Source organism: Mytilus trossulus, chromosome 5 (genome assembly GCF_036588685.1).
Source record: "Mytilus trossulus isolate FHL-02 chromosome 5, PNRI_Mtr1.1.1.hap1, whole genome shotgun sequence".
In the NCBI taxonomy this organism is placed as follows: domain Eukaryota; kingdom Metazoa; phylum Mollusca; class Bivalvia; order Mytilida; family Mytilidae; genus Mytilus; species Mytilus trossulus.
The window spans coordinates 25525944-25670122 of NC_086377.1; the positions used below are offsets into that span (position 1 = coordinate 25525944).

At 32.9% G+C, this 144179-nt stretch overlaps 3 protein-coding genes and 1 pseudogene across 3 annotated transcripts in view; 1 reads left to right on the top strand and 3 right to left on the bottom strand.

The window, feature by feature from the left end:
• LOC134718700 (uncharacterized) overlaps positions 1–3347 on the bottom strand; it is a 5390-nt gene extending 2043 nt beyond the window's left edge. The window contains exons 1-3 of the mRNA XM_063581364.1: positions 3231–3347; positions 1070–1315; positions 1–463 (exon numbers count right to left, since the gene is read on the bottom strand). The exon at positions 1–463 is cut by the window's left edge and continues 2043 nt beyond it. Of these exons, the coding sequence (XP_063437434.1) occupies positions 243–463; positions 1070–1315; positions 3231–3264 (501 nt within the window). The 5' untranslated portion in view covers positions 3265–3347 and the 3' untranslated portion in view covers positions 1–242. The remainder of the gene's footprint in view (positions 464–1069; positions 1316–3230) is intronic.
• A 1783-nt stretch (positions 3348–5130) lies between these two features.
• LOC134719543 (uncharacterized) lies at positions 5131–8728 on the bottom strand. Its single transcript, XM_063582536.1, has 3 exons — positions 8614–8728; positions 6423–6689; positions 5131–5381 (listed from the first exon to the last, which is right to left on the bottom strand). Exons 1-3 carry the CDS (start codon positions 8642–8644, stop codon positions 5275–5277), a joined length of 405 nt encoding a protein of 134 aa, XP_063438606.1. The 5' UTR covers positions 8645–8728; the 3' UTR covers positions 5131–5274.
• A 30143-nt stretch (positions 8729–38871) lies between these two features.
• On the bottom strand, positions 38872–98229 carry LOC134717784 (slit homolog 1 protein-like). The gene is made up of 16 exons (XM_063580278.1): positions 97743–98229; positions 95049–95255; positions 92705–92776; positions 91445–91513; positions 87431–87499; positions 86034–86105; positions 85032–85103; positions 83810–83881; positions 72723–72794; positions 71521–71672; positions 68750–68920; positions 67732–67899; positions 67336–67506; positions 66731–66898; positions 65689–65718; positions 38872–39083 (listed from the first exon to the last, which is right to left on the bottom strand). Exons 2-16 carry the CDS (start codon positions 95222–95224, stop codon positions 38872–38874), a joined length of 1746 nt encoding a protein of 581 aa, XP_063436348.1. The 5' UTR covers positions 95225–95255; positions 97743–98229.
• A 20305-nt stretch (positions 98230–118534) lies between these two features.
• LOC134717785 (uncharacterized) lies at positions 118535–119175 on the top strand (annotated as a pseudogene).
• The last annotated feature ends 25004 nt before the right edge of the window (positions 119176–144179 follow it).

The window sequence follows — 144179 nt, forward strand, 5'->3', positions numbered from 1 at the left end:
AATTTATAAATATAAATACTGAACTTCAGTAGTTCAAGTAAATGTCTTCAATAAAGTTGAACACACTTACTTTTTCAAACAATGTATCATCTGTAATATATTTACTCAAACATTAAAGATTGTTATACCAAAATTTAAAATTGATCACATTGTAATGCAACGATGGAGATTTCTGTTAGTATTGTCGTTATCATGCTGATTTATTCCACAATTATTGTCACCGTTGTCAGTCCTGTTGACCATCAGTTCTGGTACGCAGGCGCATTAGGGGTGATTTGATGTGAGTACATGTTTCTGCTTCCTGTTTGTGGCGGATATATATAACCGGTTGTTGTGTTTGTTTGCTGGTAAGTATACCGTCCTTGACTTTCATAATGATTATGGCCAGTGGCTGAAGGATATTGCGTGGCTGTTGTGGCTGTTGTAGTTGGTGGTATGAGTCTACCTCGTTCATTTGATCCTCCTATAACAATGTATTAAATCAGATTCACTTTATTTAGTGGTTTGTCTCACATTTAATGATATTTATATATTGCGAAAAGATCACTCAAATACCAAACACATAATTGATAAGTATTTTCTACCCAAATTGATGGATTTTGACATTTGAAATGCCGTTACTTGTTTTTGCTGAACTTTTAAAGAGGTTCGGACTTCTTTACAAAAAAATGTTTGACTTTAATTAATTCACCAAAGCAAAGATCTGCGTTATAAATGTGATATGAGAATGCAAAACAACGACATCCGGAATCAACTTAAGAAGATTTTAATCGCGAAGAAACAAGGTTTCCTTAAAGAACTGGCCTAAACAAATATATGTTTGAGCTAGATCTACAATTGGTCATTGCTGGCAACCTCAAAGCAAGGTTGTGAAGATCAACTATTGCACCTTATTCCCAAATTGTGTTAAAAACGTATTCCATGGGTTAAATGTGGGATATTCCAAATACAACTAAACCCAGGACAAGTGATTTGCAATTATGAAAGAATGAAAAAAATATTGCCCAAAGGTAAACAAACAAATGGAACTGACAATTATGAAACTTTCAAAAAGTCTATGTACACTTACTGATTACGAATGAATCATTACGATGTCTTCTTCTACACAGGGCACAAATTATAAGTAGAAATGCGAGAAATCCTGCTGCACCAAGAAATATTCCTATAATGGCTCCTGCATCCTTACAGCAATGTTTTTTACCATCTATTTCGGTTGAACCACAACAACCAGTAAGGCAGAACTCGTAGATCGAGTAATCGTTATAGGAAAATGGTGACCATTGTTTATAATAGCACGATCCTGCATTACTTCCAGCTGCAGTATGATAAAAACTATTGGTTAGAAAAAATGCATTGTACAGTTTATATGGAGAAAAAGAAACCATTTGAAAGTTTATTATTAAAATTCATAATTTTAAGACATATACATTGCCTTCCTTAGGGATAATTTCTCTACTCTCAGAATAATATGAAATACAACTGTTCTTTAATGTTCAACGATAAAATATAAACACATTCAGTTTAGTTATGAGCTGTTCGTAACTGTTATAGGATAAACGTATTGTAAAAATAAAATAACAAAACTATCAAACTCCGAGGAATATTCATAATCAAATGGCAAAATCAAAACTCAAACACATCAAACGACTGTCATATTCCTGACTAGGCTTCTGTGCTAGGGTAGATTGTAAAAAATTATTATAAGTGACGTATTTTAGACTGGAACTTTGTGACGAAAAAGAAGGAATAATTGTCCGTAAACTGCATAAAAAAGGTAAATGATAACATCAAGTATCTATCACTGGTGTTAAACTGGTAACCATAACTGGAATTACGACGATCCCATAATGGAGACGGCAGAAATAGGTAAAATCTTTACAATAATTTTTCTCAAATGCAGCATGTTTTGTCAATAATTACTCAGCTGCAAGGTTTTTCTTATACATCATATTTCAATCTTAACGTAGTACTGTTATTGTCTAAGTGCTTAGACAATTGCCGTTGGAAAAATCGGGATGATTATCGTAACTCTATGGCATTGTCCTTGTTTGATAATCGCAATTTCCTAATTGGATAATAATAACCGAAAAAGGATAAATGTGTCTTCCAGCATTTCAATGGTATTTTGTGTGTAAAAACGAAAATTTCTAGTTAAACGATGACATTAAAAGGGCAATAGCTGTTTACTGATGTTAATCAATTTCTCATATTTGATTTATAACAATGAAAACTTTATCCAAACTATTGGATGTCTTAAACAAGCAATTAGACGCCATTGCATTAATTATCGAGTTGACCATATAAGCGATGTGAACCTGAATATAGATATAAATAGATTAAGCAAACTCGTGCTGTTGGATTATTCTAGGTCTATTTTATTTCATATTAAAGATAAAAAACAAATGTTTACCATCGTTTGTACCTATATAAGAACGATTTTTTTGGATCGAATCAGTCAATCAAATGATTTATCTTTGTTGCACATTCAATGTTGACATTCTTGCTCTTTCAACAATTCTACACATACAATTCACGTGTTATCCATCTAAGGCTAAGGGGTTATATTTTGTTTTTTTACTCTTTTACGCAAAATAAAATAAATGAAGTAACTTACAGGTTAATATCTAGGACAAATTTACTTACATATCTCGATTTATAACTGACAACAGTGTGCATAACTTTTTAATATATATACATGTTCCTGTTAAAGATATGGAAAATGAAGCAGCTACCGAGTCAGTTATTATGGTAAGTAGATATTTTAATTTCATTCAAAGTTTCAATGTTGCGTGCGCGTTCAATGTTATTTTTTGATAAAAAAAAAAGGAGGGTATTAAAAATCCATTGCTCTAAATAAAAGTCCCGTATACCACAAATTTGATATGCCATGCTAGTATGTTTTCCTCTAATATCATGTTGAGACTAAAATTCTGCGTGTAATGAACAAAAGTTTCCACCAATAACTTTTTGACTACATTATCGGATTTAACAGTTGATACTTGTATCGGTGTATATGAGTGTTCATATTGCCCTTTTCCTTATTTTTCAATAAAAATGCATATCTTTGCTCATTGTTGAAGGCCTATAGTTGTAAATGTATGTGTCATGTTGGTCTCGTGTTTCTGTGTATTACTGTTCTAATTTATTCTGTTTAGTATGCTTGAAAAAAACACATTTAAAATTAATGCGTTAAGGTCAAGGTCAGTACACAATACGTATAATAAACTTACCGAAGATTGACCATAGTACTACAAGTATCCTCATATTTCTATTTGTATGAACGGGTACGTCTCATTTAATTTTATTTTCGTTTTAAGTTTATTTCCTGGTTACACGGGAAAGCGGAAGGTTTCACTTCCTTATATGACTAATAATGTGTTCTATTGATAATTATGAAATGGAACTTTATTGATACATGTTGTATTGTTATTGATTATAACTTCCGTGATATGAAGGTCGTGAAATCAAGCACAATTAGTTCAAAACATATTTTATTATTCTGTTTATTTAACTATTTTGTACTCACAAAGACAATGTTTTTGTTCGTAAAGGTGAATTCGAATTTCGTTACAGGCCTTATACGTGTAGCGAACATATTCGTAGGCAGGAAAACCTTCAATTTTGTATCAGATGAGGTCGGCGTTCAACACACTTATCCACTAGAGAGGAGGTTTGAACTCACAGCCTAGTGATCACTCAAAGTAGACTAGTTAGACAAAATTACACCCAGACAATGAAAATAGCACTTCAAATTATGTTCATGAACTATTCATGAAAGTCCTTATCATATAATGCTCAAACCGAAACTTTCGATAGTTTGCAATACGAACAAAACGAGATCAAAGACAGTAAAGGATTAAATTTGTTTTCGGAGGCGACAGCAGAAACAATGACAATAGCTAAGTCCAATCATGATCATCAATACTGGATCATTTACAAATTTGCACCGACATGAACAACCGGAAGTGTGAAATAGGTAAATCATGACATGTTCATTCTTCTGGAGCATTAGATATTACCATCGGGTTTTGTTTTAATTCTTGTTGCTGATTTATTAGATATATATGGCAATGTAATGTTTAAGTGAAACTGTTATAAATGAAAAAACTATCAACCAAATTTCAAATAAGTAAAAGCAAGCAATGATTGGCAATCATACGCCATTCGACAAGGTTAAAAAAATGTAGACCGTAAAGTCGGCTATAAAAGGTCCCTACATAATACAAGTAATAATTTTATAACAATTCAATTGAGAAAACTATCGGCATAGATTAAAGAAAAAAAATATGACAGACATGAATTAACGTTAACCACTGAGCTATATGCTCCTGATGTTTATTGAGGTTTGATTTTTGATTATCTTATTAGAAATAAGTAAAGGTGTTAAGGTCAACTATCCACCAGAGCTGTAATGACGTTGACATGATCAATTATACAGCGCACACACTTCAAGAATGCTTAAGTAATTAACACAATAACATCATTTAATTTCAATAAAACATTACAGTTGCAATGAATTTCATAAAAGAAAAGAATGGTTGATAAAAATAGAAAATGTAAAAGACACATTTTTCAAAGACACCAGCCAGACCAAAGATCACCAAACAGTTTATTTAAACAAGTTCATCTGTTCAACTGGACACCACACTAAATTCCGAAAAAACACTAATACATAACAAACAAAAATGTGTCCCAAAAACACGGATTCCCCATCCGCACTATCATTTTTTTACGTTCAATGGACCGTAAAAATGGGATAAAATCTTTAATTTGGCAAAAAAATTATAAATAGAAAGATCATATCATAGGGAACATGTTAATTAAGATTCAAGTTGATCGGACTTCAACTTCATCAAAACTACCTAGACCAAATACTTTAACTTGAAGCGAGAAAGACGAACGAGCGAACGAACGGAAGGACGAACAAGCGGAAGCACAGACCAGAAAATATAATGCCCATATGTAGGGCATTAAAAACACACGCTTAATGCTTGACGTTCATTTTTTGTGGAAATCACACCTTAAATACTTCATACCTAAAATTAGTTTTAATTAACTATATTTCATATTTAAATATTTTAATATATATAGCAAAAAACAAAATAAACTATAGCATAATCGTTACATGTTTCAAGGAAAAATAAAACAACGAAACAATTGTGGAGAAAGCAGTTGTTGTATTTTAATAACAGCTGAAAACTAAGCAATGCAAGGTCTTCTTTGCAGACGCATTCGCAATATATATTGTGACGGGCTCTCATTATCAGTTCCAAATTATGTTTCATGTGTTATTCCGTGACTTTGATACTGCTTTTGACCATCTGTTGACAGATTCGACGGTGAACCTGGTTTCACTAATCTGTCTCGTTCAGACGACACATCTGAAATAATTATATGATTTAACATGAAATACATAAACCTTTATTGTTTTTTCAGTTTATATGTGTGTTTGTGTGTATTGTTTTATTCCCATTTGTTAGCTTTATAAAGATACAATATAACAATTCATGAAAAAGAAACACAAAAAAAATGTAAACAACACAGGTAAATGTCGTCTGAACGTTTTTGTAAAACTACAATTTGATTATTTCAGGCTGAAAAAAAAAACGACATTGAGAGGCCTTTTTATAAGCATACATTTACTTGATCTAAACACGGAAAGTTATAAGTAGAGCATTGTAGTTTCAGACAATAAATCAATCGCGTATCTTAACAAACAAGTAATTTTTGGGGCTCATTATAGCTAGATGTTCAGTGTGAGCCAAAGCTCCGTGTTCTAGACCTTACTTAATTGCTAACTTTTACATCATGTACATATTGTGACAAGGATGGAAAGTTGTCTTTTTGGTACTGATACCACATACTCATATATCTATAAACAAGCCTGAAATTCATTGGTTGTCGTTTGTTAATGTGTTACATATTTGTTTTTCGTTCATTTTATTTGTAGATAAATGAGGCCGTTAGTTTTCTCGTTTGAATTGTTTTACATTGTCTTATCGGGGCCTTTCATAGCTGACTATGTGGTATTGGCTTTGCTCATTGTTAAAGGCCGTACGGTGACCTATAATTCTTAATGTCTGTGCCATTTTTGTCTTTTGTGGATAGTTGTCTCATTTGCAATCATACTACATCTTCTTCTTTAAAATTTATAAGAATAGATTCCACTAAAAAATATACCTTTATGTGTGTAATAATGCAATACTTTGAAAATGTTTTGTAACGTTACAAAATCAAATTCACATACTAGTATATCTATGAACAAGATAAATTCTTCAAAATATGAAACAAAAGTGAATCTTGCTCAAAAAGGAAAACAACATGTTATGTGTGTCCGAATCAATTTTTTGGATTAACCTCAATTAGGAACGCTGACAGCTGAAAAATTTAAAGCATAGAATATAAAGGGACCAAATTCATACCATTTACAAGTAAAAGTCTACGTCGTTTTTGTCTATACACGAAACCAGCAGTGACTACCAGTCCAACGAAGAGAACCAAAGCAATCAGAATTCCAATTGTAGCACCAGTAGAGTCACAGCACTGATTAATACCACCACGTTTATAGGCGCCACAACATCCAGCAAGACAGTACTCATAATGCGTCGTTGTATTTGTATAGAATTCAAACGGTTTTGGAGTGAACACGTTCATATGTTCATAGTAGCATGATCCTGCATATACTTCAGCTTCAAAGAAAAAAAGCGTCTTTTGTAACACCCAATCAATGACAATAAACTACAAATAGGCGAATTCCACTTATAAATAATCTTGCAAATCTATTTGAAGTACTGTTTACGGCACTCAAAGTTATAAAATAAAAGCGGAAATAAAAAATGTATATGCAAAAAGATATGTTATGTAAAGACACTAAACAGGAGTTAGTACTTGAATAACACGTTCAATAACTTTCGCTTTGGGAGATGTGAAAATTTGTTTACGATAAAAAAAAAATCATATTTCCCTGTGCCGATGCCCTCATGTAGTATACATTTTCTTAGCTGAACACCATGGGAAGAATAAACTAAATGTATAATACTTTTATATCTATATGAAATTCCATTTTGTCTTCTTGAACATGTTACCTTTGATTTTAACTAACTAAGTGACATTTCTATCCTAAAAATAAAAATAGGGAAAACGCAGAACTGTATAGGATCTGTCCTTGTCTTGTAAAAACATGATATCAAGCTGATAATTTAAAACTTGCAATTTGGCTAATAAAAAGTTCGAATTTCATATATATTTGATGTCTGATTATAGTTATCAGAAGTACCAGGATTATAATTTTATACGCCAGACGCGCGTTTCGTCTACATAAGACTCATCAGTGACGCTCAGATCAAAATAATTAAAAAGCCAAACAAAGACAAAGTTGAAGAGCATTGAGGACCCAAAATTCCAAAAAGTTGTGCCAAATACGGCTAAGGTAATCTACTCCTGGGGTAAGAAAATCCTTAGTTTTTCGAATAATTCAAAGTTTTGTAAACAGAAAATTTATAAAAATGACCATATAATTGATATTCATGTCAACACCGAAGTGCTGACTACTGGGCTGGTGATACCCTCGGGGACGAAACGTCCACCAGCAGTGGCATCGATCTAGTGGTGTAAATAGTTATCAGAAGTACCAGGATTATAATTTTATACGCCAGACGCGCGTTTCGTCTACATAAGACTCATCAGTGACGCTCAGATCAAAATAGTTAAAAAGCCAAACAAAGACAAAGTTGAAGAGCATTGAGGACCCAAAATTCCAAAAAGTTGTGCCAAATACGGCTAAGGTAATCTACTCCTGGGGTAAGAAAATCCTTAGTTTTTCGAATAATTCAAAGTTTTGTAAACAGAAAATTTATAAAAATGACCATATAATTGATATTCATGTCAACACCGAAGTGCTGACTACTGGGCTGGTGATACCCTCTTTTAATTAAAATGGCAGAAAACTTATAAAAGTAAAAAGCAAACGTATGTTCATACACGGACGGACTAAACTTTCCAATAATTTTTATCAAAATTAGATTCATTGGCATTATACAGTATATCTACATTACATGTTCTATATGCCAAATGTTGAGAAAGCTAGGAAAACCCGCAAATACCTAGTTTTGGATAAGCTTTTGATGAAAGAGAGGTAACCTATTTTTACCTAATTTAATATCGATAAAGCTGTCAGATTTATCTTTCCAGTTGTATATCAATATTTCTGTAAATGTATTTGAAAGAATAGAACATTTCTTTATAAGTAATGATTTTAAAGCACAGTTTGAAAACACTACATCATTCATTAAAAAGTTCTAGTCCAAATTATTTATATATGATTTGTATTCAATTACTATACATGAATAAAATATTTGTGATAAAAATGCAAATTTCACTAGAACAGTATTTAAGGGTGTAGACCTTTGTCCTGGGAGATAACTCTTTGAATCAGTTATGCGTTTTTAAAAGTCAAGTATCATCAATGTATTTTAAGCATTTACCTGAAACAGATTAGATATAGTCTATGTAACCTAGAAGCTTAGAATATATTTATGAAAAGGGTTAACACAAATGTACTGATGATTTTAAGAGTTACTTCCCTTAACCAAGGTCTACCTCCTTAAAACTTACTGATTAACGACAACAATATTCCTTTAATCATCTTTCTCGAGTTTTCTATTTAGACTGGTTACTTTATTAAACGTTCTCGTTGCCCTCACGAGTAACAATCAAGGCGGAAACTTTTTCGTGTTTCCTGCCATCTAAATAGTATAATAGAATAATATTATATAATGGGAAACGATGTTATTGCAATGAATAGTTTGAATTTAAAAACATGTGTGTCCTGAACCGAATTTAATACATAATATATTTTGGTAAAGGGCAATAGGTGAAAGTTTGTTTAATTATTATTTGATCAATTTGATCAGAAATACATTGTAAATTGTGAGCCTACACAATCTTTTAGCAATTAACATTGAATATATCTACATATAAGTTTTATTTTGGTTGATATGCAATACGCATGATTCGGATTGCGATATGTCCGTCAAGTAGTATGGTTTCAGATGACATGACCTTACGTTATTTGTGCGTTTGTTGGGCATACAGAGGCGCGAAACATGTCAACTCATCAATTGAAAACAAACCGACAACGCGATGGCTTGTTTGATTTCTTGTTTGAAACACGCGTCTGGCGTATTAAATTAGAATCCTGGTACTATTGATAACTATAATGTCGGTCATTTAGTTTACTCATTGTATAATTAGGGAATATATTTTTTTAATAAACATTTATTCAGATCAAACTGCAGATTCTTACTTAATATGCAACCATACCTTTTACTTTTGATGAATCAACTTTCATAATATGCAACCATGCCTTTTATTTTTGATTAATCAACTTTCATATCACTTGATATCTTTCATATCTTTGAAAACTTAAAAGTAATGATATGTTGTTCAAATGGTCTCCTTGTTTAAATGTTTAATGCATTTTTCATTAAGATGACGTAGTATTTTATTGGAAAGCAATTCCCAAAATCGATTCAAAATACAACTAAACGTGTCACATACGATGGATGATCTGCTTACTCTTTCGGAGTACCACTCACTTTTGAATCGGTGGCGTTTTAATTTTGCTTTTAAATCATTTTTTTGAATACTCCTTCTGCAACTTCTGTCTAACAAATGCAACTGAAACTCTCTTCCGTCCAGCTTTGCCTCAATCTTCTCATTATTTAATGCACACATTAACCTGTTTTTGTTAACATATTATGATAGGCAAACATTGATAAATCTATAAGCCAATATCTATTATGTGACGATCTGGCTCAAAGTAACTATAGGCGAACCTTCGTAATAACTGTTTAATAGTATGACTTTGTACAGTTAAAACACAAAAACCTTAAAAAAATGGATTTTAATAGTTTTAATATCTATTGCAGCCTTACCGTCGATGTTCATAGCTGCATCACGAGTTGCGTAACATATTCGCTTTATATCATCGTAATCTTTGCAAAATCTTTGTATTAAGGCATTGCATCTTTGTCCAGATTCAGCGACACATCTTTCATCAGAAAATTACAGTTCATTTACACATTAATTGTGTATATGATGTGTTTAAAGTTAACAATAAATTAGGTATGGTTTTTTATACTTTGAAGTTTTCATTGTACAAAAATATGTTATTAAAAAACTATAATTGCATTAATATGTACGACTATCGTTAAACTCAGCTTATTTTAAATATTAGCATTTGAAACAATTGCTGATAATAAGCAGTCGTATTGAATTAATATCTTCCTAAACATGAACTACATATATATATATATATATATCATGCATATGTCACTGGACATTCAGCAGTCGACCATAAAATTCACCACCCAAATAACATGATTATAATGCATATAAATAATTTAGTATAGAATCTTGCACTTTTTTATGTAATTGATTTATTTGGAATTTCGTATACCTTTTCAATATACTGGATCTTTTCCTGCTACAATCCTGTGTGTTAAAGTAATTATAACTTAATAGTTACCAAGGCAGAAGTGTATCTGAAACAAATTCATCATACCATTTGTCATATTGGCCAACAAATTCACTATTCGTTTAACCCATGTATGTCTTATAAACGATATAAGTTATAAGTTATAAGTTGCATTTGTTAGACAGAAGTTGCAAAAGGAGTATTCAAAAAAATATGGAGAAGACGTTCTAAGTTGCAAAACTTGTGTCTAATCCTATTGTCAATGTTTTTGGACAATAAAATATGTTTAAACTAAACTTATAAACGATTAAACTCATAGAACAAATAAACTATATAGAAATAGGGAGATGTGGAGTGAGTGCGGACGAGACAACTCTCCATCCAAATAACAATTTAAAAAAAAGTAAACCATTATAGATCAATGTACGGCCGTCAACACGGAGCCTTGGCTCACACCGTAAAACAAGCTATAACGGGCCCCAAAACTACTAGTGTTAAACCATTCAAACGGGAAAATCATTTCTATATATAAATAAACAACACGATAAACACGTTTAAATTACATAAACAAACAACAACAACTGTACATCAGATTCCTGACTTGGGAGAGGTGCAAACATTTGCAGCGGGATTTAACGTTTTAATGGATCCAAACCTTCTCCCTTTTTCGGAAACAATAGCATAACATCACAACATAGAAAAACACACGATAACATATCAATTGGCAGGCTTAACTTAATAAAAAAAAACGTAAATTAATACACTATGAATGCAGAAATTTGATCTGCGATATCTGAATACAAATGCACAGTTAATAAATTATTAGGGACAAACATTCAAGGCCAAAAGCAAACAAACAAGTCCAAAAAAGCCATGGCAAGACACCACTGCGAAATATTTAACCCTTCGAAAATATTCACTTAAGAAAAAAAAACGGTTTCAATAATACAGGTAAATCTTGAAGTTTTTACAAACTTCAGTAGTAAGAAGAAGTTAAAATTAGAAGATATTCTAAATAATCAAAGCTGGTATATATGTTAGACTCAGATCGACGTGCAGTCTCTAATTGACGTCCGTTCCTCTAATCGACGTCCAAATCTGATGTCACATTCTCAAATCGACGTCCAATATTTTGATCCTCTAATCGACGTCGAATTCGACGTCATGTATTGTCAAAACGAAGTCTGATAGATTGTAATCTTCTCTTATCGATGTTCAATAACTAATGAAATAACAAATTACTGCACTTACATTTATAAATGTACATTTGTAGGAGGTTGATTGATTTTGAACTTTTCAAATACGAAATAAACGATGAGTTTTGGTCTGATTTGCAGGGTTCTTCAAGCAATTTAATTTTTAAACTATTATTTTAATACTTTCGATAACGATTTTCTTCAACCAGAACGGTTCTGTAAAATTCAGTAATAAATTTAGGTTTTGTTTTTTTTTTAAATATTTCATTTGTCGCATCTAATTAATTATGTTGATATATTGACATAGAACTGTCTGTAAATCTCTCTCGGACAATCCAAGTATCAGTTCTGTTATAACCTTTTTCGGTTCCCATTTGCAGTTTTTTTCGTTTGTTTTGGACATTTACGGCATTTCGGCCCAAAATATTTTCGGATTTGGATCTTTGCATATGCCTATAAAACGGACGTCGATTCGAGCAGCTAAAAATTGGACGTCGATTAGAGAGGCCAAATATTAGACGTCGATTAGAGGGACATAACATTGGTCGTCGATGTAGAATTTTTTTTTATTGTGACGTAAAATTTGGACGTCGATTCGAGGAACGGACGTCGATAAGAGACCGGCCGTCGATCTGAGTCCTACATATAGACAAAAATTTAAAATAACAAAAAAAAAAACCCATTATAAACAGTATCAACAGGTCGAATAACCAAGAAAATATGATTTGAGAGTACTCGCAGTTACTGACAGCTACATGTAGTTAAAAGCCAAAAACAATTAACAATACAAAAATCATGTATCAGAGACTAAAATCAACTAATAGCATACTAAGGAATATCTCGTAAACTTTGACATATCAAATCAATACTATATAAAAGTAGATGCAACACGGAACAATATTTATTTATAGTAACGCTGTATCTTATCTATATTGTATTCTCTATAACCTATATATGTGAACGGTATTAATTTCGTATATATAGGACTTAGATCGACATTACTCTTAACAATTTAAACCACAAGAGTCATAACAAGCTATGTTTGTTTTCAAATATTTGATTTTTTGCTGTATCATTGTTCTCGGTAAGTATATGGTTATATGTTTAACAATATGTTTTTGTACAAAAGGTCACTTACTTATTTTTAGTCAAATGAACTAGTGTGCTAGTTAAATCTTTTGTTTTGATTTCACACAGTTGTTTATGCCTAGTTGCGAATTTATTTTTAAACGAGCCCTTTTTCATTCACATGTACATAAAAATACGAAATATGATTTGAAACTCTTTATGAGATACCCTAAGATTTCAAATATATCAAATTATGAGAAGTATCCCTCTTCAACAGTGAGCAAAACTCATACCGTTTGGAAAGTAATAAATAAATAATTGCAGTTTTATATTGACAAATATGATGTACAGTTAAGGAAAAACAGTACTGTAGTGGAATAGTTGCCACCGTCAATTGTAGATTTGACAGTCGCATATGCAGTTTTACTGGCGACGCGTAACGGAGACAATAAAATGATGACTTGCAACCGTCAAATCAAAATTGACGGTGGCAATTCTTCAACTACAGTACTGTTATTACGATTTCAATGCATTACAAAAAGAAATAATACGATACAACTTGGAAAATGTCTTATTTTGACATATAAAAAAAATAATCCGCGAAACTTTATGAACGATTTTAGCGCAAAGACGTCATGGGTAAACGTGACTTCCTATAAATAAAAACTTACAACTGGAGGTAATTACGTATACGTTACCTGTACGCTTCAAATTGGGATAAAATTAAATTAAAACGGCGAATTCGAGAAAGGTGTAGTTCTATTTTCGATTATGTAGTAGTAATCGAACATTTGTTGATTCAATCATTTCAAAATGGTTGTCCCTCCTTAGTTACGGCTGGTCAACAGTGGATTTGACGGCAACTTTTAGCCATGCAATGAAAAAAGTTGTTCCATACAAATTGCATTAGAATACCAATTAGCATACTGTGAAAGTACTTTAATTCGTGGGTATCAATTTTCGTGGTTTGACCAATATTTACTAGTTCGTGGGGTTTTAAATTGGTGGATTTTGGTTTTCAAATAATTTTTTTTTTTTTTCAAATTTAAGCCTTTAGAAAAGAAGGTTACAAATAGTCTGGATTGAAGGAAATTGCAAAGTAAATATTGACCTGTGTAAATCGTAGTGATACCACTAATTAACCCATAATAAAGTGATCAACAGATTTAAGACCATCAAAGGTGTTAATTAGGCCATAAACGTGTCACCTTAAGAAAACAGTAACATAAACAAATGTTTTAAACATATCTTGAATTGTCAAATAATTTGTATCAAAATCAGGAACATATACTGTACCCTGTCAAAATCAAGCCCAGCATGAAATAAACTATCAGATATAAAATGAACACTTTATCATACTAGTCATTTCTAGTATATCAATACCGGAAATCTGACTTTCATCGATCAAAAGTATTTTTTATGAGAATTAAACAATCAAAGATTGTACAGTTTAGGTTAATAAAGATTAAATGGGGTATAATTCTGCATGCAGTTGTAGTTCTGTGACTGTTATTAGGCGTTATTCAATATATTCTCTTGATCATATCAGTAGTCAAACCTACCGATGGGGATCTTGCCATGTCTTGATTTGGACAATGGTTGTTTTATTTCGTTGGACACTTAAATTCGTGGATAAAGTCATCCACGAAAATCACGAAAATTGGTACCCCACGAATAAAAGTACTTTCACAGTACATTGAATTGCAGAATCCTGACCTTAGACATTCATACATACTAAGCCAGGATTTAAAATCTTAGAGCACGTCAAAACTTTATCCCTAATCTGGTACAGGGATGTAATTGAACACAAGTATTTACCGCAAGAACTTTTAAAGTAACAAACTGCTGACATTGAGAGTCAAATATAGAACGTGGTGGGGTAATATTCGCCCCAAACCTTGGACAGTTTTGTAATACAAAAACAAAATGTATAGAACAATAAGCAAATGAAAACGTTAATCAACGACACTTACTTGATTTTAGACTCCTGGCTTGGGACATCCACATAAAGAATATTTGAATTACCAACACAGGAAATCTATAATGTTTACATTTGATAGCAAGTAAACTTAATGGAGTTTTAAAAAAAATATCAAGAACGTTACAGGTGTTTCTTTCCGTCTCTACTTTCGTGATAAAACTCCATGTATATTGATCGGCATTCGCTAAACGTCCAGTTTAAAAAAAATAAGAACGCAAATATATACATTGACCGTTAAAACAAAGTACATTTATTTACTATTGATTATATACGCCTTAGCTGACAATTATCATTTTATTTCAGCTTTTAGTTTATGTCCACCTATCGATTTTATGTGTTCATTTCCTACCTGGAAAAATGGTTGTTTTGTGTGTCCATCTCCGTGTCCAGTTTGTTTATTATGGATGACGTTAATCTTCTTAAAAGTATTGATAAAAAATACAGCATAAAATTATGATGAACTCAAAATTTAAGGAAAATGTTTTACCCAAAGCATATTTTATTTTGTATTTTGATTTTGCTTCAATAGTGGATGGGGTGCTATGCTATTGTCGATCTGTGTGACTATTAAGTCGCCCGTCCGTTCGTCTATCCACCATACTTGAAACAATTTCGGTGGGCTGGACTATAAATAAGTTTGATAAAGATGATCTTTTCAACTTTTTGAATTACATTTTGAATAATAATTTTGACTCCGTAGTAACTATTAACAACACATGGCTATGCTATATTGCTGAATCAATGTAATACCACCATTGATATTCCCATATTAGTTTTTGTAGATTTTTTTAAAAATTAAATTAAAAATTAAACAAGATTAACAAAAGCTAGAGGCTCCTGACTTGGTACAAGCGCAAATGCGGCGGTGTTAGAACCAATTTGTTATATCGCAACCCTCCCCTATACCTCTACCCAATACAGAAAAAAACACACACATCATTACGTTAAATTTGGGTTGTCTTTTTATGAAATTGTGTGCATTCTCGACAATATTTTATTAAATTGGTGTAAAATTGATTTGTTTTTTAAGTAGACTCGGGGCAATTTAAAGAGCGAAATAGTGTACAAAAAAAATTATATTTTGCATTGAAAACTACAATTTAAAATGAAAGAATTTGTTTATACTTTGCCAAAACGTAGTATATATTGTAATGTGTACAAAAATATGATAAACATGATAGGTCACTGAGCATTCTCTAAAGCTTCATGTTGTTACAAAATGAAATATTTTCCGAGTTACCCCCCCTTGAAATGCAAATTTAAAAACATTCAAATTCAAGCAAAAATAATCTGCGCTTGAAAATCTTATAAATTTGTTCTTTTGATTGAAAATGCACATAATTTATATGCATTCCTGTGTCAAATTTTGCGTACTTAATTAAAAATTTGGATCTAAGGTTCTCTGATTTACAATCAAGATTGTGAAAACACACCCTGCTACTTAAACACGAAATAGAACTCGTTATTTAGTATGGCCATACAAATACAACAACTCGTTTCACAATTGATATTATATTGTTTTTTTTCAAAATGATTATGGGTGAACTACACACTATGAGGTCTTAAACATTACTTCACGTTAAACAATTGCGTTATGGGAGCTCACGCTTTGGAAATTCTAAGCCAGAATAGTTTATTTTAGGTGAACAACAGAAGCATCTGAATTGGTTTGTACCAGTATCATTTGTTGGAAATACGAAAAACCTAAATCCTACTCAACCCTCTCAATTGGAACCGCAGCAGCAGTCATCTGCATCTAAAACCAGTTCTCAGCAGTCGTTTTCTTCAAGAGATCGTATGGTTTATTTATAATAACAAAATAAATATATCTTAATTAATATATAATACAAAAATGTGTATAACTGTCAAATTTCAAGATCAAGGATGCAGCTTCCACATGTTCGTATGGAAACAAAGAATTAGAAGTAAACTAGATTTCTTTGACTTTGACTAATAAGAAACACAAAGCAATTACACAATTTACATTGATAATGTGTCTTTCTTACTAAACCGGTGTCCTTTTCACGAAACAAAGCAAAATCCGAAATCTAACATTAGTTTAAGTAGACGAATGAATACAAAGACGCTGCATAAATGTATGACACAAATATCGAACTTCGAGCATAAAATTGATACTTTGCGGTCATTGAATTGGTTCTTTTTTCATCATAATTTGACATAGCATAAATTTCTTAAAAGAACATGTATCATATGCCTATCAATTAATGCATGTTCCTTCCACAGTATGTAATCCAGCTCCTGTTAACTATATGACTGGTATAACAAAACACTCGTAAGTTGAAAAGCAAAACAACACAGTCTTTTTCAGTTCATGTTCACAGATCGGTTTTATGTGTCCATGCATAACCTGGAAGATTGGTTGTTTTGTGTGTCCTTCTCCGTGTCTAGATTTGTTTATTATGGATCAAGTTAATCTTCTTGAAAGTCTTGATAAAAAAAACAGCAAATTATGATGAACTCAAAATTTAAAGAAAATGTTTACCGAAAGCATATTTTATTTTGTATATTGATTTTGCTTCAATAGTGGATGGGGTGCTATTCTATTGTCGATCTGTGTGACTATCAGGTCGTCCGTCCGTTCGTATATCCACGGATACGAGACTAACAAAAGCTAGTGGCTCCTGACTTTTCACGACACAAAGCAAAATCCAAAATCGAAAATTAGTTCAAGTAGATGAATGAATACAATATCGCTGTATAAATGTATGACACAAATATAGAACTTCGAGCATAAAATTAATACTTTGGGGTCATTAACAGGATTAAACTGTTTTTTTCATCATAATTTGACATAGCATAAATTTCTTAAAAGAATACGTATCATATGCTTATCAATTAATGCATGTTCCTTCCACAGTATGTACTCCAGCTCCTGTTAACTGTTTGACTGGTATAACAGTTGATTCCAATGGATGTCCTGTATGCAATCCCAACGGAAATGGTCAACACGCTCGTAAGTTGAAAAGCAAAACAACACAGTCCATTTCCTACAATTTGTAACAATATTTATTTTGCATGCGTCTGTCTATAACGCAACCAGACATAAAATTAAAAAAAACCAAATCATCCAACAAAATATAATAGAAAATATCTACAAAAATAAAATTACAAACACTAATATAAATTATTCGATTAAAAGTTTGAATGATTTCCTAGCCAATGATTCCTTGAGTGATTTCCTCTTCTTTGCTCCCGTATATTTGTTGTGGTGTTCTGATTGTTCATGAACAAATACAGTGGTGTTTTGATTGTTCATCAGCAATTGCGGTGCTGTTCTGATTGTTCATGAGCAGGTACAGAATCTAATTTAAAAACTTGGAGATCCCGTTAAAAAATATACGTTACGTTTTACGATCTGTTACTGCATTGGTTTTTTATAATGTTATAATATTCATAACATTGCAATAAACTATATAAGTTAACAGTTCGCGATCTTTTTCTCAGAATTTTTGGTGTTTACGTTTCCTGTTGTCAATTTCATAAATGTTATTCCGATTTTCCATTTAAATGACACTTATCTAATTTATAATAATTATATAGATAATGAAACGTGAAACAGTGTTTAGAAGTAACATACTTACTAACTATTAGCCTAATATTGCTAATAAGGAGACCATTGAATTGTTGTTTCATAAAAAAAAATATAAGTGTAGCGCGTTCAATACCAATGTGCATCTTTTGTTAATCAGTTATTCATGTTTCAATGCATGCAATTCAGCTCCTGTTAACTGTTTGACTGGTATAACAGTTGATTCTCAGGGATGTCCTGTGTGCAATCCGAACGTAAATGGTCAAAACTCTCGTAAGTTAAAAAGCAAAACAACACAGTCCTTTTCCTGCAATATATAACAATATTCCCGTTCCGGCAATTTGTAACAATATTTATTTGGCAGGCGTCTATAAAGCAATTAGACATTTAAAAAACAAACAATTCAGCTGATAAAATATAATAAAAGGCACTTTTATTTACAGTATTAGCAATTCTTTATCGTCCATGTATAGATAGGTATGAACTGTTTGTAATTCCGTCTATTTAACGTTCCATAATTGGCTTGATCATTTTCTTGGTGGTCCTGAAAAAGTGTCATTTATTTGAAAAGCACTAATATAAATGATTTGAATTAGTTTGCATGATTTTCCTTGCCTTTGATTCCTCGGGTGATTTCCTCTCCTTTGTTCCCAGATATGTTTTGTGCTGTTCTGATTGTTCGTGAGCATGTATGGTGGTGTTCTTATTGTCCATCATCAATTATAGTATTGTTCTGATTGACAGAATCTCAGAATTCAGAAATGAAGATCCCGTTACAAATATTGATTTCTTGTCGAGGTCTGTTTCCGGGGGAGGGGGGAACCACCCAGCCCAGAATAATTATTATGGTCATTTTCATGTTTCAAACCATTTATACTTTGAAAATTTAGGGATTTTCTTATCACAGAAGTGAAGACAAAACGCGCGTTTGGCGTACTAAATTATAATTTTTGTACCTTTGATAAAGAGCTACTTTTTTTACATGTTAAACAATTCATTACATTGCGATAGACTTTAACCCTCCGAGTTTTTTTCCCAGGATTTTTTATGTATACGTTTCCTATGTCAATTCCATAAGCTTTATTCCGATTTTCCATTTGAATGACACTTATTAAATTAAATTATCCAAAAAAAAAAAATAGACATGTAAATACAGAAACGCTGTTCAGAGGTATAACAAAAACTAATAACCTAATATTGATATCTGATGACCATTGAATTATTGTTTTATAATTATTTGCAGTTGCTGTAACGTGTTCAACACGAGTGTCCATCTTTTGTTAATCAAAATAAAAAAGGCCTTTTACTGCAATTTGTAACAAATATTATTTGGCATTCAAACGGACAAAATATTAATTGAAAGAAAAAAAACAAGCCCACAAAATATAATAGAAGACATCCACATATACAGTTTTACAAACTCTTGATCGTATAGGGTATAGATAGGTAAATACTAATTTTCATTCTGTCTTTTCATGTTTCATGATGTGTCTTGATAGTTCTCGTTATCGGTCGTCCCACTGTCTATATCACTCTGACCAGAATCTAATAAATTGTATATCACAGCTTTGTGACGTCAAAACCCTTGAGCAAGCCTTTATAACGCTGACCCGCAATTGTCAGGGACGTCATAATATTTGAATCGACTATGAGAAGTTTGACCCGAGCTTATCAAGTTATCTTCCGGTTGCTGGTGAAACTAAGAAAACACTTCAAAAAGAAGTCACACACAGTTTTTTTATTGTCGGGAGAGTACATTACAACGTGAGATTATTCAAAACAAACAAATATTGGCAGTTCATTGAAGAAAAAAGAATAAGCGGTATATTTGTTTTCTTTGATTTACTTTTGGGTTTTGTCATGATGAGGTTAATAATGTTTCTGTTTTAATTCAAAGCTTATACAGGAACGGGACAAGGAGGAACTAACTGCCCAAAGCTTGATATGTCCAAGTGTCCAAATAATATGTGTGTGGATCCTAAAAGTGGATGTCCAACATGTGACTGTAATAAAGGTAAACAACATGTCAAATGTTTAGTGATATATGAATAAGACTCAGAAGAGCGGTAAACAGTCAAAGGCCAACAATCGGTTTTTAATTAACAATGATTAAGCCTGAAATCCCTGCAACCGTAGACGTGCTTTAGTTGGCACCTAAAAAAAAAGTTCACTGATCTTACTTATTTCTGAATTCTATAAAAGAAACTGAATTTTAAAAGCATTCTAGGTAACAAAGGTAAGATGCTTCTGATTTGGTACAAGCGATAAAAATGAGGCGGGGTTAAACATATTTTAGAAATTTCAACCTCCCCCAATAATTATAGCATTATACATGATTTGTAGGTTAAACGACAAAATAAATATTTTTTTTACTATATTGTTAAGATTATTAATTGCCATTGTGTATTCTAAGGAATTGTATTTTGTTGGTCACAATTAGAAGACAATTTGAGGACAACATTAAGATTAAGATCTACGTTTATAGCAGGTTATATGACATCAACACGGACTCAAATTACAAACACCCAGGTTCCAATAACAACCACCAAGGCACCAACTGCAACCACACAATCTAAAACGAAAACCCTACATACCCAATCTACAATCGCCACGGTTCAAACTACAACAGTACAGGTTCTTACACAGTCGACACTTGCTATACAGCAGACCGTAACATCAGCCTTAATTACCAGGTCACAGCAGTCATCTCCAGGTAATCGTATGTTTTTATTCATATTAACAAGTTATATACGTCGTCATTGTTATACAGTATTTAGTATTCATGCTCTATTTAGTTCGAAATTCAAGAAATGTACCCCTATTTTCTTACAACAATAAAAGTGACCTCTGCTATGTGTGTTCTGCGCAATATTTGAACATTACAAATGCTTTAATATGCGGATCCAGCACATGTATGTAAAATTGAAAATTGAGAATGGAAATTGGGAATATGTCAAAGAGACAACAACCCGACAATAGAAAAAAAAAAACAGCAGAAGGTCACCAACAGGTCTTCAATGTAGCGAGAAACTCCCGCACCGGAGGCGTCCTTCAGCTGGCTTATATTTCATTATAATTAATTTTTGTTTGTTTGATGGCTTCCATATAGTTACCATCAAATGCACGAGAGAGGAGTTCGCGGCCACATTGACTGTCTAAATACATAGATATTCTATTTAGAGTTATCTCAATATAATATTACTTACAAACCTTAAATGTATATCTATAATATTACCTTAATAGTTGACACATCTCTCTAGATGGATCTCTATGTAATCGTAATTTACGAAAAGATATTAGGTTAACAAATATAAAAAAAAAATATTCGAGAGGAAAATGTACACATGTACATCCTTGTGCGACCTGTTATTTAAGATTGAAGAAATATGCATATTTGAATGTAGCAGTAATAATTTCAATGTTTTCCCCTATTTTTAGCAACAACACAACTTACAACAAGAACGCATAACGCACATATTGTTATCTTTACTCGCCCTGTGAAGCAAAAGAATACAAAAATTGCAATGCATTTATCACCAACAACCAACTCGCCAATATTTCTTCAAAAGTGGCAAACCATCATTCGCTGAAAACAAATAAAAGTCATAAAAAAATGTTTGTATTACTTATTGCATGCTATATCTTTATTTGTTTCTCAGCTTTTGATATATAATACCCTTAAAAGTTAAAAAAAAAATATTTTAGAATTAATGGCTTTTTTGTTATCTTTTGCAAAATATCTTAAATTTTTTGTTGGATTTCTTTCATTTGGCCATATCTTTTCATGGCTCATTGTGTTGTAAAGATTTGCATTATTCTGAGCGCATGCAAACTAGACATATATATGCTATGTGTTGCTGTCTATTATGGGGTATTGAAGTTTGAGAGTTATTTTATTAATAATACAGTAACCATTTTTGTTTTTTTAAATAAATAAATAAATAAACAGGAACGCTGATACCGTAAAATTGACAATTCAGAAATGAAATCAGCTTCAGAATCAAATTAGAACCTGTTTCAACATATTATGTTTTAGTGTTTTATTACGTTAAATGTTATTCATTTTTTTATTTGATTGAAGAATTAAGTACACACAGATTGAAAAATGAACTGTTATTGTTCGAAAATTAAAGATATTAGAGGAGATTTACATTGCATTAAAAAATTAAATCACAAAAATACTGAACTCCCAGGAAAATTTTAACGGAATGTCCCTAACCAAATTGCAAAAACAAATGATAAAACACTTCAAACGAATGAACAACAACTATCGAATTCCTGCTTTGGTAAAAAAAAAAATACACACAAAGTGTGTTAACACACTGTTTTCTTCGCTATCTCTGACATTTAAAATGAACAAAACACAAACATAACCTTCCATGTAAACACAATAAAGTAAAAACAATAACATTGTCTTTACAAAGAAATAAGACTAGATAAGGTTGATTTCTGAATTTCATAGTAAATACAAATGCTAACGATGAGGTTTTTAATTCCTTTTTGACAAAATAGATACAAAAAAGCCTTAACCACAAATAAAACCTCTAAATACATAAAATAAATAATGTTTAATGTCACATGAGAACCGATAGTATCCATATTCCCATCCTTCAGTCACTCTTGTAGTGTACATGTAAGAGACAGTAAAAACTGCGTTCCATTTTCCCCTGCAGATGAATTTAATTTCTATTAACCTTGTCCAAAAGAACACCTGACAATATATGTTTGGTTCGATGTTAAAATCTTTTACATAGATAAGTTCTTAGTAATTTTAAGCATCATGTATTTGTAAAACAGTTTGATTTTTTTTTTGCAAGATTAGAAGCCCAGGGGTCAATTTCACAAACACATTACGACTAAGATTGCTCTTAAGTTATGAACAAATCAGTATACTTACGATCAATCTTAGTCGTAAGTTTTTTTGTGAAATCGACTCCTGGTGATTTAGGTAATTTTCATTGATTATTAAACTATCAAGTCTATTGACCATAACTCTTCCATTTCTCTTACATAAAGCCATAAATTAGGGTGCAATTCTTGTGTGATTTTATACTTTGACTGCTTTTTCTTACTAATTCAAAGCAAAATCATGGTGAAAACAATAATCAGAGTACAAAAAGCTCTAATGGAAAGCTCTTTCAAACAAATGTAAAAAAAGACAGTTTGATTCAAAATTATAATGCTTCAATTTGAAAATGCTTATTGCATGTTTGGTTTTAACCTGTTTTCTTGAGTATATCCGTCACGAGCTTTTATATGTTCCATAATAATCATAATGAAATATAAACACATAAATGTGCTGGATCCGCATATTTAAGCATTTTTAATGTTGTAGGAAATCTTGCATGCTACTCGTGACAACTCATCACAAAATCACAAAATCACAAAAATATGAACATCCACGCATGATTAACAAGGAATTCTTGCAAAAATTGAAAGAGCTGACATTTACAGTGTTAAAAAGCTGGGCGGCCATCTTAATTTTTCCATTGAACTTAAGATATGAAAACAAACTCATAAGCTTGAAAAGTTTAAACCACCCTCGAGCTCCTGGACGATTTTACAAATTTTGCATGTTCTTTCTGGGAAACATGCTCTTTATATTTTATCGTGGGTTTTTCTATGTTGTGATGTTATGCTATTGTTTTAGAAAAAAGGAGAAGGTTTGGATCCATTAAAACGTTTAATCCCGCTGCAAATGTTTGCACCTGTCCTAACTCAGGAATCTGATGTACAGTAGTTGTCAGTTGGTTATTTAATATATACGTGTTTCTCGTTTCTCGTTTTTTTATATAGATTAGACCGTTGGTTTTCCCGTTTGAATGGTTTAACACTAGTAATTTTTTGGCCCTTTATAGCGTGTTGTTCGGTGTGAGCCAAGGCTCCGTGTTAAAGGCCGTACATTGACCTATAATGGTTTACTTTTTTTTAATTGTTATTTGAATGGAGAGTTGTCTCATTGGCACTCACGCCACATCTTCCTATATCTATTTTAAGTCTCAGTTTCACTGTTGATCCAATTGATGGATCTGTCTGGATATAGATATACCTTTATTTAAATAAAAGATGTGAACTCCAAGGACCATTAAATGATATCTATTGAATACTAGTATTACAGTTAGTTTATTTCCTACCTGATGTAATCAGTTTTAAATGTTAATGGATAACAAATTAAATAATCTCCGTTTATTATTATATTATGCTTTAAATATTACATTTAACAATCAATACAATTTGGTTTTCTCCGTTGCTTACCAAGTGATGTTTTAATGAGTTTAGGATTTATTGCATTGTCCCTATATTTTTGTAAATATGGACTGAACATTATTACCATAAAGCAAAACAGTATTGTTCAAATATAGCACTTGTCATTTAACTGTCATATGATTCAATTTTGCAAATGCGCAAATACAAAATGAAAAACAATGCTATTTCTACACGCAATTTATATAAATTGTCAATTTTCAAAGCAAGACAAATGTTAGGCCTTAATTAACGGTCTCCATAATGATTGTACTAAAGATTATAATTTGGCTAAATGTAATTATTTTACATGGAAGCGCATTAAATGTTGAGTTTACGTTTGTACCAGCGGCAACAGAAACTTATCTAGAAAACACCATTTACAATGTGATAACACCGTCTCTACTCTCTGATTGTGCTGTACAATGTTTGCAAGATGTCATCAATATATGTTCAAGATTTTTATGGGAGTCAGGCACAGAGAGATGTATGTTACAATCGGATAATGTTACTTCTGATATTTTTTCACAAATCATCGATAGAGGACGATCTACGCTGTATTTCTATAGCCATCATGGTGAGAAAATATCTTATTATTGAGTCGATTTATGATTTGAACAAATTGTTGCAATTTAAAATAACGAATTTCATTAACGAGTGTCATTTAAATTTCTACCTTCATTCTTTTTGCGAGACTGAGATACTTGCAAAAATGGTGTACGTGTAGCTAAATTTTTTTCTTCAAATATGCAGATATTATAACTGACAAAGAATACACAAATTAAGATAAAAAAAACAAATAACGAGGTAGTGGCGTGATCTTGTAAATGATCAAGAACGAGTACATCAACAGGATATGCGTCTTTTGTAAAGCATATAACATTCCTATGCCAATACCTACTCAATCAAAATGTAGATTTAGGAAATAAGACACAATCGGTATTTTACAGAAAAGACAGTTTCTTTGGTATGACATATCAACGCCTGCCACAAGCATGTTTGTCAGAAAGAAGGCAAAATATGTATGTAATCGATGCATAATTTTTTTTCTAACACTTTCGTTACTTGTGGAGTTCCAAAATTGGGACAGGAAACAGGAACATAAGTCTTGCAGTCAATATATGTTTTTTTGAAAACATATTACCGCTGCACTTTGCAATACTCGTGTTTTTTTGTTGCAACAAATTGCTAGATTGTGACATTGAAGTTAGTTGCAATAAAAAAAAGTGGTATGATTGTCAATGAGACAAATCTTCAGAAGGAACAAAATAAATTTGGAATTAAAAACTGTATGTCTTACTTCACCATATGATCCTCATTTGAAAATGTTTTGTTGTTTTCGGTAAATGATAATAAAAAAGTTAATAAATATCTGAGTTCCAATGTCGATGTTCATCATTGAATTCCCCTATAGATCAATTTGATTTGAAAACGCACGTTAAATTGTATCCCTCTTCATCTGAACACTTGTTTTAAGAAAAATCTGTAAGGTTTAATTGCGATCTGAAAGACAGAACTTTGGAACATCATAATAATTGAAAAATATAAAGTGTTATTTTTTTGGATGCATTAGAATACTTAAAGTTAAAATAGTCTAACGGCATCTGCTTGCGCATTTGATATCAATGCTTGAATAAAACATATAGTACAAAAATTCCTTGCCACATGAAAGGTACACGAACTCATCAAACGATTGTTATAATCATTTAGTTTTAAACCAACTATAATAAAAAACAAACTTGTACATTTAAAAAATATACTATTAATGTCAACACAACAACTGAACAAATATGATTGTATTTTCACCTCAAAAACTACTTTTAGCTCAGACTAACCTGTGCAGTTTAAAAGACATGGTTTCTACTAAATAAGATATAATGTTTTTTGTATTATAAAGAGATTTGGATTGGCGTTTTATTTTGTTCAGAAATAACCATTAAAGCCTCGAAAAAGGTTCCTCCTGAAACACAAAATGAACGCGCTTATCTATACAATCCGCCACGAGTTAAGCACCACCTAATTTAATTTCGAAATAATTATTTTCATAATTATTTTTTTTTTATAAAAGAATTACTATATATTAAACCTGTAAACATTAGGTAACTTTTGGATACAGGTAAAATGTCAATCGATTACATTTGTTATTGTTCAAAAACAGTTTTAACAACCTGTCTTGTGTGTTTTTTGCGTTACTGTTTTTAACTAAGCACAAATGATTTTAGCGCGTGCATTTTGCACTTGAGTTAGCCATTGATATCAAACTTTTAAGATGGGAAGACAAAAAATGAGTATTGCAGAACGCTGGCAAGATGTGGGTATGGCAAATACAGGTCTAAGTTGCCGTAGAATAGCGGTTCATTTTGGTGTTAACCACAATGTGATTATCAGGCTCTTGCAGAGATACCGACAGACAGGGTCAGTTGAAGACCGTCATAGAGCAGGAAGAACACGTAAAACTACTCACAGAGAAGACAGGATTTTTTCCCGGCAAGCAAGATTGAAACCTTTCTCGTCTGCTGATCAGCTTTGTAGACTTTGGACTATTGAGGGTAGAGTAAGTGTGTGGACTGTGATACGTAGGTTGCTCGGAGGCCAATAAAGCGCCCGGAATTAACTTTAAGACACCGTAGAGCAAGACTACAGTGGGCTAGGAACCATCGCCGATGGACTTTACGCAGCTGGAGAAGAATTCACTGGTCCGATGAAAGTAGTTTCTTTCTGAAGCCCGTCGACGACAGAACACGTGTTTGGAGGGAAAGAAACACCGCATACCGGGATAATAACATTCTTGGTACAACAGCTTTCGGTGGCGGCGGTGTAACAGTATGGGGATGTTTTTCCCATGACTGTAAGCTTGATATGAATGTTCTTCACGGTACCCTGAATGGACAAAGGTACCGGGATGACATCCTGAACACCATTGTATCGCCTCATTTTGACAATCACGCGTTAGCTGATAGACCGGTCTTTCAAGATGACAATGCGAGACCTCATCGCGCACGAATTGTCAACGCATACCTGACGTCGTAATCAATAGACACTTTACCTTGGTCGGCCATATCACCTTATATGAATCCAATTGAACATGTATGGGACTTTATCGGCCGTAAACTTAACCAGAGACAACCAAAATGTTCAACAATACCAGAATTGAGGGTCGTTTTGGTACAGGAGATTTCCACAGTATAGTGCATATAGGCTACGACGACTTGTGAAAGGAATGAGGAAACGTGAATTGAATCTCTACCGGAAGCGCGGAAACTATACACGATATTGACTTTATGAACATTAATTGACAGTACATTTATACTTGATTGTTTTCCAAAAAGTTCAAAACTGTATCATCATTTGAAATTAATGAAAATGATCAACAAATTAAAACATTTTAACTTGTTGTTTTAAACGTAAAATTGAAAGTTCCCTTCCCACAGCCGAAAACATAAAAAACCCTTACTTTTATTTTTTTATACTGCACAATATTTACATTTTATTTAACCAATGTCAACACGATTAACTCTTATTCAAAAATATTGAATTTTTGGATTTGAAAATTTCTTATTGATAAAAATATGGGTGGTGCTTAACTTATGGCGGAGTATATATATAGTTGTGAATGGTTATTGGTCTATTTTTGTGTTTGGAATCGTGACATTTTTCCATATTTCTATCTTTAGGTTGTATCATCGGATATGACTATGATCGACAGACGAAAACATGTATAAAGATGGTCCATGATTATATGAACTGGAATGATGCACGGGAAACATGCAAGAAAGATGGTGCCGATTTGATTTCCATCTCTTCACTAGAGAAATGGCATTTTGTAGTCAATTATTGTGGAGACAGTATGTTTTTTTAAGTCTACATTTCTTCTACTCTAATTTATCAAATCCGCTACTCTTTTTCAAACACAGTTATATATTATGTATTTGCAATAATTAATAATACTGCTATGTATTCATGGTAAGGAATTGTATATAATGTAATATTTACCGTTATTGTCGTTTTTTTAAATAGCAGAATTACCATGTAGGTTAAGGATCGTCACAGCAGATAAAATGTTGAAATATAACTGAATATATGGAGCACAAATTAAAAAAAGATTCTTACACAAATGAGAAATAGGATAAGCACTATTGATTTGTTTTAAATCTTACCTTCTGGTCGACGGAAGTAATATAAAATGAAGGGTTCATCCATGGATGCATTTATGAATGAACAAATTCTAAAGTTATGTCATTTCATTTTTAGGATGTAAGGACATTGGTCATTGGGTAGGACTTTACAACGACACTTGGGTAACTGGCGAACTATTCACGAATACTTACGACATTCCTTACGATAGCATAAAGCTGAACACAAATTATGCGTGCGGTCGCGTGCGCACATATACGCAGTTCAGCATAGTTAGAAGTCGCAACTGTAGTACCAGAAAACCATATGTCTGTGAGATACAAGTTATTTAAGCTCAAACGTGTGTATTTCATTGAATGTTATCCTACAGATAATGTTACACTTTCTTACTTAACATGTGATTTTTGATTTCAGCAATTACACTGAATCTTCCAAATTTGTATACATTTTATGTTTTTTCAGTAATGGAGTTTTAACTCATAGGTGACTGACAATGTGTTTAAATTAGCGATGATAATATAAAGAAGTTCATGCAATTTTCACGTTCGAACTTCAGGTGTGTCACCTTTATAATGTATTTTTGTTAAACATGTACAGTTCTTTGTTTGTAATTGTGTATTTGTAAAATAAAAACGTTTGCTCAATTTTTTTTTTTTATATCCAGCCATTATCATGACAATATACAACAATAAAAAAAAAGAGCTAGTAAATGATTTATCTGGAATTTCATTAGTAAATCTTATAAAACAGAAAGAACAAGTCAATTAGTGAGATACAATGTACGTCATCTACACACTTTGATCATAAAATCTCAATCGTTGATGAAATGTTATTTTCATATTCAGAACACTGATAATTATGTTATATGTAGTAATCATATTCTCGCTGCGTTGAAGACCCATTTTGGCCTCCGGGTGATATCTGCTTTGATTGGGTAGTTGTCACCTTGACATACTCCCCACTTTCATTCTCCAATTGATGTTCCTGTTTTTTTTTATATTGTATTGTGAATACATGAGTTGGTATACCAAGGGGCGGATCCAGCCATTATAAAAAGGGGGTGGGGTTTGCATCCCTGGACAAAAGGGGAGGGGGTCCAACTGTATGTCGCCATGTCAATGCATTAATCAGCAAAATGAAAGGAGGGTTCCAATCCCCGGAACCCCCCTTTTGGACCGCCAATGTATATTATGACCATATATAAATACATCACTAGAAGAAGCACGGTTATTTCGTAGTGCATTTCCTTAAGACAATAAATTAAAAATTAAGGTTTTTACAGTGTAGTGTCCTACTAGCGGGACAATTAATATCAAACTTATAGAAACTTCTACCAGCTCAAGTCAAAATATTGATAATTCTGTGATAAAGGGGTTTAAAATTCAGTTTGAAAGCTTCAGACGTACTTAATTTTGACCTTTTATAACTGTACCAAATCACTACTTAACATTAAGATTCAGCATCTTAATCTTTTAAAACATTTAATTTTATCCAACTACTTAATAATTCATGCATTAAATATCAGGAAATAGTTTGGAAAGTGTATACAAAAGTATAAAGTCATACACTGTTTACACTAGGGACTATATTCGTAGACAACGAATTCCAAAGGACAAAAACTGTGTCCTTTGGCCTAATAAATACAAATTCAGGACATCCCATAGTACTAACTCTTCACAAACATATCAGTACGTATAGAAGGTTTGTTCTCATCTTGTTTTAAAGACTCTATTGATACACATTAAAAGCATAAAATGTATATGTTTAGTCAACATAACATAAGATACATATATGGGAATAAGAACTATGACTTCACAAAAATGTTTAAACCAGTCGAATATTTACAACTGTCCTGATTAATGAGCCTTTCGTCAAATTTTGAAACATATTTCCCAATTTCCATTCTCAATAATTTGTAATATTATCTTATATTGTATGTTCGAGCGTCACACTACACTATTACTGCTATATAAAATATGCATGCTTTTATTCACATTTTTCGAAGACTGAGCACTAGATCTTGCATTTAAAAATCAGAGGTGATAACACTCGAACGGTCATTTAATCTTTGATCTTTAAAAAAATAATAATGTAAATTCAAAATATCATGCTTTTATCATAGTCAGTCGGTACACTGCAATGCGGTCCTTGTTGAAATACAAAGTCTATGACGTTTCAAACTGTTTCTCTTTTAAAAGTATATAAGACATTGAGAGTAAGGAACTTTCAATTTTAAAATAGTTAATGGCATTTTTAAAGGGGGAAAAGGACCTTTTTGGAACTCCGGGATCGGCTGTTTTTAGCTCGGGATTTCGGGATTGACGCTTTCGGGATCTGGGATTTTTTCTTTTTTGTTTGAATTTCGTGAACTCGGGATTTCGTATTTTTAAGCCCGGGATTTTGGGATCAGGACCCCTCCTACCCTCTTCAAAGGAAGCCATTTTAAAATGTTATCCTTCAACTAGCAGTAAACCGTTCATATTATAATGAAGAAATGTAAAGCGTATACACCTCTACCGTAATGCAGGCGAGAAATAAAAGGAGAGAAGCTTATTCGTCCTATAATTGGCAAGTAGGTGATTGACAAACGCCTCCATTTGGGGTTATTTTTTGCTTTGAAACTTTTGAAAGGAAATAACATTCAAACTGTAGAAGAGTTATTTTCGCATATTAGGAGGTTGTTATACTGTTGTTACTTTTTCATTAAAAATAATACGTGATTGTGACAACCGCAAGAATAGAAAAACAGAAAAAAAACAACAATAAAAGGTCATGAAAGAGAAACTTAACAGAAACTCTACTAGTTGACATCAGATGTTACATAATTGTAAGCAGATCCTGCTCATCAAATACTAAACGCTTTTGTTTATTCACTTAAGGTTGTACAAAGGTGAGGTTTTGGTATTTGTGTCAAATTTACGGACATTTTGGTGTTTTTCCATACAATACAATGTAAAATATTTTGCCCCATAACACCCGTTTATATTTTCATATAAGATTTAATAGCTCATGAAAAGTCATTATAAAAGGTAAATGAACATTGTTAGATAAAACAAAAAACGAAGAAATCGAAGAAAAGGGTAAGATTACAAAACAGGTCAATTTATATATATCCAGAAAAGTTATGAAAATAAAATGTGTTTTATTCATGTATTATCTTCACTGGTGATTCAATGGATGAAGCGATCGTTCTGGCAATATATATGCTATTTTTTGAAAAATGGACGTGAACTCTAAGGAAGTGCATACGTTCACTGAGTAAATGTTATCTATTGAATATTAGTATATCAGTTAGTTTTTGTTTACCTTATGTATTTACTGATAATGGAGAATAAATGGAACACTTTCCGTTTGCGATATTGGTGAATCTATTATGAATTTATATTTCAATAGAACAATCAATGCAATTTCGTTTTTTACTTTACTTAATAAGTGGTGACTTAACGAGCTTAAAATTTATTTCATTGTTCCTAAATTGATTTAAATATGGATTTAGTATTTTTTCATTAAAACAAATATTTGTTGTTCGAATATCGAACCTCGTCATTTAACTGATTAAATCTTGCATAGGCGATGCGCAATAAATAAAATAAAAAATGAAAATCAATGCTAATTCTACACGCAATAAATTTGTCAATTATAAAAGTGAGACAAGCTAAAGACTTAAATTAAGAGTCTCAAAAATGATAATAAAAAAGGTTATATTTTGGGTAAATGTAATTCTTTTACATGGAAGCGCATTAAATGTTGAGTTTACGTTTGTACCAGCGGCAACAGAAAATAGTCTCGAAAACACCATTTACAATGATAACACCATCTCTACTCTCTGATTGTGCTGTACAATGTTTGCAAGATGTCATCAATATATGTTCAAGATTTTTATGGGAGTCAGGCACAGAGAGATGTATGTTACAATCGGATAATGTTACTTCTGATATTTTTTCACAAATCATCGATAGAGGAGGATCTACGCTGTATTTCTATAGCCATCATGGTGAGAAAATATCTAATTATTGAGTCGATTTATGATCTGAACAAATTGTTGCAATTTAAAATAATGAATTTCATTAACGAGTGTCATTTAAATTTCTACCCTCATCCTTTTTGCGAGACTGAGATACATTTTTGTACTTGCAACAATGGTGTACGTGTAGCTGAATTTTTTTCTTCAAATATTCAGATATTATAACTGACAAAGAATACACAAATTAAGATAAAAAACAAATAACGAGGTAGTGGCGTGATCTTGTAAATGATCAAGAACGAGTACATCAACAGGATATGCGTCTTTTGTAAAGCATATAACATTCCTATGCCAATACCTACTCAATCAAAATGTAGATTTAGGAAATAAGACAAAATCGGTATTTTACAGAAAAGACAGTTTCTTTGGTATGACATATCAACGCCTGCCACAAGCATGTTTGTCAGAAAGAAGGCAAAATATGTATGTAATCGATGTATAATTTTTTGTCTAACACTTTCGTTAGTTGTGGAGTTCCAAAATGGGGACAGGAAACAGGAACATAAGTCTTGCAGTCAATATATATTTTTTGGAAAACGCATTACCGCTGCACTTTGCAAACCTAGTTGTTTTTTATTGCGACATATTGCTAGATTGTGACTTTGAAGTTAGTTGCAATAAAAAAAAAGTGGTATGATTGTCAATGAGACAAATCTTCACAAGGAACAAAATAAATTTGGAATTAAAAACTGTATGTCTTACTTCACCATATGATCCTCATTTGAAAATGTTTTGTCGGTAAATTCTAATAAAAAAGTTAATAAATATCTGAGTTCCAATGTTGATGTTCATTATTGAATTCCCCTATAGTTCAATTTGATTTGAAAACGCACGTTAAATTGTATCCCTCTTCATTTGAACACTTGTTTTAAGAAAAATCTGTAAGGTTTAATTACGATCTGAAAGACAGAACTTTGGTAAATTATAATAATTGAAAAATATAAAGTGTTATTTTTTTGGATGCATTAGAATACTTTAAGTTAAAATAGAGTCCAACGGCATCTGCTTGCGCATTTGATATCAATGCTTGAATAAAACATATATTACAAAAATTCCTTGCCACATGCAAGGTACACGAACTCATCAAACGATTGTGATAATCATTTAGTTTTAAACCAACTATAATAAAAAACAAACTTGTACATTTAAAAAATATACTATTAATGTCAACACAACAACTGAAGAAATATGATTGTATTTTCACCTCAAAAACTACTTTTAGCTCAGACTAACCTGTGCAGTTTAAAAGACATGGTTTCTACTAAATAAGATATAATGTTGAAACACAAAATGAACGCGCTTATCTATACAATCCGCCATGAGTTAAGCATCACCTAATTTAATTTCGAAATAATTATTTTCATAATTATTTTTTTTTATTAAAGAATTACTATATATTAAACCTGTAAACATTAGGTAACTTTTGGATACAGGTAAAATGTCAACCGATTACATTTTTATTGTTCAAAAACAGTTTTAACAACCTGTCTTGTGTGTTTTTTGCGTTACTGTTTTTAACTATGCACAAATGATTTTAGCGCGTGCATTTTGCACTTGAGTTAACCATTGATATCGAACTTTTAAGATGGGAAGACAAAAAATGAGTATTGCAGAACGCTGGCAAGATGTGGGTATGGCAATTACAGGTCTAAGTTGCCGTAGAATAGCGGTTCATTTTGGTGTTAACCACAATGTGATTATCAGGCTCTTGCAGAGATACCGACAGACAGGGTCAGTTGAAGACCGTCATAGAGCAGGAAGAACACGTAAAACTACTCCAGAGAAGACATAAATTTTCCCGGCAAGCAAGATTGAAACCTTTCTCGTCTGCTGATCAGCCTTGTAGACTTTGGACTATTGAGGGTATAGTAAGTGTGCGGACTGTGATACGTAGGTTGCTCGGAGGCCAATAAAGCGCCCGGAATTAACTTTAAGACATCGTAGAGCAAGACTACAGTGGGCTAGGAACCATCGCCGATGGACTTTACGCAGCTGGAGAAGAATTCACTGGTCCGATGAAAGTAGATTCTTGCTGAAGCCCGTTGACGGCAGAACACGTGTTTGGAGGGAAAGAAACACCGCATACCGGGATAATAACATTCTTGGTACAACAGCTTTCGGTGGCGGCGGTGTAACAGTATGGGGATGATTTTCCTATGACTGTAATCTTGATATGAATGTTCTTCACGGTACCCTGAATGGACAAAGGTACCGGGGTGACATCCTGAACACCATTGTATCGCCTCATTTTGACAATCACGCGTTAGCTGATAGACCGGTCTTTCAAGATGACAATGCGAGACCTCATCGCGCACGAATTGTCAACGCATACCTGACGTCGTAATCAATAGACACTTTACCTTGGCCGGCCATATCACCTTTACATGAATCCAATTTAACATGTATGGGACTTTATCGGCCGTAAACTTAACCAGAGACAACCAAAATGTGCATCAATACCAGAATTGAGGGTCGTTTTGGTACAGGAGATTTCCACAGTATAGTGCATATAGGCTACGACGACTTGTGAAAGGAATGAGGAAACGTGTATTGAATCTCTACCGGAAGCGCGGAAACTATACACGATATTGACTTTATGAACATTAATTGACAGTAAATTTATACTTGATTGTTTTCCAAAAAGTTCAAAACTGTATCATTATTTGAAATTAATGAAAATGATCAACAAATTAAAACATTTTATAGGGATTTTAACTTAAACGTAAAATTGAAAGTTCCCTTCACACAGCCGAAAGCATAAAAAACCCTTACTTTTATTTTTTTATACTGCACAATATTTACATTTTATTTAACCAATGTCAACACGATAAACTCTTATTCAAAAATATTGATTTTTTGGATTTGAAAATTTCTTATTGATAAATTGGTGCTTAACTTATGGCGGAGTATATATATATAGTTGTGAATGGTTATTGGTCTATTTTTGTGTTTGGAATCGTGACATTTTTCCATATTTCTATCTTTAGGTTGTATCATCGGATATGACTATGATCGACAGACGAAAACATGTATAAAGATGGTCCATGATGATATGAACTGGAATGATGCAAGAAAGATGGTGCCGATTTGATTTCCATCTCTTCACTAGAGAAATGGCATTTTGTAGTCAATTATTGTGGAGACAGTATGTTTTTTTAAGTCTACATTTCTTCTACTCTAATTTATCAAATCCGCTACTCTTTTTCAAACACAGTTATATATTATGTATTTGCAATAATTAATAATACTGCTATGTATTCATGGTAAGGAATTGTTTATAATGTAATATTTACCGTTATTGTCGTTTTTTTAAAAAGCAGAATTACCATGTAGGTTGAGGATCGTCACAGCAGATAAAATGTTGAAATATAACTGAATATATTGAGCACAAATTAAAAAAAGATTCTTACACAAATGAGAAATAGGATAAGCACTATTGATTCGTTTTTAATCTTACCTTCTGGTCGACGGAAGTAATATAAAATGAAGGGTTCATCCACGGATGCATTTATGAATGAACAAATTCTTAAGTTATGTCATTTCATTTTTAGGATGCAAGGACAGTGGTCATTGGGTAGGACTTTACAACGACACTTGGGTAACTGGCGAACTATTCACGAATACTTACGACATTCCTAACGATAGCATAAAGCTGAACACAAATTATGCGTGCGGTCGTGTGCGCACATATACGCAGTTCAGCATATTAAGAAGTCGCAACTGTAGTACCAGAAAACCATTTGTCTGTGAGATACAAGTTATTTAAGCTCAAACGTGTGTATTTCATTGAATGTTATCTTAAAGATAATGTTAAACTTGCTTACGTAACATGTGATTTTTGATTTTGGCAACTACACTGAATCTTTTTAATCTTTATATACATGTTTATGTTTATTCAGTAATGGAGTTTTAACTCATAGGTGACTGACAATGTGTTTAAATTAGTGATGACAATATAAAGATGTAAATGTAATATTAAAGTTCTTACTTCAGATCTGTCACCTTTATAATGTATTTTTATTAAACATGTACAGTTCTTCATTTGTAATTGTGTATTTATAAAATAAAAAAACATTTGATCAAATAGATTTTTTTCTATATCCAGCCATTATCATGAATTTGTACCACAATTAAGAAAAACAGCTAGGAAAGTAGTAAAGGATTTAACTGGAATTTCATAAGTAAATCTTATAAAACAGAAAGAACAAGTCAATCAGTATGAGCCACAATGTACGTCATCTACACACTTTGATTATAAAATCTCAGTTGTTGTTAAAATGATATTTTTATATCCAGAACACTAATACTTATGTTATATGTAGTCATATTATCGCTGCATTGAAGACCCATTTGTGGCCTCCGGCTGAAATCTGCTTTGGTCGGGTAGTTGTCTACTTGACATATTCCCCACTTCCATTCTCAATTTGATATTACTTTTCTTTGGGATATTTTATTGTGAATACATGAATTGGTATCCCATGACCATATATAAATACATAGCTAGTAGGAGCAATAGGATCTCACACAAAATATATTTAACAAAAAACAAATAATAAAAAAAGCTTTTATTGCTAGCTATCTTGGTATCATCAAAAATGAAAAAAAATAATGGCCCGTGAATACTGTTAGTTCGTAGTCGATCCCTAAAGACAATAAATTCAAATTGAAAAAAAACCGGTGTAGTGTACTACTAGCGGACAAATAATATCAAACTTATAGAAACTTCTACCAGCTCTAACTCAAAATATTGATTATTCTGTGATAAAGGGGTCTCAAATTCAGTTTGAAAGCTCAGACGTATTTATCAAATATTCGAAAGAAACCAACAAAAGCCAATTTAGGAATACGATATACCAGATAAAAGATAACCCAAATTCGTTGAAATCCTTTGCAATATTTCAAATGACTCTAGATATCCTTCGGTGTACAAATGTGAACAAATTGTAAGACAAACTAATATATGATCATAATATAAAAACAACAAATAGTAAGTTTGAATTTTTTTGCAATTTTTTGTCATGGATTTATAAGGACAGTTCAACTATGTATCAACCGGCCAACGAATTTGCATTCATCGACAATTTCTCATTAATGTCCACGATAAAACATTGAAGGGCAACCATCATATGTTTTCTCCAAATGGCGACTGGGTTACCAGACGCCAACTGTGATAAATTCAGCCAAATGCTAGAAAACTCCGTTTGTGAGCATCGTCAAACAAAATTTATCAATCCATGACAAAAAATTGAACACTTAAACAAATTCTGAAATGACATAGGTTTTCAACTCAACCATTTCAATTGAACTTAGTAAATCAACCATACTTACAACAGTTCAACGAAGTAATCAACCATACTATAAAACAGTTCAACGTAGTATATCAACCATACTAAACAACAGTTCAATTTGAAACTGAACTCTTATAAAGGATAAAGGTATAAAAACGGACTATTATTTCCAAGTCCTATTTGCAAAAAAGTTATCAAACTACGTAAATGTAGAGGACACATCTCATTTGTTTATTTTTATCAACAAACTTTTAGAGTAATGGATCTCCCTTTTTTACAGTCTAGAAAAAAACTATAGTAATAAAAAGCTGACTTTACATGATCAATATATATATCTCGCCTATGTTCATCATGTGATGGAGTGGCAAGTTCATGCGCACGTAAAAATGCAGCAAATGCTGTTTGAAGCTTATAATTTTTATATTTCAATTTGCAACAATAGCCAAATAAACACAATAAAATTCATTTAAATGCATAAAAAAGATGACTAAAGCATAGGTATTATTTTTATATAAGTGATGTCAACTAATAAAACTTTGTCCCATTTATATGGCTATTTTGAAAATGATCATGACTCATTTGAATAAACTGCGCAACCCAAGAAAAAACCACCTGCACTGTCAAATGTAAATGTAAATCAACATTAGAAAAGAGTTCATTTACATTATATGTAATTTATCTTTTGTTAAAACTTCCTTTTGGGTTGTGTCTATTACCAGAGTTGTTTAGGAAAGGTGCAATATCATTCCTTTTATACCTAGATGTATCAGTATCAATTTCATTGTCCATAAATCGACGACATCTTAAGGAAGAGTGATCTAAACCACATTTAAGACATGCATGTCTGTATTGGCAATTGCGTTTATTGCAAAAACCTTTGAAATTAAAATCGTAGCATTTATTACTAACATCAGCGTGTTGTTGTTTTGAAGTATTGGCAGTTAAAATACGTAACCACTGTATGTGCTTCTTGATCTAAATCAGCTGGTGGACGCCTTCCCACATTTCTCCCAACTGGTTGTGGCTGTTGAACTTCCCTGGGAGCCCTCCTAGTCCAAAGCTCCGGACCTCTAACCTGGTCCTGTCGGTGACGTCTTCCTCTACCTCTTGGCATTGGTATAACTATTATAATCATAAATACAGATTATATACATACATCAAAAGTCCAGATCATATTTAAACATGTATGAATTTAACATAAGATAAATTGAAATAAATTGAAATACCAAAATGTTTACACTACGTAATCTTACTAAACTTTTGATACATTTTTATGCATCAAAACAAATGGAAGTTGATTACAAACATAACTCAAAACAACTTTCTTAACTAAATAAATATCGTTATAAAAACGTTTGATAGCTTCTATTACCAAGCTTAACTTAATTAAACTATGTTTCCGCAAATTAAGCACACATGTATTAATCATGTAACGTTTAATAAAATCAAACGTTTCCGGTCATGTTAAAGATAACACTGCATACACAACATACATTGTAATTACCTGTTCAAAGTGTATCGCTAATACATTTAAAACAAAATATATCACCTGTAGTTAAGCATTTAATTTTAATGCTAGTCAATGATTATTAATTATAGTTTGTTCCGTGATATATGCTATTCAAGTATGAGAAAAAATGAATTAATGAATCGAACTGTTTGCAAGAATTAACATTCATTAAAACTCAAATAATTTCTTTTACAAATTACGGAAATGAAATAATCCAGAAAATACAATTGCAGTAACTAATCTAACATCAATAAAACATAATGTACTTATCTTATGTCCGAATCTCCGGGCCTTTTTGTGTTCCTTCAGAGTTCAAATCACGCAATGAACAAATCACGAAAAGCATGCAATTTTATACCAAATAAAAACGGAAAAACCGCTTATGAAAAATGAAGGTGAACAAAAGACGCTTAAATCCGTCAAAATTAAAGAAAAGTAAACCCTAGTTTAAGAGACGATACTCTCAATTTATTAAATTGATTTAATGCTGAACGATTAAATCATATTAATGTTGACCTTTTTTAACTGGACCAAATCACTATTTAACATAAATATCAGCATCTAATTTTTTTTAACATTTAATTTCATCCCACTACTTAATAGTTCATGCATTAATTATCAGGAAATATCAAGAAATAATTTAGAAAGTGTATAAATAATGCAAGTTATACATTGTTTACACTAGAGAGACAACGAAATCCAAAGGACAAAACCTGTGTCCTTTGACCTAATGAATACAAATTCATGACGTTCCATAATACTAACTCTTCACAAGTATATCAGAACGTATAGACGATTTGTTCTCATCTTGTTTTAGCGGCTCTATTGATAAACATTAAAAGCATAAAATGTAATATATTTTAGTCAACATAAGAAACTGTATGGGGAAAAGAGCTATGACATCGCCAAAATTTTTAAACCAGTCGAATATTTACAACTGTCCCGGGTAATGAGCCTTTCGTCAAGTTTGACACAAATTGTCCTATTTCCTTCTCAATAATTTGTTGTATTATCTCATATTGTATGTGCGAGCGCTACACTACACTACACTGCGCACTAGATCTTGCATTTAAAAAATCAGTCGTGATGCCACTAGAACGGTCATTTAATCTTTCTTCTTTGAAAAAAAAACAATAATAAAAGATCAAAATATCAGGCTTTTATCATAGCCAGTCGGTGATACTGAAATGTGGTCCTTTTTGAAATACAAAGTCTATGACGTTTCAAACTGTTTCTCTTTTAAAGGTATATCTGAGAATGAAAGTAAGGAACTTTCAATCTTAAAAACAGTTAATGGAATCTTCAAATGAAGCCATTTTAAAATGTTATCCTTCAACTAGCAGTAAACCGTTCATCTTCTAATGAAGAAATGTAAAGCGTATACACCTATACCGTAATACCGGCGAGAAATAAAAGGATTTGAATTTGACCGTTGTAGGTAATTAATCCTACATTTTATTGTAGTAATACTATTTCTGTGTCATAAACATATGTCTTGTGTATTTCAAAACACCAGTATTTTTTATTTGTGATTTCTATAGAAAATTTTGTAATCTTGAGGTTACATGGTGGCTAAACCTTGTGCACAGATATAAAAAGGGGAGAGATTTGATTGGTTAACTTCCAATGATGGTTATTTTCTTATATGCAATGAAATGTTATGTGAAATTTTATTTATAGGACTGGACAGGGTAAAACTTTACTCATGCAAAGTATTACTTTATTTGAAACAAAGACAAATTCTGCAAAATTTTTGGAAAAGTGCAAATTTAACAAAGACTAATAGGGGAAAATCAATGGTGGTATTACACCTATAACTGGCAATTAGGTGATTGACAAATGCCTCCCTTTGAGTTTGTTTTTTTGCTTTGAAACTTTTCAAAGGAAATAACATTTAAACTGTAGAAGAGTTATATACGCAAATTAGGAGGTTGTTATACTTTTTTTTTTTTTTTTTTTTTTTTTTTAATTTATCATACTTTATTGAAATCTGTACATTTGTTAGTTTTCAAACATCAAGTACCGGTACCTTATCCCGGCCTCGTTAACATTAGTAAATAACATATATATACAACTGTTAGTTTATGTTAGTATTATACATACAATTTTCCATATTTGAAAATATTATATACCATATCAGTAATATCAAAAAATGAAGTTTACCATTAAGATCAGGGGTACCTCAAGGAACAGTACTTGGCCCCATCTTATTCCTGGTGTACATAAACGATCTGAATGATTACATAAAACATGGCACTCTTAGACTTTTTGCAGATGATAGCATCATATATAAAACCATCAAAAATGAAAATGACTCAGAAAAATTATAAGAAGACCTAACAGCAGCAGCAAAGTGGGAAGAGGACTGGCTCATGTCCTTCCATCCGGACAAGTGTTCAGTCCTCCAAGTAACAACAAAGAAAACACCTCTCCCATATGACTACATCCTACATGGGCACACTTTGCAACAAGAAACATCTACCAAATATCTTGGCTTAACCATACAAACTGATTTAAAATTTAACAAACACATAAATAACATCACAGCAAATGCAACTAAACAACTAAATTTTATCAAAAGAAACCTTAAAGTCAGCTCGCAGTCAGTTAAAGAAAAGGCCTATATCTCACTTGTGAGACCAAAGCTAGAGTATGGTAGCTGCATCTGGGACCCACATACAAAATCCCAAAAATCACAAATAGAAATGGTCCAAAGACGCGCAGCCAGATATATATGTAATCGATATCATAACACCAGCTCTGTGACAAACATGCTTAACCATCTTAACTGGCCAACACTTGAAATTAGAAGAATCAGAACAAGGCTTATATTTTTCTTCAAAATTATACACCACCAAGTAGCAATATACCCTACGAACTTGTTAATACCATCAGACAATCGAACAAGACAATACACTCATAGTCACTCATTCAGGCACATACAGGCAAAAAAAGACTCATATAAATTTTCATTCTATCCTAGGACAATCGTCCAATGGAACCTTTTACCAGTTACTGCTGTCCAATGCACCACAGTTGAAACATTCAGAGAACAGATTCCTATATCTGTTCTCAACCAATACTACACCATGTAATGTAACACCTTGTAAATAGTTTTATCTTATATGTACAGTGAAAACCAAAAACAAGTTATTATTTCTTTATTAAATTTTTTTTTTTTGTTGATGTAAATATAAAATTGTAAATTTTACCCACGCATGCACGGCACATAGTCATCAATATTATGATGGAGTGCGGAAACTTAAAGAAGAAGAGAGAAGAGAAGAAGATAATCAACCATAATTATCTAATATAACAAATGCACAGGTTATGAAAAAAATATATAATGTGAGTAGTTGAAGTAATAAAAAATAAATATATATAAGCTATATATTTTTAGGTATGTCTGTAGATTATTTTGAATTCAAAATTATGAAGAAAAAAAAAATAAATAAATAAATAAGTAAATAGATAATTGAAAGATAAATATTTAATTTCAAGGAAATCATAAGTTTTTTATTTGTTTTCAGTTATTTGCAGTGATGAATAATGTATTTCTTTCTCATGTTAGAAACAATATATCATATGACAATTATATTTCTACTAATTTATGTACACATATACAATGTAAAACAAAATATCTGATCATTCATCAAAAAGAATGGCAAAAGCATTCCAACTTTTGTCAAACATTTCTACTCTTTTATTTTTAACAGCAATTAATTTTTTAGTGTTGTATAAAGATTTTATTTTATTTTGCACTGCCTGCATTGATAGAGATTTCTTAAAATATTTGCAGTTGAAAATATATTGTTTTATCTGCATATAAATCAAATTTGCAGCATTCCCCCTAAATGATTTTGTAGTATCCCCAAATAGAAAATATTTTAAGGTAAATGGAACGCTTATACCATTTGACAATAACCATGAGTCAATTTCATCAATGAATGTTTGAACAATCTCACAATTCCAAAATAAATGTACAATAGTTTCTACTTCTTCTTGGCAAAAAGTACAATAAGGGTTGTCAGTGACCATAATTTTATTCAAAAATTTATTTGTACCTAAAATATGTTGATTTATTCTGTATTGTTACCACTGCAGTTTGGTATTTTTTGTTACTTTAAAAGGTAACTTAAAAATTAATTTCCATTCCTCTTCATCTATCTACCTTCACAATTTGATCCCATTTTTTCTGGCCTGTTGAAACTATATTATTTTTGATTAACAGTGAATACATGTCTTTAGTTCCCCTTGAGCTTTAAAAAAAATTCTTGGCAAATGAAGGAATAAAAGGTGTGACTAGTTTATAATTATCAAAAACATATCCTTTTCTTGCATTCTTTACAGCAGAAATTATGCTGTTATATTTCATAACATTTCTATCAACGTTAAATGTTTCTACTAAATGTTCTAAACTGAAAAAATTTCCAGCATCTGATACAATGTCATTAATGAAAAACATACCTTTATTAAACCAGTTTTTTTATAAAATACAGGTTTATTTTCTATTTTTATACAATTATTCATCCACAGTGGACTTGACAAAAAATGTTCCCACATATTCTTTTCTTCTTTATCCACAATACTGTGCCATGAATGGAATACATCCTGCCAAAATTTATTTTTCATATTTACTTTAATGTTTGACAGATAACCATTTCCAAACTTAAATATTTTTTCTTGATTTATTATGGAAAATAAAATATTTTTCCATTTATTGTTAGATTGAAAAAGTTTTCTAACCCATGTGGATTTGAGTGCTATGATGAAGGAATTAAGATTGATCATTTTCAATCCACCTTCACTGTAATCCTTTTGTAACAGATCTTTCTTGACTCTATGAACAGGTTAAATCCAAATAAATGTAAAAATAAGCTCATTAATCTTTTTCACAAGTTCTTGATTTGGGTTTGGCAATGTAATTATAAGGTGATTAAGGACAGGTAAAATCAGAGTTTTCACAACTAATTTTACCAATTACTGTAAGATTTCTTTTAGACCATATTTTGATTAGATTTTTTATCTGCAAAACTCTCACTATAATTGACGTTAATAATTTTATCAAGATCTACGTCAAAATTAATACCCAATAACTTAAAAGATGTTGCACCCCAGGATAAATTTCTGTTTGGACAAAGTTTGTCACTACAATATCTTTTACTCCCAATCCAAACTACCTGTGTTTTAGAAAAGTTTATATTTAGCCCTGAGAGGTTTGCATACCAATCTAATTCATTTAAAGTTTGATTTAAGGAGTGTTCAATTCCATCTAAAATAAGTGAAGTATCATCTGCAAACTTTGATAACTTATGTTCTATCCTAGCCACAGTTATGCCAGTAATGTTTTTATTCCCTCGTATTCGAATTGCCAAAATTTCTGCACAAAGTATAAAAAGGTAGGGTGATAAGGGATCCCCTTGTCTACAGCCACGTCCTATTTGAAAAAGCCTGAAAGATTTCCTCCCTGAATGACTGCAGATGAGATATTATTATAAAATACTTTTTTAAATCTACTAGCAATAACCCCTGAACCAATTTTGTATACAGTATTAAGTGAGGAGATTGGTCTCCAATTTTTGAGTAAATGCCTTGGTTTATTGTCTTTTGGTAAGCATGTAATGATTCCCTGCCTTTGAGTCACTGATAAATGTCCCAAGTTTGACCCATAATTTAAAGATTTCACAACAAAAGCTTTCAAATCCTTCCAGAAACACTTAAAAACATCTGTTTAAAAACCATCTGACCCTGGTGATTTATTATTATTCATTTTCTGTAAAATAATGCTAGCTTCATTAATAGTTATCTCCCCTTCTAAATCCAACTGTTCATCAACAGATAATTTATTAAAATTTAAATCTTTCAAATCTCTTTCTAAATAAATTGTTATACTGTTTTAACTATTACATTCAAAATCATACGTGATTGGGACAACCGCATGAAATAGAAAAACAGAAAAGACCAATAATAAAAGGTTATCGGATTTAACGTTTCCCTTCTGACCGGACGTGACTGCGAACTTGATACAACCCGCACAGCCAAACGGACGTCCCACTTCGGCAAGCGTTTTACTGCCGGTCGGGAGAAGACCAAGTGACCATATTTCTATTCCCCAGTCACCCTTGGGTTGGCACTTCTTTGAAAATATAAGAATAGGCGGTATATTTGTTTTCTTTGATTTACTTTTGGGTTTTCTCATGATGAGGTTAATAATGTTTCTATTTAAATTCTTAAGCTTATACAGTAACGGGACAAAGTTTGATATGTCCAAGTGTCCAAATAATATGTGTGTGGATCCTAAAAGTGGCTGTCCAAAATGTGACTGTAATGAAGGTGAACAACATGTCAAATGTTAAGTGATATATGAATAAGACTCAGTAGAGCGGAAAACAGTCAAAGGCAAACAATGGGTTTTCAATTAAGCCTGAAATCCCTGCAACCGTAGGCGTACTTTAGTTGACACCTAAGCTAAAATGTGAACAAGTTCACTGATCTTACTTATTTCCGAATTCTATAAAAGAAACTGAATGTTAAAAGCATTCAAGAGTAACAAAGGTCAGAGGCTTCTGATTTGGTACAAGCGAAAAAAATGAGGCGGGGTTTAACACATTTTTGAAATTTCAACCTCCCCCAAAATTTGTAGCATTATACATGATTTGTAGGTTAAACGACAGGATAAGTATTTTTTACTATATTGTTAAGATTTTTTTATTGCCATTGTGTATTCTTAGGAATTGTATTTTGTTGGTCACAATTAGAAGACAATTTGAGGTCAATATTAAGATTAAGATCTACGTTTATAGCAGGTTTTATGACATCAACACAGACTCAAATTACAAACACCCAGGTTCCAATAACAACCACCAAGGCACCACCTGCAACCACACAATCTAAAACGAAAACCATACATACCCAATCTACAACCGCCACGGTTCAAACTACAAGAGTACAGGTTCTTACACAGTCGACACTTGCTACACAGCAGACCGTAACATCAGCTTCAATAGCCAGTTCGCTGCAGTCATCTTCAGGTAATCGTATGTTTTAATTCATATTAACAAGTTATATACGTCGTCATTTATATACAGTTTTCATTATTCATGCTCTATTTTGTTCGAAGATCGGGAAATGCACCCCTTTTTTCTTGCAACAAAAACAGTGACCTCTGCTATGTGTGTTCTGCGCAATATTTGAACATTACAAATGCTTAAATATGCGGATCAAGCACATTTATGTAAAATTTAAAATTGAGAATGGAAATTGGGAATATGTCAAAGAGACAACAACCCGACAATAGAAAAAAACAACAGCAGAAGGTCACCAACAGGTCTTCAATGTAGCGAAAAACTCCCGCACCGGAGGCGTCCTTCAGCTGGCTTTTATTTCATTACAATTAATTTTTGTTTGTTTGATGGCTTCCCAAATTTACCATCAAATGCACGAGAGAGTAGTTAGCCGCCACATTGACTGTCTAAATTCATAAATATTCTATTTAGAGTTGTCTCAATATAATGTTACTTACAAACCTTAAATGTATATCTATTATATTACCTTAATTGTTGACACATCTCTCTAGATGAATCTCTATGTAATCGTAATGTACGAAAAGATATGAGGTTAACAAATATAAAAAAAAAATATTCGAGAGGAAAATGTACACATGTACATCCTTGTGCGACCTGTTATTTAAGATTGAAGAAATATGCATATCTGAATGTAGCAGTAATAATTTCAATAGGTTTTCCCTGTTTTTAGCAACAGCATAAATTACAACAAGAACGCATAACGCACATATTGTTATCTTTACTCGCCCTGCAAAGCAAAAGAATACAAAAATTGCAATGCATTTATCACCAACAACCATTTCGCCAATATTTCTTCAAAAATGGCAAACCATCATTCGCTGAAAACAAATAAAAGTCATAAAAAAAATGTTTGTATTACTTATTGCATGCTATATTGTACTGGCCTGACCAGTGAGTGTAACCAAGACGACTGGGTTTAAGTAAAGACAAAACAACCAGGAGCTGACTTTTATTTCACTACCAATCCAAATGGTGAAAAACTGAAAATACAAATATAAATATAATTTTACAATGTGTTCAAAGATAATTAAAGTCCATTAAAAATACGGATAAACAGTTCGTAGATATATAAAGCTGTTAAAGTTCTTTATAATAATAAATGGATGAATATTCTTGCACACGTCGGGTTTTGTCTTGAATTAAATTGTGTTATCGCAGATACGAACAGTTTGAACGGTAAAATGTTCATAGTTTATAACATAGGAAAATATATTAAAACAGTTCATCGCTAATGTTAAGACATGATTTGTAATGTTTTAAATGTAACTCACGCTGTGGTTAGCCACGAATTGTTCCTTTGGACAACGTGTCCGATTAATGTTCCTTGTAGTTGTGCACACGACTCGCTGAGCAGTTTACGTCACTCCGAAGAGGGGAAAGTAACACGGATTCCTACACTGTCCTGTATAAAACTCCTAAAACTGGCGCACATAAAGCGATGTACGCAATGAAACGTTAACAATATAAAATGATGATCACATGAAGAATAAATGATGAATGAGTTTCAGAACATATATCTTTATTTGTTTCTCAGCTTTTGATATAAAATTCCCTTAAAAATTAAAAAAAAATCTAGAATTAATGGCTTTTTTGTTGTCTTTTGTAAAATATCTTTAATTTTTTGGTGGATTTCTTTCATTTGGCCATATCTTTTCAATGGCTCATTGTGTTGTAAAGATTTGCATTATTCTGAGCGCATGCAAATTAGACATATATATGCTATGTGTTGCTGTCTATTTTGGGGTATTGAAGTTTGAGAGTTATTTTATTAATAATACAGTAACCATTTTTGTTTCTTTAAATTAATAAATAAATAAACAGGAACGCTGATACCGTAAAATTGACAATTCAGAAATGAAATCAGCTTCAGAATCAAATTAGAACCTGTTTCAACATATTTTGTTTCAGTGTTTTATTACGTTAAATGTTATTTTTCTTTTATTTGATTGAAGAATTTTAAGTACACAAAGATTTAAAAATGAACTGTTCTATTTAAGTCATATTGTTTTCGAAAATTAAAGATATTAGAGGAGATTTTCATTGCATTGAAAAGTTGGATCACAAAAATACTGAACTCCCAGGAAAATTTAAAACGGAAAGTACCTAACCAAATGGCAATATCAAATGATAAAACACATCAAACGAATGAACAACTACCAATTTCCTGCTTTGGTAAAAAAACCCACACAAAGTGTGTTATCACACTGTTTTCTTTGATATTTCTGACATTAAAAATGAACAAAACACAAACATTAACCTCCATGTAAACACAATTCAATAAACAATAACACTGTCTTTACAAAGAAAAAAAACATGATAAGGCTGTTATATGAATTTCATAGTTAAATACAAATGCTAACAATGAGGTTTTTCATTCCTCTTTGGACAAAATATAAGGAAAAAGCCTTACCCACAAATAAAAACGTCAGAATACATAAAATAAATTGTGTTTAATGTCATATAAGAACCGATAGTATCCATATTCTTATTCTTCAGTCACTCTTGTAGTGTACATGTAAGAGACCGTAAGAACTGCGTTCCATTTTCTCCTGCAGATGAATTTAATTTGTATTAACCTTGTCCAAAAGAACACCTGACAATATACCTTTGGTTCGATGTTAAAATCTTGTACATAGAAAAGTTCTTAGAAATTCGAAGCATCATGTAAAACAGTTTGATTTTTTTTGCAAGGGTAGAAGCCTAGGTGATTTAGATAATTTGCATGCATAAACTATCAAGTCTATTGGCCAAAACTCTTCCATTTCTCTCACATAAAGCCACAAAATAGGGTATGTAGATGGAATTCTAGTCAACATGAGTGATTGTATACTTTAAATGCATTTTCTTATTAATTCAAAGCACAATCATGGTGAAAACGATAATCAGAATACTAAAAGCTCCCACGGAAAGCTCTTTTTAACAAATGAAAAAAAGACAGTATTATTGAGTTGATTTATGATTTGAACAAATCGTTGCAATTTTAGATACTAAATTTCATTAAGGAGTGTCATTTGAATTTCTATCCTCATCCTTTTTGCGAGACTGAGAAACTCTCAAAAATTGTGTACGTGTAGTTGACACAAATTTTCATATATTCAGATATTATAACTGACCAAGAATACACAAATTAAGATAACAAACAAATACCAAGGGAATCGTGTAATCTCGTAAATGATCTACAACGAGTACATCAAGAGGATATGCGTCTTTTGAAAAGCATATAAGATCCTTATGTGAATACCTACTCAATCAAGTTGTCGGTTAAGAAAATAAGACACAATCGGTATTTTACAGAAAAGACGTGCTCATTAGTATGACAGATCAACGTCTGCCACAAGCATGTTTGTGAGAAAGAAGGCAACTTTTTATGTAAACGGTGTAAAATATTTTTTCTAACACTTTCATAAATTAAAGAGTTCCCAAATCGAGAAGTTTTGGACTACCTGTAGTCGGATATTTCCAAATATGTCTATTATCAAAAGTTTTGATTGAATATCATAATTGAATGAAGATGATAGCTCTATTTTGTCCCCATTGGAATCCAAAGGTAATATCTGGGTTCATAGGGAAGAACTTCAATTTTGCTGTCAATATATGTGATATTGAAAACACATTACCGCTGCACTTTGCAAAAGTAGTGGTTTTTGTTGTGTTCTAAGTTAATAAGTTTGTGAGAAAGCCACTAATTTCCAAAATATAACAGGTTTTTCTTGTGTTCTCAGTAAAATTAGTTTGTGAGAAAGCCACTAATTTCCAATAAATAACTTAAAGTTTGCATTGAAAATTTTTGTAAAACTGTCATATTTTCGGGCCAAATGGGGTCTTACTGGACCTATTCCTTTGACTTTAATGTCAGTTGCAATAAATAAAAAAAAAGTGATATGATTGCCAATGCGACAAATCATCGCAAGAGCCAAAATTAAACACAAACATGTAAAATTAAAAACGGTAGGTCTTAGTTCACCTTATGATCCTGATTTTTGAAATTGTCGAGATGTAATAAAGGTGGCTTTCGGTACATGACAAAAAAATGTTTTTAAGAAAAATCTTCAAGCTTAAATAACAATCTGATAAACAGAACTTTAGTACTTGACCATCATTGAAAAACATAAAGTGTTTTTGCTTTGGATGCATTTGAATACTTAAATAGAGTCAAACGGCGTCTGCTTACACATAAGATATCAATATTTGAATAAACCATATATTTCAAAAATTCCTTGCCACATGCAAGGTACATGAAATCATCCAACGATAGTTACAATTATCTAGTTTTAAACCAACTATAAAAAAACAGACTTGTACATTTAAATTTTATACTTTTAATGTCATCTCAACAACTGAACAAATATGAATGTATTTTCACCTCAAAAGCTACTTTGAGTTCAGACTAACCTGTGTAGTTCAGGAAGTTTTAAGGCATGGTTTCCACTAAATAAGATAAAAATGGATTTTGTTGTATCATAAAGAGCTTTGAATTGGCATTTTATTTTGTTCAGAAATACCAATTTAAGTCTCGAAAAAGATTCCTTCTGGAACACAAAATTATCGAAATAGTTGTGACTGGTCGAATTTGTGTCTGGAATCGTGATATTTTTTTTTCATATTTCTATCTTTAGCTTGTACCATCGGATATGATTATGACAGCCATTCGCAAACATGTATAAAGATGGTCCGTGATGGTATGAACTGGAATAATGCACGGGAAACATGCAAGAAATATGGCGCCGATTTGATTTCCATCTCTTCACTAGAGAAATGGCAATTTGTTGTCAATTATTGTGGAGACAGTATGTTGTTTTAAGTCTACATTTCTACTACTCTAATTAAATCCGCTTCTCATTTTTAAAAATAGTTATAAATATATTTGCAGTAATTAATAATACTGCTATGTATTCATGGTAAGGTATTGTATATAAAGTTATATGTCCCATTAATGTCGTTTAAAAAAAATATCCTGTAGGTTTAGGATCGACACAGCAGAGACAATCTTGAAACATATCTGAATATATTGAGCAAAAATTAAAAAAAGATGCTTACACAAATGAAAAATAGGATGAGCACTATTGTTCCGTTTTTAATCTTACCGTACGATCGACGGAAGTGATAAAGAATAAAGGGTTCATCCATGGATGCATTTATGATTGAACAAATTTTAAAGATATGTCATTTCATTTTTAGGATGTAAGGACAGTGGTCATTGGGTAGGACTATACAACGACACTTGGGTAACTGGCGAATTATTCACGAATACTTACGATATTCCTAACAATAGTATAAAGCTGAACACAAATTATGCGTGCGGTCGCGTGCGCACGCATACGCAGTTCAGCATATTTGGAAGTCGCAGCTGTAGTTCCAGAAAACCATTTGTTTGTGAGATACAAGTTATTTAAACAAAAACGTGTATATTTGATTGAATGTTATCTTAAAGATATTGTTAAACTTGCTTCCTTAACATGTGAATTTTTTTTATTTTGACAATAACATTGAATCTTTCAAATTTATATACATGCTTATGCTTATGTTTATTCAGTAATGGAGTCTTAACTCAAAGGTGACTGACAATGTGTTTAAATTAAAATGGATGACAATATAAAGAGGTTAATGTAATATTCACGTTCTAACTTCAGGTGTGTCACCTTTATACGATATTCCCGTGCTTGCATTTCCTATCATGATTTTCTTGACAGAGGTTAACTGCTCACAAGGAAGCTATTAAACCAAGAGTTCCAAATGGTGAAGTTGAAATCATCCCTTCGTAAATTTTACGGACGCCATCACGAGTTGGATGACCGTTATGGAATAACCATTTCACAAATGATATCGGATATGTTCCTTACGCCGTAACTACAATCCCCTTCCCTTTCATTAATTTGACTTACCAAATTAGACTATTTACCGGATTTGTAATCACATAAGCAACACGACGGATGCCGCATGTGGAGCAGGATCTGCTTACCCTTCTGGAGCACCTGAGATCACCCCTAGTTTTTGGTGGGATTCGTGTTGTTTATTCTTTAGTTTTCTATGTTGTGTTATGTGTACTATTGTTTTTCTGTTTGTCTTTTTCATTTTTAGCCATGGCGTTGTCAGTTTGTTTTAGAAATATGAGTTTGACTGTCCCTTTGGTATATTTCGTCCCTCTTTTATAATGTATTTTAATCAAACATGTACAGTTATTTATTTGTTAAATGTGTATTTGTAAAATAAAAACATTTGCACAAATATATATTTTTTTTCTATATCCAGCCATTATCATGACAATGTACCACAATTCAAAGAAAGAGCTTATAAAGTATTTAACTGAAATTTCTTTTATAAATCTTATTAAACAGAAAGAACAAGTCAATCTGTGAGCTACTATGTACGTCATCTACACACTTTGATTATAAAATCCCAATCGTTGATGAACTATTTTATTTATATTCAGAACACTGATAATTATGTTATATGTAATCATATTATCGCTGCGTTGAAGACGCATTTGTGGCCTCTGGCTGAAATCTGCTTTGATTGGGTAGTTGTCTCCTTGACATACTCCCCACTTCCATTCTCAATTTAATATTCCTTTTCTTTTGGGATATTGTATTGTGAATACATGGATTAGTATACCAGGGGCAGATCCAACCATTCTGAAAAGTAGGGGTTCCCAACCGAGGACAAAAAAGAGAGGATCAACTATATGTCCCCATTCAAATGCATTAATTGGCCAAAAAAGAGGGGTTCCAATCCCCGGACCCTCCCCCCCCCCCCCCAAACTGGACCGCCAATGCATACCTTGACCATATATAAATACATAGTTAGAAGAAGCACAGTACTAACTCTTCCCAAATATATCAGTTAGTATAGAAGGTTTGTTCTCATCTTGTTTTAGCGGCACTATCGATAAACATACAATGTTATTCCACATAAGATACATGTATGGGGAAGAGAGCTATGTCTAAACCATTTGATTATTTACAACTGTCCCGAGTAATGAGCCTTTCGTCCAGTTTTGACACATATTTCCCAATTTCCATTCTCAATATTTTGTTATATTATCTTATATTGTATGTGCGAGTGCTACACTACACTTTACATGCTATATAAAAATGTATGCTTTTATTCATTTTTTTGGAAAACTGAGCACTTGATCTTGCATTTTAAAAAACCGGAGGTTATGCCACTCGAACGGTCATTAAATCTTTCTCCTTTGACAAAAAATGATAAGGTAAATACAAAATATCAGGCTTTTATCATAGCCAGTTGGTCCTTGTTTAAATACAAAGTCTATGATGTTTCAAACTGTTTCTTTCTTATTGATTGATTGTTGGTTGCTTAACGTCTAATGGCCAATATTTCATGCCTATTCAGGACGAGAACAATTCCTCATGAATACTATAGGTAGGTCTTGAATTAATAAAGGCCATCTGGGATGATGGTCAGGGACATTTGGACTGCCAATTGTAAATGAGGGTATATTGGATAGAGACAGGAGTTTTGCCTTGCAACAGGCCAACTACGGACCCCTCAAAAGAATTGTTGCAAGGGTTCCTAACGTGCAAAGACCGGTACACTCTCTTTACACGAGGCATCGGATTTAACGTCTCCAATCTGACCGGACGTGACTGCGAACTTGATACAACCAAACGGACTCTTCACTTCGGCAAGCGTTTTACTGCCCGTCGGAAATAGACCAAGTGACCATATTTCTATACCCCAGTCACCCTTGCGGATGTTTCTCTTTTAAAAGTATATCTGACGATGAAAGTAAGGAATTTTTAATCTTAAAAAAGTTAATGGAATCTTCAAAGGAAGCCATTTTAAAATGTTATCCTTCCACAATCAGTAAACCGTTCATCTTCTAAGAGAGAAATGTAAAGCGTATACACCTATACCGTCATACAGGCGAGAAATAAAAGGAGAGAATCTTATTCGTCCAATGATTGGCAATTAGGTGATTTACAACCGCTTCCATTTGGGATTTTTTTTTGCTTTGGAACTTTTCAAAGGAAATAACATTCAAACTGTAAAAGAGTTATATTCGCAAATTAGGGGGTTGTTATACTGTTCTTACTATTTAATTCCAAATAATACGTGATTGTGACAACCGCAAGAATAGAAAAACAGAAAAGAACCAACAATAAAAGGTCATAAAAGAGAAACTTAAAAGAAACTCTACTAGTTGGCATCAGATGTTACATAATTGTAAGCAGATCCTGCTCAACAAATACTACATGTTATACCTGTCGAAATACATCAGACCTATGATTAATTTAATTGTCCTTTTCAATTCGAGCGGTGGACTTTTAGTTCCCGAGGGTATCCCCAGCCCAGTAGCCAGCACTTCGGTACTGGCATGAAAATACGGATTTTTTTTCTGTTATTAAAATTTGCTGTTACAAAACATTAGAAATAATTATAAATTAAGGAATGTATCTCCCTCATGCAAAGCTCCGATTCCTTTCACGGATTTGGCTATACTTTTTGGACCTTTTGGATAAGAGCTCTTCATCTTTTTTATAAGCTTTGGATTTCAAATATTTTGGCCACGAGCATCACTGACGAGACATGTGTTGTCGAAATGCGCATCTGGTGCAAGGAAATAATTGGTACCGTTGATTTAATTAGAGACGAAAAACACGAATCCTGGTATTTTAAATATGTTTCTTCACTTAATAAGGGACGACATCAAAAAAAAGATGTAAGATAAAAAAAACTTAAATCAAATAGTTTGGGGGTGAGGGGTTAAAAGTTTTGTATATCTAAAATCGATTTTTATATTTATCCCTATTGGTAAATCAATTTTTCCCAAATTAAGTTAAGAGGGGGTCTGGGGGGTCAGTGAAAAAAAAATATGTGAATTAAGTTTGTTATCCTACATTGAACTTTTGGTGTTGTCCATAAGTATTTTCTAGTTTTTAGGCATCAAAAAAGGTAAATGAACAGTGTTATACAGCTGTTAGATAAAATAAGAAACGCAGAAATCGACGAAAAGGGTAAGATGACAAAACAGGTCAATTTATATATTTAGAAAAGTTATTAAATTAAATGTGTTTTATCGATGTAATATATTCACTGGTGATTCAATGAATGAATGGATCTGGCAATATATATGATATTAATTGAAATAAAATTAACGGTACCAATTTTCTTGCACTAGATGCGCATTTCGACAATACATTTTTCTTCAGTGATGTTCGTGGCCAAAATATTTAAAAACCAAGGCTCATATAAAAGAAAATAGACGTGAACTCTAAGGAAGTGCATACCTTTACTGAGTAAATATTGTCTATTGAATACTAGTATATCAATAAGCTTTTTACCAAATGTATTTACTGATAATGGAGAAAAAATGGAACACTTCCCGTTTGCGATATTGCTGAATCTATTATGAATTTATATTACAATAGAACAATCAATGCAATTTTGTTTTTTACTTTACTTAATAAATGGTGATTTAATGACCATAGAACATATTTCATTGTTCCTCAATTGTTTTAGATATGGATTTAGTACTTTTTGTTATTAAATCAAATATTTGTTGTTCAAATATAGAACCTCGTCATTTTTTTAATGTTGCATAGGCGACGCGCAACTAAAAATTGAAAATCAGTGCTAATTCTATACGCAATAAAAGAGTCAATTTTAAAAGAGAGACAAGCTAAAGGCTTATAAAATTTACTGTCTCCAAAATGATAATAAAAAAGGTTATACTTTGGGTGACAACAATCATTTTACATGGAAGCGCATTAAGAAACTTTGAAGTTACGTTCGTACCAGCGGCAACAGAACATTATTTAGAAAATACCATTTACGATGTGATAACACCATCTCTACTCTCTGATTGTGCTGTTCAATGTCTGCAAGGTGCGATTAATATATGCTCAAGATTTTCATGGGAGTCAGGCACAGAGCGATGCATGTTACAATCAGATAATGTTACTTCTGATTTTCCTACACAAATCATCGTTAAAAGACTATCCACGCTGTATTTCCCGAACCATCATGGTGAGAACATTTTTGTGTTATTGAGCCGATTTTTATTTCAAACTAAGCTTTCACATATTTCATCGGACTTATAAGTGGAATTAAAATATCTGGCCTGATCCTTTGGCAAGATTGAGGGATTTGGCAAAATGGTGTACGTAAAGTTAAAATAAGTTTACAAATGGTTAAATGTCATAGCTGAACAAGATGGTGGGCGTATCTTGATAAGCATTCAGCATCCGCTATACGAATCCTTACTCAATCATAATGTAGGTTAAGGGAATAAGGCACACTCGGTTAAATTACAGACAAGACAATTTTTTGTATATGTCAGATCCACGCCTTCCACAAGCATGTTTGCAGAAATTTTTTTCTTTATTCAATCGATGTTGAATCCTATTTTCTTACACTTCTGTTACTTGTGGAGTTCCAAATTAGGGTTCTCTAGGACCATTTGTATTCTTATATGTGCAAATGTGTCTATTAATACCATTTTTTATTATATATCATAATTTAATGAAGATGATACACTGTTTTATGTTCGCATTGGAACCCACAGGTACAGTTGGGTGTAGACCAAGCATTACATAAAGTACACGCAAGTTAACGCGGCGTGCACATATTTCGTTAGTTAACTTTAAATTTCGCGTTTACTTCATTTACATTAACGCAGTCAACATGGAAAGTTCTAATGTCTACTCGAGTAAACGTGCGTTTACTCTGTATCCGTTTAGTCAGTAGTAAACGGCCGTTTACTTCAGATTTCACAAGTTTAATTTTACTTGCCGGTTTACTTTTACTACATATTTCTCAATTGTATTTTACGTGCACTTGAAAGTAAACGGGCGTTTACTTTCGCGTTAACTTATTGTGTATATTATAAGATTATCGTCATGTGCATTTGTACATTTATTTATGTTGTTTAAATGACTTAATATTTTACGCACATGTGATTTAAACCTTAACATTTAAAAATACTTTTTATTAGAAATATAAACATTTATTAAGGCAAAAAAAAAATCAGTTCCTTAAACTTTCAACAGCGGATTTTCTATTTTTTCTGTTCAAAATTTACATGTACAAATATCGACTCACTTTCATTAAATGCAATCGTCAATATGTTGATCGGAATTGGATAGATGGATATTTTGATGTACCTTATCATGTGATATATATAAGGTCAGTGTGTCCAGGCTACGATGACAATCTGCGTTTACGCACGTTTACTACACACAGTAAACGGGCGTTTACTTTTTTACAAAAATAGAAGACACGCCTTTTTCGCGTTAACGCGGTGGTAAACGCGAAAGTAAACGCCCGTTAACTTTTTATGCCCGTTTACATGTAATGCTTGGTCTGCACCAAACTGTAATATCGAATATTAATTGTAAGGAACACAAGTCTGGCATTCAGTGGTTTATTGGTAATACTTTACCGCTGCACTTTTCCAAATAAGTTGTATTTTGTTTGGTTCTTAAAGAAAACTTGCTCAAGTTGCCTTGTGAGGTCAAATGCAATAAACAATTGCCAATGATAAAAAATATCCACAAGAGACCAATTCAATAGAAGTTACATTAGGTCACAGTAAACCAAATGATCCTGCTTTGTAAAATAGATGAGCCTAAATAGAGGCAGATTTTGTTTGTTCCAAAATTATTCTCTATAATATTAGTTTTACCAAATATCAATACAAGTAAGAAGTTCAAGGGTTGATTGAATTAAAGTCTGGTCCAGTCCAATGTCATTTGATAATGAACACTTAGTAGTATTCCTGTTTCTGTAAAAAGTTTAATAATACATAATAAGTATTTCAAATATATACTTGTCGATTTACCCCATGTACTGATTCTTGACTTTAAATTACATATATATTACAATTTATTTTCACCTAATAAATTACAATTATAACATGAAAGGCTGTCTAGATAAGATTAAATTGAACCCTTAAAAGCGTCAAAATATGACAAAACTTTCTTATATTAACACCTACCTATAGTTTTCGTAAGAAAAAATTATTCAGATGTGTCCACTTCATCTTTTTATAAAGTTTGAAAAAAAGTTTAACTGTGGAAGTGTGTGTTATGATACTGACTGGAAAACATGTTAAACTTATAGTGTGTCCTGTTTTGGCATTCGGCTGTATTAAAGTCGTGTTGTTTTGCTAGTTTTTGTGTAGTGAGCAAATTCGTTTTACATGCAGTGAAGTCAGTATATAGTACCAGGATTATAATTTTATTCGCAAGACGCTCGTTTCGTCTACGAAAGACTCATCAGTGATGTTCAGATCAAAATAATTATAAAGAACAAAGTTAAAAAGCATTGGGGACCCAAAATTAAAAAACAAACAACGTTGTGCCAAATATGGCTCAGGAATTCTTTTTAAAAATAAGAAAAAATGCCACAAATCTTAAAAATACAGAAATGAAGAACACCAAGATCTTAACAAATTAACTGTAAAGATATAAAAAAAGAAGATGGGGTATGTTTTCTAATGAGACAACTGATCACACATTTCCACAAGAGACCAAAATGATACAGACATTAACAACTATAGGTACCGTACGGCCTACAACAATGAGCAAAGCCCATATATTGATCTTTGTGTCTTGAATCGCAGTCAGCCATTACTCTATATTTCTATCTCCAGGTTGCATCGTCGGATATGATTATGACAGAAAGACGCAAACATGTATAAAGATGGTCAATGATTATATGAACTGGAATGCTGCACGGAAAATATGCCAGAAAGATGGCGCCGATTTGATTTCCATTTCTTCCCAAGAGAAATGGCGCTTTGTTGTCAACTATTGTGGACAAAGTATGGTTCTTTTTTAATTCTTCATTTTTACCATCTTATTTATCAAATCAGCATTTGGTTGTATATTTCGTTTATAATAACAATTGTTTGTTAAAACTTAACTTAAGTAACGACAAAACCTGAAGTGTCCGAACAATTTGAAAGCCAGTAAAACAGTCATATTCCTGACTAAGTTTATGTATTTTACGATGCGTGTTATGTCAATACTAAATGTCAATGTGTTGCGATGACTTCTATCGCAGCCGTTGGTAACAGCTTCTAACATCTTTGCACTGATTAATTATCAAATAGTATGTGATTGACCTCACTGTTCTTGTTCATGTTGTTTGTTTTCCGTAATAAAGAAATTTGACAACGTTAGTACGTCGAGTCAATTAATATTTTGACGTTTGACCGAAGTACTGATCTTTACTATGACATTTATGCTGGTTTAATTTCTAATTATACAACCATAATGTTGTTATGAACACAAACATACACATTTATACAAATAGATGGGTTCAGTCCTGATATTTACTTTGATAACCAGTCATTATGACTGCTCAAAGTTAACATGTGACAGAATCTGACAAGTCCTAGGACCACAATATAGTAAACTTAAAAAAAGGACTTGGTCTTGTGTCTGCAGAGACAGGTCTGCTACTGATATAATATTCGATTTAAAAAAATACTTTTAATGTTCGGCTTTTTTGTATAAACTTACAAAACTAAAGTCAATTTAATACCTCTGTGATATATACATGATTATATGCATGTATTTGTAAATAAAATAAAAACTTGGCTACTCATAAAAATTGATTCGTGATCTGCCTTTTAATCAATAAAAAACTAAATTGATTAAACTGCTAACAAGCATTGAATACATATCAAATTCTCTAATCTTATAAACCAGATGTGCACTTTTTATGTAAATTTATATACCTGCATAGTAAAGCATCAATCATAATCTTTATTATTTTAGGATGTATGAACAAAGGTCACTGGATAGGACTGTACAACGACACTTGGATCACTGGTGAATCCTTCACGAATACCTACGATATTCCTAACGATCGTATAAAGGTGAAAACAAATGATGTGTGCGGTCGCATGCGCATGAATTTGGAGTTCATATTGGATAGTCAAGGTTGTTACAAAGAAAAACCATTTTTTTGTGAGATACGAGTTACTTAAACAAACACGTGTGTATATTATGATTAATTGATATTTAAAACATTCTTTAAAATTTTTAAATGTATTTTTTAAAGTGTTCATTCACCATGTTCAATAAAAATGACTTTGTTTAACAAAAACATATACAACTTTCCTGTTGAGCAAATGCGGTTTTGGCTTTGCTCATTGTTGAAGGTCGTTCATTGACCTATAATTCTGTGTCATTTTGGTCTCTTGTAGAGAGGTGTCTTATCACCAATCACACACCATCTTCTCTTTTTTGTTGTTGTTTGTTAGATCAATAACTAACCCATTTCATTCTATTGCATAAGTAAGCAAATGGATTTTTCATTCAAATCGGTATAACTCGCAAACATGATTCCTTATTTTATAATTAATATCGATTTTAATTCAATAAATTCGTAATTGACAAAACACTATATAATTTTTTGAAGATTTACGTCTGTTTGATGCTCTTTTGTATTTTTATGTAAGATGTTTGCTTTATTTGCAATTTGTATTTTCTTTCTGTGATTTTGAATAAATGACATGTTTTCGTCAATCATATCATATATCACAACAAGCACAGACAGGCATGTTACTTACAGGTTTGTGTTTGTCTGTCTGGCAATATTAAACATAAGGTAATAGTATACAGTTATTTAAAATGATGTAACTATGTACGGTATGAAGATCAGCTTATTGTTCTATCCTCAGAGGCCGAAGACTAAGGACAATAGAACAATGGGCTGATCATCATACATAGGGAGATATAATTTGATGTATTGCACTGTTGCACATTCAATGACTGTCTTATTACCTAATAATAACAATAAACCCAATGAAGCTTAAAAGACCCAATTTTATTGAACAACATGAATACCTTTCATCTATTCAGATTTCAGATTAATTTTCAGTGCAATAGACCATGGAACGAAAAATGGCAGAAAATTAGCAAATACTATAGAAGTATCAATGAAACATTAAAATACTGTATATGAGTAATAAAAACAATTATTGCATCAACTTAATTTAATGTGTATTACTTCATAAATAAATAAAATGCAAGTACTTAATAAATTCATCAAAGATAAGATACTTAAATTTTGGACGCCAGATGAAATGTATTAATATATATAAGTTACACTAGTATTTCAGATAAGGAAAAAGGATTGGAACCCGCTTTAACTATTTGCATCTGTCCTAAGTCAGGAATCATGTGTTCAGTAGTTGTCGTTTGTTGATGTGTTTCAAAGCTCGTTTCTCGCTTCTTTTTTATATATATAAATTAGACCGTTGGTTTTCCCGTTTGATTGGTTTTGAACTTGTATTTTTTGCGGCCAATTATAACTTGCTGTTTGGTGTCGGGCAAGGCTCCATGTTGGAAGACCGTACCTTAACCTATAATGGTTGACATTAATAAATTGTGTCTTGGAGGGAGAGTTGTCTCATTGGCACATCTTCCTATATCTACCAAATCTATGTATAATCGCGAATTCATGGCCCTTTTCAGTGTCATAACAGTATAGTCGGCTATATAAGGCACTGACATGAAACATATGAAAAAAAAACAATCGAGAAAACTAACAGATTAATTGTTCACGATGACTGCATTTTTTCTGAGGTCACATGATATTGTCAGTTCGTCTACGAAGTTTGTGTTCTTGGTATTAACCATTTCTTTTCTAAAAGAGATTGCTGCTCAAAATAAACAACACATGTCTTATCAGTTAAATTCAAAGCATCTCCTCTTAAATTTCGTAGATGACATAACTGTCTGTGTTGAAGCAAATGGTATCTCTGTTCAATATGACTATACATCTTTGATCTTGACAGAGTCACGATATGAACTGCATTATTTTATTCAACTAGTCGAAGTTATCAAAGGACCATGATTTGACTCCAACCAACAAGGCATGGTTCGAAATAACTGTACTCAAGTATATGTTTTACAACGGGGTTGTGTTAAACACACTGGCTTTGGGTTATTATCTTATTATCTTATTACTGTCATTAATGTTAATAGCTATGCGTTAAGTCATATTGCTATTCATATGTGCAGTGTTTTGGACTGTCCCGGTACTATATATCAGAAAACGTTTAAATATTAATCAAAAATGTCACTTCTCAGTTAATGGGTTCGAGTTTTAAATGTACATGTAACAGTATTCATGTTATGTACATTTGGTACTATACTTCTTTCTTATTACATATTAGATAAACTGTTGTTTTATTACTAAGTTTAAAAAAAATATACATGTATATATGAGTTGATACAAGGATGGAATTACAAGAACACATGCCCTTACGTCCTGTGATTTCTGCTTTGGTACTTTGATGTGGTAATTTTGTCTGTATATTTTTTTTATTTTTTTCCTCAACAGATTTTCATGGTAATGCATCCAAATGTTGCCTTGAATATAGAAATATGCCCTTGTATACATGATATTTTTCTAACCGGCTGTTAACAAGTTGGCAAATGAGCATTGTTTAATTTGGCTATGTGAGATTTACAACTACTGTACTTTAGGCAGCCAGGTCCGGTTATAAGTTAAATCCAATTGTTAGTGTTCAAAGAAAGCCAGGATATTAGAACGTCAAAAACGCTTGCAACAACTTTTGGAAGAGGCTATATGTGGCTTTAAGTATAAAACTCTCTCTCTTCCAAACATACCTTTATTTTGACAGTAAAAACAATATGCGTGGTTAAATATGTCTTGTGATATCTGAACCCCGCCTACATACATCAATAATAGGTACCAGGGTTATAATTTAGTACACCAGACGCGCGTTTCGTCTACATAAGACTTATCAGTGACGCTCATATCAAAATATTTATAAAGCTTAACAAGTGCAAAGTTGAAGATCATTGTGGATCCAAAATTCCTAAAAGTTGTGCCAAATACGGCTAAAGTAATCTATGCATGGGGTAAGAAAATTCTTAGTTTTTGTAAAATTCAAAGTTTTGTATACAGGAAATTTACAAAAATTACTACATTATTGATATTCATGTCAACACCCAAGTGTTGACTACTTGGCTGGTGATACCCTCGGGAACGAAACGTCCGCCAGCAGTGGTATCGTCGCAGTGGTATCGACCCAGTGGTGTAAATAGCTATCAAAGGTACCAGGATTATAATTTAGTACGCCAGCATTGAGGATCCGGAATTCCAAAAAGTTGTGCCAAAAACGGCTAAGGTTATCTAAGCCTGGGATTTTTGTGGTTCTGCCGAGGTCTGCATACAAGTCAATACAAAACTTGTCATTAGTTGATCATTTAATTGCGCGGTTTACCGGTACCTACGAAATCGATGAAAATTGGTATGCAATAATGGCAACAGTAGTATACCGATGTTCAAAACTCATAAATCGATAGAAATAAAAAAAAATCCGGGTCACAAACCAAACCCGAGGGAAATATCAATGAATCCACAGTATTGCTAATTATTGTGCAGTAGAATAAAACGCTGAAGATGATAAATTGATACCACATGTATAACCATTTATTAAAACAGAAATTGAATACAAAAAATAAATGTTTTTAGCAAAATAAATGTCAACATCAACGAAACTAACCCCTCAATAGATAATGAAATAGTTTGACGGTAATTATCTCAGAACACATTACTACATAGCCTAATTATAATATTGTCTATAAATAAATTCAAAATATAATGTATGAGTGTATAAAAACAGTATTTTATACAAATTATGTCACCAAAACCAAACAGTATAGTTGAAGAAATGTTAGAAAACGCATGAGAAACGATTTACACAAATTTGAATAAGAAGCGACTCAAATAATCAAAATTCCCGCTAGTCTTAAAAAGAAAAGGAAAAAAAAATATTCTTGCAGTATCCCACTAATCCATGTTCAACACACATTTTGTCTTTAATGCAATTGTCTTCTGTAATTTCTTCTCCATTTTCCTGCTTTTTTCTTTTGTCGTTCTATGAAGAAAAAAATAGGATAATTTAAAACTAACCGGTGTTTTTTTAACCCATAAGAGCAGCACCATATTGACGTATAATAATATCATTTAAATGCTAAGGCGGTCCCGGTGGTCATGTAGCTTATGACGTTATATTACTGTAATCACTTGCCAATCAACACGGAGGTTTTGGATTCGAACCGTGCTCTTGCGGTTGCACTTAACCTACATTGACTAGCATTGTCAGTTTTCCTTTAGAAGGTCCGTGGTTTTTGCCGAATACTCCAGCTTCTTCTACCAATACAAACTGGCCGTCACAAAATATTTGCGAATAATAAATAGTGACGTGGAAATACCAACAATCAATCAATCAATCATAAATGTGAAAAAAAAAACACACAAAAGATGAACATTAAGGTAGATCATAAGTAAATGTTTTTTGAGACAGAATTTTTTTATAATTTGCCAAAATGAAGATTTTACTATGCTTTTTTCAAAAATATAACAAAAAAGTATGGGTCACCGTGCTATTTTTCAAGCTATGAGTCGTTAAAAATTGTCAAAATTTGGTTAGTTTGTTCATGGAAAAACACATAAGAGTGCATAAAAAAAGTTCTATGAGATAGAATTTTGAAATAAATTGTGAGAAGATAGGTTTCCTAATATGCTTTAAGAAAATAAAAAGAAAACATGGTGTCCCCGAACTTGTTTTGTTGCCAAAAGTAAAAATTAAAAAAAATCCTATTTCCTAGTATAAATTATGTAATAAAAGAGTTATCTCCCCTTAAATGGCTCATTTGCAAAAAATGATTTTAAAAACCAAAAAGGTAAATATTTGTTAGAATATTTTGAATAATACAATAAATTAACAAGTTTTCTTTATATAAAAAAACAGTCTAACCATAAAATTGCAAATCTGTTTCGAAATTTGCTGATTTGGGCAAATAACTAGACCGATTTTGTACTGTGATTTTTCAATCCAAGATGGCGGTATACCATCAATCTACCTTAAATGTCATATGGATACAGTCATGCAGGCGCACTAGACTACAATCTTGGTTGACTAGTAGGATCGTCAGTTTTCACATTGAAGGTCGGTATTTTTTTCTGGTATTTTGGCTTCTTCCACCAATAAAAAAATGACAGCCACGTAATAGCCCAAAGGGAAATCAATCTGCAGTAACACTAAGGTTTCGAATGTAGTAAAAGTAAACATGTGGCTTAAAATATGACCATTACAGTTTTATTGAAAAGTAGTTACCTGCTTTTTTGTCGGCTTCTTTGCAAGATGCTGAAAATACAATAAACTTAATGAAGATAACAATAACTGTTGTATAAAAGAAACCAAATCTAAACAAACATATGGTCAAAATATATTTCAATAAAAACAATCTCAAATTGCTATCCACAATGAGTCGTTGCTTACAACGTCTTGCGTTTGTATTTGATGAATATATCTGAGTTATATAAATGCATTGGTATATGCAATGGTATTCGTTATAAAGATTCATATTAACTGCATTAATAGTCGGCATCAAATATTAAGCTATATTTCTAAATTAGGCAATTTACATGTCTAGTCTTATTTCTATCAGAGCTGTTACTTGATCAGTATAATTTATAATGCTTTAATTCATCAATCTCCTTTGCTTATCATAAGGAGTCCTATTACAAAACTATAAGTTTGTTGATATATCTCATTTGCAGGAGAAATCCTTCCGATTGATCCAATTCTGACTTTTTAAACCCATATCATCAATTATACATGATTTCAATTTATTTTGGGCATAGCAGAGAACAAATATGCTTTCTGTCCTGCATGGGCTGATTTTGTTGGGATGTTTTAACCACAGACTTTGCATAGAGATTTTGTCAATTTTGAACCAGAAATAAGTTAACCTGTACATGTATTGATATTCATTTGCATAAGATCGATTTCTATCAGACGAAGCTCATGTTTGAAGCAATATACATACAAAAGTACATCTTTCATTTGATTATTATTTTACGCAGCAAGAGGAACAAAACTTCTATGTCTTTTTCTGGGCCGTCATCCGAAAGTAAAATTGATATATAATTATGGCAATAAACTCATATTAGAAATATCAGTTTACAGTACCCAATGGTATGCGTCACTTAAATAGAAAAAAAACCCCTTCAAAGCAAGTAGGGAATTCATGGATTATTCTAGCTACATTCTGACATATTCAAAATGTATTCAATTTAATATAAAATGTAAGCATAGCATTTATGAGTTTATAATATCAATTTCAATAATCCACACTTCTAAAAAATAAAAGTACCTCGACATTTTCCTAAGTTACATATCACTGACTCAATACTAGGTCCAACACAATATTTTCCATCGTCAGAAGGCTTCGGGTTGTCACAGCTTCTTACTCTGTGTTTAATACCGACCCCACATGATACAGAGCATGACGTACACGACCATGAGCTCCATTGACCGTCAACTGTAATGAAGAGTACTGGGTTTTATTTATGTACGTTAACTTTTATGTACAATTTTATCTTTTTAAGCTTTGGCAAAACTTTCTTTTAAGTGAATTGATGGCATAGTTACATGAATGTTAGTAGTTCATTATCTACATAAAAAGAATAAACTAATGAAACAAACACGGGTCGGTCAATCATTATTGAGTGAGTAAAATACTAACGTTAAATTCGTTTAGAGTCTTCTTTTTTTTCTGTCTAAATGACAGAATGTACAATAACGCTAACTGACTGTTCAAATTGAACTGTTCATACAATTTTTTTCTACATTTTTTGGGGGGTAAAATCTATGGCTTAACGGTCTCAATTAGAAATTGAATGCATTTTTTTTTGTTTTATATGAAGGAATATATAACTCTCTACAAAAAGTTCTTCCATCTCTAAAAAATCTATCTACCTGGACAATTCCTTAAGTTACAAGCATTAAGGTATTCCATATTATCACCAACACACATCTGTCCACCTTCAGAAGGTGCTGGGCTATCACATATTCTTTTGCGATATATAGAACCGTTTCCACAGGTGGTAGAACATGGCGTAGTCATCCAAGAACCCCATTCGCCATCAACTTTAAAAAAAATAGGTAGACAATATAAGAAGATGTGGTATGATTGCCAAAAATACACTTCTCCACAAGACCAAACGTAAAAAGAAATTAACAATTATACGTCACCGTACCCCTCCAACAAAGAAGAAAACCCATTCCGTATAGTCAGCTATAACACGCCCCGAAATGACAAATGTATAACAATTTAAATAATTTACTATTCTAAAAAAATAAAAGTACTAGTACCTTGACATTGTCCTAAGTTACACGTTAGTGACTCCATACTAGGCCCAACACACTCTTTTCCATCGTCAGAAGGCTTTGGGTTGTCACAGCTTCTAATTCTTTGTTCAATACCATCCCCACAGGAGACAGAGCATGGTATAGATGACCAAGAGCTCCATTGCCCGTCAACTGTCATATATTATACTATAATACTTAAATAGTTTAAATTATTGATGTTAACTTTTATGTGCTTTATTATATTTCTTAACTTTGACAAAAATATCTTCGAAGGGAATAGATGGACTAGTTATGTTCGTAGTTCATCCTCAAAATAATAAAATAAATAAACTATTAGTTAACAAAAACGATTGATTGATGGATTGTTGCGTAACGTCCATAATCAAATATGTCATGCTTTTCAGGACAAGAACAAATTAGCAATAAATACAATACGTCAATTTTGTAAAAAAAAAGAGGCCATCCGGGATGAAGGTTAGGGAAATTTTGACCGCGGAAAACGAGGGTATATTGCATAGGGACAGGAATATTTTGTTTAGAAACAGGCCAACTACGGACCCCTGAAAGAGTTGCTGCAAGGTTTTCTAACGTGCAAAGAGCGTAACACTCTCTTTACAAGAGGCATCGGATATAATGTCCCCATTCTGACCGGACATGGCTGCAAACTTGATGCATGAACAGCCCAACGAACGCCCCTCTTTGGCAAACTTTTTACTGACGGTCGGAAGAAGACCAAGTGACCATATTTCAGTTCCCGGTCACCCTTAAGGGATTAACAAAAACGAGTCGATCATAATCGGGTGCGTAATATACAAACGTTATATTCGTTGAAAAAATTTCTGTTCGCTGTGCCTCTCTTATTTCTTGCCTTAACAAATGACATAATTTATAATTTTCATCCGTCTTTTTTCAATATTTTTTTTCAAGATGTGTTTACGTTCTCATTTAAAGAAATGTATTTTTTTATATGAAGGAATATGTTACTCTCTACAAAAAATTCTTCAATCTCTTAAAAATTTACCTGGACAATTCCCTAAGTTACAAACATTAAGGTATTCTATATTATGACCAACACACATCTGTCCGCCTTCAGAAGGTGCTGGGCTATCACATATTCTTTTCCGATTTATAAAACCGTTTCCACAGGTGGTAGAACATGGCGTAGTCATCCAAGATCCCCATTCGCCATCAGCTTTTAGAGAAGGAGAATAAAAACCATTATTATCAAAGACGTCTGCGTAATGAATTCTACATTTGTGAACCTTTGAAAAGGTTCAATGTTTACCTTATTTAAACTTATTGACATATGATTTTCATTATCTTATATTTAAGTGCATTTGATACAATTTTGGTGAATTTTTAACGACATTGTGTTGTAAGCTTCCTATCACTGGGTCAATTTGTATACGTATAAGACTCATACCTTCATAATGTAAATATGATACTTTTAGGGATAAAAGGTACCAGGATTATAATTCAGAACACCAGACGCGCGTTTCGTCTACATAAGACTCATCAGTGACGCTCATGTCAAAATAGTTATATAGCCAAATAAGTACAAAGTTGAAGAGCATTGAGGATAACAAATTATCAAAAGTTGTGTCAGATACGACTAAGGTAATCTATTCCTGGAATAAAAAAAACTAAGGTCCAAATCTCAGACACTTAGTCAACGATTTGTTTGTACAACATTACTTCCCTCCTGGGTAGACATATTTTCACTTTTGTGTATTAAAAGATAAACACATGCAGATTCGTGTAAACTATTTTGAATAACTTCTTTTCATAAGTTAGCTCCTACGTAATTAACATTTCTTGGAAATAATTAAATTTTATTAAATTTGCACTATTATACATCACCGCACTGGGAACGCTAATTATGTGTTTATACCTCATTTGAGGCCATGTGACAACATGGTTGGTCACCATTAAACACAGGTTATCAGTTTAATCATAATTAAAAAATTAGAATTTTCATCCAAGAATGTAGGTGTAAATATAAAGAACATGAGTATGCATAAATAAGCAAGCAAGCTAACGACTTTAATACGTATTATTTTGTTTAAACAAAAAGCTGAAAAGAGTGTTTATTTTTCGTGCATTCGATTATTTTTGTTATTCTATTAATTTTCGAAAGAAACTCATATAAAATAAATACTTTCTATACCAAGCGTAGGAATTTCTCGTTTTGAATTGCAACTGCTTTACAAAACACTTCAAACTGCAGACTTTAGAATGATAAATACCATTTTTGGTTTTTATAGGTAAACACATATTTATTTTGTTTGCTAATCCCTTCAAATGTCGTTGTTAAACTAACATGATATTCAAAATAATTACAACATCAAATATATGCTTATTGTGAAATATGAATAATGTTAAAATTAATGAAAGGGTTCGACCCTTTCACTTTTAGGAAACCGTTATATACTTACATCTAGAAATTGACAATGAGGGTCGATTGAAACCAAAACTTTACGTCAAAAGAGATGATTTCAGCTTTCCAATTGTGAATTTTCCAATTCTGAGTAGCAACATTCCAGCAGCACCTCGATACGGTGTGTACATCTCCCAATTGATACGATATTCCCGTTCTTGCATTTCCTATCATGATTTTATTGTTAGAGGGTTGTTGCTGAAGAGGAATCTATTTAACCAAGAGTTCCAAATGGTGAAGCTGAAATCATCTCTTCGTAAATTTTACGGACGTCATCACGAGTTAGTTGACCGTTATGGAATAACTGTTTCACAAATGATATCGGATATGTGTCGTACGTCGTAACAACAATCCCCTTCCCTTTCATAAATGTGACCTACCGAATTAGACTATTTACCGGATTTGTTATCTCATAAGCAACACGACGGGTGGCACCCACTAGTTTTTGGTGGAGTTTGTGTTGTTTATTCTTTAGTTTTCTTTGTCGTGTCATTTGTACCATTGTTTGTCTGTTTGTCCTTTTCATTTTTAGCCATGGCGTTGTCAGTTTATTTTCGATTTATGAGTTTGACTGTTCCTCTGGTATCTTTTGTCCCTCTTTTACCGTAGCTGTTTTTGGAAAACCGTTAATGATCGTTGTTATATCCGCAATGATCTTCAACTTTGTACTTTATTTGTCCATTTAAACATTTTTCATTGGAGCGTCATTGATGAATCTTTTGTAGACGTAAGCTCGTCTGGTGCAAATACAAAATTTCAATCCTGGTATGTAAAATAAGATTATTTCAACTAGTTTGACGACACCAACACTCCCGATAACCTTGGACATTAGTGTAACAGTACATGATAAGAACAAACTATAAAAATCATTTAAAAAGGGTCTAACTTCTCATATGATTACAATGGAGTAAAGGCTGAAGTTTTATACTCCGCTATAGTTATAAAATTTATAATTTCGTTAACACTAAAGGTAATGAATGGGCACCATAGATCGTCAATAAAATAAAATTCCAACATATTAGTTCAACGTGTTGTTTGAATATTTGAATGCCCCTTAATGTATCGGCTATCGAGGCAAATCATCAAACTGGCATATTTCGTTACATCTCGCCTTCTTATTAATAATGATAATGTCTTAAACTATTATTTCTGTCGTCTCAACTGTTTCTTCGAATACCAATAACCAGTCTACTGTATTAAAGTGTTTTACATCATATCAGTTAATGGAAGTATTTATTGTGACGTGTCAAAACTTGTAAAATGTTTAAGAAGAAATATGCATCGACAGTTTGGACCAATTAGGATATCCAAATTGGACCTTAATTGCCATGCACCTTAAAATATTGTATATTTACCTGGACACTTTGTTGAATTGAAGCTGTTGATGTCAACAGGTGCGTTAAAATCATGGCATGTTCCAGTAAAAAGCTTCAACTTGGTTTGATTTTTAGTCCATTCAATCAAATCTAGCATGGTACAACAAATCAGCGGGTTTCCATGTAATGTTCTAAAATGAATGATTAATAACTTAATGTGGTACCTAACACTACAGGGAGATAACTCTGTAAACTGTTTTAATTACGTTGTGTTGTACAAGGAGTATTAAGCTTCGCAGTGATCAAAATTGATGTTTGAAAAACTGCTATATAACCAGTGTAATTTTTCTGACAAAACGGTTAATTTTTTTTAAATTTATCATATTTTTGTTAAAGGGTCAAAGTAAATAATTTTACAAATATTATGAAAATTGAACGAGTCAAATTAATTTTAGTGAAAGTGTTGGGTACCTCCTAAAGTGTTGTAATATATTTTTTAACCGCGTTTCTATTTAATACAGTATGTAACTTTACGTTTGTTGCCACCATATGCAAACACAGCACATGTTTCAAAAAGAAGACGCTAGAGTCAAAAATTGTTATGTGGTTGCTTGTTAAGACAAATATCTAACAGAGTAAAAACCTCGTGGATTTAATATAGAAAACCATAGAATGAAAGTTGAGGTCATATATAACTTGAACAACATACACTTTGAAAGAGATTAATTGATCGATTGATTAGTAAATGTCATTGACAAATATTTCATGCATATTCAGGACAATTTATAAGTAAATCCAACATGTAGGTTCTGCAAAAGAGGAGTCCGGGATTAAGCTTGGAGAACTTAAGGCTGCCACGGAAAATGAATATATATTGGATAGGGACATTTAGCCTTGTAACAGGTCACATATGAACCCCTCTCAGAGTTGCTGCAAGGATAACTAACGTGTATTCAGGTCATTCCAAGTAATGAATTATAACCTATTCACTCAAATAATTGTTCAATAAATTTAAAATAGATTCTCTAATAGTAATATATTGATCTATATTAGGTATATGGCAGACCAACGTGCAATGAACCTTCAATTTATCTTTTTAAAAAAACTTCAATAAGGCTTATTATCCAAAATGAAATAGTGACACAGAAAACAATACCACGTGAGGGACATCGATCTCGTGAGTTATAAATCCGACATGGTTGACTTTACCCAAAACAATAGCTAATTTAAACCATACGCACAATTCCTCCAAACTGATCGTTGAATCAAAAAGATTGGCTGATACTGTTGTTAAATCATTATCGTTTAAGTATCTGAAATTGACAAAAAAAAAAAGTTGATAGATATAAAACAATTTTAGTAAATTCAAAGTAATTAGTGTAGGTGTCATATTTCAACCAGTCGTCAAAACATTGTTTTCTTCAATGTATATTAAACATATCATTATAATTTAATTTTGGATGTAATGCGTCTTCTGATTGGTTTGCGTTATTTTGTTATGAGCCCATAGACATAATTTAGTTATGTATCCGTGACGTCATCAATGTTTTGTCATGGTTTTCTACGGTTTAGAATGGAATTTAGAATTAAATTATAAGAAATGACTAATATTTTTTCTGTCTTTTCGAAACAACGTAAAAAATGTGGTGCACATGCTTCGCGCGTTATTCAGTGGGCACCAAATTTTTTATGTTATTTTTTCATAGACAACAAAAATATTACCGTCATTCCTTCAATAAAAATCAATGAAAAAATATCCAGCCAGTGAGATTTTGAAAAAGGTTTCTCTTTGATATAAAGTTTTTTTCTTCAAATAGCTATATATAGTGTACGAACATATTTTCATCATAAATTATTATAAAATATGATATCACATACAAAGAACACATATATTTTTTCTGATCATTTCGAAAATAAGGAATACGAAAACGTTTAATGTTTGACATTTATTTGAGGAACAGATTCCAGCACCAAATCTCATGTAATATGATATATAACCACTCTCGACATTTGAATTTTAAATATTTAAAATTCTCGGTGAACCTTGCGTTTAAAATTTAAAATGTTAACTTTCCAGTCTCGAATGAATGATTATCGTATCATACTCGATGCATTGAGATAATATATTTTAAATAATAGTTACTTAACGAGGAATGCATGTAGAAACGGTTCACATTGCATAGCATACACACATAAAGATTCCTAATAAATTTGAGGGTGCTTCAATATGTAGTTTCCGAGACACGCGTGATAAAATATGTAATTTTTTACTATAAAAATAAAATTGAGAATGGAAATGGGGAATGTGTCAAAGAGACAACAACCCGACCAAATAAAAAACAACAGCAGAAGGTCACCAACAGGTCTTCAATGTATCGAAAAATCCCCCACCCGGAGGCGTCCTTCAGCTGGCCCCTAAACAAATATATACTAGTCCAGTGATAATGAACGCTATACTTATTTCCAAATTTTACACAAGAAACTAAAATTAAAATAATACAAGACTAACTAAGGCCAGAGGCTCCTGACTTGGGACAGGCGCAAAAATGCGGCGGGGTTAAACATGTTTGTGAGATCTAAACCCTCCCCTATACCTCTAGCCAATGTAGAAAAGTAAACGCATAACAATAGACTATAGAATACAATTCATGAAATGTAAGTGCACATGAAAGCGATAACAATGATGTGAAGATATAAAATGAAGCAAACAGTCATTACGATTGCATGTGTATGTCGCAACCAATGACATAACGATTTGAAGCAAGCTAGTCTTTGATTAATGTTTTTCTTTTAGAAAACAATGAACGAACTTTGTAATTGTGATAACGTATAAATGAATGGTTTACGAATCAAAATATAGATGTTTCGTCCAATCAAATGACAGATGGATATTGTAGGTACTGTATTTATATTTAAATCCTGTAGTCCGTGATACTTGCAAATTATCCACTAATGAGTTGAAAAAATGGTGAAATAACTGCCTGAAATTGTCTCGTCCATATTTTGTTTGATGAAGATTTACCAAAATATAACTCGGATGGAATAACTGATTGAAACTGTCTTGCACACATTTTGTTTTATGAAGATTTACCAAACATATAACCCGGATGGAATAAATGCCTGGAGTTGTCTTGCAAACATTTTGTTTTATGAAGATTTACCAAAATATAACTTGTACTAAGAAATCGTTAATCTTCCCTTCATATTTCACAAAAATTATCTCTTTCAATGTGTTATCGCTTAATTAGCTATTTTTCATTGAAATCAAGAGTTAGCTAGTAGTCGGCTGCATAATCTTAAAATCCAAGCAACTAATTTATTGGTTACTTTGTATGTTAAAAGTCTACGCAACATGTTTATTCAGGAAACTAACAGTTTGTGTCATTTTGGTCTTTTGTGGATAGTTGTCTCATTGGCAATCATACCACATCTTCTTTTTTTTTTTATGGAAAAAGGCATCCCTTTTATTTATATTTTTAAGTTTCTTTTGAAAACAAGTCAAATATCGATCATCATAATACATTGATTGATTGATTGATTGTTGGTTGCTTTACGCCGCATTAGCACAAAAAGGCTATATCGCGGCGAGAGCTAATTCGAATATTTTTACAATTTAAAGCATATTTTTAAAATAAGACAAAAGGTCCTTCAATACACTAAAATTCTTGACTAAAGCAAATTGATTATATACAAATAAAAATCAACAGTAAAATAACGTGATAAAAATTAAAATCGATTTAAATATAACATTTTTATATTTTATAATAAATTCCAATTTCTTTTAAAAATGCAACAATATTTGTAAATGGAACATTATTAAATAAATCATACATATTATTGACATTGAAATGCTTCTTACGAATATCAGCAAAGTCAATACAATTAATTAAAACATGTTTAATAGTATACTTGCAGTTGCAAGGCACACATTGTGGTTCATCTTCATTTTTTAAACGATACTCGTGTGTTATTCTAGTATGACCAATACGACATCTAGTAATAACACACTGATCTTTTCTGCACATAATATTATCAAAAGGTTTGCCTAAATTAGGTTTAATTTCATGCAATTTATTATCGTCTTTTTTACTCCATTTATTTTTCAATATATTAAAAACATATTCTCTAATATTAGATTTAAAATCAGTATATGGTATATCACACTTAGATAGAGGGTCACCAAGGGCATTCTTTGCCTCAAGGTCTACAGCTGTGTTTCCAAGGATTCCAACATGACTTGGAACCCATAGAAATATTATTTCTTTCAGAAGAATTTTTAAATTCCTCATTACATATAAAATTTTCAGGATTGTTGGGTTTTTAATTTTAGTATTTCGTATAGCTTGTAAGCATGAAAGTGAATCCGAACATATAATAAATTTGGATTTATCTGAAGAAGCAATAAATTTCAAAGCCAAAATTATTGCTTCTGCTTCAGCAGTAAAGATGGATGCATCAGATGGCAAACGGAGGGTTGCAGCTCTGTCCCTGAAGACAGCAGCAGATGCAACTCTATCACCATCTTTTGATCCATCAGTATAGACAGTTGAAAAATCGAGATAATCGGCTTTAATTTCAGCATAGTGTTGCTGAATTAAAAGAGGATTTGTTTTATTTTTATTGTGTTCACGGAGATCAAATATCATTAATGCTTTACGCCGCATTAGCACAAAAAGGCTATATCGCGGCGAGAGCTAATTCGAATATTTTTACAATTTAAAGCATATTTTTAAAATAAGACAAAAGGTCCTTCAATACACTAACATTCTTGACTAAAGCAAATTGATTATATACAAATAAAAATCAACAGTAAAATAACGTGATAAAAATTAAAATCGATTTAAATATAACATTTTTATATTTTATAATAAATTCCAATTTCTTTTAAAAATGCAACAATATTTGTAAATGGAACATTATTAAATAAATCATACATATTATTGACATTGAAATGCTTCTTACGAATATCAGCAAAGTCAATACAATTAATTAAAACATGTTTAATAGTATACTTGCAGTTGCAAGGCACACATTGTGGTTCATCTTCATTTTTTAAACGATACTCGTGTGTTATTCTAGTATGACCAATACGACATCTAGTAATAACACACTGATCTTTTCTGCACATAATATTATCAAAAGGTTTGCCTAAATTAGGTTTAATTTCATGCAATTTATTATCGTCTTTTTTACTCCATTTATTTTTCAATATATTAAAAACATATTCTCTAATATTAGATTTAAAATCAGTATATGGTATATCACACTTAGATAGAGGGTCACCAAGGGCATTCTTTGCCTCAAGGTCTACAGCTGTGTTTCCAAGGATTCCAACATGACTTGGAACCCATAGAAATATTATTTCTTTCAGAAGAATTTTTAAATTCCTCATTACATATAAAATTTTCAGGATTGTTCGGTTTTTAATTTTAGTATTTCGTATAGCTTGTAAGCATGAAAGTGAATCCGAACATATAATAAATTTGGATTTATCTGAAGAAGCAATAAATGTCAAAGCCAAAATTATTGCTTCTGCTTCAGCAGTAAAGATGGATGCATCAGATGGCAAACGGAGGGTTGCAGCTCTGTCCCTGAAGACAGCAGCAGATGCAACTCTATCACCATCTTTTGATCCATCAGTATAGACAGTTGAAAAATCGAGATAATCGGCTTTAATTTCAGCATAGTGTTGCTGAATTAAAAGAGGATTTGTTTTATTTTTATTGTGTTCACGGAGATCAAATATCATTTTTGGTTTGGGAAGTTCCCATGGAGGACATTTGCAAGTTTGAACTTGAGCAACAGATTTTAAATCAAAAGGAGCTAAATGTGGATTTAAACGTAAACCTAACGGAGGACTTTTATTTTCATGTTTTGCAAAAATATCTTCATAAATCGGATTAAAAACACAGCTGTAGGCAGGATTATCTGAATGCGCTTTTAGTTTGACAGCATATTGAAGTCCAAGCTTCAAACGTCTGTCAGTGAGTGAGTGCTCATCAGCCTCTACATACAGACTCTCAACTGGTGAGGTTTTAAATGCGCCAAGACAGAGACGCAAACCTTGGTGATGCACAGCATCGAGAATCTGTATGTAGGACTTTCTTGCAGAGCCATACACTATAGAGCCATAATCTAGTTTAGATCTAACAAGAGATCTATATAAATTGAGTAAAATGTTGCGATCAGCACCCCAGTCAGTGCTGCCGACAACTTTTAAAATATCTAAAGCTTTTAAACATCTCGCTTTTAACATTTTGATATGGGGTAGAAAGGTTAACTTTTTATCGAAAAGTAAACCAAGAAATTTGGTTTCATCAACCATTTTAATTGGGTTGCCGTACAAAGTTAGTTCTGGATCAAGATGCAATTTTCTTTTGTTACAAAAATGCATCCCGACCGTTTTTGAAGTGGAAAATTTAAAACCATTTTCCGAGGCCCATTTTTCAATTCTTCCAAGACATAATTGTAATTGTCTTCCAATGTTATTCATATTTTTGCCTCTGTAACATATTAAACTAGAGGCTCTTAAGAGCCTGTGTCGCTCACCTTGGTTTATGTGAATATTAAACAAAGGAAGCAGATGGATTCATGACAAAATTGTGTTTTGGTGATGGTGATGTGTTTGTAAATCTTACTGTAATAAACTGTCTTGCTGCTTACAATTATCTCTATCTATAATGAACTTGGCCCAGTAGTTTCAGTGGAAAATGTTAATAAAAATTTACCAATTTTATGAAAAGTGTTAAAAATTGACTATAAAGGACAATTACTCCTTAGGGGGTCAATTGACCATTTTGGTTATGTTGACTTATTTGTCGATCCTACTTTGCTGAACATTATTGATGTTTACAGTTTATCTCTATCTATAATAATATTCAAGATAATAACAAAAAACAGCAAAATTTCCTTAAAATTACCAATTCAGGGGCAGCAACCCAACAAAGGGTCCCTGAAAATATCAGGGCAGATAGATCTTGACCTGATAAACAATTAAACCCCTGTCAGATTTGCTCTAAATGTTTTGGTTTTTGAGTTATAAGCCAAAAACTGCATTTTACCCCTATGTTCTATTTTTAGCCATGGCGGCCATCTTGGTTGGCTGACCGATTCACGCCACACATTTTTTAAACTAGATACCCTAATGATGATTGTGGCCAAGTATGGATTAATTTGGCCCAAAAGTTTCAGAGGAGAAGATTTTTGTAAAAGATAACTTAGATTTACGAAAAATGGTAAAAAATTGACTATAAAGGGCAATAACTCCTAAAGGGGTCAACTGACCATTTCGGTCATGTTGACTTATTTGTTAATCTTACTTTGATGAACATTATTGCTGTTAACAGTTTATCTCTATCTATAATAATATTCAAGATAATAACCAAAAACAGCAAAATTTCCTTAAAATTACCAATTCAGGGGCAGCAACCCAACAAAGGGTCGTCTGATTCGTCTGAAAATTTCAGGGCAGATAGATCTTGACCTGATAAACAATTAAACCCCATGTCAGATTTGCTCTAAATGCTTTGGTTTTTGAGTTATAAGCCAAAAACTGCATTTTACCCCATTGTTCTATTTTTAGCCGTGGCGGCCATCTTGGTTTGTTGACCGGGTCACGCCACACATTTTTTAAACTAGATACTCCAATTATGATTGTGGCCAAGTTTGGTTTAATTTGGCCCAGTAGTTTCAGAGAAGAAGATTTTTCTAAAAGCTAACGACGCCGGACGACGACGACGACGGACGACGGACGACGACGCCGGACGCCGGACGCCAAGTGATGGGAAAAGCTCACTTGGCCCTTCGGGCCAGGTGAGCTAAAAATCATCAACGTACAATGAACCTTCAATATTACTTTTTAAAACTTCAACAAGGCTGTTGATTTTAAGACTAAATAATGTAACAGATAAAATACTGCCCTGAGGGACACCCATCTCTTGATCATAAAGATCAGACATGGTCGAATTAACTCTAACATTAAATTGTCTGTTAGAGAGAAAATTAGAAATAAAATTAGGCATATTGCCTTTCAACCCCATATCAAATAGATCTTTTAAAATATCATATTTCCATGCAGTATCATAGGCCTTCTCAAGGTCGAAAAAGACCGACACCACATGCTCATTTTTCGCAAAACCATTACGGACAAATGATTCGAATCGAACAAGATGATCAAGAGTACTGCGACCCTGTCGGAATCCACACTGGATATTGGCTAATAGCCCATTGGATTCCAGGAACCAAACAAGGCGATCATTGACCATCCGTTCGAGTGTTTTACAGACACAACTGGTAAGAGCAATTGGTCGATAATTAATAGGATCCGTATGATCTTTACTTGGTTTTGGAATAGGCACGACGGTTGCAAGCTTCCAGATTGATGGTAAATCACCAGATTCCCAGATGTTATTCATGAGCTGCAAGAGAGCTTCTAGCGAGGAATCTGGCAAGTGTTTTAAGAGTTGGTAGTGAATATTATCAGGCCCACAAGCTGTATCATGGGCTTTTGACAGAGATGTTTTAAGTTCTTCAAGAGAAAATAGTTTATTATAATTTTCACCATTTTTTGATTTAAAGTTTAATTTAATTTTTTCTTTTTGTTTTTTAACTTTTTTAAAGTCTTCCCTGTAGTTGTTACAAGAAGAAGACTTTGCAAAAGTTTCACCAAGTTTGTTGGCAATATCCTTTTCAGATGTTAATAAATTATTGCCGTCTTTCAAATGTTTTACAGTGGCTTTAGAATTTTTACCTTTTATTTTATTTACCATATTCCAAACTTTTGTCATCGGAGTGCGAGATGTAATCCCCGAGACAAATTTTTTCCAGGATGTTCGTCGGGCTTGCCTACAAGTCCGCCGTGCCGTAGCGCGAAAAATACGGAAATTACTAAAGTTTTCCGTCGTTGGTTGTTGATTGAACGGTCTTTCAGATTTTTTACGGTCACCTATGGCTTGATCACATGCGTCATCAAACCATGGTTTACTGGGATGTTTTGGATTTGCCGAGGTCTTAGGAATAGTTCTGTCAGCAATTGACGTTAGAACTGTATTAAAAGTTAAAATTGGATCTTGCACAGTCTCAAACATCTTTGACTGAAGTTCCGCTCGACAGAGATTCTCAAACAAGGACCAGTCCGCCTTGTCAAGTTTCCAACGTGGTACTCTCTGTTGGGCAGAATTAAAAAGATGTTCAAGTACTATTGGAAAATGATCACTTCCACATAGATCATCATGAACACGCCATGAATAATCCAGAAGCAGAGAGGGATCGCATATAGTGATATCAATAGAAGAATAAGACCCGTTTCCAGGATGAAGATACGTATTAGATCCATCATTAAAAATGCATAATCCTTCTTGAGAGACAAAGTCCTCAATGATCTTACCTTTGGCATTATGAGTCTTGCTACCCCATAATGGATTGTGGGCATTGAAGTCGCCCATAAGTATAAATGGTGAGGGTAATTGATCAGTGAGGTTTTTGAGTTTTGCTTTATCGATAATAGAATTAGGTGGAATATATATCGAACATAATGTAATTGTTTTGTCTAATGATAAACGAATTGCAACTGCTTGCAGATCTGTTGTGAGTTGGACTGTGCTATGAATGACGTTGTCCTTCACAAAAATGGATGATCCGCCTGCAGCACGTTCATCTACCTTAGAAAATGTGCTATACATGTTGTATCCTTTTAAAGATACGTTGTCACTTTCTTTTAGATGAGTTTCTTGAAGACAAAATGCAATAGGTAAAAAAGACTGAACTAGAAGTGTTAACTCGAGAAGATTTATTTTAAGACCTCGGCAATTCCATTGGATTATATTTGTCATTATTTAATAAAAGAAGGGCGAATGCTGTCGAGTTTGCCAGCATTCTTATTTCGCTCACCCTGAGATCGTGATCTTTCGGGTGGCGGAACACTTTCAGTTTCCATTTCAGTTTCGATGATAAGTGTTGAAAATCTGTTGTGCGAGGAGAGTCGTCGATCTGCAGGACTACGCGCAGCTGGTGTTACTCCGCCTCGACCCCTACCCCGCGACCTCGAATCAGAAGACTTCTGAGAGGATGTATTTCCTGGCTTCTTTTGGACATCCTTCTTTTCTTGAGAACGAAGAGGAGATGGGGCTCTGGTAGACTGTGTACTGGACGAAGAAGATACCTTCTTGGATGCAGATGAAGGAAGACTTTTGGAGGTGGAAGAATCATCTTTGTCACTGGGAAGATCCCAGACGGATTCACCGCTCCAATTGTGTATTTCTACTGTTTCTTTTTTCTTTTTATTTTTTTTCTCATTTTTTTTTGGTGATGATAGTGAGCTCTGTAGGGAAGATTGAGTTGACTGAGTACTGGTTTTGGAAGATATTGGTTTTCTTGGAATTAATATTCTATCGGTAGGTTCTGTTTCAACAGGCAGCATTTTAAAATTGTCCGCATCAATTGGCCAAGTCATGCGAGTTTGTGTATTCTCGTGACTGAATGAGCGGACAACTTTGCTGGCGTACGATGGTCTGTTTGAAACAAGGAGATCATTCGAAACAGAAGCTATCTGTTTAGCTTCTGGGTAACTAATGTTTCTTTCTGTTTTAATTTTAATAATATTTTTTTCTTTAAGGTAAACAGGGCAGTCCCTAGACGATGAAAAATGGGACTCACCACAGTTTACACATTTAGAAGATTCAGAGTGACAGTTTGTTCCCTCGTGTCCTTCGTCAGAACACTTGAAGCATCTCTGCTTACCACGACATTGTTTGCTTCCATGACCAAACTTTTGACAAGTAAAGCATCGAATTGGATTTGGGATAAACATGTCAACTCTGATTCCGAAGCAACCTAAAGTAATAGATGGAGGAGGAGTTGGAGTTCTAAAGGTCAAAAGATAAGTATTTAATTTGATTATATTTCCATTCTTTTTAATTTGAAATCTTTGAAATCGAATAACATTAGTTACACCTTGGCTTGAAAGTTCCTCACCGATTTCTTCCACGGTAAGGTCACCAAGGTATTGACTTCTGTCTCGAATGATCCCCTTACAGCTGTTCAAACTGTTATGAGGAGAGGCAGAAACAGGAAAGTTTGATATTGTAGACATTGTAAGTAAATTTGTTGATTGACTTTTGTTGGAACATTCAACCAACAAATTGCCAGATCTCATTTTTGAAACTTTTTTAACAGTACCAGCAACGCTTTGAATTTGTTTGTGAATTACAAAGGGCGATATTTTTGAAATTGGTTTTTCTTCTGTTCCTTTTATTACAATAAATCTGGGCCAACTGTCATCTTCCCGACAGGGCTCTGAATCATCACATTTTCTTTTCTTATGTATTAAAGCTGATTTAGAGGGTTTGTTTTGTTGTGCCATATGAAAGGAGAAAGATTCACCATTCTTGCCATCCACCCACCTCGGAGTGCCTACAAGGGCGATGCTGTGTTTCCGTGGCGAACCGGGATCGAGTGCTAATGCTGAAAACGAGCTCCAAATATAATGTAGCTGGTCCTCAAAATCAGCACCCAAGATCCACTGCGGAAAGCACCAGATGTTCCAAGAATAGTATACTCAAGCAGAGCGTATCCATCAAGCGAAAAAGAAAGCGTACCACTTGATTGACCCATGAGCCATCGCCTTCTTCAGTTATCCAAAATATAAATAGCTTAATTTAAAATACATGTGTATATTATGAAAATTGTAACAAGAAAGCTTATTGTTGAGGATTAACTGAAGGGCTCGACATGACCAGCCGATTGATCGAACCGGGTCCATCCGACCTCCCGTTTAGATGATTTCGAAGCCAAAGCAGCTTATTGAACTATAGTCTCGTCCGTCCGGGTATTTTCTGACCGTAAGGAGTCTGGCTATAGCTCTCATCCACAAGGATCTCGTCAACCACCGACACGGGTAGCAACCCACGGCAAACGGGTTGGAGAGCCTATTTTATTTAAAACATCGGGCATCTCACGATGTTCGGATCACTTTAGTCTGGTATCTACCCTTCGACCTGTCCAGCATGGGTAACCCTACCAGGAGACGAAGCTCCAGCTGGCATAGCTCTTGGGGTCACTGAGACACGCAAGCCCTCCGACCACGGCAAGGATAGCGATCCACCGGAGGGCATCATAATACAAGAAAGATATATAAACTTGAGCTCAATACTGATTGAGATCATTGGTTAACGTGTTCATGCAAATATGGAATATACAATGATATTTTACGAGTTAAAAGCATTTGGCGCGACTATATAACAAATAGTAATTTATAAACATCAAAATTGACGAACCTTGTGATTAATTCACACTAGAAAATGTTTGCACATTGTACTTAAATAATACTTACAAAGACTCCCATTCATCTGGACCTTTGAACGCTGTGGGTTCTATGTAAGAAATCTTGTTGCCTTGTAAATCTCTGAAGTATTTGAGAAAAAAAGTATTTACTAAATAATTTCAACATCGGGATTAAGTTGGAACAAAGATTATAGAACGACAATTTCACTTCAAGAAAGAATATTATAATCCACAATTTGATGAAATGTAATATTCTGGTCATGCAGACGAGAAACAATTCAGAATCCAGATATTTCTCAAACCTCATTGTGATAAAGATTAAATAAAAACAAGAATGTGTCCTCAGTACACGAATGCCCCACTCGCACTTTCATTTTCCCATGTTCAGTGGACCGTGAAATTGGGGTAAAAACTATAATTTGGCATTAAAATTAGAAAGATCATATCATAGGGAACATGTGTACTAAGTTTGAAGTCGATTGGACTTCAACTTCATCAAAAACTACCTTGGCAAAAACTTTAACCTGAAGCGGGACAGACGGACGAACGGACGGACGGACAGACGAACGGACGGACAGACAGACGGACGGACGGACGGACGGACGGACAGACAGACCAGAAAACATAATGCCCCTCTACTATCTTAGGTGGGGCATAAAAATCATTTGATTGATAGTGATGAATCGAAATTAAATTGTAAGTGAAACAATTAAATAAATTGTGCAGATTCTACAATTATATGTTAGACGGGTAAAACAAATTAAACGAGATATAACACAACAAATTCTGCCAACAAGTCATATTGACACGAAAGAGTATTAACATCAATATAAATACATGTATGTAAATTTCTGTTACTATTTCTAAAATCTATTTTTTATTAGATGGATGCATTACAAGTTCTTTTGATTTCATTACAATATAATTACAATAGAATTTATTTCTACAAAATTATAAAGAATTTTATTCAAAATGGAAATTAAAATGCATAAATGTCACTTCATATAACATGTATAATGATACATAATGATGACGAGATATGTCGCCCGAACAAAACAAAACTAACATATTGACAAAAAATCTCTTATTATAGATATTGGAAGATGGGATATGAGTGCCAATGAGACAACTCCCCACCCAAGTAACAGTTTATATACTATTGTATGTCAAGGTACGGCTTTCGACACGGTGGCTCACAGAGGAACAGCAAGCCATAAAGGGCACAACAAATATATCTTGAAATTGGCTGAACATTAACTGTCTGTACTTACAGAACCGATAGTGTAGTAAAATTTGCGAATGCATCGGCGGTTATACTGGAAATGTTGTTCCCTTGTAATTTTCTGCAAAATATTTAGAATAAATCGATCTATATTGCATACATTTAAGTGTAACAAGAATTTCAATTGCCCTTTCAGTATCTAAAGGACTATGGGTAATCTCATTGTTCGTACACCAAAAATTAAAATAACGTTACGTCATTGGTTGAATTTTAATTTGTTTAGAACGGTTTTAGCCAATCACAACGTTTTGGTGTACGCCCTGCCGTTTTATGTACTACATGAAAGCAGTTTTTGTTAAATTTCTATTGGGATATGTAAATGTTTAAATAAAACAAAAAACAATAAAAATGATTTTTTTTTAAATATAATCTCATCTCACTGCATCAAAATCGAGGTGTGATTTCATATTACATTTTTAAATTCAATATTCCTATGTGAAATATAAAAGCACATCATAGATACTAAGATTGAAATTGTATATAAACATCAGACGCGCGTTTCGTCTCCACAAGACTCATCAGTGACGCTCGAATCAAAACATTTTGATAGGGCCAAATAAAGTTCGAAGTTGAAGAGCATTGAGGACCAAAAATCATAATAGTTTTGCCAAATACAGCTAAGGTAATATTATTTTTAAATCTCAGAGACAATAAATACCCAAATATAGAGCGTTATTCAAAAAGAAAGAAGAAAGTCAACGTCGGTTTTTTGAATGCATGATATAATTTGAAAAAAAAATCCTAAGCTGATATCTCAAATAAAAATACTTCTGAAATGGACACATTTTAAATGCTTTCTATTTCTATTACATGAAATGTCTTGTTCTGAATCAATTTATGATTTCATTAATAAGGAAATAGAAAGTTCTGGTTTAAAATTAAGTATTTAGAAACCAAAAAAAAAAACCCAACCTACACACCTTAATTATGTTATTTGTTTAATACGATTTTAACTTCACACAGTGTTTGTATGTGTTCACGAAATACTCACATTATATACAAAGATGAAAAACTAGAAAATGCTCCGGGTTCTATGCTTGAAATGTAGTTGTCTGATAAATCTCTGTAAATTATATATAAAAAATATTGTATAATAGTTCTTAAAGGTACCGGCTTATATTTTGATCCACCAGACGCGCATTTCGGCTACACAAGATTCACCAGTGGCACTCAGGCCAAAATAGTTAGGAAGCCAAACAAGTATACAGTTGAAGAACATTGAAGACCCAAAATTCAAAAAGTTGTACCAAATACGGCTCAGATAAAATATGCCTGGGATAAAAAAAAAATCCTTAGTATAAGTGTTAAATGAATTTCAACAGCGTTGTTTTTTTAATTTATGTTTTTAACCATTTGATTCATCATCAAATTTATTTACTTCTTAGTTGAGATAGTCAGTTACTCTTAAACTGCAGATATCACTGATTGTTTTCTAAAATATAAACAATCGAACTTGTACAACCAAGTTATCAGGCTATCCAACGTTGTAATGTAACACGTTTCATTAATATAACTGCCGTAGTATAAGTATAAATTTATATATTGCAATTCAAGTCAACTCGAATACTCAACTAGTAAAGACGACCTCAGTTAAACAAAAAAAAACAAACAAAAAAACAACATACATTGTCTCCAGCAGAAGCACCAAAGAAAGATTCCTGCACAATGTAATGATAGTAGCAATACGTTAAAACACATTTTAATTACCCTCCCTAAAAAATAAGCTTATTTTAGTACAATGTCCGACATGTTGGATTTTAACCGGACTTAGGGTTTTTGAAGACATCTAATATATAAAATATGTCCAAAAGTAGTGCATAACAAAGGTTTGTACCAAATATTATGCTAGTAGCATGATAATAACACATTTTCAAATACTAGCCTTCGATATTAGGCTGATTCAAGTATGACGTCTGTCATTTTGGATTTTACCGGAAGTGAGACACTTTTTTTCAAATGCCTCAGTCCCTATCTGAAATGAAAGAGTAATAATTGAGGAAGGTCTATGTCAAATTGCATGCTTGAAGCAGGATGAGCACAATTCGTCTAAAATATGGTTGTAGCCGCCGGACTACCTGTCGAAGGAAGACCGATGACAACCATATTTTATTCTCCAGTCACCCTTTTGGGCCAGGAAAAAGGTCAGGAATCTGAAAGCAACTTCTTGAATTGTTTCTCCAACTTAAAACTTCTTATGAAGATACGTTTTTATTGCTTTCAATTTCTGAGCAATAACACGTATTGTTATAAAATTGAGAATGGAAATGGGTAATGTGTCAAAGAGACAACAACCCGACCATAGAATTAAAAAAAATAAAAAAGCCTTAACGTTATTTTGTTTGATTCGTATAATCATGATCATGAAAGAAAAAACCTGTATGTACTTACAGTTTGGAAAGCGATATTATTCCAGATGGTACAGATGCTATTGAGGAAATCTTATTCCCACCAAGTCTTCTATAAAAAACAAAAAACAAAAAAAAAAAATATTCATTCTTAGTCTATTGTAAATTGGGGAGTATGTGTTTTGTAATTTGAGTATCCGTTAATAAAGACTGATGTTCAAACGTCAGAAATTGATTGAGAGAAAACAAATCTGTGTTACTAATTAAAACCTATGAAATAACAGAAGGAAATAAAAGACAACGCAACATACATATCAACGAACTATTAGATACAAACTGCGATATTCCTGACTTGTGCAGGACATTTTAGGAAAAGACTTAGGATCATCATTCAATATCATACACATTCTTTTTTTGGTTGTAAAATTGTAACTTTTTGATAAAAAATTCACTCAGTATAAAATAAGTTTAAGATGAAACGTTTGAACAGGGCAACGTTAACCTTAAGGCCAGATATTCAGTGTATCAGAGTTATAAGTTTACTGACATCAAAATAACAGATAAAGGTCACGTGGATAACTATAGATTAGAGTTCACACTAGATTCAATATACAAACAACACAATCCGCTCTTCCATTGAGGCATTAGCATTCAAGTTGATCAAAACATTATTTTAATCAATTGATGTGATAAAAATCACCCCACAACATCAAAGTCAAAGTGTATTTTTATATGAAATTGTAAACTTTCTTATTTTCTACGTCCCCTAATTGTTTTCAGATTATTACATTCTGTGACTGGAAATTACTATTATACTTAATTTGCAGTGTGTTTGATCCCATTTTCTTCCTTTGTGACTAGTCCAGCTGTTTTGTGCACATTTTTAGAAAAAATAATGATTAAGGGTTAATGATAAAATTATGAAACTTTTTCCAAATTGAATTTTCATATATAGACATACTCCAATATGGAAGCAATTTTTAAGATGTCTGCCAATCAGTTTTAATTTTACAACCATATAAACATCTTAGTAAATAATAGTCACACCAAACGTTTAAAGAAACCAAAAAGTATAACCCAGCGTTTTAAGTAAATCATAACGTTTGTTAAGACCTCCTTTTTTTCAAAATGGTCGACTATTGTAAAGGCATAGAACCTTTAGATTAGAAATATAGTTGAAATGATATCAATCTATAAGGAGCATTATCTGAATAATCTTTCACCAACATGTATAGTTCAATCTTTAGAGATAAAGACTTATTTAGGTAAAGTGGAAGTCAATTCTATATTAATTCAGCATTCTTACGTTATAACATTAGGATTATCTCTCCCTTCTAAGTTTTCACTACGCCGTTCGCTCAATAAAATATTTATAAAGCACTCGGGTGTATCGACTACCACAACGCATGCGTTATTCCCGAATCATCTTCTTCGGCGAAAAAAGTTCACACGCACTATATTTTCCTCTTATAAAAATGTTACTTTATCAATTATATATTCCTGAAATTTTATAGTTTATAGAATTATTGAGGTAGACACTTTTCATTGGTAACATGACAAAAGCTTTTATTACGGCCATACATTCGTCAAGTGAAAAGGCTCTCCTAAAGCTATTCCGTTTCGATCTGATAAAATTGAGAAAATCGTCAGTCAATTAGACCGGAAGACGCAAAAATGTCGAGAAGTAAATCTTCTCGTAAATCTCTAACAGCTAGCAGCATGTGTGCTAAAGACGTAATAAATAGCTAGTAAACATAGACAATTTCGACAACAGGTTTGTCATTTAATGTAGAAAATGAATTGAGAGCAGAAATTTCAAGAGACAGTAAATTTGGTGAATTATCGTATGGACATTTTCTACCTCTTTTCAAAACGTTGTTTCTCAAACTGTCACTCCAGGTGGTCATCAAGAAAAGGACATATAAATAAGCCTATTCAGGTGGACAGACTATTACTCATGGTTCTAGAGACACTGCGTGCAACAAGCTTTTGGTTTATTATTGGAAAAATCGTCAAATAAACAAATTACTGCCAGATTAAGATCGTTAATCGACTGCTTCATCTCATCATTTTAAAAGGAAAAGGAAGTCCTGTCATTTATACTAGTCAACACATAAATGGTCCAAAAAGTTGCTAAAACTGAATGTTCAAATTTTCAACTTCCAAATATGACGGGTAAGCCTAATGAACAAAATATAGGTGCATTTAAAACCTTATTTCAGACTTTTTGGTTTTTTTAGGCAATAGGCTGATGGTGAAAGAAAAAGGTTCTTTTTGTGACAATGTTAGATCAAAATTACTACATAAGGCAAGTCAATAATCACAATCTGGAGATATTTGACTAAGTCATTAAATTTTATAAGCCAAATTGGACAAAAATAACAAACGACAGTTGGGTTTAACAAATAAAGAAAAGATGGTTACAAATCAAAATTTTATGGTAAATTCCACAAACAGGAATAAAGAACACAAATGTTCCTGCATAAGATTTACCTATTCTGATATAAAAAATATAAACAGTCGATTTGAAACTTTTAATACATTTGAAGCCTTTGATCAAGTGTCTCAAAGTTCAAATTTTATTCTCTAAACCGTGTCTTAAACTTAGTACAAAAAAGTGATTGAGCAGTTTATTTTGACCTGAAAAATGCATATTATTATATACTAAATCACGAGATACACAACAGGTATCGAAAATTGTGTTTCAACAATCAGTGTGTTCTGTTGTGGAAGCTCATTAACGAGCAAAGCATATTCGTATAACAAATTATCTAGACGATTATTGTTTGATAAATCAGGCAAAACAAATGCTGGTTCAACATCGAGTGAAAACACTCAACCGTCTTTCAATATAAAATTCAATGTTAAAGAAATTGTATAATGTAAACATGTTAATACAAACAAATAAAAAAATCAAAAGCTTTATTTGGGTTAATTCTGTTCTCTGGAAAATTTCTTAGGTTCACCGAGGTCATGTTAATGTCCTTACTTTAAAACCGTCAATGTAAATCACAAATTAATGTTTTATTCTTAATAATTGTCCACGTGTCCACACTACCTCTTTAAGGATGTACACCTCTGCGGAGCCAAAAATTTCTAGAATTAAACTTTTTTTCTTAACCTGGTTTTTGGGATTATAAGACTGTAACAAAATAATTGGTGAAGAAAAAATCATATGGTGGTGCACTTCAATTTTTGCTACGGCCCTTTGAAAATGCCCAATTTTTCTGATTTTCCTATTTTCATCGAATTTTAGCTAATTTTGGGCCATAATCATGAAAAAAAATCACAGTTCCACAATTAAACTTTTTTTCATACTTTCTATAAAGATGAAGTAGACCAATCTGAATAAATATTACTTACAAAAACTATAGGTAGGTGTTAATATAAGAAAGTTTTATCACATTTAAACGCTTTTTTGTGTAAAATTTACCATGCTGTCAATTTTGTATTTTTGTAATTTTTTTAATTTTTAAGAACAAAATGCATATAATTTCAACTTTTTTGTTATGATAGATTGAATAAATACATATCTAAGAAATTTGAAAAGACTGAAATGATATGGGATGTACATTATTCTTGTAAAGTCATATTTTGTATCCCTCACCCATTTTCTCAAAATTTTGGCTAAAAATACTGACTTGATTGGTCGTAAAATTTGAAAACTGGATTACTAAAAAATCATTCATTGTAAATACACAATTTTTTCGGAGATTTATGTGTGACTATTATATTTTAAAAATTCATTGACATTTTCCACTTCTATCACATGTTTTGGAAATAATTCAAGAACGAGATTTCAAAGAGACTGAACGAGACTGAAAAGTCAGAAGAATACAGCCTCAAACTATTGTTTTAATTTTTATTAATGCTTAAATATTAAGTTGAATACAATTGTTGAAATTGAAATACAAAATATCATGCTATTTGGAGCTTGTGTAGATTTTTTAAAATGATATTTAGACAAATAAGATTACGTATGGTATTCAGAAGTCACATAAAAACCGACAGTCCTATATTGATCATTCGTATATTAATTTTACCATTAAATACTTACAAATCTCTCAAAAATATATCGCTGAACGCCTCGGAGTTTATACTTGAAATCTGGTTGTTTTGTAACGATCTGAAATGTATTCAAAATCAATTGATTACGTTCAATAGTTATTGTTGTGAATCATAAATATAACTGACACATTTACATTTATATGCAAATATTTCTGTTCTATCCTGAAATCAGTTACAAATTAACGAAGTGTGTTTTTACAAAATATCTACTTTATTGTTAAACTGATGTTTTTTTTTTCAATGAATCACAAAGAAATTAAATTAAAAAAGTAGGGGTGTATTTTTTGCACTAGATAAAGTAAAATAAAAGTGAAATCACAAAAAATACTGAACTCAGATGAAAATACTATCGGAAAGTCCATAATCACATGGCAAAATCAAATGACAAAACACATAAAAAACGAATGGAAAAGGCCACTTAGATTGTTTAAAAAGCGAACTACTTATAACAAAGACATTGTCCGTGTTTTCAATTTCTGAACACAAGAGTGTCTTTTTATGAATGCATTAATGAGTTTTTAAATGAAAATAATGCTTAATGTTTAAACAAGAACTATCTTTAAAAAAGATATCCGACGTATTTAAATTTGAGAATATGTTGAAAAAACTTTCGATACCCTTCAGAAGCAAAATGACTTAATGATGACGGACCTCTTTAATTAAATCTTCTGTATTCTCGGTCCTCGTCTCTTTCTGTTTACATTCACCAAAACCCCGCGGAAATCTCACATGCGTATTTGCGTTCTAAAAGTCATGTACGTTCGTACAACAAAGTTTACATTAAAAATTATATAATTGTCCCGAATTAACAGCTGTCATGGATGCAAAGAGCTATTGGAGAAACAATTATTTTAATAAAAATATAAATCTTTTAAAGATCTAGTTCAAATGTTTATAATTTTTCACTTGTTTTCCATCATGATATAATTAACGAGATGTTTTTTCAAACACAACTAAATCACCCATCATGACAGCATTTTGTCCAATCACAGAAAGGATTTTCGAGCATGCGTATTCTGTTGCCATAGTTATGCGTCCTTAAGTTCAAAGAGCACAAACCGAAACTATACCGACTACGTCGGAAAAAATGTTCATGCTAAACTTTATGAATTATCGAGTCTACTAAGTAAACTAATGGATTTGTATGTGTTCTCTTTAGAAGGACGAGGTCATGATACTATTATGAAATGAAATCATTCTGAAATCAAATAAATCTTGAATTTGAATAATAAAAGTATTATGTACTCACAGTTGTTTAAGTGATCTTAATCTAGACAATACAGTTGAGTTTATTGATGTTATGTTATTGTTGTCCAAATTTCTATAAAACAAAGAACAATTAGTGAATCTAAGTGATTAGTTGGTAAGTACCGCTTTGTTATAATTTGAATATCTGTGTGTACATCGTCCAATATTTATGGTGGTAAAAATATCACATTTTATGAACAAATAGTTTTTTAAATAAAACTTTCAGAGTAGATGTTTAAACACGACAACTTGTTAGTATGTCTAAGTACTTATTAGAAACAAAGGTAAATATTTCAGAACATAAAACATTTTATTATGTTAATCAATAAACTAAACTTGAACATATTTATAAGGACAGTAGTTATTTTATTATTCAAAGTATGTTTATGATTTTAACTGATTTGGCGGAAATGAAGAAGAAAAAAGTCTAATAATTAAAAACTGGAGAACATAATAAATTCGATAAACAAGAAAAGAGATTTTAGTATGCTGCATAGCTTGTACGCGTGAGAGTGAATCAGAACAAAATAATTTTGGATTTGTCTGGAGTAGCAATACATTTTACAACCAAAATTATTGCCGTTGTTTTAACAGGAATTATGGCTGCGACAGCTGGCTAATGGGCAGTTGCAGCTCTGTTCCCAGTGATACAAATCACTTACCATCTGTCGACACATCAGTATAAACAGTTAATTTATCTGAATAAGTGGCCCTAATTACAATGTAATTTTGTTGAATAAAAATAATTTCCCCCCTTTTTATTGTATTTACGGTGATCAGACATCAATTATGTTTGGTAAGTTCTAATGGAGGGTATTTGCAAGTAACACCTTAAGCACCATATTTAAAAAAAATGGTTAAATGTTGTTTCTAACAAATCGAGATATTTTTTGTTCATGCTTTGCTGGTATATCTTTATAAATGGGGTGGTTGAAGACATAGTCGTAGGCAAGTTGTTCTGGATATGATTTTAGCAAATGATGAGGTTTTAAGGGAGAAAAGATAGGATAGCCAAACAAACATGGTGATGCAAAGCATCGATAATTTGCACTAATTTTGTTAACTTGAAATATCTTATTCAGTCTTAACTAGTCTTTAAATGTATTAGTACCTTTTTTGATGAAATGTGCATCTGTCTTCAATCATCATGTTTATATAATTATTAATGATAGACACAATTCAGTGGTAGACAGTTCATGGATGCGCATGTGAAGAAATCAATAATAATTATAAAATGTCCTGTAACAGAGGCTATTCTGGAAAATGTAGACAGGCACTGTAATCGGAGGATAAATCTGATAGAATTAGACAATTAACATACGCCCAACTCTCCCTAAAGATTTGTTGGAATGATTCTTAACATCGCATAAAGTGGCACTCTGTATATATGAGTCATCGGATTTAACGTCCCCATTCTACCCGGACGCGGCTGTGTACATTCAATACTTGTACAGCTAAACGGCGCCATACTTTGGCAAGAATTTTACTTCGGGTTGAATGAAAACCGTTAGTAGCCATATTGTTTTTCCCTAATTTTTCTCCTTGACTTTTATGAGATAGTTTCCAGTATAAATTGTTTTCTTCCCTAAAGAACAATTTTTTGGTATAATTGTTTGACCATTAGTTCCATGGAAATAGAAATTCCCTACTCAAATACCCTTAACAAGGTCACAACTTGTTCGCTTTACCCGTGTCTGTTGTAACGTTTTTGATTTTAACGAACGCAACCTATGTATGTATTACTGGTAAATTATTAAACCAGGCATAGCGTTACCATAAATTACTTAAACCCTTTACTAAATTTAAAAATTGCAATCACATATCAATAATTTGTTTTCATTGCATATAAATTCGGATATATTTTTGCAGTTCAGTGAATTAAAGACTCGTTCAATTCAATTTCAAATGTCTGTTGCTGTATTACTACATGTACATGCTTCCGAGCAGACCAAATGTTGTCTTCTATCATACGTAATTAATTTCAAAGGACTAAATCAGGTAACGTTTTCCTCTCTACTTTTTTCTAAGATAATACATGCAAGTCCCTACTCTATCAAAGAAGTATGTGTAAATTAAATACACCAGACGCGCGTTTCGTCTACATTAGACCAACATAGTTATGAAGCCACCAAGTACAGAGTTTAAAGTTGAAGAAAATTGAGGACCCAAAATTCCAAAAAGGTTGTGTCAAATACGGCTTATAAGGTTATTTATGCCTGGGATCAGAAAAATCCTAAGTATTTCAAAGCATTCATACTATTGTAAACAAGATATGCATTAAAATAAAATAAATATAACAAAGTGCTGACCTCTAGCTTTTAATTATATGATGCATCATTACTTACAACATCTTGGTAGATGTTGGAATATTAAAAGGTATTTCTGTGAATCTCGGCTCTCCATTACACGTAATATCTGATTGAATGCACATGCAATTTGTATGTTGTTCATCGGTACACCAGGAAGCACCACTTTCATGTAACGTGCTGATCGTCAGAATGATTATCACTGGATACAACATGTTTGAACTTTTTCTCGTATTCCTTCAATTCCTGTAAAACAAGATATTTTTTAATAATCCAACTTCTTTAATATTCATTATATATCAATTCGGGGCCTTTTATAGCTGGCTTTGCTCACTATTGAAAGCCGATCGGTAACCTACAATTTCAATTTTCTGTGTCATTTGGGCTCTTGTGGAGGTGTCTCATTAGCAATTATACCACATATTTTTTATATAATATATTTTCCACACTTTGTTTGAAAGGGAAAAAGCGATTATTATCGCAAAGTTTCTTCTCTATTTTAGCAAATATGTTCTGTTTCAAGAACGATCTAAACTAAACCTTCTATTTCGTGAAATACATATATAAAAAAGAAGATGTGGTATGATTGCAAATGAGACAACTATCCACAAAAGACCAAAATGACAAAGACATTAACAACTATAGGTCACCGTACAGCCTTCAACAATGAGGAAAGCCCACACCGCATAGTCAGCTATAAAAGGCCCCGATAAGGCAATATAAAACAATTCAAACGAGAAAACTAACGGCCTTATTTATGTAAAAAAAAACCAGGTAACACATAAATAAACGACAACCACTGTAATTACAGGCTCCTGACTTGAGACAGGCACATACATAACTACTGTGGCGGGGTTTTAACATGTTATCGGGATCCCAACCCTTCCATAACCTGGGACAGTGGTCTAACAGTACAACATAAGAACAAACTATAAATATCTGTTGAAAAAGGCTTAACTCGTCAGATGGACAAAAATACAAGTGGATGCGGCCGGGTAATTATACATCCCGACACAAAAAGACACAATGAACAGATCTGAGAGTACTCGCAGTTATCTGACAGCTAGTTCAGAGCCACTACCCACTAATTAAAAAATCATGCATTTAAGACTACACTATCAATCAGTACACATCCAACATCTAATGGATTTAGTGTAAAGACGCCACAAACAGCAAGAGAAACATGACCTTGTGCAATGCCAAGTTACAGGTATTGACAGATTGTAGATCCATGACTATGTAGATGTATACCGCTGGTCAAAACTCGACAATAAATGGACAATAAAAACAAAATCGGGGTAACAAACTAAAACTGAGGGAAACGCATTACGTATAAGAGAACAACGACACAATATTAAAATATAACGTGCTAAGGGACTTTAAACTCACCAGTCGAAAAAAAAATGCCACACCATGCAGTTAAACATATTATAATTGCACACTTCAAGAATAGATTGAGATTAAATTTTAAAACCTTCAACATTTAGAAGGCAGATTAACCAATTACATTGAATAATCAAAGAGCAAATTGTTCTGAAGGATACGATTGTCATTTTTTCATTGACACGTGTATACATGTAGCTGGATCATATTATTTTCAAAACTAAGTCAACTGACAGTCACATACATATAAAATTTAATTTACGTAACCTGAATAGTTACAAAATACTTTAGTAGTCAAACCCGGATAAAAGTGTATGAACAATGAACTTAGGTCTATTTTGTTTTATATTTGTACTATCAATTCCAAGTCTCCTTTCCCCAGCAGTCATTGAGACTCAGGGTGAGAGAAGGTTTTCGTATTTCACTTTGTATCTTATCACTTATTTTCCTACGTTAATTCTAGGAGGAATCCCATTCCTAACTCTTTAAATATTTAATTTCCTTTGGGTCAATGATCATGACTCCTTTCCGTACACATTTCTCTTTTTAAATTGCGATCTTTATTTATATAATACTACGTTTATCGACAGAACAAGCTAATACTCGACGTGATGTCTTGATTCAAAATTCACGAAGTTCCCATTTTCGGAAGAGAGACAACTCGAAACGATAATAGGGAAGACTCCATTTCGCCTGAAGGGGGTGTTCTCGTTACATTTTGACGATGAGGAATACATTTATTTTAATTTAAATGATGCATATGATTTAAAATTATGCAATAGCAATAACCCTCAATCATTTGTCAATAGCAGACATACATAGAAAAGATCCCATGAGTTATAAATTAATAAATTAAGTGGGGAATCCATATAATACCCCTTGAAGTCAAGAAAACTATACGCATGCGCATAATTACCAAAACTGGGGAATTCCCTCTGACGTGTTCCTAAATTTATAAAAACACTGAATATAAATACTGCTTAGTTCTGATTTTCCGTGTTGTTAAAACACGCATATAAGTCAAGAGAAATGTCAAACATAAAGATTATGAAAAGAACATTATAGTAAAGTTGTTTAAGTTCATTCCCTTTGTTTTGTTTTTACCTTTAAAAGCAAGACAATCATAAGTATCTGAGATGTTCCTTAATGTTTAGAATAAAACGATTGACGTGAGGGCAATGCTCTGAGCTACCTGTATAAGTCTACATATTGCTTGAAAGCAATCGTATCCGAAAAATATTAAAATCTAAAAGGTTTTTCCTGTATATATATATAGATTAATAAATCCACAAATGCTGCTGCAGGTTAAATAAATTAATTAGTATTTTTTTCCATTTAGGTATTACTTACATGTACACGGTTCCTGTATCAGATGATGTAAAGTTAAACAATCCACCAAGCTTTATATGCACACTGTTAACGGCTTACTAAGTCGATATAATCCTGGTACCTTTGATAACTATTTATATTAGTTTTTTTTTCAACATTGTTACAGTACAATAATTATTATCTACGAAAACGGAAGAAGAAAACGATAGTTATAGAAATGTCATCGACTTATAATAATTAAGGAATCCATATTTTTTTCATGTTTTCTACTTACTAGGAAGAACAAAAGGTTTTATTCTAAGCAAAAAATAATATCTATGGCAACATATTGCAAAACAGCAGGTTACAAAATTGTATAACTACTAATATTTTACTTGCAGGGAAGAGAATGCTGTACATTAAATTAATACAACACGAAAATAGAAAAAAAAATTGCAACAAATTGAAAATCATCAGACTAATTAAAAAGTACTTTTCAACGTTTTATTATTCAACAGAATACATCTTTTACTGCTGACTTTACGATTTTGACTTTGCTAATGAAGTAAGCATCTGTAATTCTTTATTAAAATCACCAATTTAAAGAGTAGGTGTTTCTAAATGTTCAAATCTTATAGATGCAATATTTTACAAAGGCAAGTCGGAACAAATATTTATTATATATCAATCTAAAACAGATTTAGAGTTAAATTTTAAAAAATAAAAACCAGTTTTTTTTTTATCATATTAGACGTTTCTTTAAAACAACACAAACAAATTAATATGTACTTAAATCAAATTTGTTATTATTCGTCATATCAGGTTTTTCAAGATACAGAACGAAATCCCTTCTAGTCCAGCACAAGGACAGAGTTTTGTTGCAGATTTTATAGATCAATAAATGAATGAAGCTTACTAAAATAAAATATTGTCTGTAACATTTATTTAAAGATGACTTGTACTAGAAATTACTAGTAAAATTAATTTTATAACGTATCACAAAATAAGTAACATCACCAAAGCTGCAACAACTGGTCTGACTTAGTTCAGTAACATGGTATGGAATTCTTGTACTTGGAGTATCTATGAGACCAGCATAAGGACCAATATAAATTAGGTTTCAGATATCTTTTTAATACATTTTGTAATAAGAGTATCATTTTTAAATCAGACTGATCATATTTTTATAGTTATACACCTATCGAGCTAAGACGTTACTGTAAATTAAAATGTCCTGTGATAACAGGTCATCTTGGCTCACACCGAACAACTATAAAATACCCTCCAGAATTACTCAAATAAAATATTTTAAACGGGAAGAACAACGGTCCCATCTATACATGCTATATAAAATTTAGAATCGAGACACACCTTTGAACCAAACAACCAAATTACGACCTGTTTACAACCGGCTCGTGACTTAGGACAGGTGCATACACAGGCAGCGGCAATTTTCTCTACCTGTGTTATTAAATTATAAAAAAAAAGTATCATTGTTTGTATGATGCTTTTTGTTTTATATAAAAATAGACAAACATATAGTTTTCATATAGTTTTTACTTTACAATTACTGTGGATTCATTATTATTCGTATATATTATATATATGTACATTGTATATTACTTTGTTTTTCTCAACATTATTACAGCAAAATAAAAATTATCTGCGAATACGGAAGAAGGCAACGATAGTTAAAAAAAATGTCATTGGGTTTGCAATAATTCAGAAATCGATATTTTTTTCATATTTCTCTACTAACTAGGAAAAACAAAAGGTACTTTTAATCAAAGCGAAATTGCAAATGAGCAGGTTGTTGACTGAACTACTATTATACTTGCATGGACGAGCATCAAACACGTTTGACATAAAACACAAAAATTGAAGAAAAAAAATCTGTAACAAATTGGATATCATCAGACTAATCAAAAAGTACTTTTTAACGTTTGATTATTGAACAGAATAAATCTTTATAAATTTGTACAAGACATCAACGCAATAGATAGCTCATTTTCACATTTTACATACGCAATGATGAATTTGATGTTTTTTTACTGAATACCTTGGATAAAAATGAATAAGAAATCTGCAAATAGACAACAGAACTAATCGTAAATTTCCAATAAACATAATTATAACTATACATTTTGAAATTGGCGTGATATTTGATGTAAATAAAACTTCTCATTTCAGCACAGCATCTATGTATTTGCCTGACATAAAGTGAGAGTCGTTGGGACGGTCTTTAATACTTTTGTTTCGATCGTGGTATCATCTCGTTTGAAAACAGTTTTTCCCCTTTTTATGTTCGGTTTACATTCATGTTTCGCATAGTTGCCGGACTTTTTCTAATGTAAGATAAGGGTGAAACTACTTCACTGACAACCAAAGTGAAGATCGTAATCTTTAATAACGATCTGTATTCATGAAAAGCAGTTCACGTGTTTAATTAGTATGGTCCTTCTCTCTTTTCCGACGATGAGAACATGCCCCAAAGTTTCAGAGCGGAAGTACATTTTCAACAATGGAAATTGCAGAAATAAATTTTAATCATTGTTGAAGACCGTAAGGTGATCGGTAGTTGTAAATTTCTGTCATTTTGGTCTCTTGTGCAGATTTGTCTCATTTGAAATCATACCAAATCTTTTTTTTTATATTTGATAAGCATTTTATTTTCAATTATTCAACACTATCTCAATGTATTAAATACATAGAATATTTCAATAATCGATTGTTGTTGTTATGGCAAAATACGACAATAAGCATGACTAGCAATATCATTGCGCACTTTCATGCGCATACAGCACAAAAATTTGCACCCCGATTTACCCTAAATACTAAAAGTGTGGGAAAATGCATTTCCTATATGTGCATGTTTAAATATATTGCTACTAAATCGTACACAAATGTTAAATTTAAAAAAAGAAATAAAAACAGTAAAACGGATTCCTTGTACGTGTCCATATTTAAATGTCGATCATTACTTCGCATATGACGTACTTTTGCTTACCTTCCCCTTGTTATGAATGTCCCTATGTTTTAAAACTGACATATCTCTCTTGAAAGCGGCCATTAATCTGATGTTCTATGATCTTCTGTTCCTACTTTTTTTTGGCACACATAAAAATACAGTGCTTTTAATATATCTGCTGTTATAATTTCGGTAAAACGGAGTGCATATGAAAATTGTGAATAGAAAAAAAGCATCCAACAAGTTTCAATTTCTAAACTGTTATCCAATGTAGACTTACTGGCGTCTAGCTCAAAGGCAATTGGGTCAACAATACTTTTGACCTCATTCATCCACTTGACCCATATATTTGAGGTTGTAGTTTGCATTTGACTAATTTCGTGTGCTTTGCAAGTGATGAACCTTCCAAGGACATATTAGTGTGGACGAGTGTAGTGTAAATAATTGTATCAATTCCGTGATAACATGTTAGTTCGTCACTGTTTGTGATATTCTGTTGCGTCTGTTGTTGATGGAATATGAGAGTTAATGTTCTGAGTTTGGCATGTCGTGCGACTTTTATATTATACGATTGTGCGTATGTGATGTATTTTCTTGCGTGTGTTTGTGCTGTATTTATGTCACAAATTTATTGTTATTTTAGCGCCATTCTTTAACATTGATCATGAGTTGATACATGAACTACCATTTATGACAGTATTCCCAATACCTGGCAACATTTAAACCAAACAATCAAGAGGCGAACATTATTAAATGAAATTTAGTATCTTTAAGTTCACTTATTACTTTTGAAAAATAAATGTTTTACTGCATGTTTAAATTATTTATAGTGAAACCTAATAGAAAATATTTACAGAAAAGTATACAAAGATACCTGCCAGCTTTGAAAGGCCTAAACAAATAATGGAATGTCAAAGACAGCTTTGTCACAGTAATCCACGGACAGAGAACCTGTCACTAATATACAACCGTACCTGATGCCAGAAGAACAATTTAAATACTGCACAAATGACTGTAAATATTTTCCTATTAACAGTACCATTCTTGCCTGTCTAGAATTCAATTAAAGTAAGGTGTTTTAAACAAACAGGAACAAAAAACATTTCATTAATTGCCTTAAATTACCCGCATAATATAGAACTATTAATCTGGCAAATATTCTTCATGCCAACATCTTTTTCAATAATATATTACTAAAAATAATGATATTAAAACAACAACAAAGGTGTTTTTAAATATCAATAACAATAACAATATGGCCTAGGTTCAATTACCTCCCTTTTTAGTAGGTGTCCAATGTTAGCTTCAATGACAATGGGGAAATACTTGAATGTTTGTTCTTTAGATTTACTGATAACATTATTTTTTTTATTATATTAAATGTCGGACAATTGTAGTGAACAACCTACAATTAAAAGAGAATATAAGGAATTTAAAAACCAAAACATTGACTTAAAATCAGGAACGACTAGAACCGTCAAAGATGCCACATCAGAACATTTTTTTATATTTCTGTCAAATAATGGAATGTCAAAGACAGCTTTGTCACAGTATCTTCACCATGAAAAGAGTATTCTACCGCAACCAAACAACCTGCAATCCACGGACAGGGAAGCTGTCGCTATTATACAACCGTACCTGATGCCAGAAGAACAATTCAAATACTGCATAAATGACTGTAAATATTTTCCTATCAGCAGAAACATTCTTGCCTGTCTAGAATTCAATAAAAGGTAGGTGTTTTCCAAAAACAGGAACAAAACACATTTCATTAATTGCCCGGAAATACCCGAATAGTATAGAACTAAGAATCTGGCAAATATTCTTCATGCCAAAAAAACTCAACACAACTGGCAAGAAGTTAGGAGCTACTAGTATGACAGATGAAGTCTTCAAAAATATGCAACAGCAGAACTATGTGGCATTGGATCTTTCAGGGAATGGTGTGAACCCTAGTAAAAACAAAACATACCAGAAGACAAACTGGCTTCTTGACGTCCACTGGATAACACTACCGTAATAAATGTGTTAATTCTAGGACCAATGCATAGATGCCAACCCCCTTTTGACACAATCAGTAACAATCTATCGACTTATCAGTAATTTTGAAACTTTTCAGTAATCATTCAATAACCTGCATTTACTTAAGAAATTACTGACGAATGGTTGCAAAGTGATGTGCAATATCAGGTTTCACTGTCTGCAATTGGGACATTATGTTCAAATAGAAAAATTTATAAATACAGTTTCAGCATTTGACACCTGATGTTCCATTAATTGGGGATTCTTTCTTTTCTTGATAAAAGTTTAGAATTGTCATTTGTAACTTTGCATTGCTGTCATATATGTCTTTACTCAAACTGCCGCTTACAGTTGTCACGACCCCCATGCAACACGCTGACATCTTGTCTGCAATATGTGCAGTACACGTTACTAAGCTTTCCCTTGATGACTTGATCAGGCAAGGGTACTAGTATTCCAGTGAATATCCCGTCCTATGACGCTGTCCTTTCGTCTTAATGTGGACCGAAAGCATCTTTTAATGACCCCAAAAATTTTCTTTTACAAAAAGAATGTTTTTATATTGTACGTATAGAAAAATGAAATGCTCTATGAAATAGCAATTTAAAAACTTGTAAAACAATGTGAAGTGAACTCTGGCTACAGAACTTTAACGAGTTTTTGTTCATTGCAGATTTGGGATACAAGGGAAAAAAATATAATCTATATAGATCCTATTAATAGCGAGTTCTATCAAACAAGAAGAATGAAGCTCCTCCACCTGAGAAACTTTAAGTAAGATATACAATTTCTGACCTGCACAATTGTATCAAATACAAAGAAACAACTTAACACATTTTACTGGATTTGAACAAATAAATTGATGGACTCTTTATGTATTCGTCCATGTCCTTGGCGATGGATATGGCTTGATTTTTCAGATATAATAAAATTGAGAATGGAAATGGGGAATGTGTCAAAGAGATGTCTTGCTTCGAGTGCTTATCTTACAAAAAAATTGTTTTCATACCTTCCAATTGTTTCCCACCACATAACTAGACCTCTTAAGCCAATCACACTCTCCTTACAAAGAAAATATCAAGAAAAATAAAGTGACAAGGAACAAAAAATTGATATTCTGCATGACAAAGGGAGAAGCACATGATTCAGAACCATGAGCTACACAATTGCTAACAGATATATCATCTGGTTCTATTAAAAGTACAACAAAGGCCAAAGATGCAACCACAATCCTATGGCGTCAAAACTCAACCCCTAGGACATTGAGAGGGCTGTGCGATTACCATCCGAGGAAGCTGGACATGTTGTAAAGAGGAAGAGAAAGTCCACAGAGACTGAATATGAATATAGAAAGAGGGTGGAAGAAATTCCATCTGCTGAAGAAATTGTCGACACTAATCCTGATGATACAGCAGCTATCACAGCAGTGTCTATAACAAGTTCCCTTAAGTATACCATGAGTCTAGGAAAGAAAGAACTAAAAGAAAAGTTAGAAGAAAATAAATAAAGACTTTGTAGAAATACTTGAACAGTATGGTGACATAAGAACAAAAACAACAGAAGACTTAAAGCTTTCAATGATGACAATTGCAGTGTATCACCATTTAAACATGTGAAACTATTTAACAATTGTTATACATCATGCTTTCATTTTATTATTAGTGCTAAAAGTACATTATCATATAATAGTATAATATATATCCGTATTTATTATCGTTATTGTTATAATTAGTATTTAGTGCTTAATTACCTATATGTCCTATTATTTGAATACCTTAGAATAGTCATGTCATATGTTAATTACAGTATGTGACGCATTTAATAAAAGATTAATTACCTATGAATTGTTTATTGAAAAAAAACCAACACAATACTGGTACAAAATTTTTATACAAGCATTGTGCACAATACTGGTATACCAGTATTGCGATCACAAACTACAGGAAATCAATAAATTTTCCACACTCATATGCATGATTCTCGTTGTCGAAAGTTTTTTTCATAAGCATCGTGTATAAGTATCATAACATTTAGTCGAGGCAAGTAGAAACTACAGAACCGAACCAGCTATCAGGTATATGTTTACTCAAGAACGGAAACAGTGATTTTGAACTTGATCTGTGTTTTTTTTTTGGAAATAAGGATCTTTCAGTAGTGTAATGTGTGTGTCTGATTAAAATTAATAATCACCACGTGATTTACGGTTCATCTTGCTCGGAATAAATTGTTTCGAGTGCTCTTTAATTTGCTACCCGGATAAACTACGCTCTTATATATTTTTTTGTTTCGGGATTCGCGGCACATTTGAAATTTATAGTTGAAATTATTTATATATGAGCAAACTGGACCAAGATTTTCGGGCAGTATATCGTTTTTAATAAATAATTATAATATTAATATAACTTTACAATTTGTACCATTCCAAACTCAAATGCTGACTGAGTGTGTACCTTTTCATTACTAAAGAAGTTTGATACTGTTAACAGGTCATCCTTAGACAATTCAACGTTATGCGCCTTGTGACTGTCAAGTCAAGCTAAACACCAACAGTAAATGCTACTCATTCAAGCCAACAAAGGAACAGCTCAAGACAACTAAGCAGGCTTGCTCCTCATATAACAAAGACTGTGCATAAAACATACATGTGACATTTAGTAAATGATATTGAACTGAGTGCTACATAATCAAATAGTTGCTTTGAACATTTTGACTTTTAAACTTTTGACCCCCCTCTGGATCCGCCACTGATATATTTGTTATGTTTAAGTTATTACATGTCTTTTTTATATATATATTAAAAAAAACACACACAAACACCGAGATATGATAGGATATATTATTTATGTCAATAAGACCATATAAAGCAACTATTATATGACATTTGTATTTTTTTCAGTTCAACAAAGATGCAGTTTCTGAAAATGTCAGTGCTGGGATAGAATCAATGGCTGTGCTAATTTGGTCTTTTGTAATGATTCCTGGAGCTCAGCTGAGATCCCAACCAGACTATTGTAATGCAGTCGACCTGCCAGGAATTCCAGTTTGTAATTATCAAGATTTAAACTGGTCATGTGTCAGCGGAGCACGTATTTTATCAACAACTTCTACAGATGAACAAGACCAGAGTAAAAGTATATGTATGCCTGAAGATGTCAATAAGGAAGACAGTAGACACGATAAAGTGGACAATGTTCAGTACACAGTTACAATACTAATCAAAGGTTCAACATATGGTAATGAATACCAGACCAATTTAATATTTGCACATACTTAAATAAGATTGAAAAAAGGAGTTTTAGTTAAACTGTCACGTGAAATATATAAACCAAAAGACTGGGGACTGGGGACAGGTGTCAAAGATGACCAACTGAATTACTGGAACACCTAAGTTCCCTCTCCGATCTAAGATTGCATCAGCAGTGTGTACCATTCCAAATTCAAATGCTGACTGCGAGTGTACCTTTGCAATGCTACAGAAGATTCATACTGATACGAGGTCATCCTTAGACAATTCAACATAATGTTCCCTTCTGTTTGTCAAGCTCAACACCAACAGCAACTGCTACACATTCCAGCCAACAATGAATAGCTCAAGACAGCTAAGCAGGCTTGCTCCTCATACAACAAAGACTGTGCATAAAACATATATGTGATATTTAGTAGTTGATGTTGAACTGTAGTGCTACATAATCAAATAGTTGATTGAACACTTTGAACTTTGTAAACTTTATAAAAGAGGGACGAAAGATACCAAAGGGACAAAATTACACAAATTAATACTAGATTTAAATGATTTAACATCATTGGTGTCCTTTATGATAACCTAACCATAGACTTGATTACAACAAGAAACTTTGAGATAGTTACTATGTACTGCCAACACTGTGGCGAAAATCTTCCCTACACTGCAAACTTTTTCACAAATTGTGGCAAGTCTGTCACATCATCATCATAATGTGAAAGCTTAAAAATGCCAACAGAATTATCCTCAGATGGCAGTAAGTCTTGAAGCTTTTAGAAAAAGATTTCTTAATAACAAGTCTGAAGCATCTCCACCAAAAAAAGGTGTCTGAAGCCAGATTGTTAAATGAAGGAGATAAAAGAGCCTGATGAAGTCAATACAACTTTTACATGCTATGATGAAGTTTATTTCAGCTTTAGTGATCTGTAACTAGCATCATACTACACTGGACTTACAACCGTAACTGTTTATAGATGTCATTTACTTGAATAAAAATACAAAGGTGTATGCAAGACAAAAAAAAACAACACCTAAAAACCATAGACTTGAACAAATAAGACATGAAATTTTTTATTGTCAATGCCCCATGATTGGGTTACTGAGGGGTCTTGGTAAAATGATCTCCATGGAAAAATTGGTATGAATACAAGTATGTCAAAATAGGTAGTTTCAATCATGTCATTAAAATATATACTTTTTAGAGACACTTTATTGATTTATATTTTTTTTATCATGTTTATGTATGTGTAATAGGAAGCCATGTAACATTTAAATGATCACGCACTAAATGCATGATCATGGAATGTATTCAACTCATGCAGCAAACTTGGTATATATTTCTTGTTTTTCTTTTGTAGAGATGTCAAAACAGCAAAGAACATTTTAAGTTTAGGAATGAAAACAAACATTCCTGTACAAAGTCCTCATTACTTGTTATTGTCCAGGGAAAGGAGGGATGATGGTGTTAAAGTATTTAGTAGTTTGCAATTCCGAGGAACTGTATTCTACTCAAAAGGTTACCAGGATGCAAAGACAAGAAATGATACTGCTTGTTGCTTCAGCCACAACAATGTTACCAAGAAAGGGATTATTTTACTATTTTTCGCGTATGAGAACCAAATTAATGTGATAATTCAAGAATGCCTCCCAGTCTCATGCTACCTTGGGGAAGATATCAGAAGACAAAATAACAACTGTACATTGAAAGATTATTTGGATAAAACTATTTGCAGACACATTGAAACAATAGAAGGATTTAGTGAAAACATTGTTATTTCAGCAAACAAACTCTTAAAAAAGTGTGGTCTGATGGATATTTACAACAGTGAATCATTGTTTGTATTCCTCAAAATACGGCAGAACATAACTAATTACAAAATTAATGTGCTCCTTAATTTAAAGGAAAATTTAACTTTTGTTAACTTTTTCTTCAATACCAATTATTTATTATTATTTTCTGGATACTATATATTTAGTAAATGAAATATATGTACATGATGTAACATGATAGATGCATTATAATTAGACCATTCCAATTTTTGCAGTCCAACTAAATTACAAATTAAACATATTCTAAAATATTGAGGGTTTCTAAAAAAAATATCAATCGCCTGGAATAATATAAAAAAGATGTGGTATGATTGCCAATGAGACAACTATTCACAAAAGACCAAAATGACACAAACATTAACAACTATAGGTCACCGTACGGCCTTCAACAATGAGCAAAGCCCATACCGCATAGTCAACTATAAAAGGCCCCAATAGGACAATGTAAAACAACTCAAACGAGAAACCTAACAGCCTTATTTATGTAAAAAAAATGAACTTAACTTTATCACTGCTGGAATGTATATATGTATATCTTTCAGGTCCATCATCATTTAATTATCAGCAGCTAAATTTTTTTTAATGAAAATTCTACAAGTCCAACATCCCATTTGAATTATATATCTATAAAATACACATGTTCAAATTCCAGTGGGATAATTTAGAAAAACAAAGTACAAATTTCCAACGTAAAATGTAGAAAAGTCCAGTGGAAATGACACCGAGATCCCATTGGGATTCCACTGACACTCCAAAACATTCCAGTAGGATTCTATTGGATCCCCCCACTTGGATTCCAGTGAATCACAATGGTATCCCACTGGGATCTTTAGTACATTTTCATTAGTGCGACTTGTATAACAAAATCTTTTGACCACATCGATCAAAACTGACCATTTGTGCACTTTAATTTGTTAATCTATTTACCCGCATAGTAAGTCTGCCATATTCTTTTTATGTCAGGAATCAATATATAATACAATGGACAGCAATATTGCAATACAATAAAAGCAAATTATTGTTCGCATACATTTAGGGTGCCAGCACTTCCTCCTTTTATTCAAAATAGTTTGATACATTTACATCATGCTGACTTGCACAACAAAATTATTTGATTAAAACTGACCATATGTTCACTTTCACTGTAAATCTATATACCCTAGTATTGTACCGAGCACCTTAATGTCTTCTCCTGTACACATTTTAGAAGGACCGCAAATGTTCATGTAATCATTAATGATGGAAAACAATTAATGCAAAGATGTTACTGCATAAATTGTGAGTCAGCATTTCATCTCTATAATCATAATATTGAACAGCCACTAGATATAGTAGTTCATGATGGTGTGTAAATCAAAACTATTAGGCCGCATTATCAAAGTACCGACACTGACATGTCTGGTTTCATTTGTACTATTTAATAATAAAAAACATATGAGGTTCTCTTCTCGGAATAGTATACTGTTAATCTATTTTGTCGGTTGATTGATTTTATTTGTAGTTTAACGTCAAGTGGCAACTATTTCATTCAAGTGCGCATTGAGTATAATTTTGGGACGTCCCATATATCAATTTATCGGCAAAGACAAATCTCTCGACTTTGACGAGATTGTTGATAGTTTTACCACACTGTATGCTTACGGACACTGTACAATTTCTGTTAGAATATACTGCTGCAAATAGAATAGTAAATCCAATGTTAAGGTTTATATACCCTTCTGTAGCCATTTTTATACGAATTTTTAAAACCTAAATTGTAAAAAAACTACAGATATAATGAATAATAGAGATAGGCCATTTAGAACATATTCCAAGGGGAAACTTGATGCAAAGCATTATTTTTTACTGTTTCATTGCATTTGATAGAAAAGGAGGACTTTGTGGCAAATAAATCAAGATATTTGTAGAAAATCCACAGCCTTCGGCAAGCGTTTTACTGCCGGTCGGGAGAAGACCAAGTGACCATATTTATATACCCCAGTCACCCTTGGGGAAAGAATAGTTTAACGATTTCATCACTATTGCTGAGTGCTGCTTGGTTGTAAAGAATAGTTAAATGATTTTCAACCAAGCAGCACTCAGCAAATTAGTGATGAAAAGTGAAACCAGATTTTTGATAGATAAAAATAGAAGAAAAGGAAAAGGTTAAACAAGATTTAGTGCCTGCCACACAATTAAGAAAGAATGAGAGGCAAGAATGTCTACAGATCAGAGGAGACTATTTTTACTGCACTTAGATTTGTGTTTTAGTTATATTCAATTAATATTAAAGAGCTATGAAAAATAAATCATGTTATATAAAAAAAAAGATATAGTTTTTATGTCAATAAGACCATATGACGCAACTATTATATGATAATTTTATTGTTTGCTTCAGTTCAACAAAGATGCAGTTTCAGGGGTAAAATCATTGGGTGTGCTTATTTGGTCCTTTTTCATGATTCCTGGAGCTCAGTTGAGATCCCACCCCAAGGGTGACTGGGATATAGGAATATGGTAACTTGGTCTTCTCCCGACCGGCAGTAAAACGCCTGCCGAAGTGGGGCGTCCGTTTGGCTGTGCGGGATGTATCATGTTTGCAGTCGCGTCCGGTCAGAAAGGGAACGTTAAATCCGATGCTTCGTGTTAAGAGAGTGCCACGCTCTTTGCACGTTAAGAAACCTTACAACTCTTTTGAGGCGTCCGTAGGTGGCCTGTTGCAAGGCAAAATTTCTGTCTCTATCCAATATACCCTCATTTTCCAGTGGCAGTCCAAATTTCCCCGACCATCATCCTCTATTATAACAACCTACTTATTGTATTTATTGTTAACTTGTTCTCGTCCTAAATATGCATGAAATATTTGCCACTGGACGTTAAGCAACCAACAATCAATCAATCAGTTGAGATCCTAACCAGACTATTGCAATCCAGTCGATCTGCAAGGAATGCCAGTTTGTAATTATCAAGATTTAACCCGTTTATGTGTAAGCGGAACACGTATTTAACAACAATGATCAGAGTAAACGTATATGTATGCCTGAAGATGTCAATATTGCAGAAAATAGATAAGATAAAAGTGGACATTATTCAGTACACAGTTACAATACTTATCAAAGGTTCAACATATGGTAGTGAGTACCAGAACAATTTATTATTTGCACGTACTTCCATAAGAATGAAAAAAAAAGTTTTAGTTGAACTGTCACGTGAAACAGAAAATCCAAAAGATAAAAACGCAATTATAATCAAGGCAAACATTGATGGTCAGCTACACCCCCTTGGTTATGTAGGACTTCAGCATGTCCCAAAGGTAGCAGCAGCAATGACGAAAAAAGAATTTGTGAAAATAACAGTTAAACATGTTACCTCGTGGTTTGTTGAGAACACTAACGAAACTAGAGGCGCTAAAGAGCCTGTGTCGCTCACCTTGGTATATGTGAATTAAACAAAGGAAGCAGACAGTTCATGACAAAATTGTGTTTAGGTGATTGTGATGTGTTTGTACATCTTACTTTACTGAACATTCTTGCTCCTTACAATTATCTCTATCTATAATGAACTTGTCCGTGTAGTTTCAGTGGAAAATGTTAGTAAAAATTTACAAATTTTATGAAAATTGTTAAAAATTGATTATAAAGGACAATAACTTCTTAGGGGGTCAATTGACCATTTTGGTCATTTTGACTTATTTTTGAGTCTTAAATTGCTGAACATTATTGCTGTTTACAGTTTATCTCTATCTATCATAATATTCACGATAATAACCCAAAACAGCAAAATTTCCTTAAAATTACCAATTTAGGGGCAGCAACCCAACAACGAGTTGTCTGATTCATCTTAAAATTTCAGGGAAGATAGATCGTGACCAGATAAACCATTATACCCCATGTCAGATTTTTTTCTAAATGCTTTGGTTTTCGAGTTATAAGCCAAAAACTGCATTTTACCCCTTTGATCTATTTTTAGCCATGGCGGCCATCTTGGTTTGTTGGACGGGTAACAAAACACAAATTTTAAACTAGATACATGAATGATGATTGTGGCCAAGTTTGGATTAATTTGGCCCGGTAGTTTCCGAGAAGATTTTTGTAAAAGATCATGGAGATTTACGAAAAAAGGTTGAAAATTGACTATAAAGGGCAATAACTCCTAAAGGGGTCAACTGACCATTTTGATTCTGTTGACTTATTTGTAAATCTTACTTTGCTGAACATTATTGCAGTTAACAGTTTATCTCCATCTACAATTATATTCAAGATAATAACCAAAAACAGCAAAATTTCCTTAAAATCACAATTTAGGGGCAGCAACCCAACAATGGGTTGTCTGATTCATCTCAAAATTTCATGGCAGATAGATCTCGACCAGATAAACAATTTTACCTCATGTCAGATTTGCCCTTAATGCTTTGGTTTTTGAGTTATAAGCCAAAAACTGCATTTTACCCCTATGTTCTATTTTTAGCCATGGCGGCCATCTTGGTTGATTGGCCGGGTAACAAAACACAAATTTTAAACTAGATACATCAATGATGATTGTGGCTAAGTTTGGATTAATTTGGCCCAGTAGTTTCAGAGAAGAAGATTTTTGTAAAAGATCATGGAGATTTACGAAAAAAGGTTAAAAATTGACTATATAGGGCAATAACTCCTAAAGGGGTCAACTGACCATTTTGATCCTGTTGACTTATTTGTAAATCTTACTTTGCTGAACATTATTGCTGTTTACAATTTATCTCCATCTATAATAATATTCAAGATAATAACCAAAAACAGCAAAATTTCCTTAAAATTACCAATTTAGGGGCAGCAACCCAACAATGGGTTGTCTGATTCAACTAAAAATTTCATGGCAGATAGATCTTGACCAGATGAACAATTTTATCCCATGTCAGATTTGCTCTAAATGCTTTGGTTTTTGCGTTATAAGCCAAAAACTGCATTTTATGTTCTATTTTTAGCCATGGCGGCCATCTTGGTTGATTGGCCGGGTAACAAAACACAAATTTTAAACTAGATACATCAATAATGATTGTGGCCAAGTTTGGTTTAATTTGGCCCAGTAGTTTCAGAGGAGAAGATTTTTGTAAAAGTTAACGACAGACGACGGACGACAGACGACGGAGGCCAAGTGATGAGAAAAGCTCACTTGGCCCTTCGGGCCCGGTGAGCTCAAAATGATGAGAGGATCTTTGTTACTATGTAAGACGGGCCAGTGGCTATCAGATGCACAGGACAATATGTACAACCCCGAGTACAAAGAGGGACTCAATTTATAGATAAAAAATAAACTGACAACGTCATGGATAAAAAAAAAAGAAAAACAAACACATAATAGTAGAGGAGACACAACATAGAAACGGGGTGATATAACGTGCTCAGGAAGTAGAGCAGATCCTGCTCCACATGTGGCAAACCGTCGTGTAGATTATGTTATTACAAATCCGGTAAATAGTCTAATTTTGTAGATACCATTCGTGCAAAGGTAGGTGTATTGTAGTCACGACATAAGGAACGGTTATTCTTTAAACGGTCAACCGACCCGTGATGACGTATGTAAAATTGACGAAGGGATGAAATCAACTTCACATTTAAAACTCTTATTTTAGTAATAGCTTTCCTGTAAGCAGCAATCCTCTTTCAAAGAAATCATGATAAGAAATGCAAGCCCAGAAATATTGAATAAATTAGGAGATATATATACTCCGTATCTAAACTTTTCTCATTGGCATTCGTACTATATCTCATTACTTATATGGAAATGTTTTTTTTCTGGATTTAATATTTCTATCATATGTACATGTTTATGTCAATTTTTTTATTTAGATTTATGAGTTTGACTGTCCCTTTGGTATCTTTCGTCCCTCTTTTTATGTCAAATCCCTTTGGGAAGAGCAGAATTCGTTTGTAAAATTTTCCACACTCATATGCATGATTCTTGTAGTTGATTAATTGATTGTTGGTTGCTGAACGTCCAGTGGTAAATAGTTCATGCATGATCAGGACGTGACAAAGTTAACTAAAAATACAATAGGTAGGTCTTAAAATAGAGGCCATCCTGAATGATTGTAGGGGAAATTTGGACTGCCACTGGAAAATGAGGGTATATAGGATAGGGACTGAAATGTTGCCTTGCGATAGGCCACCTACATATCCCTCAAAGAGTTATTGCAAGGGTTCTTAACGTGCAAAGAGGGTGCCACTCTTTTTACACGAGACATCAGATTTAACTTTCCCATTTTGACCGGACGTGACTGCAAATTTGATACATCCCGCACAGTGTAGTACAGTGATAATGGACGTCATACATGTATTTATCTTTATTATACTGTTCAATTGCTATCAATAGTTCTAAACATTGATTCTAATTAAAGTAAAAGCAATTAAAAATTATTTATATAGGCTGCACAGGTGCTATCATAAAACACATTAATCTGATTTCTGCTTTTTTTACTTTCTTTTTTTTTTACTCTACTTAAAAATGTCACATGGGTTGTTCGTATGGACTATGAAAATAAGAATAAAAAGACTGTAGACCTTGTAATGTCTGTAGTTGATAAAATGTTACAATCATTCAGTGAAAATAAAATCTCAGAATTCCGACCATTTTCAGGCATAATGTTGGATGCACGCGTCACTTGAGAAACGATATGGCAAACAATATCATAATGAAAAAAAATTATTTACGAACCTGTGGAAACCATCATGCAGCAAGTGCATTTATTTGGGAGAGGTGTAAAGATACAGCTGTTATTGCTTTTAAAAAGCACATGAATAAATTAATAAACGCTGAAACACCACTGATGTACAATGCTGCGTACTCGCAGATGGAAAAATGTATTGAAACATCAGGAAAACAACAGTTAAAAAGGTGGTCATTGAATCGTCAATTACATCGACTTTTTCTGTTTATTCTGCAAATTCTCCCAAAAAAAACTCCAGAAAAATTTGGATACTCAGCTGTATTAAGGTATGATATTATTGCAGGTAAAGATGTCAATCATAATATGTTAGAGATTCCAAACTATGAAAACACTACTATTAGAAAGAATAAGAAATCAGAAGAAAGACTCATAGAAATCTATCTATGGACGAATTTGTAATTGCATTTGGGCGATAAATTCGTATTATGGGTACAGCTTTTGCTAACAGAAACGAACGAGGAGCTAGATTTATATCGGGCACACATTATTCAAACGGCAAAGATCTGGGCAGACTGTTTTTAGGAATATCACAAAATATTCTCAGCTTGAAGTCAAGAAATCTACAAGCATGCGGCATAATTTCCAAAACAAACCCTGGAGCAAGAACGTATATTAAATGTTTATTAAACGACCTAGATGATTCTCTATTTCTTTATGATATTACAATCTCAAATATCAGTTTCATAACGGTAACATATAAGAAAAACTCCTTTTCAGTTCTTATATGACAGAAATAGATTTATCGGAATTCAGAGAACTCTCGCATTTTATCAACCAGATGCTCCACAGGGCGTAGCTTTATACGACCGCAGAGGTTAAACCCTGAACGGTTGGGGCAAGTATGGACACAACATTCAAGCTGGATTCAGTTCTAAATTTGGATTGTGATTAAATAGTTGACACAGCATAGGTTTCTGACACAGAATAAATGTGTTCTAATGAACTTAAAAATTTTGTTTTCTCTTAGAGCAATTCACTATGCTGTTGAATATTAATCCTCTCAAAAATTGTTTGAAGAAATTTTCATTTTATTTATGAAATTTCATTTCAAATGAGAAAATTGAACCCAATTTTTTTTAATCACATCCCCCTTTCCCTTATTCCAAATTAATCTCAATTAAATTTCTAATGGAGTTTGCAACAATAACTACTCATTTAAATACATCATAAAATATTAAGATGTAAAAAAACTGCTTGTTATCACTGAATGGTAAAGATTATTTTAATTTATCAGTTGGTAGTAAAAAGTGAATATACATTGTATATAACAAAGATTTGAGTTGATTCTGGACAAAGAAAGATAACTCCAATTAAAAAAAAATATTGCTATTTCACAATATTGTGCAATTAGATATTTCTTGCTTACTATTCTGGACAAAGAAAGATAACTCTAATTAAAAAAAAATATTGCTATTTCACAATATTGTGCAATTAGATATTTCTTGCCATTGTGCAATACTGTGCAATTGAAAAGACTTGCTATTGCACAATACTTAATATAATATTTTAGATCCTGATTTGGACCAACTTGAAAACTGGGCCCATAATCAAAAATCTAAGTACATGTTTGGATTCAGCATATCAAAGAACCCCAAGATTTCAATTTTTGTTAAAATCAAACTAAGTTTAATTTTGGACCCTTTGGACTTTAATGTAGACCAATTTGAAAACAGGACCAAAAATGAAGAATCTACATACACAGTTAGATTTGGCATATCAAAGAACCCCATTTATTCAATTTTTAATGAAATCAAACAATGTTTAATTTTGGACCCCGATTTGGACCAACTTGAAAACTGGGCCAATAATCAAGAATCTAAATACATTTTTAGATTCAGCATATCAAAGAACCCAACCGATTATTTTTTTGTCAAAATCAAACTAAGTTTAATTTTGGACCCTTTGGACCTTAATGTAGACCAATTTGAAAATGGGACCAAAAATTAAGAATCTACATACACAGTTAGATTCCGCATATCAAAGAACCCCAATTATTCAATTCTTGATGAAATCAAACAAAGTTTAATTTTGGACCCTTTGGGCCCCTTTTTCCTAAACTGTTAGGACCAAAACTCCCAAAATAAATACCAACCTTCCTTTTATGGTCATAAACCTTGTGTTTAAATTTCATAGATTTCTATTTACTTATACTAAAGTTATTGTGCGAAAACCAAGAATAATGCTTATTTGGGTCCCTTTTTGGCCTCTAATTCCTAAACTGTTGGGACCTAAACTCCCAAAATCAATACCAACCTTCCTTTTGTGGTCATAAACATTGTGTTTAAATTTCATAGATTTCTATTTACTTATACTAAAGTTATTGTGCGAAAACCAAGAATAATGCTTATTTGGGTCCCTTTTTGGCCTCTAATTCCTAAACTGTTGGGACCTAAACTCCCAAAATCAATACCAACCTTCCTTTTGTGGTCATAAACCTTGTGTTAAAATTTCATAGATTTCTATTCACTTTTACTAAAGTTAGAGTGCGAAAACTTAAAGTATTCGGACGACGACGACGACGACAACGACGACGACGACAACGTGATAGCAATATACGATGAAAATTTTTTCAAAATTTGCGGTCGTATAAAAATGCGAATTCCCTCTGACGTGTTTCTAAATTAAAAAAAACCACTTAATATAATTACTGTTTACTTCTGATTTTCCATGTTGTTAAAACCACGCATATAAGTCGGGGGAATTGTCAAAGATGAGATTATGAAAAGAACATTATAGGAAAGTTGTACAAGTTCAATTCCAATGTTTGTTTTTACCTTTTAAAGCAAGACAATCATAAGAATCTGAGATGATCCTTAATAGTGAGAATAAAACGATTGACGCGAGGACATTGCTCTGAGCCACCGGTATAAGTCTATAAATTGCATGAAAGCAATCGTATCCCAAAAATATGTAGTACCTTAATTCCCACGTCGACCCGGCCCAAGTCGTTTCGTCCCACGTCGATCCGGCCCCAATAAAACACATATTTATAGGGAATAGAAATAAAGATATATTAATGGTGTAATTCATAAATGTTTTTGATTTTTATTATAAGGTAATAGTTGTAGACTACGGTAAAAAAGAAAAATCTTCAGACGAGTATAAAACAACTAGATTGATTATGATTTTATTACAAGTTTTCATGATTATCGGGTATAATTATAATAAAAACAATTCAAACATCAACATTAATCTGCTGTAATTAGCAATTTCTTTCAATTGACATTGATCCTAACAACAAGTCTTTCATCTTGTGTAATACCAATTAGCTACATACACAACGGTACAAGCCGATCCCCAAGCTGATACATACAAACTTTGTTTTTCTTTTAAGTTCTTAAAATTTCTCAAATTGAGAATTTTTGTTCGGTTACCGAATCCTAACTATCAAAGAGAAGACAGAATGCGTTTTTTTTTTTAATATCACAATGGCTTTTCCTTGTGTGGTTTGTCTCCAACATGTTAGACCTCGACAGCATGCACTTCAGTGTGAGGGATGTTCACGGTGGCAACACCGTCTATGCAATACTGGTAAGTTTCTAATTTGCCTTTTTCTTTAATATCATCAAACTGAAATTTTGTATATAAGTTTTTCACAAAGAAATACGTATATTAGACGTCCTTCACCATTAATAAGAGAAAGTATACTATATAGTTTTGTTTCAAATCTGGGAATGTTAATTTGCGTGTTTTTCATGTGTAAAATGGTAAAAAGCTTAATAGAAAAAAAGTTCAAATAGTTGAATATTTGAATTATATATTTACACCATATATTTGTATTATATATTTGCAATGATAGATACAAACTACAAGATGTGATATGAGTGCCAATGGGACAACTCTACATCCAAGTCACAATATGAACACACCATACATAAGTATGAATATTCACAAAATACTTTGAAAATAGTTATTGCTTTGCGACTAAATAATAATATGTATATACTGTATTTATTGTCATGATTACATATAATTAAAAAATAATAATATTATTATTCGATTATCTTGTAGGAGCCTGGTCAGCAGTAAAGTCTGTGTTTCCCAATGCTGACATTAAGGGATGTGCCTTCCACTAGGGTGAGGCAGTGATGCGAAAAGTCGCCAACCTTGGATTAAAGACAGCCTTCTCTGCAGACGAAGCCGTCAACGTCTTCATCAAGACAGTGTTAGCCTTACCATACCTGCCAGCAGGACACATTATCCAAGCTTACAGACAGCTAACAGTACCACCAACGGCTCCACCTCTTCTTCACCAACTCATGGCCTAGATCAACAGAGCGTGGCTACAGTGTTCCGTTTGGAGTGTGGCCCAATGGTCAGTGTACCAACTGTCCATCCGGACCAATAATGCTGTAGAAGGTATTTTGTTTTTATATATTATTTACAAAACAGTAGAGTTGGTATAACTGAAGTAAATGAACAACATGGAAGTAAGCAATTATTGAAATGACTGATAAACACATGATAAATACTTTTTTTTTAAAATATACGAAACTGTTATTAAATATTGTCATCTGCTATATTGATTTTTCTCTTAATATATGAACTTAACATTTGCTTTTAATTTTGAAGGTTGGCATCGGAGATTAAACAGTAAAGCTAACGGGAAAAAACGACACTTCTACAAGATTGTTACTGCACTAATCAAAGAAGCCAAGACAGTTTCCAGACAAGTTCGCCTCGTAGATGAGCCTAGTCTTGCCCGTTGGCAGCGCACAAAGTACTAACGTTCACAGCCTCTCTACGCTATGGGAGCAACTAACAGACGGTACCATTACCACCTCCTTCTTCCTTCGTGCCGTCAGTCATATGTATCACATCCCTGCGCCAGACCTAAAAGAAGACACTAACAGTGACTGATTACATTAACATTTGTTTGAACTGTATGATGTGTATTATGTGACTACAATGTAGATGTTTTTTTTTTTTATATATAACATTTATTTATTCTTCTTGATGAGCATATATTATACATGTATATGTGAAGAATGATCTAGTGCATTTTTTTTTGATGAGCAAATATTATATGAGTGTATGAAAGTTGCTGTATAACATGTGATTAATGTCGATGATGTTGAAAAAGGGGGGGGGGGGGGGCACAGGGACTTGTTTTATTCACATAGTAACAGAAAAACCCAAGCCTAAGGCTAAGTGAAGGAGATTTTGAATTAAATGATATAAATGCATTTATACACACACACCATTTAATACGCAGGCAAGGTGTTATGTGTCTTTGTTGATATTCGCTTGATAACTAGCAGCTGATAAAAGTCAATATCTAGGACATTACTGTAATCTGGTCATTACAGTTTAGATAGAGTTTCGTTATTATTTCCTGACTTAAGCTGTATTATATTATTTAGATACTGCCCTATTTATTTGCACTGTGTTGCATGTACTCATGATTGATGTCTTGTTACGGTCAGCAAATGTAATTCTGATAATAACACAAAAAGTAGTTTTAATGGTTTTGTCCTAGATCCTGACCTTTCACTTGGCAAAACAGTTAATACAGCTAGCAAATTTCCATTTTAGAGGTAAAAATTACTTTAAAAAATCCGAAACATCAGTGAATCTGAAAGTTGCTTGGAAACATGCATAGGTTTTCCCTCCACCAGATCTTGATGATCCATCCAAAAATCTGCCCCCTCCCCCCGTACCCAATATAGAAATCATATAGGTATGCCTGCAATAAGCTTGCACTTAAACATTTATGTTAAACACGTCATTTGTTTTTATCCCAAAAATAACCAATGCCACAAAAATGTTTCTTATGATTTTGAATGGAAGATTTTCAGACACTCATGAAGGGTGATAGGAGGGATTGATCCCAATTTAAAAAGCCTTAAATAAGTCATGGACCATTTCATTTTCTGGGTCTAGTTGATGGGCCACTCTTTTTTCTGTCCTTCAATCAAAAAAAGTTTGTGTAATCTGAAACATCTTAAGCTTGACGTCAACTCTGAAATTTTGCACAAACTGTCTTTGGTTCTAAACACAGCGACATTATAGATTCGTGTCTTTTAGAGAAGAGAATGAATTTTGCAGACGGTACATTGAATAAAGCATTGGAGGTCCAGACATCAATTCCTCTTGTTACATAATATGTCCCCTGCTTGTAATTGAAAGCCTTTTTCATTTTTATGGGGGCATCGGTGGCCAAGTGGTCTATGTAGTTACTACTGTGATCACTAGCCAGTCAACACTGAGGTTGTGAGTTCGAATCTCGCTCGTGCCAGTGCACTCGACTCCAATCTTAATTGACTAGGATTGTCAGTTTTCCTATCGAAGGTCAGTGGTTTTCTCCGGGCACTTTGCTTCCTCCAACAATTAAAACTGACCGCAACGTTATAGCCCAAAAGGGGTGCATAAAAGTCGCGTTAAAACACCAAAAAATCTAATTTGTCATCTTTATGAATTTTCTTTACCTTGGTTGAAAATAATGTGTCAAAATAACAGTGCCAGGGCTGGATCTGTAAGACCAAAAAGAGCCTCTGTATTTACAATCAAAGCTGTGTGTCTGGATGGACCTGACTACAATGAAATTAATCCTGGAATCATGAGGAAGATGAACGAAAAACAACTAGGTAATGAAGCAACCATTCAATCTTAGAAGATTATTGTTTAACTCACCTTTGCTTTGTGTCAATATATGTATTTTTATGCTCGACCATTATGATTTCTGGTCTGTTTGTTTGTTGAATCATCCGTCTGTCCCGTGTCAGTTTAAAGTTATTAGTCAAGGTAGTTTCTGATGAAGTTGATTCTTGTTTGTATATGTTGTCAACAATTATATTGTGGTATGAATGTTTTAATGAATGAATGAGGTGGTCCTCAATGGAAATAAAAAAAGGTAAACCTCCACCACGGAAATTATTAACATATATGTCTAATTTGGTTTAAGATCAGATCAATATCCCACAGAATCCCATTCTCTAACCAGACATTGGATTCTCGGGTATCAACCTGATCTAACACCTTCTTATCCGTATGTTATTTATATTATATAGAATTAATTAACATACGCTGCATAGTCTGTTTGTTTATATGTACTTTGACTGTATGGTCCACTCTTTATATAACATATATTTAAGAATATAGATCAAAGCATGCATGGTATTGAAAAAAAATCCATTTATTTACAGGCTTGAATCTCTGGGATAAACATTACTTCTTCTTCTTGAGAACTTTGAACAGTATTTAAAAACAAAACTTGACATAAAAGTCAGTGTTCTCCCACAAATTTGAAATACCATCTTGTTTTTAGAATTATAACATCAAAGCATAACCTGAATTTGTTTTTCAAATCCAATGGAAACTAGTCAAACAGCTGATCAGCCACAAAGCTTTTAGCTTGATATTAGATTGAATTAAAGATTATGTAAGGCTCTTACAGAAATAGAAAGGAACAATTTTAATTGTTTCTGGTGTTTTAATTAATATATTGTTACTGGTTCTTTGGTTCTATTAATCCTTATTTTATGAGCATGTAGATTTCGAGATCTACACATTAAAAGGACTGTATAAATTGTATAAAGAGTTTATTATTGAAATTTGATCATAGTCCCAAAGACTTTAACCATCACCTGTTAAATCTCCAAAGGCTTTATCAATATTGTCATATAAATGATTTTATATAAATTAGTGTTGTCAAATCGTACACTTTTGCCTAACAGGTTACTCGGATAATCGTTCGACCGATTAACCGGTTAACCGGTAATTTAAGTTGGTGTTTGAAAGCCTTATCAATAGAACCCTACACATAGATATAAGATGTGGTATGAGTGTCAATTTGACAACCTTTCATCCAAGTCATAAATACGCTTTTAGAATTCATTTTTTCCTTTAGCATTATAAGGCTTGTCTGTGAGGATTCCTGGCGAAGTTTGACTTTTGATAATCAAAAACACCGTATCCAACTATAGCGTTTGTACCAACTTCAGATTATAAAATCAAAAAAACAATCTTTATCTCGTAGAATTGAATATGTCATATGTCTGACACCGATTATTCTTTCCTTTTCTCTTGTTGTCTCCGAAAATAATGGGGGGGGGGGTGTTTTTGAATTTAAAGTAAGACTAACCCTTGCACTACGGAGGTTGCACATTTAAATTTAGGTTTACACAATATTAGATCGAAAACGAAATAATGAAGTAATTAGTAAAATTAAATCTCATTACTTATTTAAAGTTACTGTTAAAAAACATGTTTACTAATTATGTTTTTTTAAGATCCTACCCCGAACTCTAATTAATTTCATGTTTTTAGGATTAACAATAGCAATCAATATACTGGACAATTGATCTGTCATACTAATTACCACGACGACAATTTTTAAATAAAACATAACAGTAACTATTTAATGATTTAATTTTCAACACAAATTATATCAAATCTATCGAAATTGAAAAAAGTCCGGTTAACCGGTTAGCGTTTTTGGTATTCGGTATTCGGTCGTTCAACCGATTAACCGGTTAACCGTTGACAACACTAATATAAATACAAGTTATGAATTATTTTCACATTTTTTTTTTAGATTGAAACTGAAGATGTGTCAGATGCTACTTCAAGCAACGCAACTCCCCAAGACATGGATTTGGTAATATATTAATGAAATTATGTAAAATCAGTGTTACAATGACAATGTATAAACGGATGTCAAAATTTACATTCCATTGCTTTTGGCATTCATAAAACAGACAGGGTCGGTATTTGGTTCTAGAGTACATCATAGAACACTATTAATTAGATCATTGTGATTTATATTTTAAAGATCAATGACTCGAGGGTTTGACTGCTTTTGTTTTGTTTTGTTTTTTAGGCCATTCAGAGTTGGCTGCTTGTAATTGAAAAGTTCCTTCCTTGTTGAAAGTCATGTGGTATACTCTTGATTTCTAAATACAGAAATGTTGCCCTTATCAATTCCTATGTACGTACATATGTCTGTCACACTTTGGTTAAGCTTTTGGTTTATGTCAAAATCTTCATATTAAAATATTAATATTAAAGAGAAGAGTACCATTCAGACTTGAAGACTACAGTTGAATTTCATCAGTGTAAGATTATTATCTAGATTTATCTTGACTTTATATAGTTATCAAAGGTACCAGGATTATAATTTAGTACGCCAGACGCGCGTTTCGTCTACACAAGACTCATCAGTGACGCTCAAATCAAAAATATTTATAAACCCAAACAAGTACAAAGCTAAAGAGCATCGACTCGAGGATCCAAAATTCCAAAAAATTGTGCCAAATACGGCTAAGGTAATCTATGCCTGGGATAAGAAAATCCTTAGTTTTTCAAAACGTTTATATACTGTTAACAATTCCTTTCTATATTGTATTTGAACAGGATATTCAGCATGCAAGACCAAGAGCACACGTACAGAGATCATCAAGTATCAGAACTTTAGCAGTCATTGCAAGTGCTGCAGCTGATTTAATGGTTTGTAAATATATTTGCAAGTCATAATTTTAATTATTTGAGGAACATGTACTGTCAAAACAAAGTTGGTGTTAGCTTAAAATGTTGAGTTTCAGAAGTGAATTAGTTCAAGGTACAATGTATATATATCATGCATAACTCTTTTAATACCTTCCATTTTTGTAGGTTTTAAACCCCTCAAAATTGAGATGGTATTTGGCACACCTAGATTTTTCAGAAAATTGAGTCTACTAAATACTGTCTTTGATGGAACTGCTTATATATTGTGCTCGTTTCTCTTGTTAAAAACCATGGTATTTTCAGTGTCCCGATGATTATAAAGTACCAATCTACCAAAACTTTAAACCTTTTTCGTGACCATAAAATACAGTTTTATTTGAACACGAGCGTATATCAAAAGAAACAGATTTTTATTTTATGAGGTGTATGAAAAGCACATAAATTGGTGTCATCAAAAGCGTGAAATAATGATTGATTGATTGTTGGTTGCTTAACGTCCAGTGGCAAATATTTCATGCATATTCAGGACGAGAACAAGTTAACAATAAATACAATAGGTAGGTAGTTGTAATAGAGGCCATCTAGGATGGTGGTCGGGGAAATTTGAACTGCCACTGGAAAATGAGGGTATATTGGATAGGGACAGAAATTTTGCCTTGCAACAGGCCACCTACGGACCCCTCCAAAGAGTTGTCGCAAGGGTTCTTAACGTGCAAAGAGCGTGGCACTCTCTTTACACGAGGCATCGGATTTAACGTCCCCTTCTGACCGGACGTGACTGCGAACTTATACATCCCGCACAGCCAAACGGACGCCCCACTTCGGCAAGCGTTTTACTGCCGGTCGGGAGAAGACCAAGTGACCATATTTCTATTCCCCAGTCACCCTTTGGGGAAAAGCGTGAAATAAAGTTTTCCTGTAATAATGATATATTTTAGTTTTACCTTTGCATATGTTGCATTTGATCTAGTCCGTCCAACTAGTTCAAGAACATATATATTTGTTTATATATAAATATATATAGAACTCAATTATGAAGCCCAGGTTTTATGATCCTTAACAAAAGATAAGTAGATATGTATATTTTTTCTCTCTCTATTTCAACGTGTTTTTTTTAGGATCCCTTGTAAGTATCATTTGATTGGTGTTGGGTGTATATATGTACATTATAATCACCATTTTACACGTTCATTAGCTAACACTGTCAGATTGTTTCTATCAAAATGTCTAGCTATTTTTTTACAAAATTTATCAACGTTTATAAAAAGTAGTTTAACTGAAATCAAGTTAATTTGCATAAAGAATTTTTTTATAAAGATTTGATGCAAATACGTTCAGAAATTTTTAGAATTATTCAAAGCAATATTCAAATCATATGAAAAATTTAAAAATATTAAAAGCAAATTATGCTGCAGAGTAAAGAATAGAATGTTCTTTTGTCACCTGATCTTAGCAACTTGCTATCATCTGCAACATAGACATTTTAAAGCTAGCTTAACTGTGTTTTCCCATAATGATGCTTGAAATATAAGTCTTACAGCTGCTTTAGTATTGTTTTCCAAACTTCGTCTTTTCACCAGTTTTCTTTCATTTTGATTGCTTATAAAACAAATATATTTTCACTGTGTGTTGTCGAGAGTGCACCTTTTAAATGTATTTTCTGTATATGTATGCTTATAACATTATAATTAAGTAAGTAAGTAAATTATTTATTATAGTGACATGTGTAAATTATGTACAGATTCTAAACATATAATATATGATAAATAGTAATACACCCGGCCAAATGGACCTATAAGTCACCTCAAATAAAGTAAAACAATTATTAAACAATTATATCACGTTCTAATCTTTCGTTGACGTAAGTAAATTTCAAAAATATATAGACATCAAAATATTTGTAAACAAAAATTTAAGCTTTTTAAAACACACCGACAGAGTTGGAATATTGGTTGTGAGTAATTTGCCATTCAAAAGTTATGCCCTTTAATACCTTGGAATATTGCGAAGCTTGATGGGGGCATTCATGTCTTCAGACACATTCTTACATTCCCCCCCCCCCCACACTTTTTGAGTTGTCATGATTTTTTATAATGGTACACAATTATAATATGAAAATACATGATAAGGTCAGGAATTCTTATATTAAATATAAGTATATCAAATTTATTTGTATTGCACAATATTGTATATATGCCCCTGCCGCAAGGCGAAGGGGCATCAAGTGTTACCCTTGATCGTCCATCTGTCCCTCCATCCCTCCTAATTTTTCATTTCTGCACTCTAACTTAAGTTTGCGTCATCCAAAGTTGATGAAACTCACACACAATGCTAAAAACCACAACACTAAGACAGAATTCTAATATTGGCTGTGAGTAATTTATTGTTCGAGTTATGCCTTTTTGTTACTTGAAAAATTGCATATTTTTCCGTTTCCGCACTCTAACTTTACTTTGGCTTCTTCAAATTTGATGAAATTTATATACAATGCTTTGAACAAAAACACACTGACAGAGTTCGAATATTGGCAGGGAGTAATTTTACCGTTCTAGAGTTATACCCCTTTATAACTTGAACTTGGGAAATTGCATTTTTTCCCAGCACTCTAACTTAACTTTGGCTTGTCCAAATTTTATGAAATTTAAACACAATGCTTGAATCAAAACGCACTGACAGAGTTGGAATATTGATTGTGAGTAATTTGCCATTCAAGAGGAGTTATGCCCTTTTAAACCTTGGAAGATTGCGAAGCTTGATTGGGGGGGGGGGGGGGGGGCATTCATGTCTTCAGACACATTCTTACATTTTCCCCCCACTTTTTAAGTTGTCATGATTTTTTATAATGGTATACAATTATAATATGAAAATACATGATAAGGTCAGGAATTCTTATCTGACAATTATGATTATTATTGTGTTAATAAGACTATTTGCAAAGTCATTTGGGAACTTTACCAGCTTGGTTTCATACATTGATGCCCCTTAAATTATATGATATTAAGGGTTGGATAATGCGATAATCTATATTTGATATTGGGGTGGGTGTTCATGTTTATCAATATGTGATAAAGGTAGAGTGCTGGTGCTGAATGGCGCAGCCGCACACCACCACACAGAAATTTAATAAAAGGTACAGACTCTGGTACAAAGATTGATTGATGGTTGCTTAACGTCCAGTGGCAAATATTTCATGCATATTCAGGACGGAAACAAGTTCACAATAAATACAATAGGTAGGTTGATACAATAGAGGCCATCTGGGATGATGGTCGGGGAAATTTGGACTGCCACTGTAAAATGAGGGTATACTGGATAGGGACAGAAATTTAGCCTCGCAACCGGCCACATACGGACCCCTCAAAAGAGTTGTTGCAAGGGTTCTTAACGTGCAAAGAGCGTGTCACACTCTTTACACGAGGCATTCGGATTTAACGTCCCCCTTCTGACCGGACGTGACTGCGAACTTGATACCAAATGGACGCCCCACTTCGGCAAGCGTTTTACTGCCGGCCGGGAAAAGACCAAGTTACCATATTTCTATACCCCAGTCACCCTTGGGGATTCTAGTACAAAGTGATGGCCAATTGTTTAAGTTTTATTGTAGAAAAAACAATCAAAAACAGCTGTAAGTTTAAACAATCATCAGACAATTATTGAATAAACATATAAACAAACCAATTATAGACTAATGATTTGATTAATCAAGTCATTATGATGAGTTTAATTTCATAGGTTTCAGTGAATATGTATTTAGATATTCCGTGTATGAACTAAACAAAATGAATCGCCATGACATTCAAAGTTAAAGTTTCCATTACGGGGCCGGATCGACATATATCCTACACAGGTAAATGAAAATAACTTTGTCGTTACGTATATCTGATTGTTTGTGTGTATAAATTTTTAGTTAAGGAATACCACGAAATATCTTTAATTTAGATACAACTAATCTAACAGTTGGTATATATGGGATAAATACTAACAAACCAAATATACAATTAGAGCGAGATAAAACTTCTTTTACCGGTCAAAGAACAGTATTTAAGGAGAAATGAAATATATTTGTTGCTCATAGTACAAAGAAGTGAAAGTTGATAATAATTCCAAATAAACAAAGCTACATAATGAAAGATTTTTAAAGTCGGTTATAGAGCTTTTATCCGATATACATATAAAACAAGCAAAAATACATCAAACAAAAGCCCACCATTCAAAATAAATAATAAGTTGATTAAAACTGGCTATATAAGTTATACCTGCACTAAGGGGAAGCAACCCCGCTACAGTAGTTTGAAAATAAATTATCCGACTTGTACTGTATTGAAAATAAATAACTCAGCAGGTCTATAGCTTCTTGGGCCTTGAACAGTTCGAAAACCCTTCAATTTTTTTTTGTCGATTGGGAATATTGATTGATTGTTGGTTGCTTAACGTCCAGTGGCAAATATTTCATGCATATTCAGAACGAGGACAAGTTCAAAATTAATACACAAGTAGGCTGATACAATAGAGGCCATCTGGGATGATGGTCGGGGAAATTTGGACTGCCACCGGAAAAGGAGGGTATATTTGATAGGGACAGAAATTTTGCCGTGCAACAGGCCACCTACGGACCCTTCAGAGAGTTGTTGCAAGGGTTCTTAACGTGCAAAGAGTGTGGCACTCTCTTTACACGAGGCAGCGGATTTAACGTCCCCCTACTGACCGGACATGACTGCGAACTTGATACATCCCGCACAGCCAAACGGACGCCCCACTTCGACAAGCGTTTTACTGCCGGTCGGGGGAAGACCAAGTGACCATATTTCTATACCCCAGTCATCCTTAGGGACTTGATTGGGAATATTAATGATTCATTTCGTAAAGAAAAGTATAAAATACTACTAATTATATGCCAAGGGTCTTTTATGATATACCATTATATACTATGTATTTGTGTTTTAGTTGTCCTGTCTCGCTACGTATTACCTTAATATGTTTGTATGTATTTTCCTCTTGTGCACAAGTATGTGTCTGAGGTTTTAAATAAAATATCTTTAATCTTAAAATTTCTGCAGGGGATAATGATTAACATGATAAATTTTGATTAAATGCATGGTAAACAGTAACTCATCTTCCGTAGCAACCCTTGGCTAGCAAAGATGACAATAACTTGACTATACATGTATTATTCATTCATAATTAACAAGTATTTAAAAAATTGTATGTGTTTGAATATCATAAATTTAGTTGTGAAAATGAATAATCAGTTCCTTGCTTTAATGAAAATGAAAAATCTTGCTTCAATAGTGCAGAAAATGAATAATCTGTCCTATCAGTTTACAAAAATAAATATCCGATAAAAAAACAAATCCTCCTGCCCCCCCCCCCCCCCGTGCAGAAAATGAATAATCTGTCCTCTCAGTTTACAAAAATAAATATCCGATAAAAAACAAATCCTCCTGCCCCCCCCCCCCCCCCCCTCCCCAGAATGGCAAATGGTCGTCCCCTTAGCGACAAGAAAACATTTTTTATTTATTAGTTATAAAGACATTAGGATTTGATGTTTTGTTTTTAGTGGAAGAAGACGTCAAGTCTTCTGAAGACTTAAGGGGCCGACCCTTGGCATTGAGTCTCTGTATGCCGCATTCGTTTCTGTGTATTACAATTTCAAAACAACTTAGATTCCTGACACCGATTTTTACACATGATTAGGCATCTGAATCATTTAATTTGTAAATTATGATTGTAAAACAATCACTATCGTAAATATGACCCTTTTATTAATGTAAATTACTAGATTTCATCTCATCCACATGAACGTTATTTGTTTACTTGTAACAGGATGTTTTAACTGTAGATATTTGTATTACGCATGCGTGAATTTGGTATCGGGACAACTCGCCCTGTTTACAAGTTCGCCCTTGAAGTTACGAATTTTCAATCCTGCAGACAAGAAGATTTTGTTTTTATATAAATAAAAAGGATATATAAAGTGTTGTCTTTATTCATGGTTTTCTTTCGTCATGTGAATTAGATGCCCTTCGTAACATACAAGTGAACCTCCCGTTTAGGAGCAAAAACTCCCGTGTATGAAATTTTTCAGACTCCATATTTGAACATTTACTACTGTACGGGTGTAATTGACACCTGTGTTAAATTTTACCTGAACATCAAAGAAGATGTATAATTATATGGCTTCACTTGACAACTTGGGTGTCAAACATACTGGTAATCAACGATGTTTACCTCCGGCTAACTGCCGTTGTGTTATCAAAACGATGTGTATTGGGAATATTGAAATACTTTTTTGTTACTTCCCTTTGTTTTATCCTGTTTTCAGTTATTTTGCTTTTAAAATTGTAAATTGCAAAAAGACTAAAAATGATTAATATTTTAATCAAATAATCATAAAAGGATGTTGATTAAATGAATTTAAATGATTTTGGACAAATAAAAAAATTAAAATTTGTAAATTATTTTAGCAAACTAGACCTCCTTTCAAGGATTAAATTGAAGTTTATATAATAAATTTGTTTACATCTGATTTGAATTTAACATACAATATGTGCAACTAGACTAATAAAAGGTCTAGTAGTTGGATCCTAGTAAAATTTTGAAATTTAAATTTGTAAATGTTAGTAAATAGCAAGACATTTTACACTGTTTTTAAGTCTTTTTAAGCTTTCTACAAATATGACTTTCATAATGCTTAAAATCCATGCAGTACTAGTGTTAGTGTATGTTATTTTTTTAATTAATTTACGATGTTGCAAATATACATGTGGAGCTTATTTCTTTCTTATTTGTCTATACATTTACAAATGATTAGGAGATGGAAACACGAACAAAAATATATACAGATAAGATATATAAATATAATGATTCATTTGCAAGCAGTGAACAATCATTTGTCAAAAACAAAATAAAACAAAACAAGAAACAGATTCTTCTTATTATTTTATTTAATTCAAATAGAGAGGCAATAAGGGAACTATAAACATTACAATTTGATGGAAATTTGATGAAAAAACACAATTTCTACATCATTTGGTTACATTAACGACAAAATTTATGTCGATAAAAAAACATGATGTTTTGACCATTCAGTACTTAATAGATGCATAGTTCTTGGGGAAAAGTTTCATCAAATAATATGAATATAAATGACTTTTTTTGTGCTCATTTTTTTCAGTGGGTTGTGATGATCTTCCAGTTAGGTTACCCTCATTTGGAGTGTTGTTCCCAACTTGTTAAAGGTCCATCTTTGTGCATAATTCAAAATTGGAAATTTCAACAAGCATCTAATATTCTTAATCTGGAAAATAAACCCTGGTCTGCTAGCTTCATGTATATTTTTTCTACCGATTTAATATACTGTATAACTAGAATCATGCAAACAGACTTAAGGAAAAGGCATGTAAGTTCATCATACAAATATGACACTTTTTCTAGACAATCCAGATCTTGCAAAATACGTCGCTAAAAATTGTAACCTTTAAAATTGTTGTTGTGCAGTAAAAACCAATATGGAAACTTTCAAAAGTTATGTAACAAGTCTTACTATTTTTATGCTCCATTTATGGGCAATATGTTTTCTAGTCTGTTTGCCGTCCTGCTTCTGGTTATAAAGTTTATGGTCGAGGTAGTTTTTGATGAAGTTGAAATCCAATCAACTTGAAACTTAGTACACATGTGTTCCTCTTGATATGATCTTCTTAATTACTGCCAAATTAAAGATTTTACCTAATTTTCATAGTCAACTGAACATAGAAAATGATTGTACGGATGGGAAATCCATGTACTTATGACCTTTTCTTGTTTGAAGAAAAAAAATACATTTTAACGATAATGGAACAAAGCAGCCTGGGTAAGTGGGGGCTGCTTTTATGGTAATTCAAGTTACCTTTTATTCACCTTCTTCCACTTCAGAGCTATCAGCTCTTTGATTAAATATACGAGCAGATATGTCTAATTAAAATGTTTTATGATATAGATAGACGAAGAAAGAGATTGTGAAGTTTATATTATTATATTGGAAGATGAAGAAATTAAACATTTGTGAAGAAAAGAGATTGAGTTTTTATTTTTTTTTATTTTTAAATATGGAGCCTTTATGTACGATAATGTATGTATCTGTTTTCATCAAAGTCAAAGTATGAATAAACGAATGGAGATATAGATGGAGGGGGCATTATAGAATATAAGATTTTGGCTCATTATCTTAATACTATGCTCTAACTGAAATCGTGTTATGTCAATTCGATGCTTTATTTGTAGAACTCTCAGCCACGCTTTGCCATCTTTATTATCTTAGCGTGTTTCCAGACCCCACCAGATAAGGACGTGGTTCTACCTTGGGGTCCATATTTTTTTAAATTGTTTTTAAATTTGTTTTGGTCATTAAATATGTAATTTCATATCTAACATAATATTTAAATATTTTGTACATGGTGGTCTCATTTTGATAAGCCGTAGATTTTTCCAACTTAGGTTTTCTGTAATTTTGCCATTTTAGAAGTTGTAGTTTTAGCATTTTTAATACGCTTCCATTGGCAAGGCTTACGTGCAAATGCACTTGTTTTGAGGATTGTCAGCCCACCATCTGTTGAAGTGGTGGACACTGGGATTGCGATTAACTTTCAACCATGTCAGAATGCAAAAGCCTTTTCATTCTCCGATTTAATCTGCCATAGAGCTTTTGTGCATTGAAAATGGCTTACTGAGGAGCTTAGCTCAAAGTCCCCATGTCCATAAAGTGCGCCATTGACAAGACTTTCTTGAACCTTAATTTCTTTGTGAATTTTATTGATTAACTCTGGAAGTTTCCCAGGCTTCCAATCTTGATTTAGTTTCAATATGTGATTGATTGATTCACAATTATTGTTTTCCATAGCAATGGAATTCCCGACTCTGTTTTTCGTGCATTGTACACGTAATCCCTTATAGTAGAAATAACTTTTTGCGTAAGATATGGACCAACGAGGTCTTCATATTTTCTTTCAAACTCAGTAACCTTAGTGGAACAAATATACCGTAGTATCGGCTTCTATCAGACCGCTTTCCCCTAATAAGTCTAATAAAATATTTGCGTTCTTGTCATTTACGCCAATCTTTGTTCTCAAATGCCTTGTAACATTTTCACTCAAGTGCCTTGTGCACAATGTAAGTTCAGATGTTGGAAAACTGTCTTTGATAGCTTTTACTAAAGTCTTTTCCTCATCTGAACCAATCACAGGATTGCTATAACTAAGCAAGGTATCACTTATTGTTGTATCAAGCACTTAGGCAATATGAGTAAAAAAAAACGTTGGTAGGTGTGGCAAGCACCATCTCAATGCAAATAAGTTGGTCCCATTATTATTGGGTTTGTGTTTTTCCCTTTCTCTTTGCCATTAAGTTTGTTTTCCCAGAAAACAGTGGTTGTGACAAAGCAGACGCCCAAATTGAATGTTCTGTCAACACCAATAATGGATGATTAACAAGCACTGGTAAAATGCTTCATTTGAAAATCTGTGTAGCAGATAACACTTGGTAGGTTTGCTGCGGTCTGAACAATTTCACTCAAAAAGGATGCTTTGCAGAATTCATGTTAATAACAGTTTGCATACCATCAGCAATGTTTTGTTTGTTGAAAGGATTTTTTTTTTCACTATTAACATTATATTAAACGTTTTGGACATACTTTGAGTCACGTGGCTGATGTTCAGATGTAAAGTTATCAGTGAAAATTTGTTTAACTGATTTTCCACCTCTATTTCTGATCTAACTTGCGATTTAGTATCAGGGGATGTTTTTATATATATTTGATTTGTCAGTTTAGCGTTACCATGCTTGTAAACAACTTCAATAGGATAAGTTCCTATGTACTCTGGTTTGGCTTTATTCATAGTTTCCACTGAATGGCCCGGCATTTTATCTTCTTCCGTAGTACCTTGAAATAACTTTGGTTTTCTGTTCTCTTTTGATATGGTTGGTTGTCTGTTCTTGGTTTCAGAGAAGCTGTGTAAACTTTTAGTTTGTGTGAACTTTTGCTCTTTGACTCGGTCTGGTTCTAGCTTCACCACTCTGCTGTTACGGTACCAATTATTTTCATATTTTCAGAATATGTCTGGTTTAGCTGCTGGCCAATGTCACTTATTTTGTTAGTGAGTGTTTCTAGTATTGATGCATATAATGTATCGTTGGGTGTCTAAATGGCATTGTTTATGCTAGTGGTGATTTCACTATTTTCTTTCGCACCAACACTTCCTTTGAACGACACATTCAGTACTCCATTTCTAGTGTTACATTTCTTCTGATATTTCATCAGAGACACAAGTGTGAGCAGTGGTTATCTCTGTTTGTTGAGCTTGTTTATATCCTTTGTTGTACCTTCAGCTATTTGAAGCTCATTGCTAAGTTTTTGTCCACTTGGAATATCATTTACTTCCGAGTTGTCTTCCTCGTTTGTATCTGTATTTTCATCATTGTCAATTACAATATTGAAGTGTAAGGTTTCTGCCATGTTGAGGTAGTTGTATATTTGCGTTTTAAAGTTGTATGATATTGCTTAGTATGTTTCCTTGATATAAGGAGTACCGATATTTGGTGGGCGTGTTTTTCTTCTGGTATTGCTCACGTTTTGCATGTTTAGGCCATCTTGGGTTTATTTTTCATTTACATGCAAATTCGTCAGACTATTTTTAAAATCTGTGATTTAATTGGTTGGTTTGAGGTTAGAGGTTTAGTTTGTAGCACGTTTCATTGGTTAGAAATATGATTGACATACATGTAGCTACAAGAGAGGATCATGATTACATGTATTCAGATTCAAGGATGAGATGAAAAATGAAAACTACTTAATGTTACATGTATGTTTTATGCACAGTCTTTCTTATATTATGAGCAGGCCTGCTAAGCTGTCTTGAGTTTTTTCTTGTCGGCTGGAATGTGTAGCAGTTGCTGTTTAGCTTGACAGTCAGAAGGGAACATTGTGTTGATTTTTTTAAGGATTTCCTGGTATTAGTATGAATCTTCTTAATAGATGTGGTGTGAGTGCCAATGAGACAACTCTCCATCCAAATAACAATTTAAAAATTAAACCATCATAGGTTAAAGTACGGTCTTCAACACGGAGCCTTGGCTCACACCGAACAACAAGCTATAAAGGGCCCCACAATTACTAGTGCAAAACCATTCAAACGGGAAAACCAACGGTCTAATAATATTGAAAAGGAGCGCACCCCTCACCTTAGGTCAGTCAGCGAGTCCCCCTTAGGAAAAGCTCTGGATCCGCCACTGGGTTCTATATTTGGATCGTTGCCATTTTATTAATAACAGAAATCCACTCAATTTGATCAGAAGCCCCAAGTGCCCCTTCTGGCACCTCCACTGGGGTGCATGTAAACATTTGACTAGATCGTGGCGATGCAGACCCATCAATCTTTTCTTCTGGATCATCAACATTTGTCATTAAAGACATCTGATCGTCATAGCTTTTGAACTTGTCAAAATGTGGCCTTTGGTTTTGCAAAGTTACAGAACTAGGCTTTCCAGGAGCTTGAACTTCATGAACATTAGCATTGATATCATTCAATTTCTTTTTGAATAAGTTTTGTATTTGTAATTGTACCTGCTCTAGTACAATGGCCGAAATATCGACCATACAAGTGCTGTTGTCAGGTGTGTTTTCTGTGACAGTGTCGTCATTTAAAGCTCCGACTGGCGCCTCCACATGTACATCTACGCAGACGGGTTGAGACAGTTTATTCAATTTAATTGTCTTCTGAACACTTTTTTCAATCATTTTTATGATCACACTCCGATGCTCCTTAGACCATTTTTTACAAATTTTGCATGGGAATGACTCGTTACAAAAACGATGTTTGTAACATTCATCGTGCTCATCCAAAGTATGCATCCTTGCCGGACACTATAGACACTTCTTAAACTTATCTTCCTGTTTCTCCATCTTACGATACAACTCTTATAATGCAAATGAACGTACAGGGAAAGCAACACATGTGCTTTTAATGGCTGCCGCCGAGAGAAACTGAAGAGTTACGTAAGGGAGATAACTGGAGGTTACCGTATATATATTTAAACTCGACGAACGTATGGGGAAGTAGAGGGAAATTGCAATTAGTTAAGGAAATAAATTAACTTCTTTATTTTTCATATAACTACAATCTTTTATTTTTCTTGCAGAATGTGGAGTGAAAGGCACCATTGCCACTAGAACTGTTGGAAGCTCACGAGAGTACTTGATTCACTGGGATGGATTTAGCCATGACCATGATTCATGGGAACCAGAATGTAATCTGACTCCAAATCTAATTGGACATTTTTTTCCAATAAAATTTGATTTAATTTTTTTATATAATAAATACAATTTAACAACTGACCACCAGCGATCCTAGATTTAAACCAATGTATAAGCTGCGTTGAATAGATATCGACCTTATGCAAGTACACATTTACATGTACATATAAACAGCTGTGATTGGTTTTAGGAACATTCAACATGTTCAAATATGAAATATCTAATGTTCTTAGAACAACTTAAAGTTTCAAACAGTATAATATATAAACACTTTCACTTCATGTACAGTACTGCAAAAATTTAAAAAAAATATGGCAGTATGTTGTGTCGCAACTTGATATATTAAACAAATAGAAATATAAAAATGACATTGACTTTTTCCCCCATACTTTTGAAATGAATTAGTCGGTGGGAAAAAATAAAAATAAAATGGTAAATACCTCATGATTAATGTCTCATTGTGTAAAATTGATTTTATTAGCCTTACAATTGATGAGGATTCGATTCGTCTGGTGAAGAAGTCGAGTCAAGTTTTAATTTTACACTGAGGTATTAATAATTTTCAACAAATTACACATTACGGCTCTTCGAAATATGGTATTAAGGTTTATATGAGCATGCTTTACTGTGCAATGTGTTTTCAATTTCATTACTTATTAACTTCCTGTTTACCTTATATTTAAATGAGGGTATCGTTAGTGTGCAGTAGTTTACATATTCACTAATGACTTACGTTTTTTCAGGAGCACAGCTGAATTGGAAAATTTCCAAAACTTGTACACACATTGCTGGCCAATTGGTGCTGTTTGCTCTCTCATCTGGTTGTTGTTTCTCCAAAACACTCCGAATATCCGAGTTTAATAAAATAAACAAAACCAGATGCTCCGCAGGGCGTAGCTTTATACGACCGCAGAGGTTGAACCCTGAACGGTTGGGGCAAGTATGAACACAACATTCAAGCTGGATTCCGCTCTAAATTTTGATTGTGATTAAATAGTTGACACAGCATAGGTTTCAGACACAGAATGAATGTACTCAAATGAACTTAAAATTTTTGTTTTCTCTTAGAGAAATTCACTATGCTGTTGAATATTAATCCTCTCAAAAAAATGTTTGAAGAAATTTTCTTTTTATTTATGAAATTTCAAATGAGAAAAATTGAACCCAATTTTTTAATCACATCCCCCTTTCCCTTATTCCAAAACTAATTTCAAATAAAATATTCTAATGGAGTTTGCAACAATTACTACTCATTTAAATACATCATAAAATATTAAGATGTAAAAAAACTGCTTGTTATCACTGAATGGTAAAGATTATTTAAATTTATCAGTTGGTAGTAAAAAGTGAATATACATTGTATATTGTATATAACAAAGATTTAAGTTGATTCTGGACAAAGAAAGATAACTCCAATTAAAAAAAGTTCTTGCAGATATTTCTTGCTTACTAAACTGGACAAAGAAAGATAACTCTTAATTAAAAAAAATTTTGCTATTTCACAATATTGTGAAATTAGATATTTCTTGCCATTGCACAATACTGTGCAATTGAAAAGACTTGCTATTGCACAATATACTTAATATAATAATTTTATATTCTGATTTGGACCAACTTGAAAACTGGGCCCATAATCAAAAATCTAAGTACATGTTTAGATTCAGCATATCAAAGAGGCCCAAGAATTTAATTTTTGTTAAAATCAAACTTAGTTTAATTTTTTACCCTTTGCACTTTAATTTAGACCAATTTTAAAACTGGACCAAAAATTAAGAATCTACATACACAGTTAGATTTGGCATATCAAAGAACCCCAGTTATTCAATTTTTGATGAAATCAAACAATGTTTAATTTTGGACCTCGATTTGGGCCAACTTGAAAACTGGGCCAATAATCAAAAATCTAAGTACATTTTTAGATTCAGCATATCAAAGAACCCCAAGATTTCGATTTTTGTTAAAATCAAACTAAGTTTAATTTTGGACCCTTTGGACCTTAATGTAGACCAATTTGAAAATGGGACCAAAAATTAAGAATCTACATACACAGTTAGATTCGGCATATTAAATAACCCCAATTATTCAATTTTGATGAAATCAAACAAAGTTTAATTTTGGACCCTTTGGGCCCCTTTTTCCTTAACTGTTGGGACCAAAACTCCCAAAATCAATACCAACCTTCCTTTTATAGTCATAAACCTTGTGTTTAAATTTCATAGATTTCTATTTACTTATACTAACGCTATCGTGTGAAAACCAAGAAAAATGCTTATTTGAGTCCCTTTTTGGCCCCTAATTCCTAAACTGTTGGGACCGAAACTCCCAAAATCAACACCAACCTTCCTTTTGTGGTCATAAACATTGTGTTTAAATTTCATTGATTTCTATTTACTTTAACTAAAGTTATTGTGCGAAAACCAAGAATAATGCTTATTTGGGCGCTTTTTTGGCCCCTAATTCCTAAACTGTTGAAATTAAAACTCCCAAAATCAATCCCAAACTTATCTTTAGTGGTCATAAACCTTGTGTCAAAATTTCATAGATTTCTATTAACCTAAACTAAAGTTATAGTGCGAAAACCAAGAAAATGCTTATTTGGGCCCTTTTTGGCCCCTAATTCCTAAAATGTTGGGACCAAATCTCCCAAAATCAATACCAGCCTTCCTTTTATGGTCATAAACCTTGTGTTAAAATTTCATAGATTTCTATTCACTTTTACTAAAGTTAGAGTGCGAAAACTAAAAGTATTTGGACGACGACGACGACGACGACGACGCCAACGTGATAGCAATATACGACGAAAATTTTTTCAAAATTTGCGGTCGTATAAAAATAAATAATAAGCAGGATGATTATCATTGAATAGTTGAAAATGGCTTGTTTTAATGTTAAAGTATACCAACATCTACTATTAATTATGCAATTAAGATATTCGAAATGTTTAATAAAATATTGAGATGCGGACCCATTAAAAAGACCACCACTGATAATATGAGCTAAAATATGAAGAATGTGTAGACAAGAATTATAAATTATATCTCACAATTTCAATACTACATGTACAAATATGCTTGTCTATATTAGAATGAAATGAAAGGTAGTATATGTAATAAGACAACAGGAATGGTTTTCAAACCAGCAAGTATATGTATTATAACAAATAACTATTACAATACAAAATGTGCCATGTCAATAAAATTTAAGCAGTGCAAAATGTTCCATGTCTTTTAAAACTAATGAGATTAAATTCAATTTTCAAATAGACATATGTCCACCAGGAAAAAAAACCATATTTGTGAGGTGATAGGGTATAAATCAGAAGAAGAATGCTTAATTCCGACTGGCTTAGAGGCAGAAAATATGATAGACATAAAGGTGGCAAGGGCAATTCTGAGGATTTGTTTGAGGAAGATACGCATGAGGCTGTTCTTGCCAGAACGATGCCAATAACAGTTAACATATCATAAGTTTCCGGTGTTGCAACAGACATTTTACAAATATAACTTCATCATCATAATCGAGACATTTTTCGACTATTACTGCATCATCATGATCAAGATATTTTCCAAAATTTTACTGAAAAGTCCCAGTTTTATTATAACAATAATTATCTCTATATGTACCATTTACAATGATGAATTTTAAAGTATATAGTATTTTACACCCCATGTGATGTTTCAGACATATCTTAATCTGGAGAGAACAAAAGGTAATTTTGCTGAAATTGTTACATCTTAGTTATATATGTTTGTGTCAACACATCATCATCATGCTCATTGCCAAAGGCAAATGATGGTCAATAAAGATGGCAGCACTAGGTTAAACTATTATTGTTATGCCCCATCTACGATAGGAGTAGGGTCATTATGTTTTCTAGTCTGTGCGTCCGTTCGTCCATCTGTTCCGCTTCAGGTTAAATATTTTGGTCAAGGCAGTTTTTGATGAAGTTGAAGTCGAATCAACCTGACACTTAGTACATGTCCCATGTTAAGAACTTTCTAATTTAAATGCCAAATTAGATTTTGACCCCAATTTCAAGATCCACTAAACATAGATGATTGATTGATTGTTGGTTGCTTAACGTCCAGTGGCACACATTTCATGCATATTCAGGACGAGAACAATTTTACAATAAATACAATAGGTAGGTTTGGTCATAATAGAGGCCATTCAGAATGATGGTCGGGGAAATTTGAACTGCCACAGGAAAATTAGGGTATATTGGATAGGGACCGAAATTTTGCCTTGCAACAGGTCACCTACGGACCCCCCAAAGAGTTGTTGCAAAGGTTCTTAACGTGCAATGAGCGTGCCACTCTCTTTACACGAGGCATCGGATTTAACGTCCCCTTCTGACCGGACGTGACTGCGAACTTGATACATACCGCACAGCCAAACGGACGCCCCACTTCGGCAAGCGTTTTACTGCCGGTCGGGAGAAGACCGAGTGACCATATTTCTATACCCCAGTCAGCCTTGAGGATACTAAACATAGAAAATGATAGTGCGAGTGGGCATTCATGTAGTACGGACACATTCTTGTTTTTATTTGGAAAAATTGTTAATGGAATAGAACAATACTGTCAGCCTCCATAATATGATGACTGCAATTCAAACTTTTTTGGAAAATCGTAAATATTTGATCTGTTGGGTCGTCTATCACTTGGTACACTATTGAGTATTTATATACATTAAAATAATATTTTTAGGTATCAGAGATACTACGGGAAGACTGGTATTCAGAGGTCAGTGTATGCTAAAAGGGAGGACAAAGACTAACACCATGTCCCTACCATAATAAAAATCATAGTAGAAAACCGATTACAAGATCATGTTGGGATGAACAGAAAGTGTTGCTAGATGTCAATGGCACAAAGGAGAGTGTCAGCAGTACTTGCACCAACCTCTACCACCAACAGCTGATCTTGTCGCACAAAAGATATCAATATTTAACAAGGAAGACCAAGGATACATTCTCGATTACAGTTGGACTGATGGATTGATGTCCGTTCAACTAGTACCTGTATTGTAAGAATTAGAATAGACCTTGTATGCTAATAATACTAATTCATTGTAATTTAGTACTAAATATGTGGCTCAAAGTTATTTCACAGGGTGCTATACCATGTAAAGTGATAATATTGTCATTGATCATGAACTTCCTGTTAAATGTGTTTTCGATGGAAAACTCGCAAACATTTTTTTTTTTTTTTTAACTTGTTCTTTATCTATATTTCATAGCACTGACTGACTATTTATATGATTGATTGATTGTTGGTTGCTGTCCAGTGGCAAATATTTCATGCAAATTCAGGACGAAAACAAGTTCACAATAAATACAATGGGTAGGTCGATACAATAGAGGCCATCTGGGATGATGATCGGGAAAATTTGGATTACCACTAAAAAATGAGGGTATATTGGATAGGGACAGACATTTTGCCTTGCAACAGGCCACCTACGCACCCCTCAAAGAGTTGTTGCAAGGGTTCCTTACGTTTAAAGAGCGTGGCACTCCCTTTACACGAGGCATCGTATTTAACGTCCCCCTCCTGACCGGGCGTGACTGTCAAACGGACGCCCCACTGCGGCAAGCGTTTTACTGCCGGTCGGGAGGAGACCAAGTGACCATATTTCTGTACCCCAGTGACTATTTATAAAAATAAAATGTGGTATGTTTGCCAATGAGACAACTATCCACAAGAGACCAAAATGACACAGAAATTTACAACTATAGGTCACCGTCCAGCCTTCAACAACGAGCTAAGTCCATACCGCAAAGTCAGCTATAAAAGGCCCCGAAATGACAATGGAAAACAATTCAAACGAGAAAACTAACGGCTTTGCTTTGTCTATATGATTCTAAAGTTTGGTGTTCAGAAAATAAAACATTTCATATTACTATTTTATTTAGCCAAGTCTGCCACCAACAAATCCAACATACTGGCCAGTTCTATTGGGATACTTATCCCTTATTCTCCATACACAACAGCTCGGTATAACCCTCCTATTGCCGGCCCCCAAATATCCATGTATCCATATAATGTACTGCCTGTAGGCACCATGGCGATGACACCTGTTGTAGTTGTCATCTTAAGGTTGTGCCAGAAAATCATTCCGGTACCGTATTTTTAATGGCTTCTATTTAAATAAAATATTACAATGTTGACGCTTTAATTGAACTGAGGAACTTTAACAACTACTTTAACTTTGATGTAAGCAGGACAATCCATCTTTTTTGTATTCTGAATCACACGCTTCCTTTTTTCCCTACCCATAACTGTCGTCCTCATTCTGTAAGAAATATCCAAATCTAAGTTTTCATCTATAAGCTAGTGTCTTCTAATTTTTCTGTTTCTTGAGAAGAATATATTTTACCTATTCAGTCACTATAAAGTGTTAAAATTCATATATAAACACAACACATAAATAGTAACCGTAAAAGTGCTGCAATTGTAACTGCATGAGAAGTCTACAAAAACAAAAGAAAAATATTCACAAGAGCTATGGTTAAACAGCTTTTTTTCTATCAATAAAGACGTAAGTGGATGCTAAAAGGTGACAACAAGGTCTTCATGTCAATGGTATATATGTTAAGTCCCCCCTTTTAAAACTTTTTAGACGTCACTTACCACTTGGGCAAGTTTTCGTGCTATATCTGCGTTTGTTTTCAAATCGCTGACTAACAAAGGCAGAAGTGTTGCTGTTTACGTGTAAATAAATACTTTCTGTCACTTTAGAATAATCGTGTCACTTTAGAATAATCGGAAACAAATATTTTTTACTTTTAACTATTTTTCTTGCTCCCATGCCGTCGCTTATCTTTCTTGCCAGGCAGTCGCTTCCGGTGCAACCCGTGTAAATTATCGTATCCATATACGGAAGAACAGAACATTTCTTATCCGAGATCCGTTCAGACAAATAACGTCACTTACTTGATTTGTTATTTGATCCCCAAGGGTGACTGGGGTATAGAAATATGGTCACTTGGTCTTCTCCCGACCGGCAGTAAAACGCTCGCCGAAGTGGAGCGTCCGTTTGGCTGTGCGGGATGTATCAAGTTTGTAGTCACGTCCGGTCAGAAGGGGGACGTTAAATCCGATGCCTCGTGTAAAGAGAGTGCCACGCTCTTTGAACGTTAAGAACCCTTGCAACAACTCTTTTGAGGGGTCCGTAGGTGACCTGTTGTAATGCAAAATGTTTGTCCCTATCCAAGATACCCTGATTTTCCAGCGACAGTCCAAATTTCCCCGATGGCCTTTGTCATATCAACATACCTATTGTTCTTATTGTGAACTTGTTCTCGTCCTGAATATGCATGAAATATTTGCCACTGGACGTTAAGCAACCAACAATCAATCAATCCATCAAGGTCACTTACTTCCCTCATCCTACACTACCAATAATTTACCTATACTTTTTTGGTACATTTCTACCCTCGTGCATATCAGTACTGTTAGGAAAGACTGAAAACTTATAATGTTATACTTTCAATGAAATCAGTACTGATTTTGTCAGTACTGTTTCAGTACTGATTTTGACAGTACTGTTTTAGTACTGTTTTAGTACTGATTTTGTCAGTACTGTTTCAGTACTGATTTTGACAGTACTGTTTCAGTACTGATTTTGTCAGTACTGTTTCAGTACCGATTTTGACAGTACTGTTTTAGTACTGATTTTGACAGTACTGTTTCAGTACTGATTTTGTCAGTACTGTTTCAGTACTGATTTTGACAGTACTGATTTCGTCAGTAATGATTCAGTACTGATTTCGTAAGTAGTGTTTCGTTACTAATTTCTTCAGTACTGTTTCATTATAACACTTTTTAAATCAGACTGTATCTGTATAGTGATGCCTAGTTGTCTTGTATATTTGGGGTGGGTTAATTGTTCTCTTTGACACTTACCCCATTTCCATTTATTTTCTTTATCGTGACATGTTAATGTTTTCGTTATGTTTTTTTTTTTATTTCTCTGATTTTTGTTGTCCTGAAGTGGTTCAG

Bases quoted from the DNA above. Each gene is read 5' to 3' on its own strand.
- LOC134719543 (XM_063582536.1), bottom strand. From the start codon at position 8,644: ATGATTAAAGGAATATTGTTGTCGTTAATCA. The intron at 6,690-8,613 runs GTAAGTTTTAAG...TTTTCTTTGAAG, and splicing joins AATATTGTTGTCGTTAATCA to CTGAAGTATATGCAGGATCA. The intron at 5,382-6,422 runs GTATGAATTTGG...TAATTATTTCAG, and splicing joins TAGACTTTTACTTGTAAATG to ATGTGTCGTCTGAACGAGAC.
- LOC134717784 (XM_063580278.1), bottom strand. From the start codon at position 95,224: ATGTTGTATCCAGTGATAATCATTCTGACGATCAGCACGTTACATGAA. The intron at 85,104-86,033 runs GTGAGTATTTCG...AATATTTTGCAG, and splicing joins TTTTCATCTTTGTATATAAT to AAAATTACAAGGGAACAACA. The intron at 39,084-65,688 runs GTAACTACTTTT...TGATTATAATAG, and splicing joins AGAAGCCGACAAAAAAGCAG to TTATACCAATGCCAAGAGGT.